This window comes from Nuphar pumila, chromosome 9, assembly GCF_984573655.1.
Source record: "Nuphar pumila chromosome 9, dmNupPumi1.hap1.1, whole genome shotgun sequence".
In the NCBI taxonomy this organism is placed as follows: Eukaryota; Viridiplantae; Streptophyta; class Magnoliopsida; order Nymphaeales; family Nymphaeaceae; genus Nuphar; species Nuphar pumila.
The window spans coordinates 119,541,517-119,671,416 of record NC_143257.1 but is presented as its reverse complement, the minus strand read 5'-3'; the positions used below and the strand labels follow the sequence as shown (position 1 = coordinate 119,671,416).

The 129,900-nt window shown below is 37.1% G+C and overlaps 3 protein-coding genes and 1 pseudogene across 7 annotated transcripts; 2 read left to right on the top strand and 2 right to left on the bottom strand.

Moving 5' to 3' along the window:
* The first annotated feature begins 10,150 nt into the window (after positions 1-10,150).
* On the top strand, positions 10,151-20,597 carry LOC149829085 (Nodulin-like / Major Facilitator Superfamily protein). Its single transcript, XM_090017277.1, has 2 exons — positions 10,151-10,706; positions 19,364-20,597. The coding sequence occupies exons 1-2, from the start codon at positions 10,236-10,238 to the stop codon at positions 20,573-20,575; spliced, it is 1,683 nt and encodes a 560-aa protein (XP_089873403.1). The 5' UTR covers positions 10,151-10,235; the 3' UTR covers positions 20,576-20,597.
* Positions 20,598-29,976: 9,379 nt separating this feature from the next.
* LOC149829084 (pentatricopeptide repeat-containing protein At1g18900 pseudogene) lies at positions 29,977-39,675 on the bottom strand (annotated as a pseudogene). 3 transcript variants are annotated; one of them, XR_016434190.1, is made up of 2 exons: positions 39,481-39,675; positions 29,977-32,743 (listed from the first exon to the last, which is right to left on the bottom strand). The product of XR_016434190.1 is annotated as a pentatricopeptide repeat-containing protein At1g18900 pseudogene, transcript variant X2 (transcript). The 3 variants fall into 3 exon arrangements; XR_016434189.1 differs by having other exon boundaries at positions 29,977-32,728; positions 39,481-39,518; XR_016434191.1 differs by lacking the exon at positions 29,977-32,743 and adding an exon at positions 33,421-33,608 and having other exon boundaries at positions 39,481-39,594.
* Positions 39,676-43,048: 3,373 nt separating this feature from the next.
* On the top strand, positions 43,049-75,685 carry LOC149829083 (uncharacterized). 2 transcript variants are annotated; one of them, XM_090017275.1, is made up of 14 exons: positions 43,049-43,182; positions 43,268-43,420; positions 43,524-43,622; positions 62,966-63,067; positions 64,155-64,298; positions 65,859-65,953; positions 66,053-66,179; positions 66,242-66,346; positions 71,661-71,767; positions 71,837-71,888; positions 72,635-72,724; positions 72,805-72,889; positions 72,962-73,026; positions 75,304-75,685. In XM_090017275.1, exons 1-14 carry the CDS (start codon positions 43,090-43,092, stop codon positions 75,397-75,399), a joined length of 1,413 nt encoding a protein of 470 aa, XP_089873401.1. In that variant the 5' UTR covers positions 43,049-43,089; the 3' UTR covers positions 75,400-75,685. The 2 variants fall into 2 exon arrangements, with proteins under 2 accessions (XP_089873401.1, XP_089873402.1); XM_090017276.1 differs by lacking the exons at positions 71,661-71,767; positions 71,837-71,888.
* A 3,763-nt stretch (positions 75,686-79,448) lies between these two features.
* Positions 79,449-92,036, bottom strand: LOC149829082 (beta-glucuronosyltransferase GlcAT14B-like). Its single transcript, XM_090017274.1, has 4 exons — positions 91,151-92,036; positions 90,939-91,014; positions 90,714-90,829; positions 79,449-80,220 (listed from the first exon to the last, which is right to left on the bottom strand). The coding sequence occupies exons 1-4, from the start codon at positions 91,758-91,760 to the stop codon at positions 79,706-79,708; spliced, it is 1,317 nt and encodes a 438-aa protein (XP_089873400.1). The 5' UTR covers positions 91,761-92,036; the 3' UTR covers positions 79,449-79,705.
* Positions 92,037-129,900: the final 37,864 nt, after the last annotated feature.

Sequence of the window (129,900 nt, the reverse complement as noted above, 5' to 3'; positions counted from 1 at the left end):
AGAAAAACTACTAAAGCCACTAATCGTACATCACAAATATGAGTTGCCTCCCATAAAGCGTTAAGTTTTACGTCCTCAGCCAGACGGATCTCTAAAAACCCTTTATCATCCATGAGATCAATGGACGTGAAATCGTGCTCAATCAGGAGCTCTGAGGAAAAAGTGTCATCTGTGACACTATGCACGGTGTTTCATCTAACTCTACCCCTATGCATCCTATGATGACTCTCTAAATTGGAAGAAAGGAGTTTAGTTTCCACGTGAAGACTATTCTCAAATGACGGAGGGCCAATAACTGAACATCTATCAATATAAGCAGCATCAAGCAAGGGGGGTTGAGGTGATCTTGCTTGAATATGTCAAACATTTCGAGCATGTGTGCTCCTTACTTGCCAAAATCATGTGGTTTGGCCAAGGCTTGAGGAAAAGGGGCTGCGGGGATATACGAAGAAGGCACAGGCTGTGGGCCCTGCCCGTTCTCCTTGGGCCTAGTGGAGAGGATCGACTGGTAAGTAGGTACGGCAGTGGGTTCTCCAGTCGACTCCTGAGTAGGGTGAAATGTCTTCCCACTCTGAAGGAACATAACAGAGTTGACCTGCTCATGGTGGGACTCTGTGAGGTGCATGTCGTGATACATGGGTTCCTTACCCTTTGGGTTGACCACAGACTGACTCGAGAAGATTTCCTTGATCAAGGCCTCAACCAACTGTCCCATCTGCATCTCAAGCTTCGCTATCAACTGTGTGTAGGAACAGATGGTGGCCTTTATGTCAGAAAAGACCTCGAGCATCTTCTCCTGAAAAGATGAGCTTGATGTGGGCTCCTGAGGAGAAGGCAGGCTAAGTTGGGGATGGGCCTGAGAAAGTGTGGGAAGCGAGTAACCTTGTGGGAGGTTACCCAGTCGGTGTTGTGTCTGGGTAGGCATATGGGGTGGCTCTTATGGATTTCTTCACGCGAAGTTGAGATGATTTTGTCATCCCATGTTATAGGTGGGTGCATAAGGATCGTGCATCGGTCTGGCGAAACCTTGGACAACATTCACTTGCTCCTGAACGAATTCAAGATAGAGTGGTGATGTCGACCACTTAGAAATAAAGTGTGCAAGGCTAGCACATAGCTCACGCACTTTTTTTATTTGATTTATCAAAACTGGGTTGGCCAGTAATTGATCTACTTTCCTAGTTAACTGGTCCACTTTGATTTGCAAATCATGTCTGGACCCAACTTCATAAATTCCTCCCTTCTTAGGACCACTAGGAACAGGTGTGGTCCTATCAAGCTGCGAGGACATGGCATGGTGCATAGCATTTTCACTCAACGCTTCGAATAGGGCCCATGCCTCATCCTTGATCTTGAGCATGAACGTACTCCCACACGAAGAATCAACCATTTGCCTATCCTTCTTGGCCAGGCCATCGTAAAAGTACTACACCAGTTGCCAATGGGGCACTTACAAAGAAGATCTTTCATCCTCTCTCAGCTCTCGTAAAACTGTTCTCTCTTAATTTGAGAGAAACTGGTGATAGCTTTCTGATATTGGTTTGTCTTACCAATTGAGAAATATTTCTTGAGGAACTCTCTTTCCATGTATTTCCAAGTGGTAATCTGAATTGTATCGAGAGCCTTCAGCCAATGCTTGGCTTTGTCCTTGAGGAAGAACGAGAACAACGTCAACCTCAACGCATCATCTCCAAAATTGTTGATCCACACAGTAGAGCAGAATTCATCGAGATGATAGTAGGGGACTTCGTTGCTCATGCCATAAAAATATGGAAGCATTTGGATTATGTTGGCCTTTATCTCAAACTGTAGCGCTCCTATACCAGGTCTAGTGATGCAGGAGGTCGGAGTGTAAGCATTGTGAGTGAAGTACTCCCTAAGAGGATGGGTCAACTGCTGATCTTGGGCCATGGGACCGGATCGACAGGCTCTCCTGATAAGGGACTCGGGGTCCTCAACTAACTAAATAAGCTCAGGGTCAAACGAGTGTCGCCCTTGCATGCACCTCGAGGTAGACCGATGCAGCAACCGTCTTAAGTACAGGCTTTCTATCTACCTAACGCGCAGTGCGGCCAAACCATAAAGAAGGTAAAATAAAAATAACTAGAAAGCAGTAAACAAACACTGCACAGTTGCACTCAACAAATATCCTACAGAAAATAAACTATGAGCACGGTACCAATCGTGCACAATCACCTTTAAGGGTATCCTAATAGGTAAGTCATGCAAGAAAGGTAAGTTGGTATCTATGGTGTGCAAACACGTGGTTCTAAACCTAAATACAGAAAAAAACCAAACAATCCTAAATATGAAGCAGAAAAAGTAAACTAAATAGTCTTAAATAACAAACAAAAAGTAAACTAGCAACCTAAGTAAACACGAATAAACACTGGCAATAAAGTGAATACTTGTATTAATCATCGTTCCCCGACAATGACCCCAAAAATTTGGTGTGAGTTTTATAAAAACACTTTTTAAAACAATATTTTTGATAAAATAAAAGTGAAAGCCAGACACAAAAAATACAAAAACAGGCTTGCAAGAGTGGTGAAGTCCGGGTCGATCTCAAGGAACGTGAAGTACTTGTATTCAAACACACAATCTAAACTACTATTTATTGCCAAAAATAAAAGAATTAATTAAATAATTAAATAACTAAGGGAGTACGACCCTATACAAAGGGCTTAAACAAAATAAATAAATAAAAATGCCTTATTACAACCTAGTGAATTGAATAAATGAAATAAAATCTTAATCTAAAAGAAAAGAAAAAAATAGTCTTAAGTGTCGAGGTATTCTTGTCCCCTCTTGATTGATTTGCTTCCCTTTTTCCTTCCCTCTTTAGGTAATGCTTATTTTCTTGAACTTTTGATTTTCTGAGGGCACTTTTGAGGGTTTGAAGGGGCCTTAAAGGGTACTTTGAGGGCACAAAAAGGTTTCACCGCACGTCTAAACATTTTCCTGCAAAAATAAAAAACACAAACACAGCAGAAACAAAACAAACTAGACGACCTCTAAAAATTAATTAAAAATAATAATAATCAAAACAAAGATCCAAACTAACTACTAATAAACTCACTAAAAGACAAATTAGTGTAACTAACTTGCGGATCGCTTCTGATGGAAGAGTTGAGAAGAGAAGGTGGTCAATCCAATTGCACCCACGCTGCTCCGACGAAGAGGAAGAAGTTGCCGATGACGAAAGGGTTCGAAGCTTGAAGAAAAATGAAAAGAAGAAGAAGGGGAGAATAAGGAGAGAAAGAAATTGACAAAAGGGCGAGAGAGAGCAAGGGAGAGAGAGAGAAGAGGGAGGCAAGAAGAAGGGGAGCTTGAGGCTTCTGGAAAAACATTTTTCTCAGCTCTTTAAACTACTATTTATAAGCCTAATTAGGTTGAAACAAAGTTTTCAAAAGAGTCCGAATATTTTCAATAATTTCTAAAACAAGATCTCTTATAAAAACATGTTTTTTTTCTAAAAATCAAAACTTACTAAACTAATTAAAAATTAGCTAATGCAAACCTAAGCTAACTAAACTACAATTAAGAAATTATAAATCTAATAAAAACATTAAAAATACAAAAAAAGCTTTGAAAAATCCAATTTTTTGATAAAATTCAATTCAATGCGGTTTCTCAAAACTAATGATAAAAATGAGTTTTTACAACGATTTTAACATGGATCATGCATAAATAATGATTAATAAAATGTGAATATTATGCATGATTAGTTGGTCAGACCGTGATACGAATAGTATCGGGTGCTGACCAGACCCGATAAATTGTTGTTTTCAAGGGGTTGGTTAGACTCAAATACATGTTGTATTGGGTGCAGACCAGACCCGAATATATGTTGATTAGGTTTCTCACATAATGATGTCATCTTTAGTAATTGTATTGTATAGCTATATGCATACATAAAATTTTCTTGCACAAAGATGTATTTGTATAGTATTCTAGCATGTCATTTTCCTATATACGTAGATATATTAATCATATGATCGTTCGACTTTTGTTGGGTATGCATGAGGAACATGTTGCCAATAGTATGCTCATGTTGTTCTAAGTACGAGGGCAACATAGCGTTGGCTCAGTGGTTATCTTTTGGAACCTGAGCATGCCCACATTTGGCAAGGAGGTTCATTGGTCATGTATGATCATGAAATTTAATATTATGTTGGCATATATATGAATGTTATGAACATGCGAATTCTGAAGTTATATTATTTTTGTATTTACATGATCATGTGTATTTTTTTGGCATATTATACATGAGATGAATCATGAGACATGATGTATGTTGCAAGCGGATGTTCACATGCATACACAAATTATTTTATATATACATTTATATTGTTTGAGAAAGAATGTGTAATTGTGGACATGTTGAGTTATTGAGTAGTTACATGTTTCCAGTGGTTTTTGCATGAGATGCACCAGTGGTCAGGTGTGAACCATTGTAGGTCATGTAGGCCACAAGCTAGTGTTGCTTTAAGTCTTATTTTATGCATTGCAAAATCCATTTGAAATTTATTGTTTTTTTAATTAATTGCACTGTTAATTTTTGTAATGGGCCAAGGTCCCGTGTTGTGCTTTGCATGTTGATTTGCAAACTGAATCTTGTATAAAAAATTCATCTTTTAATAAAAAGATAAAATAGATAAAACAATGTAATTAATGTTTTCTTTCTGAATGTCTCTTTCACAGTGTGGGAATCCTGGATGACGATTTTAGAGAACCGTGAGGATACTAAAACTTTGTGTGCGATTGTGCCCCTAAATTTGATATGGTGGTTTGCCTCCCGACCACAGTTTTAGAAAGTTTTTGCCACTTTGCCTAAAGGTGGTGTGTAGACACAACTGTTGTTATTGGTATACTAAGAAAGTGACATCAGTGGATGTTGATTTTTCTAGTATCTCGATATTAGATGTTGATTTTTAATGATCTGATAGAAGGTGTTGATTCTTGATATCGGTCGAGGGCCAAGTATGAAACACAATAATAAAATACAAATTGTATGTTAAACTATAACTGAAAACCTATCTTGAACTTCAGAAATTTGTTGTACCCGTTTTGAGTATCTACATGTTTTAATGAAAAGTGAAACTAAATTTGTGTACATTTAATAGGGACATGCATATAAAAGGAAACTCTGATAATAAGTTATTCATGCATGTACATTGATATCATGCATATTTACTATTCTGCATTAGTTCATGCAATTTTACCTATTTATTTTTCTGTTAGCTATTGCCAATGCATGGTATTTAATCATGAATGCCTGAATAACTATTGAGTTGTGAGATCGTTGTAGTTATATTCCTCTAAACATATTGCATGGATTTGATTTGTGCTTTTCTTGCTTATTTGAATCTTTAGAGGAATTCATATGCATGATTTTTTATTCTGACCCTATGCCCTTTATGTTTTTCACAGGCCCTGAAGCCTAGTGATGAAGACGTCTCTTATATGGGGCTTACGAGGCTGCATGACTACTTTTCGATATTTTTTTTTGGGAGGTAGTGTGGCTCCATAATTTTAGACATTTATTTGATTATGTTCTTAAACTTTAATTATTGACGAATAAAGTTAATTAGTTGATTGTTGGGTTAATGTAAGATCCCTTATGGTTTGAATTATGTTATGTCTATAAGGCCCCATATCTCTGGGTATGGTTTCCACAATTATTAAAAAAAAATATTATTTTTCAACGGGGATGAGTTAGGGTCGTTACCGCGCAAACACTCACATGCTTCACATTTGGAATGATTTCATAAGCAATGTGTTTTGACTAATAACAAGGTATGAGCACTTTTAACAGGCCAATATGGATCAGAATGGGCCACTGAGCTGCATTTACCTCGACTTCGTCACAACAGATGCAACATATCAAAATGCGGTATTTGATCCCAAAGGCGATCAACATCATGAGTGTCATTTCTTAAGGGAGTTCCTACTATCATCTTAAAACTATGTTCCTGCAGATTGCGAGCTAGCAAACAATCCAAGATCGTTACAAGTGGTGCTACGAACTGTTGTTGGAATCCACAATAAAGATCTTTGACCCTAGTGGAGTGGCAAAGTAGACCCACTTTAAGGTTATAGTGGTGCAGAGTGTGGTGGTCTATTACGACCTAATTTTCGAGAGATGCCACAAGATCTGTGCTCTAAATCCCACACGCCACCTCATGCCCATAGAGGGTGATACCAGTTTATGTGTATTGTTTGTTATGTTGATGTGGAAACTAGAATGACTAAATATATTGTGAAAAAAGTCAATAAACACATGTTCATATAAGAAGGAAGGAGAGTCTGGCACATATCCATGCTAGGACCAAGGAGCGCCACCTGACCTGGGGCATCAAATTGGATAAATAGGGTGGGACGTTCCTCCCTCACTAGATGTCTTTCAAGTTAATTACCTAGAGTCTAATTAAGTTTTCTGTTTTAATTAATTAACTTTTACTTAGAGTAGGAGTTATAACAAAGGTGAGACTCTAGAATCCGCTCTTTAGTCTAGTTATTATTTCACAGTAAGACTCTTTTGTGGCTTATGAATTAGCTGTTGAATTAGGACATTACTTTAGACCTGCATGCTATAAATAAAGATTTAGAGAACCCCTTTGGATTATAGATTGAATAAGATTTAATCGATTTTCTAAACTTTTCTCTCTCTAGACATCTCTGCTCTCATTCTTTTCTCTTTTTCTTCTCGCTCTCAACTCCCGCATGTTTCTCTATCGTCTTTATGATTCACGTGAAGCCAAACCTTCATAGGGTGGTCCTTTATCTATCCTAAGAGCCCAAGCCTTTCTCGTACCCATATCTTCGTGGTGGAATGATTCATGCCTTAAATCAACGTAGGAGCCTTGTCAGTTGTGGTTCTACTGATCAACCTTCCTTATAAACGTGTCTTAGGTATTTATACATCTTCTTGGATCTCTATTTAAGGATGGACATTGTGGCGGCCATGACCTGTTTCTAGATCGGTTTGTCGTGCTTTAAGTGTGGTTCGACATGGTTCTTAACAGGCTCGGGTTTGAAGAGCAGTCCATTGGCCCAATAGGCCAATGTGAAGCAGGTCAAGTTCGGCCTGACCCAAATCAAATCCATTTATAAATAGTAACAATTAACAAGTTCTCAACTTCTCATGCACCAAATTAATTATCTTTCTAGTTTTGATAAAACTTACCTAACTAATTAGGTAAATAGTAATAGTTACCAAGTTATTATACAATAGTTATTTTTTTTCCATAGTATTAAAAAACTTAAATAACTCAAGCCCATCAGACCGGCTCGACAGCCCATGGGCCAACCGAGGCCCAACTCATGTATATAATGGAATGGGTTTCAACCCAGTATTTAATGAGCCCGGGCCTAAAACCTTGGCCCAAACCCAGCCCATGACAAGCCGAGTCGGCTTGGCCTATCGAGCCTTCTCACCTATTGCCCACCCCTACCTCTATCACACCTTATGACTAGTCTCTATTTTTTTTTAAAGTCGCCTAACTCGTTTAGATCACGACCACATATGAAGGAACAATGTAGTCTTGTTCTATGGGTTGTTTTTTCTATTTTGATTTTCTGCACATACCCTGACCCAACCTGAACATGTAGACCCCTTTAAGACCTTTCTAGACCTGCTACACAATCCCTAGAACTAATCATAGCTTAGCTAAGATTTTACCCATGTTTGAAACCTGAAATACCAAAACTGCACCCTACCAATTCGGTAGAACGTGTAGTTTTGCTTGTTTGACTTCATCAATCGCTTCAACGACCCAACCTAACCTCTCTAACTCATACCACCTATATCAAACCCCAATGCATGACCCTAAGTCCATCTAGAAGCTATGGACCAGGGCCTTTTAGATTTGAACCAAATCCCTTTCTAATTTATCTGATTTAGTCATTTTAATCTTGTAGCTTCCCATACCTCCTAATAAGTCATCATTAGAGACCTCATACGTTTGCCACACTGTGTCAACCAGGGTACAACAGCTCATACATGTCAACCGTAGGCCCTGAGGCCCATGAACCGTAGGTATGATCCCCTCGCTTTTGTCATGCTCTAATTGCAATATCCATCTATTATTGACTCGGGACTCAACCGATCCAAATTTCAAACCTTCTATATTGGATGATTCATAGGGTGTATCAGTTATGATTGTGATTGTCAATTGTGATTGCAATTGTAATATCCATCTATTATTGACCCGAGACTCTCTACCGGTCCAAATTTCAAACCTTATATATTGGACGGTTCAAAGTTGTGATTGTGATTGCTTTTGCCTCTTTTGGGGTTGACCTTGTAATCTATTTTCTTAGCTTCTACTCTCTCAACTTATACTTTCTTGTGATAAACAAACATGCCCTGAAGGTTTTTTCTCCAATTTGGTAATGCATAAAGTTTGTGGTCTAAAAATTTATGGCTCCTAATTTAGAAAACCAAATTTCATTAAAAAACCAAAAGTAGTTATAATAATTCATTTTCACATAGATTTAACGCCCCTTTAATGAGAGAGAGAGAGAGAGAGAGAGAGGTGGTGTTAGGCTTTGAGAACTGCGAAAAAGCAATAGAAAATGTTGGAGAGAGAGGGTTATTAATGAGAGCACAAATAGTAATTTAACATTACCATTTAACCATGGTCAATGTCTGACCATGGTTAGTCCAACAGACTCCTAATAGTAGGATCAAGATAGGGGCACACATGAGCCGGGCACGAGCCGAGCTTGACATGTACAAGTTCGGCTCGCCCCAAAAAATTGATATACAGGCTCGACCTGAGCCTGAACCATTGGTGTTCAAGCTCAGCTTATGCCAAGTTTGTTAAGCTCGGGCTGGGGTTAATGGCACGGTGCACCTGGCGGTGCCGCTTCCTCCGCCTCTTCGACAATGATGACCCCAAGGCCAACAAGGGCCTCAAGAAGAAGGCGATCTGCATCCTCCCTGTCGTCGCCTTCGTCCTGACCATCGGAAAGTCCATTGACTATGGGACACCATGACCTCCTGCAACTCTGCATGCCCTGTGGAGAATGGTGGCCATGAGATCGAACATCTCCCGCAAATGAATGGCAAAAATTTTCCCACCAAGAAGTTGTATTCAGAAAAAAAATTCCATGATCCCAAACAAAAACAGAAAAAGAAACGCTGATTCAAGATCTAAAACAAGGGAAAAGGCAGATGGTACCTCTAACTTTGACATAGGAAAAGAAGCGAACGTCGAGTTATCCTTCGATCCGTCAGGCCTCCTTCCTCAGCTCAGACCAATCTGGACCCACCTCCTTTATGGCCGATGGGTTTACTGCGCGGCGAGGAAGGAGAAGGGGAGGAAGGGGCGATCGGGCGAGGGGGAGATCAAAACGTAAAACTTGAAAAAACCCTGAATGGCGGTAATGGGACCGGAGCAGGGCAAGAAAATATAATATATATATTATTTTATTTCAATATATATATATATATATTTAACAAAGCCTTATCAAGCCGATCGACCTCGGTTAGCCTATAAAGTTTAGCACGAACCTGGCCATCACTATATATATATATATATATATATATATGAGTAATGAGCTGGTTCTCACATCTAACACCATATATGTGATATATAGGTTTTGTTAAGAGGAAACTAGCTTTTGGATAACTGGAGTCTGAACTATATAAAAGCTTTTTTCCATGATTCAAAATCAATGGCTATGAAGGTTTTATAAAAATGTTTTTTTTATTAAAAAAATATGATCTAAAAGATGATTTCTTTTAAATAAGGCATGCTAAACACATTTAAACGAGAAAAGTGAGCCTAATATGTTCATATATATATATTATAAATTATATTTTATATAATAAGCCTGCAATTTGCTCAAGGCATGTCTCTTAGAAAGCATATGAACATTAGCTTTTTTTTTTCTCATGCCAACATCGTGGCCGTCCGTTTTGTATTTTGACAAATAAAAAGTCAACGAAACATTTATATGCTACGTGGCATTAATCCCAAATGCAAACAGACGGCCACGATGTTTGCATGAACAAAAAGCTCATGTTCAGTTCTCTTTTTGACACATCAGCGAAGCTTTGTCTCCGTCAAAGAGAGAGATAGAGAGAGTGGGACACTCCATCCTCTTATTAAAAAACGATAGAAAACTTTTATTTGAGAGAAAAAGTGGATTTTTTTTTCTTCCAAGAAAAGAGAGAGGACGGAAGAGGTGGTGAACCGAATTCCTTTTTCTGGTACGGTGTTTGGATGCAAGGGATGGGTTCCTTGATGCTTGCTCTGTTTCAGCAGCAGCAGCAAAGCAGGTGGGTGGGGCTGGTGGGGAGCATATGGATACAGTGCACCAGCGGCTCCTCCTACGCCTTCGGTATCTACTCCCCCGCCCTCAAGTCCTCTCAGTCCTACGACCAGTCCACCCTCGACGCCGTCAGCGTCTTCAAGGACGTCGGCGCCAACGCCGGCGTCCTCTCCGGCCTCCTCTACTCCGCCTCCCCCGGCCGGCCCTGGGCCGTTCTCCTCGCCGGCTCCCTCCTGTGCTTCGCGGGCTACTTCATGATGTGGGCTTCCGTCGTCGGCCTCGTTCCCCGCCCTCCCATCCCTCTCATGTGCGCCTACATGTTCCTCGCCGCCCACGCCCAGACCTTCTTCAACACCGCCGACGTCGTCGCCGTCGTCGAGAACTTTCCTACTTCCCGGGGCACCGTCGTCGGCCTGATGAAGGTAGTCTCTCTCTCTCTCAGATTGGTGGTTGTTACCAACACATGCGTATCGCCTAGATCTTGTAGAACGGCACGATTCTTGTGGTTATTGGTGCTCTCTGATTCAATATGGCACTTTTCTGGCTGAATTGCGTTTGCTGTTTCCTTTTGGTGAATTTGGGTGCTCTCTGATTTCTTGTTTTACCGATTAGTTCTCTGAATTTTGGTGAATTTGGTTCCCTCCAATCTCAAATTGATCGTCTTTGGAGTTTCGATGCATGCTTAATTGATGGTGTTTGTTATTTTCCCTGTTCTGGATCCAATGTCATCCGTTCAGATTTCATCTTAATTTTTTAGTGGATGGTGTTACATCATAGCAGTCTCTTATCTGTTAGTTGTTTAGATTCGGATTGGATCCATCCGGTTTTAGTTCGGATCGTGGGCTTATCTGTAACTGTTAGTCAGTTACTTGAAGGGAATACAAGTATCCTTGCGTGGTTGAGGGCAGGGGGTGCGATAATACATCTTCCTAAAGGTTTTAACTTACACGGTTGGGTCCCTACTCTAATTTTCTCATTCTTCAAGTGTTGTGACTCACCTAAAGCTAGAGGAGAAGGCTCTTTTGCTCTATTCCAGACGCCCGAGCTCCATCATCAATCAATGACAGGGACACAAGCTACATGTTTCTATTTCTCTGTATTTTCAGTTTTTGTACAAAATGCATATATCCTTGTTTTTGTTAGCCATGGTTTATTTTTCACCTGTGATGGATTATCCAAGATTTTGCTTTTATCAGAACCCTTGATGTCCAACAATTGGTATCAGAGCCATTAGGTTCTGTGTTGGTCCTCTGGGCGTGTTTCACCCATGATTTTTCTGAGACTCTGTCCTTGCATATATCACGTTGTTTTGATAAACAAAAGCAACATGAAAACCCAGAAAAATCGATTCTGTTTTGAAACAGAATCAACTTTTTGTTTTGATAAACTGAACTGGTCCGATAGAGTTCATTCTCGTTACGGATGACCCGTTTCGGATTCAGTTATAAACCGAATCGGGTCAAGGTTATGGAAACTGTATCGGATGACCTGTTTCAGATCCAGTTGTAAATCGAATCGGGTTAAGGTTACGGTTCAAAATCTTAGATCCAGACCCGTGTCGGGTCTGGACGAGTCCCTGTGACCGACACGACCCATGTCGGGTCTAGACGAGCTCCTGTGACCAACCCAACCCGTGTCAGGTCACTGTTTCCTTTCTGACCTTTTTGCCAGGACCGGATTTTTCCCACCGGTCGCTGGCGAAACCCCTATTCAGAGGGGCTTTTGCCGAAAATGATCTGGGACTCATTTTGGGTGAAACCCAAACCCTCCCGGATAACAGAGACGACATCGGCCTCGCCGGCTGTCTTGTCAAAAAAAACCCTCTCAACAACAACAACAACAACAACAACAACAACTACAACTACGCCTTCATCCCAAAACAATTGTGGTCAGCGATATGAACCAAAAAAGAAATTCATTTTGGGTCTTCCACATGAATCCTTTTCCTCCAATCATTTCTATCCAATGCCATGTCCTCGGTGAGGTTCAAAGCATTCATATCCTTTCCTATCATCTCCATCCAAGTCTTCCTAGGCCTACCCCGACCTCTTTTAACTAATATATTTTTCCATTTCTCCAACCTTCTAACTGGAGCATCATTAGGCCTTCGCCGAATATGTCCAAACCACCATAAACGATTCTCTCGCATCTATATATAAAAAAACCCCTCTATATATATAAAAATTTTTTTACTTACAGAGGGCATTTTTCGCCGTTCTCTTTATCCACCGACTTTTCGCCTCTGTCACCGTGTGGTGACCGGAGCAGGGAAGGAGGTCAGTTCTTTCCGGACCTAAAGTCCGCACCGTGGCAGACCCCGCCGGCTTCACAACCTTCATTCCCACGGGGCGTCACCGTCGGACCGGCCGTTTCGCCGGATGGGGTATCTTGTTTTTTTGGGGGCTGAGGGATGTCGAAAGACGCCACCGGCTCCACCGCCATCTATCCCGTCAGGCATTGTCGTTGCTTTCGACAGAGCCACCGACCGCCTCGTCAGACGCTTCAGATCGATGAGTGAGAAGAAGCTTGAGGCGGCTAGGGTTTTACTTTCTGAAAAACATCGTAACGATGTTTTATATTCGGGAAACCAGATCGGGTCTGGACCCAATTCGGAATATCTGTTTTCCCCAGATCCGAAAATGATAATCGGATCGGGTCTGAACCCGATCAGAAATACTCGTTTCAGCCTGAAACCGAAACATTAGGTGGTGCTACAGTAACGGGTCCGGGTCTAGACTCGGGTCGTTCTGTTTTGGGATCTATAGATCCGAAGTCCATACATACCGGGTACGTCTGTCCCGAACATGTTTTTCTGGGACAGACAGAATGTTCTGGACATCAGGAATGTCTGTCCCGGACATGTTTTTCTAGAACAGACAGAACGTTCCGGACATCAGGAACTTCTGTCCTGGACATTTTGAACAGCTGTCCCGGAACATATACGTTTCTGTCTGAACAGAACGGTCTATTCTGGAACAGACAGAACGACCCAGAATGAAACGTATCGGTCCATATGGCTTCTGAGACCGATACGGGGCATTTCAGGACCAATTTTGAGTGAATTTAAACTGGTTCCTGTGGTTTTGGAGTTGGTTCTTTCACTTGACATAATTGGTTTTTTGTTTTGAGACTATTCTGAGAGTGTTTCTTTTATGGTTCATCAAGTTTCGATCTGATACATTTATTTCTGGGACTGTTCATCATGTTTTTGGACTGGTTCTTGGGTTCTAGGGCTGACATACATGTTTTAGAGTATGCATATCATATTTATGAGGCATTTTAAAACATATTTAGTTATATTACTGATTCATTATGTTTTTGGAGTCGGTTTTAATGCTTAATATGCTTCTATTGATATTATGCTTGTTTCATGCATATGTATACACATTTTAAATGCATAAAGATATGTGTAGTATTGTTTTTAGTATGCATGATTGTTTAAGCGTTCACATCAATGTTGATATAGGGATTAACATGGAGTTTGCATTTGTATGTATCCGTTTTCACCAAAGTGAACTGATGTATATTTTTGCAAATGTCTAGTTAGAAAATATTTATTTTTTAACATTGAAATTGTATTAGCCTCATAGAAATAATATGCCATCCAAAGATGGTATTGTTATGTTCAGAGGCTAGTAGGATAAAATGAAGGAAGTGTCTCCCAGCACATGAGATGTGTAGTACCCAAAGGTTCCATATCGATTGTCTCTGGGTACATGTTTCCCCAGTTTTATCGAATAGTGGGAGGCGAAGTGCATTTGCGTATTATGAGTACCCACCAAAGTGGAACCATAATGACTCCTGACACTTGCCTAGGAAAGAGTAAATAATTAAGGGCCTTATTCATGTATTTATCTTTCCTTTTACATGTCTCATTATGTGCAATGATATTATCTTTTGTTTATGTAGTGCCTAATATAGTTTTTGGCTCATCTAGTATCCCTTTTCTCGATGGTTCTAATTTTTCAGAATGGAAAGAAACAATTTTATTTACTTTAGGGTACATAGATTTAGACCTAGCTCTTAGAAAAGCGGAACCTGCTGAACTGATACCTACTAGCACTCCGGAACTAAGAACATAAGGAATGTCATTCCCATATGTAAGAATGTAAAAGATTTTCTGGCTGCTATAGAGGCACAGTTCGTGAGTTCCAACAAGGCTAGGGCTAGTACCCTTATGTCTAAGTTAACATCCATGAGATACATGAATGGGGGAAACATCCCGCAACACATACTAGAGATGAGGAACATAACCATGCAGCTTAATGACATGAAGCTGACTATCTCAGACTCCTTCCTTGTCCACCTCATTATGATATCATTGCCAACTGAGTACGGTCCCTTTAAAATCTCCTACAATACACATAATGATGAATGGACTTTTAATGATCTCTTGTCCAAATATGTTGAGGAAGATGAGAGGTTGAAGGGTGAGGTGGACAATGCACATATGGCTTCTCATAAAGTTCAACAAAAGAGTGGATTGAAAAAGAAATGTTTTAAGAAGAAGCCCAAGAAAAGGTCAACCTCCCAGCCCAACCAAGCACTTGCTAAGTCTGACGTTCCTGCAATAAAGTGTTTCTTTTGCAAAAAAGAAGGGACATAAAAAGGCGGAGTGCGTAAAGTATCAACTCCGATTGAGCAAGAAAGTTAACTTGTCATTTGTTTCTTATGAATGTAATTTGATTGATGTTCCAATGAATAGTTGGTGGATTGACTCAGGTGCCACTGTGCACATTGCCAATTCTCTATAGGCATTTCTGAACCAGAGGGAACCAACAAGTCATGAAAGCAACATCTTCTCCGAAAATAAGATGCGGTCTCATGTGAAGGCTGTTGGGACCTGCAAAATAGTATTAGATAGTGGTTTCATTTTGGATTTGGTAGATACCTTTTATGTTCCATCCTATAGCAGAAACCTTATTTCTGTATCAAGACTTGATAAATTTGAATATTGTATGAAGTTTGAACAGTCCAAATTATATATAAATAAAAATAATGTCTTGATTGGTTCTGCCTTATTGTGTGATGGATTGTATCGTCTGGAAACCCAAATCCATATCCAGGAAACTCTTAATACTAATCAAGTAATTGGCAATAAGCGTAACCTGATAGATAGATGATCAATCCTATCTTTGGCACCGTCGTTTAGGACACATTTCGAAAGAGAGAGTCCAACGGCTTGTGAAAGAAGGGATCTTGGGATCCTTAAATTTCACAAATAATGAACCGTGTTTGGACTGCATCAAGGCTAAGCAGACAAATACATATAAGAAAAATGCCAAAAGAAGTGATAAATTATTGAAAATCATTCATACCGATGTATGTGGACCATTTTCCCCTTGTTTTACAGGCCAAAAGTATTTTGTCACCTTTATTGATGATTATTCCCGGTTTATGTATTTATACCTCCTATTTGAGAAATCTGAAGTCTATCAAGTTTTCAAAGACTTCAAGAAAGAGGTAGAAAAACAAACAGGGAGAATAATCAAAATTGTTAGATCCGATAGAGGTAGAGAATACTATGGGTGATTTACTTATATGGGACAACAAGAAGGACCATTAGCTCGATTTATGAAGGAAGAGGGCATTGTCCCTCAATACACCATGCTCGGTAGTGCATATCAAAATGGTGTAGTCGAAAGGCAAAATCGAACACTTAAAGAAATGGTCCGAGCAATGTTGAATTATTCAACATTACCTGTAACCTTGTGGGGGAGAAACCCTAAGGACAACTGTGCATATTTTAAATAGGGTTCCTACAAAAACCGTTCCAAAAACTCCTTATGAGTTATGGACAAGTAGGAAGCCTACCATTTGTTACATGCACATATGGGGTTGTCCTGCAGAGGCTAAACTTTATAACCCTCACATAAAGGCTTTTGATCCTAGGACAACCAGTGGTTTCTTCATTGGTTATCCAGAAAGGTCAAAGGGTTACAGATTTTATTGTCTGTCCCATACACTACATATAGTAGAAACGAATAAGGCAAGATTTCTAGAAAATGGTTCTGTTGGGAAAGATGCATTACAAGACCTTAATTTTGAGAAATCTTGAGATAAAGATAATACCCATGAGATAAATAATAGATTGCCTATCATTTTTCAACCAAGTGTTGAACCCACAAGTGATGCACCCATTACAGGAGAACCATTAGTGGATAATACTGGAGAGTACGTACAGGAGGATCAGGAACCTCCACCTGTATGGAGATCCACTAGAGTTAAAAGATTTGTTATTCATCCGGATTATGTGGTGTATTTACAGGAGCCCGTAAATCTCATAGATGATGATCCTACAACTTTTATGGAAGTTGTTGAAAGTAAGTAATCCTCACTTTGGATTGAGGCCACGAAAAAAGAGCTAGACTCTATGGCCAAAAACGAAGTGTAGGACCTTATTACATTACTTAGGGGAGTCAAACCCGTTGGGTGTAAATGGGTCTTTTAAGACTAAAAGAAACTCCAAAGGTAATGTTGATAAGTATAAAGCAAGGCTTGTTGCAAAAGGTTTTACCCAATTGGAGGGCATTGACTATAGTGAGACATATTCGCCTGTCTCAACTAAAGAATCAATACAGATTATACTTGCCCTTGTACTTCATTTAGATTTAGAGCTACACCAAATGGATGTAAAAACAACTTTCCTAAATGGTGAACTTGATGAGGATGTTTACATCGATCAACCTCAAGGTTTCTCTAAAAGTGAGTATGAACGTTTGGTTTGCAAGTTAAATAAGTCATTATATGGACTTAAACTGGCCTCCCGCCAATGGTACATTAAATTTACCGAAGTTATTCTGACTTTTGGATTTACATAAAACATCGTTGACCGATGTGTGTTCCTCAAGACAAGTGGGAGTAAGTTCATAATCATGGTATTATATGTAGATGACATATTACTTGCAACAAACGATAAGGTCATGCTCACATAAACCAAGAAGTTTCTTTCCCTTCATTTTGAGATGAAAGACATGGGAGCGGCTGCTTTTGTTCTCGGCATAAAGATCCGTCGAGATAGAGCAAAATGTATCTCAGGCCTCTCTCAAAGAACCTATATAAATAAAATTCTCAGAAAGTATGGGATGGAGAATTGTTCTCCTACTACGACACCCTTACTTAAAGGGGATAAAATGAGCCTCAAAGATTGTTCTCAAACTGAAGAAGACAAGGCACTCATGAACCAAATACCATATGCTTCAGTTGTTGGTAGCTTGCAATATGCGCAGACCTGCACCCGACCTGACATATCCTATGCAGTTGGGGTTCTTGGCAGATTTCAGTCGAATCCAGGACATGCCCACTGGACAACTGCAAAGAAAGTCATGCGGTATTTGTAAGGGACAAAAGATTATATGTTGACCTATAGGAGATCGGAGCACGTTGAAGTGATTGGCTATTCGGATGCTGATCTAGGAGGATGTCCTGATAGTAGAAAATCTACAACATGATACATCTTTCTTCTTGCTGATGGTGCCATTTCTTGGAGGAGTGGAAAGCAGTCCACTACTGCTGCACATACCATGGAGTTTGAATTCATTACACTATTTGAGATGACGTCACAGGCTCTATCTGGTTGCGGAACTTCATATCTGGACTCAAAGTGGTTGAATCCATTAGGAGACCACTTAAGGTATATTGTGATAATGAAGCCACTGTGTCCTTCTCCAACAACAACAGGAGTACTACATCATGCAAGCATATGGAATTGAAGTACTTTGTTGTTAAGGAAAGGACTGAGAATCAACATGTGTGTATTGATAACATTGGTACCAAAGAAATGATTGCAGATCCTCTTATTAAGGGTTTGGCCCCGAGATTATATGCTGAACATGTAAAGAGGATGGGTTTATCCATTTCGTTGTAGTCAGATACACAATTTCGTACATGTGATCGCATGTTGTTATAAAGGTTGATTCTTTCTTTACTTATATTGCATAAAGTTGTCTATGCGAATAGAATTTTGTTGAAGCAATATAAATTTGGACCCGAATAGAATTAAGGCCAATCTATTCAAGTTTGTAATTTCAAATTATTTAGGAATGACACATTTTTGTCCAAGTGGGAGATTGTTAGTTATTTAGATTCGGATTGGATCCATCCGGTTTTAGTTCGGATCCAAATCTATTTTCCATAACTAATAGTTATGGATGTCAAATGTGCATAGATTTGAAGTGGAGATAAGTTTCACTTAGTTGTGGGCTTATCTGTAACTGTTAGTCAGTTACGGAAGAGAATATAAGTAGCCCTGCGTGGTTGAGGGCAGGAGGTGCGATAAAACATCTTCCTAAAGGTTTTAACCTACGCGGTTGGGTCCCTACTCTAATTTTCTCATTCAAGTGTTGTGACTCACCTGAGGCAGAAAAAAGCTAGAGGAGAAGGCTCTTCTGCTCTATTCCAGACACCCGAGCTCCATCATCAATCAATGGCAGAGACACAAGGTACATGTTTCTATTTATATGTATTTTCAGTTTTTGTACAGAATGCATGTATCCTTGTTTTTGTTAGCCGGGGTTTATTTTTCACCTGTGATGGATTATCCAAGATTTTGCTTTTATCAGAACCCTTGATGTCCAACATTATCTTCATTTAGAAAATTGAAAAAGTGAATTTGCCTGTTTTTTTTATCCCTTGATTTGTGCATCAACGGAAAACATGACAAATTCATGGTTCCAAAAGGCCCTTGGACAGAGGAGAAACAAATATTTGGCAGGCAGCCCGCCAGCGAAGATAGGAAGGACGAAGGGAGAAAGGGAGTTTACTGCAGCCACTCTTGAAACTCTTAGGATAAGCTAGTAGTGAATGACCTCTTCCGATCATGCTTTGCCCAAGCCTAGAGCAATTCTGGACAGCGAGGGACACTGAATGAAATTTATATAATGGAGTGATTTAATAGGGATATACTGACTATTTATTGTTTTTAGGCATCAATATTCATTATTTTCAGCTAGTATTTGATGTTTATGATGATTCTTGCCACTTTTGGTTTGTGTTTCTTGTGATATATGATATTTAGCATTTGCCTTTGCAAGTGTTTAAAGAAACATGGTCCCATCTGTTAACCCTTCTTTCTTTGCAGGGCTTTCTTGGTCTAAGTGGTGCTATACTGATTCAAATATATCAAACATTATTTAAGGGGAGGCCAAGTTCCTTTCTTCTAATGCTTGCAATTTTGCCCTCAGTCGTCCCCCTCTTGCTTATGTGGTTTATAAAAATCTCTCCATCAGTTAGTGGATATGACAAGGATTATTTGAACAAATTCTCAGTTGTTGCATTGGCACTTGCTGGGTATCTTATGATTATCATTATATTGGAGAACCTGTACAATTTGGTGCTATCAATCCGCATAATTTCTTTTGTGATACTATTGGTGATTCTCATCTCCCCATTGGAAATTGCTAGAAGAGCTGTAATGAGGGACCATAGCTCAACATCTAAAGAGCTACCAGTTGAAGGGGTGCGCCTACTGGGTGATATGGATACTAGAATTACAGAACAGGGGAACTTTGATGAGAGGTTGGCTAGTGGCAAAATGTACATGAAACATAACCATGTGGAGTATCAAAAGATCTCCAGTGTTGAAGATCAATGCTCCTCTTCCTATGAAAAGAAAGGATTTTCAAGGGGAGAGAACCTGAATCTTTTGGAGGCCATGCAGACACTGGACTTTTGGTTGATGTTCCTAGCCATGGCTTGTGGTATGGGTTCAGGTCTTGCTACTGTTAATAACATGAGTCAAGTAGGGGAATCTCTTGGGTACAACAGAATAGAGATACATACTCTGATTTCATTATGGAGTATATGGAATTTTCTTGGCCGTTTCGGGGCTGGTTACATTTCGGACTATTTATTGCGTTCTAGAGGTTATGCCAGGCCAATATTTATGTTCATCACTCTGGTAACAATGAGTCTTGGTCATGGAGTGATCTCTTCTGGTCTTCCTGGTGCTTTACATGCAGGCTCAATTCTAGTTGGTGTTTGTTATGGCTCCCAATGGTCCTTAATGCCTACCATAGCATCAGAAATTTTTGGAGTACATCACTTGGGTACCATCTTCAACACCATCTCTGTTGCAAGTCCTGTTGGATCTTTTATTCTTTCAGTGAAGGTGGTGGGTTATATATATGACTTGGAAGCATCATCAGATAAAGTATGCTCTGGTACTCACTGCTTTATGTTGTCCTTTCTAATAATGGCATGTGTTTGCCTTTTTGGTTCTCTTGTTGCTCTGATATTGTTCCTCCGGACCAAAAGGTTCTATAAGTACATTTTTGAAAAATGTTTTGAGTGAACGAAATAAATTCCCTTGAGAAGATCTATTATTCAAGAGAGAGAGAGAGAGAGAGAGAGAGAGAGAGAGAGAGAGAGTGGGGACCAGTCATGCCTGTTTTTCAGTGCCTTTGTTTCAATGTGGTGGTCGCAATTACCTTATAGTTTGCTTTTTCATGTAAAGAAAAATTATCTTATCACATTATGCTCTCTCTCTCTCTCTCTCTCCCCGTAGGTGTGTGTGGTCGTAGGTTTGATTGACCAAAGAATTGTCGATTTTCTCAAGAAGTTTGATTGCTACAGATGTAACTGGACCCCAAAAGATTGTATCTACATGCCTATGCAGCTAGGAAGATTAGCAGTTCTGGGTTGTGACAAATGTTGGCAGGATAAGCCACCTGATTGGCTCCCTTCAGGTGTATGATGAGTTTTCTGTTGAATATTTGTAACTGGTTGGGATCTGCCTAACCCCAGCTTGCTAATTAAAAAAAAAAATTTTTAAAGTTTATATGGTCTCCAACATGCTACATTTTCCCTCTCCCTCTCTCTCATTTGGAAAAAAATAACGCAGAAATAAGTGAACTCCGATTGTCCAAACATTGAAATAAAAAATCATTCTTATGTAAGTTTGTGTGGCCATAAGGTGACTTTGGGGGGCTTTTCAGCAGTCACAATATTCAATTTCAAGAGATGCCTCTCTTAAAGGATGAAAGGATTTCTCCCTGGGGTTATGTCCCAAAACTAGAACTCTTTACTAAGTATAAAATGTAGTGAAAGGATATGATTTGAAAATACATAAATCATAGTCATTCCCGGTTACAGTGAAAAAGCATTCCTAGTCTTATCAATGGGGGCTACTCTTGTCTGGTAGGATAGGAGCAGCTAGTGCAGGTCACCAGGGGCGTAGCTAGGATTCATGTGAAGGGTTTTTTTTGAGATAAAATAAAAAATGGCTACAATTATTAATAAAAATCTATTTCATACGGACAAATCAAACTATTTGCTGCAGTCAAGGCTGGGCTAGGACTGGGCTACAAAAATGGATAAAAATCTATTTCATATGGAATCAGGGCTGGGCTAGAACTGGGCTTTTAAATTTGTATTTTTTTTTTAACTGGGCCAGGAGGCAGGACTGGGCTACAGCCCAGTTCTGCACCCCCCCCCAGCTCCGCCTATGCAGGTCACCTTGTGTTGGGACGTTGCAGGTTCAAAACCCAATGGTATAGTTGCATAACTGGTAGGGGTCTGCCTAACCTCAGCTTGCCTTTAAAAAAAATGCCTATTCCTACTCTTCTTTGTGCATAGTGGGTTGAGGCCTAGGCCGTCAGACCGGCGGTCGAGGTTGGAGTCCTGCCGGTGTCACTCTTTTGAGCAAGCTGACATCCAGCATAAGCCTTGGAGGTGAAGGCCCCAGCCTTGGAGTTTTATGCCTCTGAGATGATTACCGTTTACGAGGCCTTCAATACCAGATGTGGTTTCTTCAAATAAAGAAAAAGGTTTAACCAGCTGTATCAAGCCTTTCAGAGATGTCTATCCAACCTAAGTGGATCAATTCAAATCCAATCCAAAACTCGAACAGGACACATCTCTTCAAGGCATTCACGCTGATGCTCGTCGCACAACCAATTCAATATTTTCCTTTTTTTCTTGGGCGCCAGAATGCCAGCTGCACTCGATGGAACAGTGTTAAAATCGGCCCAAAGATGAACTTTTTAATATTTGTTAAGGGTTTACAAAAATTTATCTTTTGTTTTTTAATGATGGGTTATGTAATGGTAAAAAGTTGATCGATTCAGCTCAATTTGATTTGATTTTTGAATTTTTTAAGAAACCGATTCACCTAGTGAATCAATTTTAACAACATTGCCATTACGGATGGCAGTGGACCAGGGGGAAACGGGCCTCGCCCCCATTTGGACTGGAGATGGAGGACATGAAACGAAAATGGAGGCGAAGATGGACTTACATTTTTTCCCACGTTGCCCCACCCTGCTTCGTCTCCAATCCTTCTTTAGAGATGACAACGGACTGAAAGGAAACAGGGGGCCACCGTCCCACCTCGCCCTGTTTGGACCGGAGATGGAGAACATGAAACAGGAACGCAGGCGGGGATGGAGGTTAAAATCAAAACCCGTGCGGGGATGGAGAGCAGGATTTTGAGACGGGGCAAGAGTGGAGACCTTGTCCACCGCCCCTGCCCTGGTCCACTGCCATCCTTAATTGCCATGGAAAGAATGATGAAACGAGGTGATCCAGATTCATAGTGGTTGGAACCCACTGATGGTGACCCTGTTTAATCAGATCACACCTGCTTAAAGCAGTGCATGGCACGTTTTGAAGAAAGAGATTCAGCACTGGATCTTCATTTTCGCACTCCAAAAATTGAGACTAGTATTTTGCATTCCCAGGAACAGTGCACATTTTTGAATCAAATGGATGCCTACATACACGAGAAGAAGTGAAGGCATCCAGTTGAAAACGCCAAATCAAACCCCGCTGGCCCACGGGTGTGTCCGTAGCTTTTAGTGGTAGGCCGCGCAAGGTAGGGTGGTCGTGGGGCCCCACCCGGGGTTTTCCACATCATCAAAAATAAAAAAATGTGTGAAACTCAGAATTTATCCATTGAAGAGACGGCAAGAAATTCTCTCTACTAGCTAATAGCCTAATATAATAAGACAAATGGCCACATAATCTGCTGAAAGTAATTTCCCCTTTATTTCTTTTCCCAGATCAGTCACATGGATCATCATCTTCATCTTCACTGATTTCAGTATTCTCATCATCATCATGCGCATCAGTTGTAGAACTTTGAATTGCCAATTTATCCACTGCAACACTTAATGGTTTCACTAGACCATCATCATTATCCTCATCATCTTCGCTGATTTCAGTATCATCATGCTCATCCGGTGTAGAACTTTGAATTGCTTGATTACCCAATCCTCCAATTACTGGCTTTACCGAACCTCCACTTTTATTTTTATTCATCTGGTACAAAAAAATTGACCTTTTTGAGACAGAAGAAAATTGACTTGGAAAGTCTGATAAAATGATGAATGAACATCATGCAGGCACACAAACAGATTCCTACAATGGCCCAAACCCATGGATATTGATTAAGAAAGCAACTAAAATCTGGTTCCGTGCACTTGATAACAATGTTTGAATTATGATACAATTTAATCTGTTTCCATACGCTTAATAACAATGTTTGAATTATAATACAAGTCCATTAGCGAACATGCACAAGGAAATGCGAACAAAGATACAAGTTCAACAAATACAGTTTCAAACACTACAACATTCAGAGATATATCTACATACTCTCACCTGCTTCGAATTGTACCACATTTAGTTAAACCTATACGAATGATCTTTAAAATGATGAAGTCAAAGATGCACAAAGCAGGATTTTAGTCCACCTTGTATAACAAGATTCTACAATCTTTCAGAAAATCTGGGTAGCGAGGATGGCCAAAATAACAAGTTCTGAGAGAAAGGGCCCCATCTCATTGCTAATAATGATAGACACGTACCAACGGGGGCTCCACTTGTCTGGCAGGAGCAGTTAGTGCATGTCACCATGTTGGGACGTTGTAAGTTCGAACCCCAAATGGTATAGTTGTATAAACTGGTAGGGGTCTGCCTAACCCCAGCTTTCTATGTCGAAAAGAAAAATAATGATAGACACGTTCAAAGATTTGCACTTATGAGTTATATCTCTGCCATCACTGGTAGACACAGATTAGAATACACCGATTCATAAGTTAGGTCTGGTTTTAGTAAAATACCTTTGTGTGTCCTTCAAATGAACAGGTGTAAACTGCCAGACCCAACTTTACAGATAGTTTTTTTGGAAAACACAAGTGAAAAATTTCCATTGGCAAGGTGTACAAGCCAGAGATTATGTGAAAGTAGATAAATCATTCAGCAAGATTGCTCACAAAATTGCTTCATACAGTACCTTTGATGACTGTAAGAAACTACCTCTTCTACTTTATTCAAAAACACCGTTTTTCTTCTCCGAGTCAAAAAGTAAAATATTTGCTAAAAATTTAAAAGACAAGACCAGTATAAAAGTATAAGTGTAGGTGAATGGAATAGGAAAGAACTAAACGCTAAGAGCAAGAATTAGTGGTGCAGAATATCCCATTCCCATGCTACAAGAACTCATTCATGATCATTTGAATCTAGTCTATTTCTCTATCCCCTTTCAATGTAAATGTGGATCTCCAAGTCTAAGGTGTCATAGATAATCCTGTTACAGTCTGACTAATTGACACATTTTAGAGATTTTCAGCATCAGATCTACTCCTTCCCAGGCCAAGAAGAGCCTATGGCTCCTTGTGTGGCTTTAATCAACAGTGTGCACCAAATTCCATTCATTTTTCATCGAAATGATCACCAAAAGCCACATCATGGTATGATTCATCAATTCAATCTTCTTAACACCAAGGTAACCCTCATTCATACAGAGCGTAATTAGATTCCAATTGATAGGACAAATTCCATTCTCCCTGGAGACCTCTTTTATAAGGAATGAAATTCATTGCTTTCAAATGTTACAAAGTTTGGCACAGAAAGTGATTCAAAATTTCATAATGATGCATACCTCGCACGCCTTGCTCTCTAAGATCTAATATTCCTAGAAATCTAGATCTAGACAAAGCAGCAGGTTTAGGTTTTGAATTGGGATGGATCCCACTTAACAGTCAATGATGTTTGCAACAACCATATTCTCTTGGTTTTCAGCCCATTTGTTACAATTAGGATAGGTTGCCACTTCAAAACATCTGAAAACTGCCAAGTCTTTTATGCCTGCTTGCGTTTTGCCTCACCAAAAGATCAATGTGTCATCTGCATATAAAATATAAGAGAGGAGAGAAATGCTAGAAAGTCGATGCCACTAGAGAATAATGCACTATTCCTTTTTTTATGAAGATGATAACCAGTGATACACAAGCTTGTGGAATAACTGTATACATCTTCACATTGAGAAGTTGATGAAGTTGATTGTAATCAGCCGATGTTAAAAAGACCAGTTCTAGGCTATCTGTTGAGGTTGCATTTTTTATGTTGAGTAAGAGTTAAAACATCATATCTTCTATCCACCTCAACCCCGAGAAAATACCTTAATTCACCAAGATCTTTTATCTTGAAATTTTGCATCAATAATTCTTTCACAATCTGTATATGATTGTTAGAACTTTCTGTAAGAACAATGTCATCAACATAGATAAGTAATAAAGTAGTGACATCCTTATCCTTGAGAGAATGATCAAGAGAGCATCCGCGAAAACCATTATTTTTAATATTGAGAGAAACTCTCAAACCAAGAACGAGAGGCTTGCTTCAATCTATAAAGATCACTTTTTAGTTTACAGACATAATCTTTATGTTCTCCTTCAGCATATCCTGGTTGCTCCATGAAAACTTCATTTTTCAAATCTCCATGTAAGAAAGCATTTTTAGCATCAAGCCGACTTAACTGCCAACCATAATCAACAACCAGAGATATAACAACCCATATTGTTCTCATCTTAACAACAAGACTGAAAGTTTCATCACAGTCTTGCTTTATATCTTTCAATATATCCATCAAGTTTATACTTAATCTTATAAACTCATTTGCACACAACAACATTTTTCTTTTCAGGTCTAGGAACAATTTCTCAGGTTTGACATTCATAAAGAGCTTCCATTTTCTCATTCATAGCCTCTATCCATTTATATGATTTAATAGCTTGATGAAAGTTAACACGTTCATCATGCTTCACTACTTAAGACATGAATAACTGAAAATCCATGAAAACATTATCATAGTTGACCCATTTTTTAATAGGATGACGTATCCTTTCCGATCTTCTCAAAGAAGGTTGACCCATATCCTGCACAACATTGTTTGTGATATTATCTCTTGCTCTTCTAACATAAACTTGACCAGAAAATCTCTGAAATTCTCTAAGCACTTCATTTTCAGAAAGATGTGAAGGTTCGAGATACCGTTCATTGGAATTCAATTCTTCACAAAATGGTTGACAAGATCTCTTTTCACTCTCAAACAGTTCTGCACTTAACCAGGGATTATAAATTTCAACATTTCGAGTTGGGTTCTGCTCTTGAACTGATGATATGCTCTCAAAATTTTGTTCATCAAAGATAACATTTCTGGAGATCTTGATACACTTGGTTACGGGATCATAACATTTGTATCCCTTATAATCATCTACATATCCAACAAATTTGCACTTCACTGCTTTATTTTGAAATTTATTCCTCAGAGATTTGTCAATATGAACATAACAAACATAGCCAAAAGTGTGCAAGTTATTATAGTCAGGATGCATTCCAAAAAGGGTAAAATATATGAACTTGTCTTCTAAAATTTACATGGGGAGACGGTTAATCACATGAACTGCAGTATGAAAAGCTTTTGTCCAAAGATTAATAGGAATGTTACTATCATGAAGCATACTCATGGCACTTTCAACGATATGTCAATGTTTTCTTTCTGCAACTCCATTTTGTTGAGGGGTGTGTGGACATGACACATACCAACTTATCCCATTATTTCAAAGAAAGTTGAGAAAGTCATTTGAAGAATATTCACCTCCACCATTACATTGAAAATGCACAACATTGGAAGGGAAATAATTCTTAACAAGGACATAAAAGTCTTGAAATAACCTAAAAATGTTGGATTTGTGTTTCATGAAATATATCCAAGTAAAACGATAATAATTGACAATGAATAAAATATAATATTGACTTCCAAATGAATACCATACAGGAGTTGGCCCCTATACACCAGAATACACAATTTCAAAGGCTTTTGAGTCGAGGCACTTTCATTAACATGATTAAAGGGAAGTACACGACTCTTACATAACTGACAACTTAAACATTTTTTTTAACATCTAAGACAATGTAGACAAGACTCTGAAATCAAATTTTCTGACACAAGTTTCTTAATGAAACCATGACTACAATGACCCAACCGACTATGCCGCAAATTTGGCTTATTACATTGAGAAAGACTAAAAACATCTGAACGAAAAGGCTTAATACTTTGAGATGTTTGCTCCAAAAAAGGTAAATTCAAGGTAGAAGAAGAATGAGAAGTTGGATCCTCCTTGAAGATGTATATATTTCCTCATCGTTTTCCTTCAGCGAATGTCTCTTTCGTTTGAAGATCCTTAACATACACAGAAGATGGAGTAAATTTGATAGAAGAATTTATATCATCAACAAGTTTAGATATAAAAACGATATTCTTTTTAATATTAGGAGCAAAAAAAACATTGGATAGGTTAAGAGAAGTATTAGACAACAAAATTTGCGCACTTCCAACATGAGAAATGTGATGATGTATTCCATCTCCAGTTACTATACTATTTTTTCCTAGATAAGGAGATAAATTTGAGAGCTTATCAGCATTACCAATGACATGAGTGGCCGCTCCATAATCCACATACCATTCTCCTTGATTATTTTGCTTAAAACTCATCTCTGATAAAGTTGCAAGCAAAAGTTGTTGCATATCTCTAGAAGATCTATGTTCATCAGATTCCTTTTTGTTTCCAGGTTTATTATTTTTTCTTTGTTTCGAGGATTAAACCAATAGTCAGCTTTCACATATCCTTTCTTATTACACTGAAAACATGTAGGCATTTTTTCTGAATTCCTGCATTGAAAAATCCTGGCATGTTCGGAGTATGAAGAATACCACGTTCTCCTTGACCAAAACAACCTCGATCTCTACCACTTTGAAGACTCTTACTTCCTCTCCCAAAATTATGAGATATATCAGATGCTAAAACATTATGTAAATCTGCATGATCACTTTCTTAACATGATATTCAAGACCCAGTCCATTGAGAGTTTGTTGCACTTTTTCTTTGTCAAATACTGCACTTCCAACAACGACAAGTTGATCTGTGACAGATTTCACCTTGTTTAAATATTCCATAAGAGATATTGGGCCTTTTTTGAGTGTCTGAAACTCCTTTTTTAAAAATAAGATTCTTGCCTCTGAAATTTGAGTGTATATTTGAGCAAGTTTGCTCCATAGTTGTCTAACTGTACAATCGCCCGATATTGATATCAATACTTCTTGCGATAGCGTGGAAGTAATATATGCAATCAAGGCCTGATCTCGCTTAATCCATGCTGTAAAATCAGGGTTTGGAACATATTGAACATGTGCATCTCTTTTATCATCCTTAATTTCCTATAAAACAAACCGTGGTGGGACTGAAATTGATCAATCCAGATGCCCAAACAGATCTGGTTCCTTATGAAATGAACAATTTATCTCTTCCAAGTTAAAAAATTAGAGTGATTAAGCTTTTCGAAAACAAGCTGATTTAAAAAGTTTGAAGAAAAACTAGTAAAAGTGGAGGAATCCATTAATAAAGAAAGGAGAGAATAAAGATAAAGCAAATGAAGAATGACACGAATTCAGTCAAGAATAAATACGCAGCAACAAAAATGATTTCGTGAATAAGCAGGAAAACTAAAGATTTTAAATAAAATGTGCCTTTTTTTTATTAAAGCACTATTTCGGACTCAGTCCATTTTTTTTTGTTGGTGCAACTAGGCTTACTATCACAATAATGTGTTGCCAATATATAAGAGTTGACTGAAAATATATGAAAACAAGGAAAAGAAAATGGATTCAATAAATAGAAAGATTTCTACAAAAGAGACTTACTTCAGATCGGTTTTCAGATTCCAAAATAAAAACTGGTTTAATATCAGAATATCAGAGGTTTTCAGATAAAGGCTTTTAAAACAAAGAAAAATCGATTTGGCGTCAATAGAGATATTGAGACTTAAGGAAAGATTAACGTCAAATGAGAGAAATACCCTTCTTAAGAAAAGAAAACAGAAAATAAAAAGATAAGATTTAGGAATAGATAAAGAGGAAAAGAAGGATTTCAAGAAGATTTAGAAAAGATAGAGGGAAAGAAAGTTTCTAACAAGAAGAGCAAATTTCAGATCTCTATGGGCATACCTTTTGAAAACAAACCATAGCCCTGCTCTGATACCATGAAAGAAATGTAATATGAGATTTATATGAATCACCAAAGATGCATTTCAACTGAGAAGAGAGAAGAAGAAAGAGAGAGGGAGATGAACCGTAAAAATCGGCAGCCAGGCTAAAGAGATGCCTAGCTCTAATCTCATATATGAAACAAAGAGATGCCTAGCCCTAATCTCATATATGAAACAAGTATTACAATAGGCTTACAATACAAATAAATTACAGGATTGCCATTACATAAAGAAACCCATTCTTAATATGAATAGACGCATGGATCTGGGTCAGATCCGGATTTGATGACATCATGAACATATTTTATCAAGCCATACTAATTCTGTAGTAAAAAAAGCAATGTCAGTAGCAAACCTAGGATTTAAGAAACAGACTGGGTCTTGAGCCACACAAATTTTTCATTACAAGAACACAATAATAATAACAATCCAGTTTTATAAAAAAGAACCTCTTAACTAAATAAGCTTAAATAAGGTGCATACGATCCACATAAGAGTTGTGTAACCACTCGTTGAGAGGCTCTCCATACCCTACAAAACAGCCGGAGTTACCATTCTCAGTGACAAAAGGAAACCCAAATAGCTGAAGCAGATCATGCACAGACTGCCTAACAAGAGAAGCTCCGGTGATCTTGCTCCGCCTTCCCCAGCCGGTAACAATGTCAATGCGATTAGGCACCACACCACCATATGCAATCATCTTCTTTCTGAACCAGGCCAGTGTCCTCGACACAGCTATCACAGCCGTCCCGTTAGACATGACATGGAGATTGATGAGCCAGTAGGACTGCTGCTTCTGTGTAACTACATGAGGATAGACATTATGTGCTGCAACATCCCAAACTAAACCAGCCTCCTCCTTGAGCCCAAACTTGTGGAGGAAGTCAATAACTGCGTCTACAAGGCCCCTCTTGCTCTCTCTGTTTTCTGCATGCATCAGATCCAAGAATTTGGTTGCATGGTCACGCACATTTTGCCCGTCAGGCCCAGCTGATGGCATTGTAGACAAGAAGGAATGTGCAGGATGACCTGTCACTGACATAAGTTTGCGGCAGGAGCACATAGCCTCATGTGATGATGTGTCTGCAGTGCAGCAGCTAAGCAACAAAGTATAGGTCTGAGATGAAGGGTTAAGTCCTAAGCTCATCATGGACTGCAACACCCGGTGGGCATCGGCAAACAGATGGACTCTGAGGAATGCACTTATCAAGGAATTGCATGTTGGGACGTTTGGTTTCAAGCCTGCTTCCAGCATAGACTGATACCATCCCTGAGCCTTCACAATGTTCCCTGACTTGCCCCACAAATCAATCAAAAGGCCATAAACTGGTTCATCTGGAACCAAATTCTGTCTCGTCATCTTTGTAAAAACAGCTTCAGCTTCATCCAGATGCCCACAGTGACCAAGTACCTCCATAATGATATTGTATGTTACCTTGTCAGGGCGGAAGCCTGCATTCTGCATGTCCCGGTACAGCTTCAGTGCAATAGAGAAATTCCTTGCCTTTGCATGCAGAGTTATCATGATATTGTAAGTAATTACATTAGGTACACATCCATTTGCAACCATTTCGCAGAAGAGTTTGTAAGCAGGGGTCAGATGGCCAGCTTTTCCAAGGCAATTGATGATCACACCGTATGTGAATGTGTCTGGTCTGAGGCCAGCTTCAAGCATCCTGTGGTACATATCCATTGCAACATCAAAGAGCCCAGCTTTTGCATGGATGTCAATAAGGGTGCAGTATGTAACTCTATCAGGTTGACAACCTGCTTCCTGCATCTTATAGAAGAGGTTGACAGCCTTAACAAGGTAATTAGCTCTCCCATAACTGTGAATAAGACGATTATACGTCACCACATTTGGTTGACACCCATCCCTCACCATCTCATCAAGCAGCCTATTTATGGTTGCAAATTGCTGAGCATTCCCAAGAATGCCAACCATTGTTGTGTAGCAGTGCCCATCATGCCTGTAACCCTGCTGGTGTTTCAACCAATAGAAAAAGCCAAGAGCAACTGAATGATCTTTTATCAGTTTCAGTAGTTGATTTGCTTGGTAGGCATTCATGTTACAGCCCAGCTCTGCAAGAGCTGCTTCTGCTGCAGGTCCCCACCATTTGAGATGTCTCAGAATGTCATACACGACATCTTTAGTTCCATTCCTAGCAACATTTACATAACTTACTTGTTTGGCCCACGGAGCTGGTCCCATACGTGTCCTCTTCAATTCCAAGGAGTTTCCACATAACTTATCCACAGAAGAAACACCCTGAACCTTGACTGTGTCTCTTCTTTCCAGCATCCTTTCTTTCCCATTGAAAGACTTTGGATTTGCCTGGCTCCTGTGTGCGTATGATTTTGATCTCTGTGGTATATACTGCCGCTGGTATTGAGGATCTGATGCAGACATATCAGGGATTTCAGAATCTGATTTGACAACATTGCTTGCAACATTTTGTGATCCTCTTCTGGAATGCCGTTTCTCAGGCTTACTGCAGTTACCATGAGCATAAGCAGTAGAAGTTGATCCCTTGTTAATGGATGACTTGTCATGCTCTTGGTAGTGGCTAGATATTTTTGTAGTCTTGCCCTTCGAAGATTTTCCACTAGACCTCCCAGGGTCGACCATGAAATTCTGAGGTACAACATTTAAACCATTTCCATCTGAGGTGAGGAGGTAATTTACTATATCTGAGATAAAGCCAACTGTTGCAAGACCTGCCACGATGATCTGCTGTGTGAATAATGTTTGAGAATTTTTGTGTGGATCAACATCATGTGTGCTGCCATACACATGGAGACCTTCATCCAGTTGCTCAGAGTTGGAAACAGGGCGAAGATGAGGCAAAGGGGCTGGAATGGCATTACTTTCGCTTTTTCCATTACCAGAAAAAACCTTTGGTACTATTGGAGGTCTTACTTTGGTTGAAGATATCAAGGTGGAAACGTCTGTTGAAAAATACGCACGTGAGCTTTTGGACTGCTTTCCCGAGGTGCAGTTCTCTTCATCAGAGCAACTAGATGCACATCCATCCTGATTGTTGCTTCTTGAACTAGCAAGAACAAAAGATCTTGCACACTTGCAAATGGGAGCAACCTGTTTTGGTCTTAACATCATCTGAAAAACAGATTTCTATAGAAAAATATAAGCAACATGTCGCTGAACAAGCAAATTAATATCTAACCTCAATCAAATATTTTGTCCTCAGAGTTCAATTTAAAATGTCAATAGTCAAATGTGATCCTCTTATCAGCAATTAGAAGTAAGAAATCCAACCACTTGGTGCTCCATGAGACAAAATCCAATAAAAGTTTTTGTTGTAAAATCAACTTGATTTATATTAAGAAACTTTATCCAGACCGAATATAGACTTTTCAATGAATGCATGATGTGATTATAGATCGAAGATTTGTTTTTCCTTTAAAAAACACAATATCAATAAGAGAAGATGGCTCACAAGAAGAACCCAGACTCCAAGGGGAAAATTAATCCAAGGCGATTACAGAAAGCAAGGAATTAACCACCAAGCTATACCTATTCCGGGAGTGGTGAACCAAATATCACATCAACCAAGCAACTTCAGTTAAGTGGGCATTGGATGGACATGGGAAAGGGTAACTTTTCTGGAAAAAGTGTGAGCCCCATGCTTTTGCCCTTATGGAAAATCAAGAGCTGGTAAATTTGTTTAAAAAAAGGACCATTTCCTGAGAGAAAGAGTCCGCTCCCAAGAGGTTCAAATCTTTTTTCCCACAAAAGACATGTTATGCACATTAGTCAATGAAGAAGTCCCCAGTTTGTATAAATTATATGATAAAATTTACTTTAGCGAACAATATTTTGCAGAAAGAGTATATCAAAAAGTTTGTCTATACATCACCAAGTTGCACAGCCAAGGGAAAGATTTCTTTTTTATGCAGACAAGACCCGGATCGATAATTATGATCTCACATATGGAAAATTCCTCCATATCTCGTTCATCCTCAACAAGATGTTTTCCCTGTGCATCAGTAAAAAAAAATACAGGACATGATATGGTTCCGAAGGAGGAACAGGATATGGATATGATCTCATTATTAAACAAAAACCCATTTTGTGATATATTCCATCTATTGCATGACCAGAACAAAGGGAGATTTCACGTTGCACCAGGATTTTGAATCAAAATAGAGATTTCAAGAAATGGCAGATCTATTCACTCTATCAATATAACTGAACCTGATCTGGTGTATCATAAGGTATTTGCCTTTTCTACCGATTCCTATCAGTTGGATAAAAAAAATCTTGAATGAGGTATTTAACTCAAGGGAAGAATCTAAAAGAATCTTCATCGGTTCTATCTCATTTTTTTATGTTTATCCCCATTCCCTTTTATTACAGTTACAAAACAAACCAATTAACCAAGTGACTTGATCATGAGATATTTTGTTTATCCATGTTTCTCTCTCCAGATTACTACAAGTTGATCCTGCCCCTTTGCACACTTCTCAGAACCAATGAGATTCACTTGGTCAGTGCATTAGAGTCAATGTTGTAAGAATCGTCGATACGGTACAATACGTATCGTTACTATGGGAAATAATGATACGATAGACACTCGTATCGCGATGAGTGTGTAGCATATCTATATCGTATGATATAACCCTGTATCCTATGTCACAGATACTCGGCATAGAGGCCATCGCACCTGCGTCATCTATATTGTATGATACAACCCTATATCCTATGTCACAGAGACTCGGCATAGAGGCTGCCAAACCCGTGTCTACGTGATGCGACGCGGGTGTGGGTGCCAGCGCGGCACCCGGTGCGGTTAACGTGACCTTGGGTGTGGTCATCCCGCACCCAGGATTATTTAAAAATATTTAAAATTTTGTCTCAGCATCAACCACATATTTTTCAAAGTTTTTGAAAATTTGTGCATTAAATGCTTTGAGCCATGTAGATTTTTTTTTGTTTTTATAAAGCTTTGTCATAAAAAGATGAGCCATGTACATTCTTTTATACTTTTTACAAAGAGTCATAAAAGATGTTTCACTTTAAAAATATTTAAAGTTTTGTCCCAGCATCAGCAAAAAATGTTGTGCATTAAATGCTCTAAGCTATGTACTGTGTTACCATGTACATTCCTTTATACTTTTTACAGAGCTTTGTCATAAATGCATTATTAAAAAAATGAAAACTGCATTGGAATGGATTTCTGCATTAAATGGGGAGAGGTCAATTCTAATTTAAAGCAATTATTTTATTGTTGAATGGTTGAATCCACTAGTAACCCGATTAGGCTACATACCCGATTAACTAATCGGATCTTGATTCGGTATGAATTTTCTACATATGAATTTGGATCCTAATTTTTATTATTTCAGGTGAAAAACATATTTTTTCATTGGAAGCTTGCTTCATATATATATATATATATATTAAAATATATATACCCTCCTAAACCAAGTTCTTTTAAAGTGTCGCACCCGCACTTGCACCTATGTGACATAACCTGCATCGTATTGTATCGTACACATTTATAAAAGGCTGAATCATTTTTTTTAAAGACTTCTTGAGGGGTCGACTGCCTCATTTATGTAGAAGCCATTAGAGTGGTATCCACGTACCCTAGGAGTTGTGAGAGCAATTTGAGGGCCGATCTGTGTGCAAGGGAGAGGGTTTTTGTAATATCCAAAAAATTTTAATGTTAAATAAATTGTAAAAAATCAAGCTTTTATGAATCCTGAATCAGTCTGGATTTGATTCGAAGTCCAGAATCCTAATTTGAATAACTTTTGGATCCAAACACCAATCTAAACCCGTATCCAAACTTTTGACGGAACCAGATATTATCCAAACGAATATTTTTCAACAGATCTAGATATTTATCTGTATCCATATGTTAGGGACATACTTGTAAATATTTAAATTGTCGGAGGGCAGAATAGTAATTTTATAATTAAGGGTATATTTAGGAAACTAATAAAATTGTTAGGGGCAAAATGGTAATTTGACACCTCAATGGCATATTCGGGTAAATTCCCAAACCACAAAGGGGTAAAAGGGTAATTTTCATATTAGAAGTATTTTTCAGAATTAATAAAATTGTCAAGGGTAAAATAATAATTTACCACCCGAATGGCATATTCAGGTAAATCCTTAAACCACAAAAGGGTAAAATAGTAATTTGATACCCCAAATAGCAATATAGTAGCATGGAATCAAGCTAAGTGCATTTTAGTACACAATTCAACAGGTTCGTTTGAATTTTAATAATTTCAGGGTTTTCTTAAAAATTTGGAACATGGTTTTCAGAAAACCACCACCCAAAACCATGGGAGGTAATGGTTTTCAGAAAACATGCTTCCTCTCTCTCTTCTCTAAATGTTGACAAGTGGTAGGGAGAGGGTGAGTCACCCTCTCCCCTCCCTAAATGAGTGCCACCCTAAGGGGTGTGGACCCCACAAGCGGGGAGGGCACCTCCTTAAGGGGGCTATAAATAGCCCCCACCCACTTCTCTCTCTAACCTATCCCTCTCCCTTCTCTTTCTCTCTCTATCCTAAATTCCTTTTTTCTCTCTCTAAATTTCTAACCTAAATCCCCACTAATTTTCCGATTTGATCCGCTAAAAACCTCTCTGCCCCTTACCTCTACAATTTGATAGTCTCGATTTGTTTGGGAGAGTTCTACCCAAACAAATCTGGCTCTTGAAGCGTCATCAACAGGAGTTCTACCCAAACCCAATGGCAGTTTCAAGTTGACACTGCAAAAGCGCTGCCAAAATTTCCTAAAAGTAGGTATGTACCCATAGAACTCATTTGAACCCCTATATGAGCTTGTAGGACCTCCAAATCTCCCTCTAAAATCGTAAGATTTTCTTTACACACTAAAATACGACAATTTTGCCAAAATTTTAATCTAATTATACTCTCGCGTAGGGGAGGTTCTGGCAAAAATTTTAAATGCGTATTTGAGATTTTCATACTAAAATGGCAGAAATTCTATCAAAATTTCTAAAAAGATCCTCATAATTGTTATCAAAATAGAACAAATTCTGTCAAGATTTCTAAAATAATTTCTGTGTTTTTCAAAAAGCAATAGAGCAAGGGTTGCTCAAAATCTTAGAAAACTTATGGGTTTTATTACGTAGAGACAACACATATGTTATTTAATCATCTGAATAAAATTTGAAACATTAGATTTTAAACTAGGTTAATTGCTGCTTTAATTTTTGTAACACGATAATTTGATCTCTATCAAAAATTTTGAAGCACCCTAAATCATGATCACTTTGATTTACCTCGATTTGCGAGTCATTGAGGCAATCACATTTTATCATATCACATAAAGATTAAAGTAGGTTATTATACCAAAAACTTATAATTTATAATGTTAAATATATTCTGGATACTTGCATCAGAATTGTAGATGTGGATTTAAGTTAGCATGAAGAGTTGCATACCTTAATCCATGTTCGCATACTTTGAACCATATTTACATACATTAATCTTTGTTTGCATGTATCAATTCACGTTAGTATGCTTGAATGCTTGTTATAAAGATTGTTGTTCAATAATGAGATTAGGGGTTAATGAAACCCAACAAACTTTGAATTAAAATACCTGAAATTGTTGTTTATAAAATGAATTATTATAGCTAGGCTATGACCAAGGTTCGAGCAACCTTTGTTGCCGTGGGGCATGTTGATGAATGTGTAGCATGTGATTATTGTTGAAAAATATCATTCTGCTGAAATTTTTCTTATGTACCAGTTTGAGTTACTCAAATCATGAGTTGCAAAAATGGCACCAATTGTTAAATAAATCATGCTTACACATAAACTTAAATTGGTTTTCTGCCTTCAGAGGCGAAGTACTTATATATAGAGAGCAACATTGAATGGGTTAAGTACACATGACTATAATTGATACTTTATGGAGATACATAAAATTATTAATTACATTAAAAAGACAACCCTTATACCCATTCACAGTAAACCTACCTTGGAGAGGGTAGGTTGTACAAGCCTCGAGTGACATATGAATATTTTTTAGAGTAAAGGGTCTTCAGTCACTCGAAGGTTTTGGAGACCAGGGGTGAGAGATCCTCCCAACTTCTACAATGACTTCAGGATGCATCCGAATCAATGCTTAGTGGCCTTTGTAGAATTTTATCTTGATTACAAACCGTTCTCCTTGGGATCGGTTCAGCTAGTCATTTGGGATAAATAAAATATACGTAGCATAACAAACCCCCGAATGGTCTTGACTGTACGACTAGTGGCTCTGCGAGAACCCGCATGAAAAATAAATATCGAAACAAAAGCTCTTATATTTGAATAACTACTTGAAAAAAATTGATAATGACATTGTTGAGTAGTTATTTGCATTAAATGCACGAGTGGTTATTTGCATTATATAAATGCTCAAGTGGATATCTGTGTCATATTGAATACATGAGTGGTCTTATGTTAAATGCATGAGTAAGCAATTTAGTTATGCTGACAAAACCTAAAAAATAATTCCTGGTTCAATTTGAGTATATAATAACTGCAATCAAGGGTTTGGACTAGGGGTGGCAATTTCTGACACGACCCGCCAACCCGCCTCTTAGGCGGGTTCGGGTTGGGCTTAAGCCAACCCGTTTAATAAACGGGTCGACCCGCGTAACCCGTTTATTAAACAGGTCGGGTTCGGGTTGGGGGTATGCCACCCCGCCAACCCGGCTGACCCGTTTAATAAACGGGTTAGGCGGGTGGGTCAACCCGACCCGCCAACCCGACCGCCAACCCGACCCGTCAACCTGCCAACCCAACCCGTCGACCCGCCAACCCGTCAACCCATCAACCCGACCCGTCAACCTGACCCGCGAACCTAAGAATCCGTTTACCCGACCCAACCCATTTATTAAATGGGTTGGCGGGTCGTGTCGGGTTACCCGTTTATTAAACGGGTCGGGTTCGTGTTTGCCACAGCCGACCCGTTTAATAAACGGGTCGGGTTAGGGTTGAGGTATGCTGACCCGCCAACCCGACACGATTGCCACCCCTAGTTTGGACATAATCTACTTCAAAGGCCCAAAAAACGAACCTTGTGAACCGAATGAGAGATAACAAAACACCTTTTCACAAAGCTTAACCAATGTTATCAAGGGTTAGGGCATAATCTAATTACAAGGCAGAGAAAAACGAACCATCCCCACTGAATCCCGAGCCATAAGAGAACATCTTTTTACAAAGTTTAATCAGTTTTATCAAGGGTTTGGCCATAATCTAATTCAAATACCCAGAAAATGAACCCAGCCCACCGAATTAGAACCATATGAAAACAACATTCACAAAGTCCAAACCTTGCTACTCCTTGCTTTAAAGAACAATATCAATTTGACCAATTGGTTCGACAATTTACAGCCAAAATGACAAATAGACATGAAGGAATGGCTATAATAGCCCTTGTTTGTCCCCAATTCGATTGAGGCATAGCGTTCACCTGGACTCACACAATCAGCCGAATCATAGAATCCAGTACCAGGAATCGAAATTTATTCACTACATCCCCGAAGGTATAGAAGAAAAAAAGAAGAATCTGAAGGTGGGTCGAGCTAGAATCACGACAGACTGTCAATGGACCAGACCAACAACAAGATAACCCTTAAATCACCACACCTCCCCTCATTTCTCTTAATCTTACCTTCCACCGTCTGTGGTAGTCCGTATAAAAACTTTCCTCCATCCCCCACCAGAAAAAAAAGCAAAAAGAGCATGAAGAATGCACTACTTTGCAATACCATGCTCTTTCATACGCTTGGTATGAAGACTAATGGTGATAAACTAGCTGAAAGAGAGATATTGGCAATAGTCAATCACCCACAAACAAGAGAGAGTATACCTTTCTTCTTCAAAGGCATCCAATGGTCACCATCATCATCATCATCATCATCCAATTGGTGTCTGGGAATGGAGATAGAGGGCTGCAGTAGTTGTGGTTCCCATCATCTCTCTCTCTCTCTCTCTCCCCAGCCAGAAAATTAATGAAGTTTCCCAGCAAATGGGGGAGAAAGAAGAGCTCTGGTTCTGCGTGGACGATGGAAAAAGAGTAGATTTTTCTTTTTTCCACTGGGAAGCTGGGATGATCCGGGTGAGACAAACCCACCAACTTTTTTTTTTTTTTATTTATTATTGTTGTCGCCTTGCTATTTTCTCCTTTTCTTATATGTAAAATCTATGGTGTGGATATTTTGACCATCAATACTTTTTAAACGGCCGCACGCTGTCTCCCCTTGTGTGACATACCTTTAACCGTAGATGTTCAGAATCAACGGCCTATATCCAACTGTAAGTTTGAAAAATTTGGCATTGCCATCTGTTTGCTCCACCTGTAAATAACCCAAAATAATTCTTCTTCTCTTTTTCTGTAAGCATTCAAGTTTTTCTTTTGATTGGACGAAGGACAGTCATTATCGAGAATCTGCTTCACATAATTAGTCTTATAAGTTCCAACCATGACAAAGCAACAGCAGCCAGGCCAGGGGATTCAGTGATTGTCCTTTATCTTACACAATTGGCAAAATTTGTAACAGGTGTTCTTGTTCTGAGTAATTGGTGGGGGTCTGCCTAACCCCAACTTGCCTACTAAAGAAAAAGACAAATTCATTGGCCCATATGAACTCTACTATCTATTTAGTAAGAGTGACCTGTTAACATCACCGACGAGGCTGCGCTTGTCTGGTGGGAACAGTTAGTGCACTTCTCCTCATGTTGGGATGTTGCAGGTTCAAAACCCAATGATATAATTGTATAACTGGTAGAGGTCGGCCTAACCAAGCTAGATTTTAGAAAAAGCAAACATCAGTAGAGTTGTCTTTGAGAACAAGAAATGTGTCGGAGGGATTGAAGATGCGAGCACAGGTGAAAAAGGAAATGTAGGAGTGAAATTGTGATGCAACCTTGTTGTGGAGATTGTAGGGAAACTAGGTACTAGCTACACTCATGGTGATTCACACTAAGAGAATGAATTATTCAATAAAAAATTATATAAAACTACTAAATTTCATCTCTACAAAAGCCCTAAAATGCTTATTTATAAACAAAAATTTAAAATCTTCAACTAAATTGGATCTTGAATATGGATTCAATATCTAATAATAACCCAAACAAAATAAATGATAATAAATAAAAATAATACTACTCTAATAAATTAGATATAAATGGATCCTAGATCTTCATTGACCTTTCATCTTCTTTTTAGCCAACTTTAGTGAATTTAACTCCGTGGGTAATCAAATTGTCAACTACATCTTTTTATTGTGTAGTACCAAAAGGAGATGAAAGACATATATACATCCACTTTTTAAATATGAATATGCAAATTTAGCCATGTATATGCATAAGGCGTGGTCTATTTGCTTAAAATCGACTATTGGATCATCATAAGCAGATCAAGAAATATGATTTTATATGCTTGAATATTTACAAAAAAATTGAACCATTAATTTTTCAAGCCTTAAAGATCCTTCTTATACATCATAATCGAATGATCTAAAAGTCTGTTTTTTTATAAAACCAAGCATCTAGATCACATTCGTAAGGTAAAATTTTAGAAAAAAAAATAAAAAACTTATAAAAATCTCAGTGCATACCAATTTACATATTTTGATGGTTTACATATTCCAGTTACCTATAATTGACAAAGTAGTAAATGCCATTTCATGTTTTGGCCAAGACCCAAAAAAATATAACAAACATGGGCAATCATGACTCAAAATATGACAAATCTCGCCAATTGATCTTTTTGATGATTTTACCTTTTTATCGTATGAAAAATTAGATGACTTGGTTATTTCACTTGCCTTAAAAAACAAGAGGCTATCCAAGTTGCCGTATTGGAAAATAAGGCCCTATGTAAGTTGACGCGTGAAAAAAAATCAGACAATATGATTTTGATCAAACAAAAGAGTAAAACTGTCCGTGAAACAATAAATTGGTCATGTTTGTTATATTTTCTAGTTTGTGGTCAGTTATGGTATAAGTAACTTACAACTTATTTTATGCAAGTAATGACCTAAGTCAGAGAGTGACATATAAAATAACAAAACAACAAAGTTTTATAAGGATTCCCCATCTGGCCTTTTGTCTTCGCTCTTATCTTCAGCATCCAAACAAATCCCTAAGCTAAGTGCTGTCCGTGGGATGCAAAATGCGTGGGGGCCCACGTTCTTCCACGAGCCCACACAATGACAAAATGTGCTGATGGGCGGGACAGCACGTTCTGCGCATTCATTTGAGATGCATTTTGCTGTCCCAAAGTGTTTCGTCCTCCCTCTTGGAACAGTGGGGGATAGGACAACTTTGAAACAAAAAAGAAGAAGAAGAGTCCCCTTTATCCTTGTCAGTGCTGTTGGCGTATAGGACAGAACATGATGTCTTGTCCTTTCATGTCCGTGACCCTAAGAGGCGATTGATTTGTGAACAACTCTGACTTGATGAAAAAGAAAAAATGATTGTTTTTTTTTTGTTTATACCAATGAGTTTACCGTTAAGTTAAAAAAAAATCATGAAAGCTTTGCTCGGTATTTTTTTTTTTATCATTTTTACATTGAAAAAATTGCTGATCTTAATCATAACTCGGGTTGGTCTCGGGTCTGGTATGAAATTTCACAAATCATAGAAAAGTGCAATTGGAGTGCTGATCATAGAATGCCATTGCGGTTGAAGGGAAAGTTTTATAGGACAACAATTAGACCCGCTTTATTATATGGTACGGAATGCTGGGCTGCCAAGAGACATCATATTCAAAAAATGAGTGTAGCAGATATGCGTATGCTGCGATGGATGTATGAAAATACAATAAAAGATAAGATTCAAAACAAAGAGATACGTAAGAAGGTAAGCGTTGCATCAATTGAAAATAAGATGAGAGAAAATCGTTTACGATGGTTTGGACATATTCGACGAAGGCCTAATGATGCTCCAGTTAAAAGGATGGATAAATGAAAAAATATATTAGCTCGAGGTAGGCCTAAGAAGACTTGGATGAAGATGATAGGAAAGGATATGAATGCTTTGAACCTCACCGAGGACATGGCATTGGATATAAATGATTTGAGGAGAAGGATTCATGTGGAGGACCTAGAATGATTTTCTTTTTTGGTTCATGTCGCCGACCCCAATTGTTTGGGGATGAAGGCCTAGTTGTTGTTGTTGTATAGCGAGCTCCATATATCAATCGAAGGGCCCGATCCTAATTATAATCGGGCCCTCTTATTTATCACCAAACCCTATACAGTTTGGTACGGATCGAATCCGGGTGAAACCCGACCCATTGACACCCCCGACAGGCCACTCGGGGCCCACCTGATTTTGGGAGCAACGTTGTGTAAATAATTAAAGAACTTATCGGTGTCTTCACGCTACAGTGGGGCCTACACCGGTATGGGGGGACGGTTTTCCTCATTGCTCCTCTTCCAGCTGCTCGAAGTCACAGACAAGAGAGAGAGAGATGGATGGTTTGATCAAGGAGGATAGATGGGGTTACCCCGTGAGAACAAGCTCGGATGCTTGCATCTCCGCCATCAATTCTTACTATGAACAGGTGGGTCCACTGAAACCCCATCCTCTCTCTCTCTGTGTGTCTGTGTAGTGAATTTGTGTTTGTGTTTGTGTTTGTGGGGGTGAAGGTATTGTCATATGGGAGAAACTGCAGAGTCATAGCAAAAGCAGCGGCAGAGGACAAGGGCTGCGTCCTGGCCAACATCTTGGCCGCCAATTTCTACCACCGGAGTAAGCCTCAGCAATCGGCGTCTCACCTCGCTGCTGCCAAGGACAACCTCGTGAGATCCAGACTCACAACCTCCCTTGTTTCATTATTCATTCTTATCATATTTGCCTTATTCTGCTTCTGATTTCCGATGCGGGTTTGTCGTCTTCGTCCAGGATCATGCCACTTCTTATGAGAAATCGGTGTACGGTGCAGTTTCCTGCTCGATGGATGGTAGCATAGACGACGGCGCCGTTCTTGCTTTCCAATTGGAGGTATATTCTTAAATTGACCCGTCTTATCTTGTTTCTGATAATGAATTTTTGTGAATGATTTGTTTAGTGATGGCTTTTCGGGAATTTGGTTGATCATCCAATCGTAGTTGCTAGATACAGCTTTTCGTTCATTTCTTTTGGACGTAGAATACTCGATGACCACGTTGTATTCAGCTGCCTGTGTTGTTGGGGTTTGGGTATTGGGAGTTGGGTGTTGATCATGAACGAGGTTGGTCTCTTGTTTTAGATGCATTTCTGAATTGTACAAGGACGGGAGGGAAATATCAGTTTTATAAGAGTCCAAAAACAAGAGAAATCCCAGATAGCGGAAGATCGCTTAGCAAAGAGAAGCATGAGAGGAAGGCCACATATTTCTCGAACTGTTTCATGTAGTTACAGGAAGCTTCTAGGAAACTCGGATGTGTGAAACCATGCGCTTCTTTCACAATTCTGAAACTTTATGCGAAATCTCTTTCCCCAATATGAAAACAAACTTTTTCTGACGCTGAAAATGCACCTTTTGTGATAGAAAAGTAGTTTTTTTCTTTTTGAAAATTGTCTTTTTATTGTAAAACTTACTATGATGGGTCTTTGTAGGCAAAATATATGTGTTTAAGTGAAAAAACAGATTTTATTTATATTTTTTTATTGTTACTTCTTCACGATTCAATGATCACTTGTCCCTCAGTTCCTCTTATGCTTCATAAACACTTCATCTCACACCCACTTCTTACTCTGGTAACAATGCTATACCATAACAAGAGTGGGAATGCAAGCCCAAAAAGGGATTTTAGTTTTGATACATTCACTCATGCAGACATTAGTTGATTCTCAGAGGTGTTGGCTATTGTATTCAGTTGCATGTTGGTACATCTTGTGAAAATCTCTACAAAAAGAGATTGTGTGTAACACCACAATACAAGAAATACAAAGAGTGCACAAAGGCACAAAGGAGAACACTCACAAGTGCACGAAGGCACGGTTACACATGCACAACAACATGAAACAAAATGAACTTCAATTCATAAGTTCCCAAGAGGGGCTTTACAATATTGCATATGCACTCACAAAAAAGAATATGTTTACAAGGGCCACTAAGGCCTATTTATAATGCAAAAAGAAGCCACAGGTGCAACTCAATATGACTGTTGGGGCAGCTCCAACAGCTATATGGAGCTGTCCCTTTCACAACAGTCAACAAGAAAAAAAAGTGAAAAAAGCAAAAGTAAATAAAAAAAGAAAAAGTAAAAATGTTAGCTCATTAGGGTGGTTGACACCTATTGAGTAAAAGGACTGAAATACCCCTGATGGGTATTTCAGTTTACAGTTAAAAGAGACATAATATTTTAACACTCCCCCTCAAACTTAGGGTGTCACGACCGAAAGTTTGCCAAGAAGGAAGTTAAATCTTGGAGAACACAACGCCTTAGTGAAGAAGTCTGTCAGTTGATATTCTGATGTAACATAAGGAAGGTCAATGGTTTTTCTTAAATATTCTTCACGAACATAGTGGCAGTCCATCTCGATATGCTTCGTGCGCTTATGAAATGTGTGATTTTTGGCAATGTAGATTGCACTTTTATTATCACAACATAATTTTGTGGGCCCTTGAACTTGAATATTCATATCTTCCAACAAGTTGCGAATCCAAACAATCTCCATGGTAGTAGATGCCATGGCTCTATACTCAGCTTCGGTGGATGAAAGCGATACTTTTTACTGCTTCTTGCATCTCCAAGAGATTAATGATTCACCTAAAAAAATACAAAAACCAGTGGTGGAGTGACGGTTATTTGTGTCACCTCCCCAATCAGAGTCAGTATAAGCAATTAAATTTAATTCAGACGTAGAAGATAGAAATACTCCCTTGTTTATTGTACCCTTTATGTATCTGATGATGCGAAGGATGACGCTCATATGGACTGTAGTAGGTGCATGTTGAAATTGACTAGCAACATGTACTGCATGAGAAATATCAGGCCTGGTAATGCTGAGATACGTTAGGGATCCAACCAGGTGTCGGTAAGGTGTGGGATCTTTTAAGAGAATCCCATCATCAATCTTCATCTTCGAATCTACTATTTCAGGAGTTTCGCAGACCTTGTCATCTGTGATTCCTGATCTATCAAGAATCTCACAAGCAAGTTTAGTTTGAGACAAAAAATAGCCTCTCTGAGAATAGGCAACCTCAATTCCCAAAAAATATGTCAGAAATCCTAAGTCTGACATTTCAAATTTTGAAGTCAAAATAGATTTAATGCTCTTGATTCCTTTGATATCATCACCTGTTATTAACATATCATCAACATATCATCAACATATAACAATAATATAACAATCCCTGCATCAGATTTCTTAACAAACAATGCAGTGTCAGTATAGCATGAAGTGAAACCATTTTTAGTCATTACATTGTTAAACCTATTGTGCCAAGCCTTGGGTGCTTGTTTTAGTCCATAAAGAGCTTTACGAAGACGAAGAACTTTATTTTTAGGGATTTCCATACCAGGTGGAGCATCCATGTAAACTTCTTCATTAAGATCTCAATTTAAAAAGGCATTTTTGACATCCATTTGGTAAATATTCCATTTTCGAATTGAAGCAATGGTGATAAGACATCTGACAGTAACCATACGAGCTACTGGAGCAAATGTCTCTTCATAGTCAATCCCATATTCTTGACTGTACCCTTTAGCTACAAGACGAGCCTTATACCTTTCAAGAGAACCATCACTCTTAGTCTTGACCTTGAACACCCATCGGCATCCTATAGTTTTCTTGCCATTGGGAAGAGATTGAAATTCCCAAGTGTTAGCTTTCTTAAGAGCTTTGAGTTCACTCTCCATGGCTTCTCTCCATTTAGTACATTGTTTGGCTTCTCCAAAATTTTTTGGTTCAAAATAAGAGTGAATGACACTCAAACAAGCTCGATATTTAGGAGAGAAAGAATCAAAAGATACGAATCTAGAGGGAGTCCTTCTAGTTCTTTCAGTTCTCCTAGGATGAGAATCATGAGTGAAAATAGTCTCACTAGGTTCACTATATAGTTCAATAGCACTCCTAAAGGTGCTTCTATCTTTATGCGAATAAGTGATGGGTTCTCTATGTTAGAAAGTGAGTTGGAATACATTAGGTTCAATAATGAACCCATACTTATGCACGTGAAGTGCAAGTATACCCATTAAAGGGAAACAACACAAGCACATAATGTGCTAACCCATAAAACCCATAAAAAGGGAAAAATATGACATAAAGTCATAAGTTGCATATCATTGAAGAAATAATGGACAAGGGGTAAAAACCCCATTACAATGGAGCATAAGCTCCCTCAAGGATAAGAAAATACAAAGGGGGAGACCCCTATTTATAACACAAGAAAGGAGCCACTTAGGGGGCTCCCAAAGGAGTCGTTGGGAGCCCCCAACGGTCACATTTGTGACCGTTGGGGGCTCCCCAACGACTCTTTGGGGAGCCACCCTAGGTTGCGCAAACCACGAAAAAGGAAAAAATAAAAAATAAAATAAAAGATAAAATTACAAACATATTCCAAATGGAATATGCGTAAAACTGGAAATGTCTAAACTACCCCTATGCCTATAAATAGAGAAATATATATTTTATATATATAATTAGGATAATACATATGCATATATACCATATATGAATATGTATTATACTTTATATATATAAAATATATATAATATTACAAATGTTGAATGATACATTTTAACACCCCCCCTCAAGCTTTGCGTGGGGGAACGAAAAGGTTGAAGACGGCAAGAAGAAGAATCTCAAAGCTTCAAGAGCCTTCAGAACGAATGCCATTGTAAATATCTTCCTCCAATGTCTTTATCGATGAGCACCTTCTATCCAAGGGACTTCCTTTTCTCTTATCTTCAAGATCCTGAGAAAAGAAACTAACAAAGAACAAGTAAAAAATACCTTTGCACTTTACTTAAAAAGGAACATTCCTAACAAGGTGCAAAATTTATGTATAATATGATAATTACTTTAGCATGAAACGAAAAATTTAGAAAACCAAAGTTTCTAAATCATACATTATGTTAAAACAAAAAAATGAGCGGAAGCACATTATGCAAAAATAAATTGCAAGAATGCATAATGCATTCATAAGGTCCAACATTGGACAAATATAACCCCATAATGAGGAATAACAAAAAGATCCACGAAGGGATACCACAAGAAGCCTACGAAGAGGCATAAAATACATATGCTTTATTGAATGAGGGCCCAAAAAGGCCATAAAGAGCATATACTTATCATGAAATGAATTAATACTCAAAGAACTCATTAATGAACATGCTTCAAATATGTAATGAAGTGACAAGCAAGAGAAACAAAGTCTCCAAGCATACTTTAGGCAAAATAAACCCAAGAGTTCACAAGGTTTTAAAATCATTTATGAAAGACATACTTAATACACATTTTGCATATAAGGGTGGAAAAAACCATAAGCACTTAATATATAGATTAAATGCTAAGAAACCAACATGACATGCATATCAAAAATATGATTTGCTTGAAAAACACAAGTCATGAATGAAATTTTGCAAATTTCAACAATAGTTTATCCATTACAAACATCTTCCTCATTAGTCCTCCAAAACCCATAAATCAAGTGTATAAGCTACTAGATCAAGAATATAAAGCCATTAAAGGCCAAAGACACACACAAAGGTGTGTAAAAGAACCTCTTGTCTACATATAATAATACTTGAAATAAGTGCATCTACGACAAGAACAAGAGAATACATGCCAACATGGACTAAAAAGTATCTCTTGTCTACGTAAAAAATACACTTAAAACCAAGTATGTTCAGCTACTAGAACAAGAGTAATAAGCCAACCATGGGCTTAACACATAATACATCTCTTGTCTACATATGATAACACTTGAAATGAGTGAAATAAGCCAACCATGGGCATACATCTTAAGCGACTAGAACAATGACACAAACGCCAACATAGGCTAAAAATCACACACCATGGTGTGAATCAACGTGCCTTGTCTACATATAAAAACACTCAAGACAAGTGTGTTCAGCTACTAGACCAAGAGAGCAAAAGCCAACAAAGGGCTAAAAACACACGAAGGTGTAATAAAATTCTTGTCTACATATGATGACACTTAGATAATGGGCATAAAAGGAAAAGACTTTTGAGGCAATAAACTTGTAATGAAAATAATACCTCGAATAAAACAATACTCCTTTTAAAATGAATTCTCATAACAATAACATGCATGTAAAAAATATCTTCAACAAGATACTATAATCGATAAAATAAAATTCTTGAGAACAAATGTGTGAACATACACACACCAAGAACACTTAGAATACTTATGCAAAATCACAAGAACACATGTGCACAACGAGCACCACATACGGAATCACAAATCTGCAAATGCACTCATAAGATTCATAAACAAATAAAAGTTGGGCTATAATCCCAAAACATCTTGATTTTAAAAGTACCTTAAAACATTTAAGGTTTCAAATACCATATGTCCATCACATTTACTTAGAAGCATCCATAATATCAATGGCACAAGAACAAACTAGTGATACACTCATATATCAAATCATTCTAGAGTCCCAAGGTGCCCATAACTCACCTCAACCACCATCTATAATATGGTAAGTGGACAATCTAAAAAGACATAACAACAAGTGTCACACTCATAATTAGAGATCATATACCAAATCATTCTAGAGTCCCAAGGTGCCCATAACTCACCTCAACCACCATCTATAATATGACAATTTAGACAATCTAAAATGATATAACACGAGGTGCCCATAACTCACCTCAACAAACATCTCTAATAAAACAATAATAAGGCCAAAACAATGATGCATTAAATAACATGTGATGGACAAACATAAATGCCACAAAAAGGGCAATAAACACATAAGAAATCATTTTCCAAAAATAAATTTTTTTTACAAAGAGGACCGATTAACAAATTGAATCAAAGGTCCAATATAATCCATCAAAACAATTTTGCATAACCACAAATTATGCTTAATCTTCAAAAGAAGTCTTGTACACCAAAAAGGCTTATTATGCAACAAACATAACATGAAATATTAAGCAACATCATGTGTACGAACCGATTTGGAACAAACAAGCCTTAACTATGAAAGATATAAGGTGCAATTAAGCGGTGAAGTTGGTGAAGTTCGAAAATAACAAACTTAGGCCAATATAGGCATTCATAAAGATGGTGAAGTTCAAAAAACTTATGAAATCTACTATTGCAACTTAAAAATGATACTCATAAACAATCATGAGATCTACATAAAAGAGTATATACTCCCAAGAAGATTATAAGGGACCGAAAGGCTCCTTAAGGAGAGCTTAAACACAAATAAAACTCCCAACGAAGGGGAAAACTCCATTAAAGTGGAAGAAATCCCAACAAAATAGATTCATTAACAAAACCTTATGATAAAATAAGATTGTACTATGGCATAAATAAAAATTAAACATTTATTGAGGGAAAAATTAAAAAACTCTTAGTTTTATCAAAAAACATGACTTAATAGATTCTTACCTACTCCTAATGAAATAAGTACGCAATAAACATTAGGGAAGACCATAACTTTTATAATGAAAATATGCCGAAAAGCAAGGAGTGCATTAAGCACTTACAACATTCACTAATGAACAAACAAAAGGGCAAACACCCAAACCCACAAGAGACAACACAACATAAAAATATAAATATCTCTTATTGAAAAGAGAGAGAGCTCTCTAAATGTTGAAAACATCCTTAAGAGTGTAAAGATGAAAAGAAAATCACCATATTCCATAAGACCATTTTAAAACTTAATTCAACCGGTATTATACATAAAAAAAAAACTTTCTTAATTAAATGTTGCTCATATAAAACATACACATTGGGTAAGAGAACATAATATGGAATTTTTCATATATGACAAACAATTTTCAAAAAAGCTACATTTCACAAACATTTTAATCTTAACATACCTTTCTTTAAAGACTAAACATTCATATAAAGGTATTCTCATAAACAAGGTTAGGTTTAAAAAGTAGATTCAAACTTCCAAAGGGCATAAATTTTTACCGACCGATTAAATCAAGTTTTGAGCAATCATATATCTAATTTTTCGCAAAACAAGTTATCATTTAAAAATTTTCAAAGAAAAACATACGAAAAAGATTCAATGGAGTAGCAAGTAACTCAAATTTTTATAAAAGGACTTAATGACAAAGAGCACACATAAAAAACAAAGAACATATTAAATTCTTCATACAATACTTCAAAGAAATAGAATGCATACCGAATAACTATAAGAAAAACAATAGAGAGAAATGAATACTTCACCATTTTTCTTTAAAATTCTTGAACACCACGCTTCCCGATGCACCAAAGAGCAACTCGATCTCAACCGGGCTCTGATACCATGTTAGAAAGTGAGTTGGAATACATTGGGTTCAATAATGAACCCATACTTATGCACGTGAAGTGCAAATATACCCATTAAAGGAAAACAACACAAGCACATAATGTGCTAACCCATAAAACCCATAAAAAGGGAAAAATATGACATAAAGTCATAAGTTGCATATCATTGAAGAAATAATGGACAAGGGGTAAAAACCCCATTACAATGGAGCATAAGCTCCCTCAAGGATAAGAAAATACAAAGGGGGAGACCCCTATTTATAACACAAGAAAGGAGAGCCACCCTAGGTTGCGCAAACCACGAAAAAGGAAAAAATAAAAAATAAAATAAAAGATAAAATTACAAACATATTCCAAATGGAATATGCGTAAAACTGGAAATGTCTAAACTACCCCTATGCCTATAAATAGAGAAATATATATTTTATATATATAATTAGGATAATACATATGCATATATACCATATATGAATATGTATTATACTTTATATATATAAAATATATATAATATTACAAATGTTGAATGATACATTTTAACACTCTAGATACATTTTCTTCTTGAGGGGTAGAAGGGTTAGAGTTATTGTTGATCACAACCATTTCATTTTCACTATTATATGTTGATTCATCATCACTAGAGATATCATCATCCTTAGATAAAAGGTCAAAAAGAAATGAGTAATCGGCATTTTCTAAATGAGATTCATTTTTTTCAAAACCACTATCATTTTCCAAAAAAGTTACATTCCTTGAAACATATAATTTATCATTCTTAGAGTCATAACATCGAAATCCTTTTTGAGTTTCCGAATAGCCAAGGAAAGCACAAGGAATGGCTTTTGGTGAAAGTTTATCATTTTTATCGATAAGAACAAAGCACTTACAACAAAAAACTCTCAACCTATTATAATCAGGTTCTTTTTCATATAGAATCTCAAAGGGAGAAATTTTATCTAAATTTTTGGATGGAAGTCGGTTGATAAGATAGACGGAAGCACGAGTCGCTTCGGCCCAAAAATTTTTAGGAATATTTTGGGAAATGAGAAGGGTTCTAGTGGTTTCAATGATATGCCTATGCTTTCTTTCGGCCAAACCATTTTGTTGTGGGGTCTTAGGGTACGATCTTTGATGGACAATGCCACAATCCTCAAGATATTTCTTAAACTCATTAGAGAGATATTCACCTCCGGAATCAGTTCTAAATATCTTTAAATTACTATTAAATTGATTTTTAATCATCATATGATATGTTTTAAAACATGAAAAAACTTCATGCTTATGTTTGAGAAAATGTATCCAACAATATCGTGAGAAATCATCTACAAAAATCACATAGTAAGCAAAACCACCTTTGGATATGACAGGTGCCGGTCCCTAAACATTCGAGTGAATAATTTCAAAAGGTTTAGTACTAAACATAGTTCTTGGTTCAAAAGGTATACTTCTCATTTTTCCAAGAATACAATCATTACAAGATAAAGTATTTTTACAAAGATCTTTAACAAAATGTAGATAGGATAACTTGGTAATGTTGGGATGACCAAGTCTCTTGTGCCAAACATTTATGTCTTTATGTTGGGCCACATTACAAAAGGTGTTTTTAGGAATTTGAAGAAAGTCCACATAGTACAAGTCTCCTTTTCTAGAGCCTTCCCCAATCAATCTCCCGGACCGGTGATCCTGTATTAAACATTTATTAGATGAGAATTGAATGTTACACCCAAGGTCCGTGAGTTGAGAAACGGAAAACAAGTTTAAATTTAATTTTGGTATAAGTCTAATTTTTGGAATAAAGAAGTTTTGGGTTTTAAAATTTCCAATTCCCTTAATTTCTAGAGAAGTACCATCCACGGTCGAAACAAAAGAAGGTGACACATTTTTAGAATACTCGGAAAGAGATGAAATGTTTGGAGTCATATGAAAGGATGCACCTGAATCTAAGAGCCAAGAAGTTTTACCTGGAGGAGAAGAGGTGGATACGGCGGCACCGGAAATAGCTCCCTTTAGAAGAGGTTGAAGAGCCTCCACAATTTGATTGAGAGATAGAGCTTCTTTTGAAGATTCCTCTTTGGATGGTTGAGATGTAGTTGCCATTGCTAGAAGTTTCTTCCATTTTGGGCAAACCGGTTTGATATGACCCGGTTCTTTGCAAAAGTGACACGAGATTTTGCTATAATCTCTTCTTCCTCCTTGATTTTGATTCTTAAAATGAGGAGGTCTATATGTTCTTAAATTGTTACCGGGTCTAGAAACGACATTAACACCATCACATTCTTCTTGATTTGTGGACATTGCAAGCACACTAGGATTTTGCTTGCTAATGCCCATACGGGTTTCCTCTCCACTTAATTTAGTTAAAACATCTTCAAGAGAAGGAGAGGTAAAAGAGGATAGGAGAGATCTTATTTGCTCAAACTCGGGCCTTAGCCCATTCAAAAAATTGAAGAATCGGTCTTCTTCTAATTGCTTATGACGAAGCTCTATGGCTTCTCCACTCCTGATGCAGGGCAGGACCCGATTGGGCCCAGCGTGCCACTCGATCCACCACACAGGGCAGATGAAAGACCCCGTGAAGATGACTCACCTGCAGGGACGGAGCCACGACGCAGGGAGGGACCCCTGCGCACCTACGTCAGGCGTTGTGGAGCTCGCACGCCCCAGAACCAACTGCAAAGGAAGACTGAACCGGATCGTGGGTCGGATCCAAACCTGGATCCACGACCCGATCCAGTAAACAGTCTTTAAGAGGCTGTCTAGGGTTGCGTGAAAGGCATTGAAGATTAAAACAATCCAGCCGACTTTCTCTTCTGCAGTTTTCTTTTCTCTATTTGATTGCTGTTTTCCCTTTACTTCTTCCTTACTGTTATTGCATATTCCCATTGTTTTATTGGACATTTCTGAGTTAATAAAGAAGTTCAGCCCCACCGATTCACGGTGGGCCATTGGTTTTCACTCCTCCTCCAACGCAGTTGCATCAAAGTGGTATCAGAGCTGCGGGCGTTCCAACTTCATCAGCGGTATGGCTCTTGAGGAGGGAACCGATCCGGTACAAGGCGAAGCGCGTGAGGAGGCGAGCAACGAAGACCCAATGTTGCGTGTCATGGAGGTGTTGACAAAAATACAAGAAAATGTGTTGCGTATCAGTCGGGACGTGGCAACCATATCCCGGCGACTTGATGGGGTCGAAGGCCGAGTCGCTGCCCTTGAGTCGCCGGTGGATCCCACTGCAACCTCAAGGCAAAGACTGGAGGGTGCACTGAAGGTCGTAGCAGACGCGGCAGCAGTCCAGCCGACGTCCTGTCAACCCGACGGTGTTGCTGCCCCACAACCAACATTTCCTCCTCCATTCCCAGGTTCGACAGCCACGGCGTCACACGCAGCAGGTACCCCCCATCTGAACCAAGAAGTTAGGACAGGGCAATCCCACGTCGTTGGTGCAGTATTGCCCTGGCCTCGAGTCATGGGGGCTATGCCGCCGGCAGGGCTGGGCCTGCAGGAACCCAGCGACACGCCGGGTCCTGCCGCAAATTTTGGTCCGAGTGCACCCCAGACCAGGGCTCGGTTTCCTGTGGGTCTGCCGCAGGTAGGATTGGGTCCGCAAGAACCCAGCAACACGCAGGACCCCGCTGCGAGCCCCAGCGCAGCGGCCCGACCCCGGAAAGAGCTGTTTCTCCCTCCTGGTCCCGCACGCAGAAGCATTGCGATGACCAACCAGCGGGCGGAACCTGGTGGACCCGTGTGGATGGGTCCGAACCCGAGAGGGTCCGGGCCGGAACAGTTTTTAGCAGGACCCAGGCCTGTATTTCGGGGACCATCCTTTGGGTCCCTGGGAGCGGGTCCGGGATCCGAACCCCCTTACCCAGCCAATCCAATTGGGTTTGGTTCGCGGTTCATCCCGAACCAAACCCAACCCATTAATTTCGAACCCCAAAACGAATCCAATACCGACCCAGACCCATATTGGACCCGGACGGAGCTCCAGTTTGGATTTGAGCCGGGTCAGAACCAGACCCATAATCTCTTGGATCGGGGATCGAGTTCAGACCAAGCCTATTATCCCCAAAACTCGAACCTCGATCCCTCCCATCCATATCTGGGTCCGACGAGTAGTATAGGAGTGGGCCCGATTCACATTCCATCGGGCGAGTCAGCCCATCCATATACCCACCAAGGCCCATACCCATACCCATACCCAAACCCAAACCCAAATCAACCTGTTTACCCAAACCTTACCCAAAACCCAACCCAATATCTAGCCCAACATCATATTCCTAACCCACAACCATATTATACCAATTCTACCCGTCCGGAACCAGAACCTCAACCGAACCTTCCCCCGAACCTTGGACTTCCCGTCATTCCAGTACCACAATATCGGCCGCAGATGGTGCCCGCCCACGGGCAAACCCAACCGAGGCAATGTCAGCAGGAACCGGCGCGCCCTGACCACCGACCCCCCATCAGGAGAGTTCGACAGCACCAGCATCCCGGCGAACAATACCACCATATGGGCAATGAAGCAGCTTGGGACGCCGACATTTTCTGGAACGAGCATCCTGCAGGAATGGTGGAACCGCGACAACAGAGACCCCCAGACCACTCTTCCACCTATGGCGTGAAATTGGATCTTCCGGAGTTTGCGGGGCGATTCGACGCAGAGCAGTTTTTCGACTGGTCTTATGCCGTGCAGTTCTTCTTCGATTATCACACAGTTGCTGAACATCGTCGTGTCTCGTTAGCCTCTACACGATTGAGGGGCCTAGCACAGACATGGTGGGTGGAACTACAACGATCAAGGGAGCGGCAGGGATTAGAGCGCGTACAGTCGTGGGAGGAAATGCAAAGACTGATGCAGTCAAAGTTCGTGCCTTCGGATCACGCCGAACGAGCCTACAAGGAATACCTGACCCTGCGCCAAGGTTCCCGAACTGTAGCAGAGTACACCGCGGAGTTCCATCGTCTTTCCTTGCGTGTGCAGATCGAGGAAACAGCTCGTCAGCAGGTCACGAGGTACATTTCGGGTCTCCGCCCTGCTATCTCTGATGATTTTAGTTGTGTCACAGTCGAAACATTAGATCAAGCCAACAGTTATGCCATGAACATCGAGGACAAGCTGAAGCGGAGGCAGGAATATCGGGCGACCCGTAATGAGCCCTCTAGCCGACCCAAGCCGAGTTTCCCAACCAGGGGAGCAAGCTCCCCTAGTGATTCAAAACCTAGGACCGACCTTAGCAAACCTGACCAGTCAGGTCCAGCTTTCCACACCCGGTCCAAAACCAAACCTACTGAGTCGACCCTTCGTTGCTTTAGGTGTCAAGAGTTAGGACATGTCGCGTCCAAATGTCCGACCGTGAGCAAGAACACCCATCTGGTTGAAGGGATTGTCGAGTCTGCAAGTGAGAGTGATAGTGAGGACAATTCATTAGTGGAGGTTGAGGATGAGCGGGGAGTTATAGAGTTCGACGGCAACGTCGAAAGTTTGTTGTCCATCCGTCATGTGTTGACCACACCCCGAGAATTGACCCCATCGAAATGGCTAAGGAATAACATTTTTAGGACCCGATGCAACTGTGAAGGTCACGCTTGTGATGTCATCATTGACACCGGAGCATGTGAGAACATGGTATCTGAGAGTGTGGTGTCTACCTTGAATCTCAACACCGAAAAGTTGTCCCAACCTTATAAGATGGCCTGGTTCAAGAAAGGAAATGAGGTTCCCATCACTCAGCGTTGCCTAGTCCGGTTTTCCATGGGGGAACACTACCACGATGAGGTGTGGTGTGATGTGGCCCCTATGCATGCGTGTCACATTCTTTTGGGACGTCCCTGGCAGTTTGATCGCCAGACCACTCACGATGGCCGCAAGAACACTTACTCTTTTATCTTTAACGGCCATAAGATCGTCCTTCTACCTATCCGGGAGACAGGTTTCCCCACAGTTGACAAACCCGAGCGAGTCCCCCGACTCGCAGGCCTCTCGTACCGGCTTTTCCTGGACCACTGCCAGGAAGATGGCTATTGTTATGCCCTGGTGGCTAAGCCAGTGATGAGTTCGCATGTGTCCATTCCCGCGGATGTTGCCCCTCTTCTTGCGGAATTCCGCGACGTTATGCCGGATGACCTTCCTGATGGATTACCTTCGACAAGGGTGGTTCAGCATGCCATTGATTTTGTGCATGGGTCGAGTCTACCCAACCTTCCCGCTTATCGCATGAACCCCTCCGAGCACACTGAGTTGTTAAGACAGGTTCAGGAATTACTGCAAAAGGGTTTCATTCGTGAGAGTGTTAGTCCTTGTGCCGTTCCTGCCTTACTCACTCCTAAGAAAGATGGGTCCATGCGCATGTGTGTCGATAGCCGTGCGATCAATCGCATCACAGTCAAATACCGTTTTCCCATTCCTCGTTTAGATGATATGTTTGATATGTTATCCGGTGCCTCCATTTTCTCTAAAATTGATTTAAAAAGCGGATATCATCAGATTCGTATACGCGAGGGAGACGAGTGGAAAACGGCATTTAAGACACGTGATGGATTGTACGAGTGGTTAGTCATGCCGTTTGGGTTGTCTAATGCCCCCAGTACCTTTATGAACATGATGACCCAAGTCTTGCGTCCGTGTCTTGGGAAGTTTGTTGTCGTCTACTTTGACGACATCTTGGTCTATAGTTCTTCATTGTCTGATCATTTGAGTCACCTGCGTCAAGTCTTAGATATTTTGAGAAAGGAAAAATTGTATGCCAATGCCAAGAAGTGTGAATTTATGACATCCAGTGTCGTGTTCTTAGGGTTTATTGTGTCTTCTGATGGCGTCAAGGCCGACCCTGCTAAAGTCCGAGCGATTGTCGATTGGCCTACCCCAAAGACTATAGGAGAGATCCGTAGTTTCCACGGGTTAGCCATCTTTTACCGACGTTTCGTGAGGAATTTTAGTACCCTTATGGCCCCCATCACGGAGTGCCTAAAAGGTACTAGCTTTCATTGGACGCCAGCGGCTAGCAAAGCCTTTACGATCATCAAGGACAAAATGACCAGTGCCCCTGTCTTAGCCCTCCCCGATTTTAGTGCAGTCTTTGAAGTTGAATGTGATGCCTCTAAAGTGGGGATTGGCGCCGTCTTGAGTCAGAATCGTAGGCCTGTCGCCTTCTTTAGCGAGAAGCTGACTCAGGCCAGGTGCCAATATTCCACTTACGATGTTGAGTTTTATGCCGTTGTACAAGCCCTTCGTTATTGGAGGCATTATCTCATTTATAAGGAATTTGTCTTGTACACGGATCATGAGGCATTGAAGTACCTGAACAGTCAGAAAAAGTTGAGTGTTCGTCATGCCAAGTGGGTCAGCTTCTTGCAAGAGTACACCTTTTCGCTTCGGCATCAATCGGGTACCCTGAACAAGGTGGCTGACGCTCTTAGTAGGAAGAACAGCCTGTTGATGACTATGTCAGTGCAGGTCATAGGTTTTGAACAATGCAAAGAGTTATACCCTACGGACCCTGATTTTCACAAAGTCTGGGAAGGGTGCACCTCCTCCACTCGCAACCTTGACCCCCGTTTTTGTATTCATAATGGTTACCTCTTCCGTGGTAACCAATTATGTGTCCCCAATTTCTCCCTCAGGCTTCAGTTGATTTCTGAATTACATGAAGGAGGGTTAGCAGGGCATTTCGGGCATGATAAGACGTTCGCTCTCTTAGATGAACGATACTTTTGACCCAAAATGCGCAAAGATGTTGTCAAGTTTATCCAAGGCTGTCATGTGTGTCAAGTGTCCAAAGGTCATCGTCAGAATAGTGGTCTGTACACCCCGTTACCCATTCCTAAACGACCGTGGGAGCATGTGTCCATGGATTTTATCGTGGGCCTTCCCCGTACACCACGTCGTTTTGATTCAATTTTAGTCGTTGTTGACCGGTTCTCCAAAATGGCTATCTTTATTCCGTGCAAACGCATCACCGATGCCTCTTTAGTCGCTTCATATTATTTCAAAGATGTTGCCCGTTTCCACGGTCTACCTCACACAATCACTTCCGATCGCGACACGCGTTTTATGAGCCACTTTTGGAAATCGTTATGGGCCCTGTTGAAAACTAAGCTCCAGTTCAGTAGCGCGTATCACCCCCAGACTGATGGCCAAACCGAAGTCGTGAACCGCACCTTAGGAAATTTATTACGGAGCTTAGTGGGTGAAAATGTCAAAACTTGGGATCTCGTTCTGCCTCAAGCTGAGTTCGCCTATAACAACTCCATTAACCGGTCCACTGGTAAATCCCCGTTCCAAGTAGTGTATGGTCGGTCTCCCACCCATGTCGTTGACCTCGCCCCCGTGTCAGATCTCTCAGCTCCAGCTCCGGATGCCTTTGATGCCGTTGAATATATGCGTGACATTCACAGACAAGTCTGGACCAAACTTGTTGAAAGCTACGCGACCTACAAAGCTTTCGTAGATCAGGGTCGTCGTGATGTCCATTTCGAGGTCGATTAACTTGTCTGGGTGTACCTGCGTCCAGAGCGTTTTCCCGTCGGTACCTATAGCAAATTAAGTCCTAAGAAGTATGACCCCTTTAGGATCCTCCAGCGATTAGGTTCGAATGCTTACCTCCTTGAGTTGCCCGATGATTGGCATATTTCTCCTATTTTTAACGTGGCTGATCTATATGCTTACTGTGGCAACAACAAGTCGACAGAGCCGACTTCTTCCCAACCAGGGGAGAATGATGCAGGGCAGGACCCGATTGGGCCCAGCGTGCCACTCGATCCACCACACAGGGCAGATGAAAGACCCCGTGAAGATGACTCACCTGCAGGGACGGAGCCACGACGCAGGGAGGGACCCCTGCGCACCTACGTCAGGCGTGGTGGAGCTCGCACGCCCCAGAACCAACTGCAAAGGAAGACTGAACCAGATCGTGGGTCGGATCCAAACCTGGATCCACGACCCGGTCCAGTAAACAATCTTTAAGAGGCTGTCTAGGGTTGCGTGAAAGGCATTGAAGATTAAAACAATCCAGCCGACTTTCTCTTCTGCAGTTTTCTTTTCTCTATTTGATTGTTGTTTTCCCTTTACTTCTTCCTTACTGTTATTGCATATTCCCATTGTTTTATTGGACATTTCTGAGTTAATAAAGAAGTTCAGCCCCACCGATTCACGGTGGGCCATTGGTTTTCACTCCTCCTCCAACGCAGTTGCATCAACTCCACTTAGGTTAAAGCATGGCAAGCTCATCCCAAATTGAAGAGAGTTTCGCAAAATACTCTCTTATAGACATATCACCTTGAACAAGAGTTAACGCTCTCTTTTGAAGATAATACTTATGGGACAAGTCCCTAGAAGTATACATCTTCTCAAGATACTCCCACGCTTGAGAAGCCTTTTTAAACTTTATAATGTTGGCATTAATCCTTGTCTCAACGGAAGAGAAAATCCAAGACAAGATCTTAAAATTCTTCATTTCCCATTGCTCATGTTTCCTACTATATTCCTCAAGAGCATTAGTTCTTTCATCTCCCTCAAGGATTTTGATTTCTCTTTCTTTAACCAAAGTAATTTTAGGCTCGGGTTCCGGAATCGAGCCTTGAATGTAACCCCAAAGCCCTTTCCCTTTGATGTGAGCTTCCATATTTCCGGCCCACACATGATAATTTGAGTCATTTAGCTTGAAACCAAGAGAAAAATGGGAGTCTTTCTCACCCATTAGAGAGGAAAGAAGAAAAAAAAGAATACGTACCACAATAAGATTTTAAATCTTTCTTGTTGTAGTAATCTTCTAAAATATTGAATGAAGAAGTGCCTCCACTCCAATCACCAAAAAGTTGAAGGCACGTTTTTCGAGGCACTTGATATTGAGAAGAATCACACAAATTTCTTTTTCCAAACAACCTTGCTCTGATACCATGTGAAAATCTCTACAAAAAGAGATTGTGTGTAACACCACAATACAAGAAATACAAAGAGTGCACAAAGGCACAAAGGAGAACACTCACAAGTGCACGAAGGCACGGATACACATGCACAACAGCATGAAACAAAATGAACTTCAATTCATAAGTTCCCAAGAGGGGCTTTACAATATTGCATATGCACTCACAAAAAAAAATATGTTTACAAGGGCCACTAAGGCCTATTTATAATGCAAAAAGAAGCCACAGGTGCAGCTCAATATGACTGTTGGAGCTGCACCCAACGGTCACATTTGTAACTGTTGGGGGCAGCTCCAACAGCTATATGGAGCTGTCCCTTTCACAACAGTCAAAAAGAAAAAAAAGTGTATAAAGCAAAAGTAAATAAAAAAAGAAAAAGTAAAAATGTTAGCTCATTAGGGTGGCTGACACCTATTGAGTAAAAGGACTGAAATACCCCTGATGGGTATTTCAGTTTACAGTTAAAAGAGACATAATATTTTAACACATCTTACTGTATTCCTCAACTACTTTTCTATGCACATATTGAAAATCAATAATGGTTGGTTGGAATAGGAGGGTTAGATGCTGTACATGGTCTCTTTTTCAGTTCAGGTTAGGAATCCTTAATAGGGTTGGACTCCCGTTACAACTAGAGGTGGGCATCGGCCCGGCCCGACCCCGTTTTGAGCTAGGCCCACCGGGCTTTAAGTGCGGCCCGGCCCGGAGATGACCCGGTTCTTAACTGGTTCGGGTTTGAAGAGCAGCCCATGGCCCGGACCATTGGCCCAACAGGCCAATGTGAAGCGGGCTGGGTCCGGCCTGGCCCAAATCCATTTGTAAATAGTAATAATTAACAAGTTCCCAACTTCCCATGCACCCAATTAATTATCTTTATAGTTTTCATAAAATGAATGCAACTAATTAGGTAAATAGTAATAGTTACCAAGTTACTATGCAATAGTTAAGTTTTTTAATTTTTATATTATTAAAAAATTAATAAATAATTCAGGCCCATTGGCCCGGCCCACATATATAACGGGCCGGGTTTCGGCCCGGTACCTAATGGGCCCAGGCCTAAAACCTTGGCCCAAACCCGGCCCATGGCGGGCCGGGTCGGCTTGGCCATCGGGCCACCCCATTGCCCACCCTTTAGTTACGACTAAGACTCTTAGGGGCCGATTGTTTGCCCTCTTTCATGGCAAAGGGCGTTCTGCCCTGGCTTGTTGTAACAAACAACCCCTTAAGGTAACAATTCCAATTACAGTTAAAACTCTTAAAGACACTAACACCAACATTGCAACAAGTATCCAAGCATGATTAACTTAGAATAACAGCAAGAAACTCTTAATCTGAACATATTCTGAAGTAGCTACCTATGCGCAAAATCATGCTGTTGCCCTTGATGGGTGGAATGACCAAACTGCCCCTGGTAGGCCTAACACATATTTCATTGAGTTGGGACCTTGATATTTTGCTACTGATGTTCACTAGCTCTTTCACGTTATTTTAACTCTTTAAGATGTATTCTTCATCATATATTTTTATAGGTTTATTGATTCTTCTTGGTGTCTAATATTTGTTAGAATGTAAAAACCACATAAGATCTTCTAGACTCTAGTGCAGCCTTGAAGCCAAATATTTGGCCACACGATATACAACTCTATAAGCAGTATGTTTATGTTAGCTAGTGTTGAGTGTGTACTTCACTTGGTCTCTCTGACAACTCTAACACAGATACAGAAATTGCATACTTGCTGCTAGTAGCAAGCATGTTGGAGATTATTGTGTTCAATATGACTGTCTTGATGGAACCACATCCATTCATTTTTGTTTTAGGAACTTGGAATTTGACTGCACCTTTCATGGGTGAGGGTTATTTCCATCAAATACTTTAATGGTTATTTTCTATGCAATTGAAGCATGATACACTCACAGCCAAGCTTATGTTTTTTTTTTTTAACACAACTAAATCTATACTATATTATTTCAGCTAATAAAGAAGTACCCAAGGGACCTGGTATCTTTGAAGAGGGCCCAAATTATATGCTTCTACTTGGCGCGACCTGATTTTTCCTTGTACCTAGTTGAACAGGTGATCTCTAATCTACTTTGAACTGTGTCCTTGGTTGAAAAATTATTTAAGTTTATGAAAGATTATCTACAAAATTGTTAATGCATCGCTCCTTCCTTGTGTTAATTTACATATTTGAGTTCTTTTATATCATCAGCTTTCCTTGGTTGAGAATTTATTTTAAATTTATGGAAGGGTATGTACAAATATGTTATTGCATATTGCATTTTATTTGGTCTGTTAGTTTACCTATTTGACTTCTTCTACAGCATCCTTTGTGATTTCCAAGCTAGAGCCACAAAGAACATTTTAGATTCTCCATCTAACCTTTCCTCTCCCCCCCCCCCCCCCCCCCCCCCACACACACACACACACACATGTTGTAAAGAAAATAATTTCATTACACAGGATAAATGTTAAAAAATGTTACGAAAAATAATGAGGAGTCACTCAAAAAACAATGAATATAGCAAAAAGAGCTCTACATGGAGAAATAGATGTTGCCATTTGCCTAAACAACAACCTTGAATCTAGTTGCATGGGCATAGATCTTGGCCAAGCCATACTGAGTATGCATGTGAAGATGCCTATCTTTTTGTGTTTTTCAAGAATTTAAGAGAACTGCATGTGATATTTGAAGCCCTACTTTTAATGCGACACCAAGTCTTCAATAGTATGATCTTGAAAACTTATACCATTTCTTTCCATGTTGACTTGCCCATCTTATTGAGATTTTGGAGCTTGTGCTATGGTTGATGATATGCAAGTGCTCTGGCTATTCTAAGTTTCTAGCTTTAAATAAGTACTTTAACACCCTGCAACTATCAAGACATTCCATGTTTACCTTATGAATGCCTTAATTTGTGCTTAGGTTGATGTTATGCAAGTCTTCTAGCTACTCTACCTTTAGAAAAGCAATTTAAAAACTATGCAACTTAACAAGAAATTCTATCTTCATTTCATTATTTTTTACTTCAGTTTATGATTAGAGTTTTTTAGTAAGGGGACGACTGTGCATTTCATTTCTTCAGGTGAATTCATCTTTATTTATATCTGTTGAGAAAATATTAGCTTTGCTAATTTAACAAAAGGTTTAAATTGTCTATAGGCTTTGCCAGAAAATAAACGAGCGAGTTACATATACGGAATGCTTTCTTTTCCTTTACTGGAGCTTGGCAGAATGGCTGATGCTGAGGTAGCTGCAAGAGAAGGTTTAAGCATCAACAAAGATGACCAATGGTCCCAACATGCTGTAAGTTGTAACTTGGAGAATTTAGTGGAGTAATATTACTCGTCATATATGATTGCTTCTTAGAACTAATAAAGTCCTGGTAGTGCTCTTTGTCCCGTGGTGGTTGATGCTTGATTCTGCCACTGTTGCTGCCCGTCCTACAAGTACACACTCTGACCACAATCAGTCATAGATGGATAGGCAGTTGCATTGCTGCATGATGTTTCTTTGGTTCCTATGCTGATCAATCCTAAAATTTTCTGTAACAGTTCTCTTTTTACTTCCTTCTATTCAACAATTTTCCTTTTTTTGCATCTTTCATATAGTATTCTTGAAGATGAAAGAATTCTTGACTTGAGGAGTTTTGCATTGAAAGCATTTCATGAATTTGTGGATCTTCATTCAGCCAAAGTTCTTACAAGATAGCTTGTATTTTTTATTTGAGCATTTTTTTTTCTTTTTTTTAATGCTGCATAAAACATTTACTTGCAAGAGTATTTCATTATTTTATAATTATCCATTGTTGAGTTTTCAACTGCCATGAGTATGTTGCAAGCTGGCTTCTGGTGCTGATCGTATACTCTTTGAATTTCAGTATTTTCCCTTCATTTATGAAAGGAAAATGTTGAAGGCTTGATCACATACTTTCTTCAAAATTCTCCATAAGTTACAGACTATGTCACATGGATACAGCTGTGAACATGGGGCTATGGCTATTTTTATGAAATTTCCAGTATGGCTAACACATATAAGGGGGTACAGAAGAGAAGTCTAAAATGGACTATTTGTGTGACATAGGTTACAGATAAAATTTCTCTTACTAATCTACAGGTTGGAAAGTCCAATATTTGACTTGATAATCGGGTTTTAATTGTGAGTTTGCTCCATCATTCTAAAATATTTCAAAAAGGGCATTGGTAATCTTATTATTAGTTGGTTCCCTTTTACATCTAGCGCTTGTTGAATGAAGACTTTAATTAGTAGTCATAGGCTTTGTGGGATGTTATTAAATTCCAAGTAATTTTCACTATGATATGATTTATGTGTAATGAGAACACAAGAGAAGGAGCACAATCACAAGGCCACTAATGGGCAAAGTATAAGAGTCACTATTGGCAAGCACAAGAACACAATATAGTTCACAACACAAGCCACCAAGGGCTGAGCACAAAATAAAAAATATAATTTTATTAACTCTCAAATGCTTAAGAGAAGCATGAGAAAAAATATGGGAGAGCTCCCATATATATACAACAAAGGAGGAAGAAGAGGGCTAGTCCCAATGGCTAGAAAAGACACATAAAAAATAAAAATAAAAGACAAAACTGCCCCTAATGGGCAGGATCTATTACATAAAATAAAAAAACTAAAATGCCCCTAGAGGACATTACCTATTACATTTACATCAATAAATTAAAAAAAATATACATTTATATATATATATATATATATATATACATCAAGTATATACATATTAATATAAATATATATGTTAACCAAAAATAACAAATATATATATATATATATATATATATATAACAACCAACACATTTAACATTATGTCTATGATTTTTCCCCCAGTTATGCCATGTTCTTCAATATGAATGCCGCTTCAAGGAGGCCATTGAATTTATGGAAGCTTCTTCTTGCTCATGGAATTTTTGCTGTTCATTCATGTAATGAACTTTCATCATTGGTTCTATTATTCTATTGATTAGGTTCCTTTAATGATTTGACATTTTTAAAATATTTTCATGGCTATGGATGTTTTTCAGGATTACCCATAATTGGTGGCACATTGCTCTTTGTTACCTGGATGGCCACTCTCTGCATAAAGCTCTTGAAGTTTATGACCAGCATATATGGAAGGAATTAGAAAAAGATGATGCCGAAGGGGCTGAGGTATGACTGTGAGCCCTTTCTGGATCGTGTATTTAAGATTTTGACTACAAATTTTCCCACAGGTTTATTTAAATGCTCTGGGATTTATGTTACGAGTTGACGTGCGTAGTTACACTGATGATAATGACTCCCGTCTTAGAACATTGGCAGCTTGCCTTTTAGATCAGGTGAGTTCAAGGGGAATCTTTACAATGATATCAACAATCATAAATGTGAATTCTGTTTTAGTTGATACATGTTTTGCAGGATAAAAGTTGAGACCCCTTGGGTGGTTGACTTTTTTCTGCAGGAAAATAGCCATTTACCAGTGAATTGTCAACTGTGTTTGATCTGCAGGAGGGGAAAGCATGGGCTGCATGTTTTCTCCAGTAAGGTTTCTTTTTTCAATGGGCAGTCCAATGGACCATAAAGAAATCTTACAGAGAGACCACCTGCCTATTGATCTTTATCCTTTTTATCTTTTTTATTTTTGTTGTTTACATTTATGCATGTGTTTTTGACACACACATGAACACACACACACAGATATATATACATACATATATATATATATATATAATCTGTTTTTTAGTTATCTATCTATCTATCTATAGGGTTAATCTAACATTAAACTATTCAACCTTATTAAAATAACTAAAATACCCTTAAAAGAAGGAATTTTAAAAAATACATGATTACTTTTTGAGATAAAAAATGTAACTTTGATAGATTCATAAAGTTACTTTTTTGTAAAAGGTGTTTAATTTTTCAATTCTCTCAAAGTTTAAAAGACCTATAATGCCCATAAAAGTAAGCATGCATTTTAAAAAATACCATTCTTTTAATGGTTTTTTAGTCATTTTAATAAGGTTGAATTGATCTAATGTTAAATACAAATAGTTTAATAGTGGATTAACCCATAATATATATATATATATATATATATATATATATATATATATAAGAACAAGGTTCATTCTATTTCCTTTTTCTTTACGTCACCGTTAAGAGCAAGGTTGTAAGTATCGTATCAGTACTCGTATCGGTCTGGCAAAAGTTAGATGCATATCGTATCATATCGTAAAAAATCATAATTTTTTAATAAGAAATTCCAAAAAAACAAAAAAAAAAAAAACAGAAAAAATTCCAAAAAAAAACAGAAAAATTCTAAAAAAGCATAACACATGAAACAATGATGAATTGCACAAAATAACTTAGTTGTCAAAGGCGCTAGGAGGAGCCTAGGTAGACTAGTTGATACCCTAATTATTTTTTTTTTAAAATACACAAAATATGTAAACAAAGTTAACAAACTGCTAAAATTAATAAGAAACATGTATACAACATGAAATCAATCAACGATAAGCAATAGACAAAACAAAATATATCGTTGGACACTATAAGACAATTATATTAAATAACCTGCTCAAAAAAATTAAGAATAAATGAACAATTGAATAAACAATAATTACAAATACAATACAACTAACAATGTGAATAAACAATATACAAAAAATAAAATCATGTATGCAAACAAATTAACAACAATAGACATAAAATAAACAATAGACAAATAAGGAGAAGAAATGAACAATTGAATAAACAAACCATGCAACTGATAAATGACAATGTAAATAAAAGGCAACTACTTAATTTAAACACAATTAAAGCCTTAACAATATTAAATTCATATCCAAGTCATGCTAAAATGTCATAAGTTATAACTAAACTACTGAGAGTTCATGATAACTAAAGACATCACATTTAACCAACGTCTTATATGCCAATCTTCAACAAAAAAACAAGAAATGCAAACTTAAAATAAAAAAAAAGTTTTCCCAAAAATATCGTGATATTATCATGATATTTTGTCTTCTGGCGATATTTTGAAAATATCAAGAGATATTACCTTTAATATCGACTACCTTAAAATATCGGTATTTCTCGCGAACGGTGGCAGTAATATATAGTGATCGGATGGTGTGCCCCAAGTTTTTGGTGTATGTTCAATATTATGCAATTTCATGAATTTTGCGAGATGTTACATTGAATTACACACTTCATTCATAGTTATAATCATATATTTGTTACTAAATTTAACTTTTTATTGTAAAATTTTTGCTTTTCTTGCTTTTTTATTTTTTGGTCCTGCCTAGGCCTTGACTAGTCCTTTTAAGAGTCTTCCAAAAATACTTTTGACTTTGACAATGCACAACTCACAACACAACCCAAAAACGCTTTTGGCAACTAAGGTCAACTACCAATTCTAAATGTAGAGCTGTGTCATTTGGAGCTTGTGAGGAAATATGGCTCATTTTGATTTTAGGTGTGTTGTGAGTTGATATGCCTCTAGGCTCTACTCATGAATCTTTATTGTGACAACAAATCTACTATAGTTATTGCTACTAATCTGGTGAATTCATGTGTGCATAACGCATCATTTTTTTTATTGTCATTTTATTTAAGAGAAAATCAAGAAAAAGGGTCTTCTAGTAAGAACTCAAAATCTATTATTGTACTGACAAGCTATGTGGTCAAAATCTATGACTAGGTTCTAACTAGGCCACCTAGTTGGGCTAGGCGGAGCCATACTGCATATGCTGATGCACCTAGGCGGTAGGGCCCATTTCTAGGGATAACATTGTCATATTTTTTTGTTTGACCAGTACCTTAACACACACACACACACACACACACACACACACATATATATATATATATATAATGTTTTTTACATATATATATATATTTTTCATAAATAATATCTGTTTGCTTTTTAGATTTATATATATGCCTTTTATGGATATATACGTATGCTTTTTTTTATGTAGGCAAATATTTTTTTATAGATATTGTGTCCTACTGTTTTTTACAGATATATTTATATAAATATAAATATATATTCCTTTTTTTGCAGACATACACACGTATATGTATGTTTTATGTATTTATATATAATATATATACTTTGTTTGTTATCTATCTGTTTATGTCTGTGTGTTTCTTCCATATACTTTATGTTTAAAGTTTAAACTTTTATTTTTTACTCATTTTAATTTTGTGATTTTAAATTTTTTTTTATTAGAACAATGGAAGGGGCTTCTTTTGCTGCAAGTGCTAGCAAAACTAATCAACAATTATGAATAAAATATTAGCAGGCTGTATCAATCTGTCGCTCGTCGGCTCTATGACATGCTATATTTTATTAATAATCGTCGTGTTGATTAATTTCAAGTTGAATACATCTTTGGTATTATTTTTAGCAAGTCGTTGTAAATTGTGTGTTTTATATTTTTTTGGTACTGACTAGGCCAACTAGTTCCGCTTAGTCCCTGACTAGGCTTTTAGGGGTTTATTGACTATCGCTTTCTCTTAAGACATATGGGACTCCTGGACGAGTTGGAAATGATCGACATTTCATCTCCATCCTTGCCCCAACTTAAAGAGGAGTGCTATGATGAGGGTCATCTTTTTAATTGGCAGAAGTGGCTGTAGTTAAAGAGCTGATAAGTGGCAATCCTTATGTTTCATAAGAGTTTTTATGATAAATGTAATATTATCTTCATTGTGTCAATAAGAAAAGGGAGTAAATAAGGTATCCTATGTTTCATGCTCTAATTTCTCTTCTTCTACTTCTTCATCTTCTTTTACTCACAAATCATCCCGATAAACGATCATGTTCATCACCTTTAACTGAGAGAGAAGGATGATGATCATCAATATCATTGGTAAGGGCATTTCAGTTATTTTATAAAAAATGCAAAATGTGTATTAAATTCCCAAAGTGCAACTATAAAGTACCCTCTACTTTTCCTCAAACTACTTAACTACCCCTATTAGTGGCAATTAATGTATCATTATGGTAATTCAAAATTTGTTGGACGATAAAAATCGGTGAACTTGTTAATGTCCAAAAAGGCATCTCTCTCTCTCTATATATATATATATTGTTAATATTTTCCTGAAATTTTTATTTTTCAATCTGTTGATAAACTTTTACTTTAAGAAACCTTTTTTTGTCAAAAACAACCTAATTTTAAATTCTCCCCAAAATATGGCTAATATTTTTATGACACATACATAGGTGTATATATATATATATATATATATATATATTAAATTCTCCCCAAAATATGGCTAATATTTTTATGACACATACATAGGTGTGTGTATATATATATATATATATATATATATATATATATATATATATATATATATATATATATATATATATATATATACACACACACCTATGTATGTGTCATAAAAATATTAGCCATATTTTGGGGAGAATTTAAAATTAGGTTGTTTTTGACAAAAAAAGGTTTTTTAAAGTAAAAGTTTATCAACAGATTGAAAAATAAAAATTTCAGGAAAATATTAACAATATATTTTTTGAGAGTCTTTAATTTATTATAATATTTTGGATTTTTTAAATTTTAGAAATAATAATTCAACCATGCAAATAATTAGAAAAGATAGTGCTATTTGTGGCTAATTTATTATTATGGTACACATACATGCACACATGCACTCAAAGAGGACTGTTCAAGAAACAGTCATGTCATACCACATACTTGATGTAATTGTACCCATCTCTATATTCATCGCATATACATCTCGTTAATGCGTCAATCTTGATGCTCTATTTTAGATTTTAGGTTCTTATTGTTCTTGAATTATGTGATGATATGTGAGGGAGTGTTGATAATGGGCGAATGAAGGACAACCACCTGATGGGATTCACTAGGATTAGAATGACAAACGAGTATGTATGGTACTGCAACTATGTCAGTGAATCGCATTAAGGCTAACTGCTAATGAAAGTTTTTGGTCATACAGTAGTACAGCAGGATGATAGTATAAACACTTTGTGTAGGATGACCTTCATTCATTAGTACACTTTATCTGTTTATCTCTTTTTTCTTCTGAAACGTTCCTGTAAACGTCCAGAAGAAACTCCTATTTTTTCTCTTCTTTATTTCAAATATTAAATCGGAAGGTTAAATCTATGTATGGTCAAGCATATCTTGTAGGATTTGGATAACTTTGTTTCCAAGTGTGTTGGTAACCTCTGAAAAGACCATGAAGAAAGAAGAATTGTGTAAAGCATCTTTTGTTGGCTATTTTTTTCCATAATTCTGTTCCCTTAGATGTCAAGAATAGAGAATACTTTTGTTTTTTGAAAGGCAAGCTGGGGTTAGTCAGACCCCCACCAGTTATTATTCAATCGTACCACTGGGGTTTTGAACCTGCAATGCCCCACCACAGGGAGACGTGCACTGACAGCTCCCACCAACCACGCAGAGCCTCCGTTGGTGAAGAATAGAGAATACTACTGCTGAGTTTTCCTGTTCTTTCCCCTTTGTTAAATTATTTTGGTTATTTTCCTGGATGATTCCACTTAATAATGCTTTCATAATATGTTGATTGAATATTGGCTCAATGTATTGGACAATATTGCTACTTTACCTAAATATGGCATGCTTCAATACCCAGTCCACTTGGTGTATGGAATGGTTGCTTGATGTATTGGCGCTTTGGGCTTTAGCTCATATTGGAGAATTCTCCAGGGCAAAGGAATTGCTCAATGCCATTAGATCTAGGTAAGTTGAAGCTCATGTGTATAATTTTTCTGTCTTTCATAACCTTATGTTCTGTCATATTACTCTTAGGTTTTATTCAATGCCTGCAAAGAAGCAGCAATCAATGCAGAGAGGAGTTCTGGTTTGTATATTTCTTCTTTATTAGGCACATTTATACTCGCGATCATAATTCTATAGTTATTATTCTTTTGTTTTAAAAGAATTTTTTTAATGCTTTAAGAGATTAGGCAGTTCGTTATGAAACCTTATGTAATTACTAGGGTATGATTATTGTCTTACTATGTGCTCATATTTTAAAGAGGTGTCTTTATTTGTAGAGGTATGGAGATATCATACATGATTAGTGATTCGTGGAGTATTTCCTTCAAGAAAAGAAAAAAAAATCATGTTTCTTTTTACTTTTATTTACAACAGAAAAAATTTCATGGGAGTATGAAATAGAGGTCAAGAAAATATATGAATCATTATAATTAAAAGCTGGAATGACTGAAATCCAATATTACCACTTATTGATTATGCAATTGTACATCAAAAGTTTTGTCTTAATGAATTGCGTATACATGTAACCCTAATTTCATCACATATGTCATTTAAAATAATTCCTTAATGATACTTTTCACGACCAAAAGTCTTTTTCTATTGGTAGAAGGCTATTATGTTTTGGTGAAATGTCTGATAGAGAAGCCATGGCCTAGCAATTGAGGACTTTATCCTCACCTCAGCTTGAGAGAGATTTTGAAAAGATCTCTGTTCTGATTACGGACTCTGTGGAGATAATGGACAAAATATTGCATTAATTGATGTGTGTGAAACACAAATGATAGTGCCTTCCAAAATAATTCTTAGTGTCTTCTGGTTTTCTCTCAGCTTGCAGAGGCAATGTATGAATATGGAAGGGGTGATCACCATCGTGCATTTAGCATTATTGGTCCAAATTTCAGAGCAGTTGATTATAAGGTATAAATACTCCACTGTTCGTATAAAGCTTTATATTGCATATGATTTCGGGATTGAATTATTGATACTCTTAATATTAGGTAATTGGAGCATCTGATGAACAACTTGAAGTCTTTACTGAAGTATGGTACACAATTTTACTGAACACTGGACATGTTGCTAAAGGTATGCTAGTGCATGGCTATTTACATAATGCTAATGTTTTGATAGCTGATAGCTTGTAAAAATTCGTGACAGCAATCAATGAACTAGAGAAGCGTGTTCAAATTCAGCAAGGAATCTCTTTCATATGGCGCTTGCTGGTATAACTCTAACTTAAACTTCCCGTGTCTGGTTAACAAGTGATTGATGCATATACATATTCAGTGCAGTCATGCCTGAACTCCTGAAACCTTGATAATGAATCAATTTTAGCAGAACATCTATTAAGGCCTTACAAAAGTTCTGTCATTGTAGGCTTGTGTTGTATGTTAGTCTTTGGAAAATGGCTTTGCTGCAACGACATCATTTTTACAAGTTAACATATATATATATATATATATATATATATATATATATATATATATATATATATATATATATATATATATATATATATATATATAGAGAGAGAGAGAGAGAGAGAGAGAGAGAGAGAGAGAGATGCAGTCATGCAACCATGCTAAATGGGGGTTTCAGTCTTTTCTGTTTTATTTTTAAATTTTGACCATACAGTTGTGATCTACGTGCTTGATTTTATAAGGATCATCTCTTGGAGAGTTCGATTCCGATGCATGGGTAGGTTTTTATAAGGTTTGAAAAATCAACGGTCCAAAATCTTCATAAATTTTCTAGGCTCCAATATCAATTTTTTTTATCAAAAACATATGATCAAGTTTTCGATTCCTTGCAAATGAACGGGGTCACAATTGCTAAAAAACATCAAAAAACCTGAAAAACCCATTTAGCATGCTTTCATCACTCTATATATATTATCATCATCTTTATCTAAATTCAGTACCATAGGTTTTTTTTACCTTCACTTCCATGTCTGGATTAGCCATACCATTGTATCCACCTCCTTTTGCAGACATCTTTGAGATTTTTTTTTTACTAGTTGTGGACATTTCCCATAAGGGCTCTGCTCATCAGGTAGGGGTGACTTGTAAATCTCACCAAGTTGACAGGACATTACGTGTTTGAAACCTACGTGGGGTATCCCTTGCCACAAGGTCGAAGCTGGGTGTACTCCCTGGTTGGCAGGGGCGCCTCGAAGGTTTTCCTAGGGTTACCGGAAATTCCACTTACATATAGGAAACTCGTTTCCTGAGAAACCTTTTCTGAAACCAGAAACCTTGCATTTCTGAAACTTGTGAGAAACTTCTAAAAATGCATGAAAAACTCGTTTCCCATAGAGTAAGAAACCCATTTCACATCACATGAGAAACCTACTTATTTTATATGGGAAACCCGTTTCTCTTATTTGGGAAATATGTTTCCGATCCGTACAATTTGTGCAAGTTTTTCTTAAATAGATTTTTTTTTCCATGAAAATTTGAGGTATAAGTGTTATTCAAAATTTTAATTACATATTTTAGTTGCAATCAATGTAATCATATATTTTACAAAAATATATTAATTCTTACTACTTATCATAATTTTAAGAAAAAGTAATGTAAAATTATAATATTCTTAATGCATATTGTTGACATTTGCACTTTTGCTCCACAAACACTCACGTGCATACATACAATATTTTACGCTTCTCATTTCACATGAATTTTAGAAAGTCTCATTTCCCGTTTCCGTTTTCCAAAACGTTTCTCGTTCCGTTTCCCTTCCTGGCAAACTTGGTTTTACCAACTGGAGGTCTGCCAAGGTGTTGGTGATGGGGGAAAAAATTGTGGACCTTTAACATTGTTCTTATAAAACTATAGGGTTATGTTTTGTTATGCAACCTAAGTGTTTCAATGAATCTTATAATGAAAAAGAAAGGGCAACATGGCCGGATTGCATTTGTGGCATTGGGAAGAATTGGCTATGCGTTCATGCATGTTCTCTCTTTCTAGGTGTTCATGCATGTTTGTGTTGTGGTGCATGCTTGTTCTTTCTCTCTCCACATATTATTTATTGTATTATGCACTTTTGTTTACTTTATAGGGTGTGCGTGTGCATGTATTCTCTCTCTCTCTCACATTATTTGGTGGTGTTATGCACTCTTGTTAACCTTACTGTGTGTGTAGCCGTGTGTCTGCAGGCATACATGCACGCCTGCCAGTGTGTGAGTTGCTGTGCAAATGTGCATGCATGTGTTTTTTCTCTCGCTCTCAACATGTTATTAATTGGTTGTTGTGCACTGTTAACTTTTATGATATGTCTATTTTTTAATCTATTGATGTAATGAGGTGCAGGGCATGCACGATGTTTCCCACAGAGGCACATGCATATAAATGCCTCCTGCATAACTGTCTCTTTAAACGCTAGAAAATTTATCTCACACATGCATAACTACAATCAGATGTTCCACTAAATAATTAAGAGAACTGCTTTTTGTTGTTAGCTTTCTTGCTATCTTACATCTACTCCCATGGTTGATCCAGGAGAAGGCTTATCTACTAGCAGGCTCAAGAATTGCAGAGGTGGCTGGGCAGAAAGCACAGGCCTTAGAAACAGCATATGTTGGACAGATTGTGTGAATTCTTCTCCATCTCTTTTTATTTATTTTTTAAATGTCTTTAGTCAGAGTTGGCCATAAACGAGTCAGTTAATAGATGAATGCATGAATACACCAGATTTTGACTTACCATGCTCAAAATACTTGAAAAACTATGACAACCTCCAACTGTTCCATCTTCTTGAAGAGTGACAACTGGCAAATTCTTCAATGTGTAGAAAACTGATGTTAACTCTAGGGCCAGGACAACCTAACTGGATTCTGAATGCACTATAGCAAGGTTTATCTATGTGCTGCAAGTTTTAAAAGTGCTGGTTATTTCAGTGAAAATTTAGATAATGTGAAACAATTTTTTATTTTTACTTCATTAAAAGCAATGTGGATTGAAATATGCATGGATGGTTAGGTCATACTATCATAACTGACGGGTCTTGGATTTGAATGCCACGGGGTTATCCCTCATCATGACTATCCAAAAAAAATTGGATGTAGTGAACACTGGTGAAACACTTAAGGGCAGGGACAGCTATGGTAAGGTTTATTAACTGGTGCTGTAATAGCTCTGCCAAAAAGTTTTGCAGTTAGCCCCATGAAAATGCAAGCGGTGAAACCAACAATCTTTTTATTTGTTCATGCTATTAACATAAATAAAAGGTACCTTACATGTTTGATAGATGATTTATTGGTAAATTTTAGTGGAAATATAATTCTGAGTTGTTGGGAAGATGCTATATAGAATTAGGACATTTTCATGAAGATGCTTAAGATCTTTTGTGTGTGACATGAATATCCTCATAAATGCAAAGTTTTTTTTAATACATTAATTAACGTAGGGTGGCCTTGTAGCACTACTAACTTCGGTTTTAAACTTTGTAGCCTTAATATAGAGTTACATTTTATTCCTTCTTGAGAGAGAGAGAGAGAGAGAGAGAGAGAGAGAGAGAGAGAGAGAGTTTGTGCATGGCATGTGTTAGTATGCATGCATGTGTTATAACACGTTGATAAGAATTTGCTGGGCAGTGTGCCTGCTTTATATCGGATGAAGGCTAGATGGAACAATGCTTATGGGATTTTGAATTTCATAGGAATAGATATAAACAAGCTTAATTGGAACTGTTCAAGTGGAAGCTTAATGACGAGTAAGATGAATAAAGGCAGAGAAACAGACACATTTAAAACAGACCATACTGTATTTTTAATTTAAAACATGCAACTAAAAAAAACTAAAGCAAATAAGTGCATTTTTTATATGGCTCGTAGTTGAGAAGGAAAATTGTAGAAAAGATGATCTCATCTTGTTTATTCATATATATTGTTTAGAAAAGGTGAATAAAAGAGCATAGTCACCATGGTTAAAAAGGTAGAAGAAAAAAAGAACATACACTTTCAAAGGGAGGAGTGCAATTTTTGACAAACATATAGAAGGGTAATTAAATTTTGACCAAAAAAAGGTGATGGTTGACAATTGAGAGAGTTAAGGGCCATACCATTAAAATATCAAGGTACGTTTTGGGTACAGGTGGTATACCATGACTGATCATTATTTGAACCCTAGTAGCTGCTTGTTTTTATGTGAAAATTACAAAACTACCATGAAGCTGCAATGTAATTCCATACCGAAAATGCATGAAAAATGTTATTTGAGAAAGTCAGGAAAAAAGGCCTTCATTGCCCTTCTACTTTTAATTTTGAACTCCTTTCATATGATCTTGAGCACACCGTCCAAGATCCTACCTCTTCCTCTCCTCAAGTACATTGTAGTTCTCGAATTTATGTTCCTCCCACTTGTTTTGTATCCTATGAATCTTTTTCTCTAAAGCATTGTGCATTTTGGGTTTTAATTCACTCTTATGTTGAGCCTAGTTCTTATGCAGAAGCAGTTTCTAAAGAAGAGTGGCAGCAAGTAATGGATGAAGAATTGAATGGGCTGGAGAAGATGCATGGGATCTTGTGAAGCTCCCATATGGAAAGAATGTCGTTGGGCGTAAATGGGGTTTCGATTGAAAGATATAAGGCAAGACTTGTGGCGAAGAGTTATAGTCAACAGTTTGGGATTGATTTTGTTGAGACATTTGGATCAGTTGCTTATATGACTACTATAAGGACTTTGTTGGCAGTGGTGTAAAGAAACAAGAATCTTCTAATCACACTCAATATGCCCCACCAAAGATTCAAAAGAACACGCACAACAAGTGCCTATAAAAGGGCACACTCAATACCAAACCGTCCTATATGTGACAGTTGGAAGTTTGCAGTATGCGCAGACCTGCACTTGACCTGATATAACATTTGTTGTGGGGCCATAACCCAAATGTTGGCGTTTTTAGCCATATCAAAAAAAAAATTAAAAGGCATACCTGAAGATGCCATAGAGTGTATGTGCGGGTGCTCGGTGTTCTCCTCAGCTGGTCGATGCCCACGATGAGCCCAGGCCTAAGATTGACAATGAGCAGGACCCTGAACCCAGTTTAAGCTTAATGTGAGTTAGGCTAAAGCTATCCAATGTCTCTCATCATCCATTGCAGCCAACCATCCCTTTATATACTGAAGGAGGGAGAGGAGGTACAATGAATGTAGACATTCCACGTTCACGTAATCTTCTCCCTTATGGCATTAACTGCCCTCCACTATCATGCCCACTAATCTTTTAATGTCAAACCCATTGAAGCTATGTGTATAAAGACTTATCTGGAGTGCTAGTTAAGGTACCTCTCCTTATAAAAAAACAGTATGATGTCATTCCCAATTATGAGTTGCTAAGAATATTTGGTTGCAATTGTTTTGTATTGTTACCTGAGCATTGTAGAGATAAACTTACTCCTCGATCTGTGAAATGCTACTTCTTGGGGTTTTCTTATGGGGAGAAAGGTTATAAATGTTAAGATCCAGTTGGAAAGAAGATTTGGATCTCTAGACATGTAGTCTTTCATAAGGGTATACCATATTTTTCTCAGCCCATGGATGAGGAGCTTGAGGTTGATTTTTCTTTTTTTATGTCATTAACGTAGAAGAAAGTGTTAATAGAAACACGAATATTCAACTTGAGTCTCAAATCACTGATACTAGGTTTGGACAAACATATGATAGGAGACAAGAGGGTATCCAGAGTATACCTTTTATAGATCAGATTGAACAGAGAGATTATTTCTTTTCACGTAAGGATATGGTTGATCTGTCATTGCTTCTTAGCGTCTTGTGGGTGATGACGGATCAGCTTTAATATTTTATTGCTTGAGTTTTTGAATAAACTTGATTCGTACAATACGTTTCGTCTTTGTGGATTAACAGTTGCAGAATGCACGTTTCTTGGACGGTAGAGTGACATGTTCTTGACCGGCAAAAGATCAGGTGATATGCCATATCACTAACCATCGGCGGTTTGGCATATCTACCGTCGGTTCTAACAATCAATGGTGATCAGCGAGACAATTACAAGAATGTCAAGGAGCCCCGTTAGGCTGGGCCCCGTAAGGAAAAATATAAAACTGTAGAAGATATATAAAAAACTGTCTTTATCGTGTTAATATTGCAATTAAAACATGATATTTTTAAAGGCTGCATATATTTTTCAATGTATCAGCTTTTGAAGCGGCTGTTCTTTGTTATATAAGGTACGATCAACTTGCAGCTAAGACCCCATTTAAACTGGGATTAATGTTTGGTGCTATTGAAGGCAAGGAGCTATTGAGTATAAATCACCTTCTTTTCATAAATTTTAGTTTTTTTTTGGTAGATGGGACCTTATAGATGGATCTACAAGGTTTGTTTTAGGGGTTGGCATCAGCCTGCGATCCGGCATGCCATGGGCCTTCATTTTAGACTCAACCCCAGCCTGAACTGGGCTGGGCTGTGGGCCGGCCTGGCCCAACCTATATATATGCGAAATATCATGTGCAAATTGCTTTATAGTTTTTGCTTTCAAGGGAGCTGAGGTTTGCAATAGCGATCACACCATACATGGAGTAAGAACAGCAGCTTCCATGATAAATTCCTAGGCTGTTTATGGCAGTCCAAACTCAGCTACTCGTGTACGAGGCCAAAAAGATCTCTAATCGTATGCATCTCATTCAAGAGAAAACTTATAAACATGCCATAGCCCAAGCCATAAAAAAGCCACAAAATCAATCTTAAATACAGAACCGTAGAAGATGGGGAGCTCATCAATTTCCTCACAGACCAAGATTAGAGATTCCTCTTCAGTGCCTGATACCACAATATTGACAGCAGATCAGCTCCCACATCAATCAATCCTTCACCTTCTCAATGGCAGGCACTGAGACAGAGAAATCCCATTCGCTATTCTAAAGCAGCATATAAAATTTTCATCCTCAAACACATTGCTTTGGTCTGAAATTTTCCTTCGACAAGAGATTCACCATAAGGCGCTCCAGTCTCCAGGAACCTGGACCAGGCCTGAGCACAGCTGGATCACCTATAACTGAACAAGGATCAGTCCCATTTTCCCCATCTCCAACACACCAACCTCCAGGAACGAGTCTTCCAGTACCGCGGCCTAAAAGCTCTGCATCAATCTTGTCAAGCACTGGATCATCTTTATAGAATTTCCTAGCAAAAGGTGCATTGCTATCTATCATGCTTTGAGAATGGTTAAGCGTGAGGTAGTGCGGGTGCTGCTTCGGAGGATTGTCCCAAGATATGTAATGCAAATCATGGTTAACAGTTGTGTTCCGGAACTCATGCGTGTTACATATGACTGTGTGAAAGTATCCTTCGGGAGAGGAAAGAAAATTTGCATAGTACATGAGAACCGTCCTTGGGAGATTGTCCCAACCCCATATACAGTATTCCATGAAAGCCCGAGAAAGTGCCACCCAAGCAGAGCCTGCACAAGAAAGATAAGTCGTAGATCATTAGCACTTTCTGCACACGTTCAGAAGCAGGGAAACAGTGCAAGAAAGAAAATTTTGAGAATGCATCAAAATATACAGGTATGTTGTAATGGCAAGTCGCGTTAAATCCATAGGTCTATATTATTCCTGTTTTTTCTGTTACAGCAATAGAAGACTTGCACGGGTATCCCCAATGACAAAAGTGATCATCGGATTATAAAGTAAAATGAAATATAGAAAAATAATAAATGCTGAAAAGGAACAAATAGCACATGCATAACCATGAAAGCACAGTGCACCAAGTTTGCTGCAGGAACTAGAATCAAGAACTTGTGATTTAGTGATCAAGTCGCTGGTACAAATTGCAGAAGAAAGATACAGGATGCCCAATTAATCAACTGATACTAAGAACAGCATATTGTTAACATAATCACCAACATTGGTCTCAACGATATATCAAAAAGGGAGCTTCTCAGGATATTAGAGGTTTCTCTATAAACCTCAGGAAATCTATGCTTCAGAAGAACAAAGTTTTTTAACAAAATTTGCAAAAAAGAAGAGAATAGATTATAGTAGTGTTTTTTACTTGGTAAAGAAAAGGCAAATTTTTTAATTATTAAAAGCCAAGGATTAAGAAAATGACATTTAAAAATATAACAAAAAGAAAAAGCATTCTATAAAAATATCATGCAATATTGTGATAATTTTAAAATACCCTCATTTAAAACATTGCAAAATTTTACCTTTCTAATAAATTTCCAATTATATCGTGATATTTTGAAAATATTGACAAGACCCATGACCATGCATTGTGACGTAGACTGTTTACAAAAGGTCTTTCCTTTTTCCCCTTTTTAAATGCAAAAGGAGCTTAATAATTATAAGTGTATGGGAGCATTGAACAAGGGTAATTTTGTAATGAAGTGCCAAATGAAAAGAGCAACGTCTCCAAGCGAAAGCACGGAAGCACGCACATACACAAGATGCCACTAAAGGGCAAAATAAACCACAAAAGTGGTCAAGCACAAAAAGAAGATAAAAAATATATCTCACTTCATAGAATGCTTCAAGAGAAGCTTAGCAAATACATGGGGCTGAGCCCCTTATTTATACACAGCAAGGGACCCAAGGAGGGGCTCCCATAGAGTCGTTGGAGCCCCTCCAACGGTCATATTTATGACTGTTGGAGGGGTCCAACGAATCTATGTGGACCCCTCTCAAGTGAATAAAAACAAAAAAGAAAAAAGCAAAAAAAGGAAAAAGAATAAAGGAAAAAGAAAAGGAGAAAAGCATATCAAAGATATGCGTGTACAGGGTGAAATTACAGAAATACCCCTATCGGGTTTTACAAAATAAATATATATATATATTTATATATATAGATAGACACATAGACATATATATATTATATATATGTGTATGTGTCGTAATCTATGTATATATATATATATAAATATACATCATATTTTAACACCCCCCCTCAAACACATGGTGAGATCACCGAGAGTTTGCTAAGGAGGAAGTAGAAGCGAGGCGAAGGCAAAGCTTTGGTGAAGAAGTCCGCCAACTGATATTCGGTAGGAACATATGGAAGTTGAATGGTGCCTCGTAAAAACTCGTCTCGAACATAATGACAGTTCATCTCAATATGCTTCGTTCGTTCGTGAAAAGTGTGATTGCTAGCGATATAAATGGAGCTCTTGTTGTCACAGCATAGCTTTGAGGGAGTTGAGAATGAGACACCCATATCTTTAAGTAAGCTTCTTAACCATATAATCTCAGTTGTGGTAGTGGCCATCGCCCGATATTCGGCTTCAGTAGATGAGAGAGAAACTTTACGCTGCTTTTTACACCTCCAGGAGATAAGTGACTCCCCAAGAAACACACAATAACCTGTGGTCGAAATACGATCATCGGGGTTACCCCCCCAATCAGAGTCAGTATACGCAAGTAAAGTAAGAGGTGAAGAAGAGGATAAGAATACTCCCTTAGTTATGAAATCTTTTAGATATCTGATAATCCTCATTACTGCTGCCATGTGAGTGGTGGTAGGAGCAGTCTGAAATTGGCTTGCACTATGAACAACATGGGAAATGTCAAGCTTGGTAATAGATAAATATGTTAAGGATCCAATCAATTGACGATAAGGCGTGGGATCTGCTAAAGGAGTGCCATCATTGGCTCTCATCTTGGCATTGATCACTTCTGGAGTCTCCACCCTTTTGTCATCTGTTAGCCCAGACCTAGCAATAATATCAGAGGCAAGCTTCATCTGAGATAGGACATACTCCTTGGGGGAGTATGCAACTTCAATTCCTAAGAAATACCTCAAAAAACCCAGATCAGACATATCAAAATTTTTCTTAAGAATATTTTTAATAAGATCAATACCTTTCTTATCATTACCTGTGATAATCATATCATCAACATATAATAACAAAATGGTTATGTATTCATTAGAGGATTTAACAAACAAAACATTATCAGTGTAACATGAGGAGAAACCATTATCAAGAACTACTTTGCTAAAAAGATCATACCAAGCTTTTGGCGCTTGTTTTAACCCATAAAGAGCTTTGTTTAATTTTAGAATATTGCCTTTCCCAATTTCAAGACCCGGCGGAGGATCCATAAGAACTTCTTCACATAAAGTTCCATTTAAGAAAGCATTTTTAACATCAAGTTGGTATATAGGCCATTGTTTGATAGATGCTAAGGCAATTAAGGTTCGTACACTAGTCATTCTGGCCACGGGAGCAAAGGTTTCTTCATAATCAATCCCATATTCTTGGGCATAGCCTTTTGCTACCAAACGAACTTTGTATCTTTCAAGAAACCCATCACATTTAGTTTTGACTTTATATACCCATCTACACCCAATTGCCTTCTTCCCTAAAGGTTGAGGAATAATGCTCCAGGTTTGGGCCTTGTTAAGAGCCTCTAATTCGATTTTCATGGCTTCAATCCAATGTGGGTGATCTTTAGCTTCCTTAAAAGAGGAAGGTTCGCGATACGAATGTATTAACATAAGACAAGTCCTATAATTCAGAGAAAAAGATTCATAGGATACAAACTTTTGTGGTGGCCTACTGGTACGAGAAGATCTCCTAGGTAGATGGTTGTCAGTAGATTCTTCTAAAGAAAAGTCTTGAGAGTATCTGTCAATAGCAGGTTGATGTTCATTTCCTATCCGCCGGGTATAGACATTTATATCATTAAGGTTTTCATTTTGGGAGGTATTATCATGTTGTTGTATATCATTATAATGTGAAATCCCATCACAACTAGTATCACAAGAAATAGCCTCAGGAGACTCAATTCTAGGAGCTAAGTCAAATAGAAAAGAATAATCGATGTCTTCCTTAGATGTGTGGATATCGAAACCATTTTGTTCTTCAATAAAGTTTACATTTCTCGACACATATAATTTATTGTTTCGAATATCATAACATCTATAGCCTTTTTGATTCTCACCATAGCCAATGAACACACATTCAATAGATTTAGGTGACAACTTATCTTGTCCTAGACTAAGTACAAAACATTTGCATCCAAAGATTCTTAGTCTATTAAAATCGGGAGTAATTTTAAATAATTTTTCAAAGGGCGAAACATTTTTCAAAGAGGAAGAGGGCATACGATTCACAAGATATGTTGCGGTAAGAAGAGCTTCGGCCCAAAAGTTTTTAGGAACACATTTAGACACAAGAAGAGTTCTTGTGGTTTCAATTAAATGTCTATGTTTCCTTTCCGCAAGACCATTTTGTTGCGGAGTTTTAGGACAAGATCGTTGGTGCAAAATTCCATTTGTTTTAAAATAATTTTGGAAGTCTTTAGACATGTATTCTCCTCCGGAGTCGGATCTAAAAATGGCTATATTGTGTTGGAATTGGTTTTGAACAAGAGCGTGAAACTCTTTAAAATTGGTAAAGACATTGGATTTATTCTTGATAATATAAACCCATGTGTATCTAGTAAAATCATCAATAAAAGAAACATAGTAAGAGAAGCCTCCTTTGAACATAACGGGTGTCGGTCCCCATACATCAGAATGCACAAGTTCAAAAGGCCTTTTTGACACAAAATTGCTATGAGAATATGGAAGAGAGTGAATTTTCCCAAGAATACAATCATTGCATGTAAAAGTATTTGTATTACAAAATTTTTCCAAAAATGGAAAAAGGTACAATTTAGAAATACTAGGGTGCCCAAGTCTCCTATGCCAAGTCTCAATATCTTTGGATTGAACATGATTACAAAATGATTTGGATGGCAAAGACAAAAAATCCATATAGTAAAGGTCCCCTCTTCTATGGCCTTGCCCAATCCGCTTCCCGGACCGGAGATCCTACACATAGCAATGGGTTGGTGAAAAAGAGACATTATATTCAAAATCGGTAATTTGAGACGGAAAAAAGATTTAGATTAAGTTTTGGGATGATTCGGATTTTGGGAACAAAAAATTCTTTGTTTTGGTCATAAATTTTCTCAAGGTTTCCAATACCCTCAACATTTAAAGAAGTTCCATCGACGGTGGATACATATGATTTAAATTTATTGAGACTTGGTTTTGACAAAAGTGATGCATTTGGAGTCATATGGAAAGAGGCACCCGAATCAAGAATCCAAGAAGACATACCTGGGAATGAAGAAATGGCGGCACCAGAAGTGAAAGGTGAGGATGATGATGTAGAGGCGTTCATCTTCATAAATTGTTGAAGAGTTTCGGTTAGATGGGCGATGGAATCCTTTATGTCACCATCCTTCTTTGAATCTTCATTGATGATTGGAGGAGTTTCTCCCACGGAAGCTACCTTCTTCTTGAATTTAGGGCAATCGGGACGAATATGGCCCGGTTCATTACAATTATGACAAATGATTTTCCTTCCTCCACCATTATTCTTCCAAAAATGTGGTGGTTTATATGATCTTACATTGTTGCCGGGTCTAGACACGGCATGTACTTCATCAACATCCCTTTTCAAGGCCAAACGGGTTTCTTCTTGACATAAATCGGCCAAAATATCGCTTAGAGGAGTAGAGGCTCTATGAAGTAGAGATCCTCTAAGTTGTTCAAATTCGGGACGAAGCCCATGAATAAATTGAAAGAACCTCTCTTTTTCCATTTGCTCTTGTCTCATAGCAATAGCACTTCCTTCCCATTGCGGTTCGAGAAGGACAAGTTCATCCCATAAAGAGGATAGGGCACTATAATAGTCCCTAATGCTCATATCACCTTGCTTGGTAGCTCTTACCTTTTCTTGAAGAAAAAAGTGCCTAGCAAGGTCTCTTTGAGTGTACATACCTTTCATGAAAAACCATGCTTCATTAGCCTTCTTGAATTTTGCAAGATTTGCACAAATCTTCAATTCGACGTTATTCATGAACCATGCCAAGATTTTAGCATGTTCACTTTCCCAATCTTCCATTTTAGAAGAGTAATCAAGAATAGCCTTTTCTTTTTCTTCTTCATTCAAGGCTTTTTCTTCACCTCCTTCAAATTTAGTTAACTTTAGTTGTGGTTCCGGAATGGTTCCACATACATAACCCCAAAGCCTTTTACCTTTGAGATTATTCTCCATAGCGGCCGCCCACATGCGATAATTGGTCCCATCCAATTTGAATGAGAGATCGATTTTTGCATCTTTGTTGGCCATTAGAAGAAAAATTTATAAGACAAGAGAGTGGAGAGGTATTACTTGTCAATGGAGGATCCAATGAAGTCTTCTTAGCCAAGGCTCTGATACCATGTAATGAAGTGCCAAATGAAAAGAGCAACGTCTCCAAGCGAAAGCACGCACATACACAAGATGCCACTAAAGGGCAAAATAAACCACAAAAGTGGTCAAGCACAAAAAGAAGATAAAAAATATATCTCACTTCATAGAATGCTTCAAGAGAAGCTTAGCAAATACATGGGGCTGAGCCCCTTATTTATACACAGCAAGGGACCCAAGGAGGGGCTCTCATAGAGTCGTTGGAGCCCCTCCAACGGTCATATTTATGACCGTTGTGGACCCCTCTCAAGTGAATAAAAACAAAAAAGAAAAAAGCAAAAAAAGGAAAAAGAATAAAGGAAAAAGAAAAGGAGAAAAGCATATCAAAGATATGCGTGTACAGGGTGAAATTACAGAAATACCCCTATCGGGTTTTACAAAATAAATATATATATATTTATATATATAGATAGACACATAGACATATATATATTATATATATGTGTATGTGTCGTAATCTATGTATATATATATATATATAAATATACATCATATTTTAACAAATTTGTCATTTAATTTTTTTCACCTAACATATATGTGTGTGCGTGCGAGTAGGCGTTCAAGTTCACGCATGACCATGTATATGAGGGTATAGGAGAACTAATAACCAACAGTTTCCAGCTATGGCAATGCCAAACTGGTGAGGTTAACTCATTCTTTTCCATGTTTTGGATAATCAAGGAAAAAACACCTCACTCACTTGTGAGCTCATTGGCGAAAACCCTAGGTCCCCCTTGTCCACCAGGGAGTGCACCCAGCTTTGGCCTCACAGCAAGGGACATGGCCCATGGGATTCAAACTCGTGACATCTCTTCAGCTTGGTGACATGTTAACTTATTCTCAAATATGATTTTTTACCTGTGTTTCACCTGGTTGTTACTGGAAACTGGCAAGAATGCATGTTTTGATGGATACCCATAGCAAAGGTAAGCGGGTCCATGTTGACAACCCGTCAATTTCCCACCAAGCCATTGATGGAAAGGATGAAAAAATATATCACTTGAATGACACTCTCAAATGTGTATTATTGCAGTAGGTTTGCACTCAGCTTCATTCAACCCATAACTTGGAGAAGTTAGAATTAAGATAATATATCTTGTATGTGAACAATGACACCTTTTGGAAAACTTTAATATCAATTGGCCACGTGACAAATGTTTGATGTGAGGAAAGAAGTAAAAACAGAGACCTAATTGTAAATTATTGCAATATCATTGAAGGATAGAGAGAAAAAAGAGAGAAAGAGAAATACCCATGCACAACTTGGAGGGGGGGCACTCATGCCGTATGTACTTTTGTATGGCATGCATATGGCATTGATATTAGACACTAACGTGATGCCATATGTACTTTTTTATGCAGTGGCAGAGACACAGTTATAAATGCTTGTATAACCCAGCTGTCTGAAAGAGCAGAGATACCCATGGCCAGCTAGGTTATACAAGCATTTATAACCGTGTGACTGTGTCTCTGCCACTGCATACAAAAGTACATACAGCATCATGTTAGTGTCTAATATTGATACCATATGCATGCCTGACGCCCCCCCTCCAAGTTGTGCATGGGTGACCACTATGGACAGCTTGATTTTCAATTGCTAATGCTGGTGTATAAATAGACTGTTGATGGATAGTCTGCTACTTGATGCTCTCTAAGCATAAATCTAGTCTCCAGTTACTTGTTCTCAACATTCTTGCAAATGAAATGTTTATATAGTTCTATGTGCTTGGTCTTATGCCGGACTGAATTAATAGATATTGCAACTGCACTTTTATTGTCATAATACAAAATAAACCAAGTTATTGGTTGACCAAGCACTGTGAGTGGATGATACCTTAACTAGAATACTTTAAAGAGTTGCAGAACCATAGACCTGTATTTTGCTTCCGTGCTGCACCTTGCAACAGTCCGTTATTTCTTACTACTCCATGAGACAAATGTGACTCATGTATACATAATACCTTGAACCAGACCTTTCACTGGTTGGATTTCCATCCATTGGCCCAAAACATGAGTTTTTGGCATAGTTTATATTAACTTGCCATTACACGTCTTTTATATACTTGAGAACTCAACCGCTTAAAGATGAGTGGTTCTTGGAGCATGCATAGATTTCCAGGCTTGATTTATAGCAAAAACCATACATGACCTCAATAAGGACAAGTATTGCAATGCTCCTGCATCTCTTAGGTATCGATAATAACAAGGCTCCCTCATTATCTATTAAGCGTTTGTTCATGGCAGACACCATCTAAGTGGGTTTATAATCAGCCACACGTGATATGCATAGAAGATTAATGCATATTTTTGCTGGGAGACTACCAAAGATTAGGTCTATGGTCTAGTTCAATCCCAAGAAGGTACCTCAAGATCCTGATTTTCTTCATCTAAAAATTTTCATTTAACAACTTAACTCCTTGGATAAGAGCAAGAGAACCATTTAAATGAACATATCATTGACATACGGGAACCATTTAAATGAATGAAGATGGGAATGATCAACTTCAATTCTCAGGAATCTACATGCACAAACTACACAATGGAAACTATCAAACAATAAATGTGACTTGCTTAAGTCCATATATCACCTTCTTTAAACAATGAACCATGTGTGATGGATTTCTTTTACTATATCTAGGTGATCGTTACATATATAACTTTTTCATGTAAGTACCATTGAAGACATGCGTTCTTTACATCTAATTGTTAAAGCCTCCATCTAAAATTCACAATCAAGGATACTACTCATCTTCAGCACTAAACTAAGAGTTTCATCATTATGTTTGGATGTATCTTTTCACTATAAATTGTGCTTTAAACTTCTCAATGCTTCCATCTGACTTATGTTTTATATTGTAAATCCACTTAGAGTCAACTACGTTCCTTGTCAAGGGCCGGATCCACTATTTCCAATGTTACACATCTTTGGACTGACTCAATCTACTTATTTATCCCCTCTATCCATCTCAAATCTTCTCTAACCTTGCTATAAGATTTAATTCATTGGATTGCTGAAAAGCTAATAGAACACTTGAAACTCAACTGAGAATGTCACATAACTGATGAACTGTTCAATTGATGCTTAGTTCTAGATGCGTGATGAAATGATTGTTGGGATGTATGAGAAACCAGACTCATAAAATCTTCCTATGTAGGCTGCATCTCCATGTTTGTGGGATGTTCTTGTTGGTCATCTGTTTAAGGCTGCATATCAATATTAGTCTTGTCATCAATATCTTGGCACATCATTTGATTTTTGGAACTTAATTGCTGTTACTCTCTTGAGTGAAAGGCCAACCTCACTTCCTGGAATTCATATGTCATTGTGTTCTGTAAAGGCAATAGAGCTGTTAAATTGTATTAATAACTCATATCTATATCTATATATATTGTAATACCCACTAGGGGTAAAATAGTCTTTTCACATGTAACATGCATATTCATTTGAATATGCTTTTTTCTTTTTCTTCTTTTTTGTTTTTTCTATTTTCCTTTTTTTATTTTAGTTATTGCATCATAGGAGGGGTCCACCATAGAGTCGTTGGACCCCTCCAACGTCTCGATGGGAGCCCCTCCTTGGGTTCCATGTGTGTATAAATAAGGGGCTTTGCCCCATGTATTTGTTAAGCTTCTTGAAGCTTTTCTCAATAAGATCTCTTATATTTTTTAGCTCTCTTTCTCATTTTGTGTTTGTCTATTGCCACTTTGTGGCTTATTGTATTCTTCCCCATTAGTGGCCTATTGCTTGTGTGCTTGTGCATTTCCTAGTCACGTAAGTGACATTATCTTTTCTCTTTAGTGTTTCGTGACAAGAGCATCACCATTGCTGCCTAAGGTAATAAAATCTTGCTGAGTGGACTGCATAGGGCTATAGGAGCAGCAAGTTGAAACCCATGTGCTTCAAGCAACACGGGTGACTCTCCAACTTTCTCTTGAGTATATGGAGCTTAGCCTCATCAATCACCTCACGAGATATCATGATTTTTTAGCACGTGAATTAAAACGTCTGAAGCGCCTTTGTGATGATCATCACATCATGGAATGTCTTGTCTATTTATATGTAGGACACAGTCAAACACATGTAAACACAAATAGTTTGAGGGAGGGGGGGGGGTTGCCAGATAAGGCAAAATTTTGTCAAGGTCAAACATTTCCCCTCTTAGACACATCTCTATACCTATGGGATCAAGGCCTTGCTCATTAACTATTTGTTCATTTTTCATCAGGGGCGTATCCTTTGGCAATTTATTTGTGTCTATTACCATTTCATAATGGTTTGAAACAACTAAAACCATTTCATCATAAGGAAAGTCATAACTGATCAAATAATGACTGCTTCCACAACGACTGTCCATCTTGAAGTAGAAACGAACTGATGGAACCACCAAATTCACAAAGCAGAAAAAAAGCTTGAATGAGGACTGAAAAGGTTTGAGGAAGCACTCTTCCAATCGATAAACAACAGATACATGAAAGATAAAATCAAATAGAATGCATGAATAAAGAAAGACGAAGAAGATAGCATGGATTTTTGTCATCATAAATTTAGCTGCATATGAGATCAAATATTTTTTAACGGACAACTATAAAGAACCATTATTCATATGACTACATTTGAACAAGAAAACCAATAAGAACCAATCTCTACGAGTAGCTGATATCAATGAAGACGCCAACAAAACAAATTAGCAATACAAACAGCAGCTCACCTGTGAAGAGCCTAAATGCAGTAGGAACACTTCTTCTCTGGGACACCCAAAAAACTTCCGATTTTCTGGTCAAGTAGAGTCCAGGATCTATTATAATAGGTTTAGCCCTCTGGAATCTGCATTCGTTGATTTGCCCAATTCCCTTAGAAAGATAAAACACAGTAAAAAAGAAAAAAATTACGAAATTTAAAAAGAGATCACAAACGAGAGCTAGTGTTTGCATACTCTTTCCATCCGATATTACTCGTGTGCTCGATGAAATTCAAATCACGCGGAAAATACGAAAATGTGTGCAGCAGATCTTGTTGCCAGCAAAAGAAGAAAATTCAAAATTAAGCAAAACAAAACAGCCGAGTAAATGTTTGCTATTGAAATTGAGCAATTGTTATAGACAAAATAAAAATTCAATCGTAGAACTAACAGCAACAAACACATACCGTCTTGAGTGACAAGAGGGTAGTCCGAAGCACTGAGGTTGACGAACCAATCCCACTCTCCCCCGTCCCTCAGCAGTATCGCAGCGGCGTGCAGCGTGTTCGCCACCATCGTCGGCCCTCTGTAAGTAATCAGATTCGACTTCGTGATCACATGGACGTTCTTGAATCTCACAAAGACCGGATCGTTCCTTATGTATTTGTTGAGGGAAATCCTCTCCCTCGGCGGCGCCTCGAGATCCAGATGGATGATGTAGCGATTGAGAGGATGGTACACCGACTGGAGGGTCCTCTTCAACATCTCGCCGTCACCAACAGAACCGGATATCAGGTAAGCAAGTCGAGGGGGAGGAGGGAGAGAAGAGGATGGGGAGAACATCAATTTGGTCTCAACAAATAGCGGTTTTGCGTGTCGGTAGCCGAACCCAAATGGGAAAATCACCGAAGGGTAAGGGCTACTGACGGTGGAAGTATTGTCGGAAGTGATCAATGTGGCCAAGAAGAGGAGGACTAGAGAGAAGACGGAACCGATGGCTAATGGAAAAATCCATTTTCTCTCCATGGTCGAGTAAATCTGAGAGAAACGCATCATTTTCTCAAGTGGGTACCTCATAGAACAGCCCAAGGACGGGAATCCATGAGGGGTTTTGATTGCCACCTTGGATTGAATGTGATTTTCTTCAGATGGGAGACGATGGGGGCGTGGATGTCCTTGTTGGGGAGTGTCTGAGGGTGCCAAGGAAGGGATTCTCTTACATAAAGAATGAAGATTTGTTGGAGAAGATGGAGAAAGTTGGCCACCGCCCTTCGGTTCACGCTTTGTTGGTGAGGATCAACCGCACACAACTATCCCTCAATCTCGGGGTGGTTGGGGCTTTAACTCTCAGACGCGAATGATGCTGCCTCAGTTTAATTGAATTTATTGTTCCTTATTAATTAAAACTTAAATAATTTAATTTCTTAATGACAATTAACAAAATTAAATGAATTTAATTTCTTAATTAATAAATTATTAAAGGTGTAAGTAAGACTTGGTTATCGGGGGTCCCACTCATCTGGTAGGGGTAACTCATGAATGTAAATGGAGCATCACTTTAACGGTATTTGTTTCTTTGTATATATATAAGATAAAAAGGACATTCATTAAAGTTCAGTAGAATTTTTTCAATGCTGAAGTTGGGTCCATGCCTTTATGGTAGGCAAGGGGGACCCGAGGCTTTATGCTAATGAACTCATTGTCCAAGGCAGTTTTACTATAATAAAAAAGCTTGGTTTATAGTTTGTACCATTAACTGTTGGTTTTCCTTGATCGGACATGTGCACAGTGAGAGAGGAGAACATGAGAGAAAATAAGAGAAGTTAGTGGTTGATTGGGAAACAGCTTGCGTCAAGGGAGATCGATTTTTTGACTATATTATTTGTACCGTATGTGATGAAATTGTATATAGCCTCCTTTGGTGTAATCGTTTTCATCTTAGACTTTAATGTATTTTTTATTCATGTGTTTGGGTTTATTGTGAGTTATGAGCCTACCATTTTTGTGGCTCTTGGGGTTTCATTTGTAAGATTCTATAGCCACATTGAATCCATTACCTGGATCCAACATCTCTCACTTATTCATGCACCATGAACAAACATATTAGATAGATAAAACATGTACCAAATAAATTTGCATAATTTTTTGGGTTATATTAATATCAAAGTATGATGTTTTTCTCATGTACTATAAGTTATTTCTCACATAGTCATGTAAAATTTTTCATCATTCATTTCAAGTATGAAGTTTTTTACATATATTATGGATTATTTTTTTATATATCTATGTGCACTTTCTATCATTATATAAAACATATTTCTTTCCACATATAATATGTGTTTAACTATGACATCACGAGGTTTTACATATACTGGCTGAATTTTTCCTTCATTATATATCCTTATCATTAGGATATTCACAAACTAAGTTTATTTTGTTCATCATGATCTTTTCATGCACTCATTTTACGTAACCATATGAGTTTTTCATCATGTCAAAATTTTCAATCATAACCCTCAATGTGCAATGTCATGTGTAAAAAAATTTATTTTCAGTTTTCACCATTCACTGCATCCTCAATTATGCATGCTATAGCTCAAGAGCAAACCATATATCACAATATTGTTATATTAATTCAAATACATCATAATATGGGTCTCACTTTTTTAGTTAGTCATGAGGTTCTTATGGATCTTCGATGACCATACCATATAACATCATCATGTACTAACAATCTTATATAAAGTTCACATACCAGTGAAGTACTATGAATTTTATTAACTCATGAATTCATGATAAATTATGATTTGTCAAATATATCAAATACTCTAATTTTTTAATATTTCACTACAGAAAATACTCCTACTGTCCATGTGCATCATCATCACATGCAATATGAATTAATTCTCTTCAGGTTAACCAGCACATGATAATTTTGGATCGATATATCTAGATCCAAATAAACATAAATATGATTAAAAATATGAATACCATCATATTGCATACGATGCATAAAGATTCTAAAGCATGAAAACATCTCTTCATGTATTCATAAAAGCAAACCATAAAAAGCACGATTTATGATAATTATTTATCATCATATGCAAATAAATATCATGTGCAAATAAATATCCACATGCATGTGTAAATTATAATTCAGTTCTAATTTTTTTAATATATTGCAATTAAGCAAAATATGCATTAAAGCATCACAAACTAGAAGTAATATACATTAGTAATAATACTTAAGTCCTCATATCTAGATTCAATTTAGATATACCCCAGATCTATAATCAATGAGAGTTATTCTTTTTTGTCCCATTACTATTTGTGCATGCCAAACATTGTAAGCCCATTCTTTTTCCAAGTCTTTAATTTTATCAAATATGATAAGCAATCAAATAATAAATATGTCAATATATAAGTTCAGATTTAAAAAATTTATATCAAAATCTATTGAATTTATGTGAGTTCATATCCAAAATTGACTTGAGATATTATCATCAGGTCCAATATGATCCATAGTAAAAAATGAATATTCATGCAAGATTAGATAGCTCAAGCAAAACAATGGGTCGCATAAGATATGACTGTTATCCAAATCCATATCCTTAGTTTTTAAATTCAAATGGATCCATACAATATATTCTTTATTATATTTTTTTAGATCCATCTTTAGATTCATTCAATAAAAAGACCCAATAAGAAACTACTTAAAATTATACATGCATAAAAAGCATTCATAGTCTCATATAACCAAGTTAAATAAACTTGAATGCCATTATATTAACTTGAAACCACAATAGATCCATATATAATAGGACCAAACAATGACTATTCATAAGCATATGCAATAAAGTAATACACAATCATATAAAACGTTCTTAGATCTCATAGTGCCATTATGGATCCAACTTATCTGTATCATGTACAAATTTTATTTGGACCATAACAAGGTTTATATCACACCATGAGTTTTGAGTCAAAATCAATTTCAAAATTGGATCTCCATACTTTGATCCATGTTGAGTTATTTGATTAAATAACCTCAAAAAGCTCTTAAGATGACCAACTCAAGTATGATAATTATGCAACCAGGTCCAATAGGTTCAACCAAATCCAATGGTGTTGCCTGGATCCAAACTAATGCCACAGGATCTATTCATATCCATTCAGGTTCAATAAGATTCAATATTGTTTTATCGGATCCAACTAGGTCTATTAAAATTTAACATGTTCCAACTTGATCCAACCTACTTCCATGTCAGCTTTATTAATCCAAATATCAGATATAATAGTATCTGATCCAATCCAATTTGGTCCATCTGGATCCAGTCTGGCCCAATGATATCCATTATAGATGACCAACCTACTTATATTGACCCCATCTAAATAGACTAAATCTGGTTTTCTTAACCAGATCCAAATAGTTAATAAAATATGAATATATTGGATTGATCTGAATATGATCCACCATAAAGAAGTGGACCAATACTAGGTCATATCATATCTATATATTAATAGGATCCGAACATGAACAAATTATAAAGCATATCAAAACAATATGTAATCACACAAAGTATTTCAGTATCGCATACAATCAATATAGATAAATGTCCAAACTCTCCCATATTAGGGTAGAGATCAAATCCAGATTACAACTGGATTAAAAAACAAACTATGAGTTTTTGGGCCAAAAAACTAAATATTAAAATTCAAACTGGTTGTAGATTACCTTAACCGAATATCAAACTCATGAAATGATTCATGATCCAAATAAATAGATCTAAACATATCTTTGTCAAAACAAAGCATTGAGAGGTATTCAACATATCAGAAACACTTTTCTGTAATATAAAAAAAGTTAAAGAATTGTTTTGAGAAAAAATAACACGCTAGAACCCTGAAACATAAATTCTAAAATTTTAATATCAAAAGTCTATTATGAGAAAATCAACTGTTAGTAACCTTATCCCAACATTTTTTTCAAAAAATAGGTATAATTTTGAGAATTTCACAGAAATAGAGCCTTTATACTGAAAAGAGCATAGGTCTCAAATAGGAATTCTAAAAGTTTTATGTACTGGCTAAGTAAAAGCATATATTAAACTATATATATATGGGAAGAACCTGGAGGGCTCTCGACCCTTCAAAACCCTCACTCCTTTTTTCTTTGTTTTGTAGGTGCCTGCCTCCGGCAATGAGAACCGCCGAGTACAGTCATTCGATGATAACATGCGCTCGGAGAAGATGAGCCTGATGGTGGTGTGCAACTAGAGACACCAAGTCTCACGGTGGTGTGTGGAGGGTTTTTCCTCCGAGGATCCTCAGGCAAAAAGAAAATGGGAAAGGGAACTTTCTGGCGAGTGTGTGTGTGTGTGTGGGGGGGGGGGGGGGGGGGGGGTTGATTTAACCTCCCCAGAATTGCCAAAACACAACGGCCCTCCTCCCCCCTCCTATGAGGAAAATTTTGAGCAAATAGGAAATTTTGAGTTGCTGGTGAACACCCTTCGATGATGGGTTTCACTAGTCGTCGATCTCCATTACTTTGCTAATTCATTGATGCCAAGTCGAGGCATTCCCTTAAAGGCCTTAAAGATTGACTTACCTTCTAATGAATATGAAAGAAGAAGAAGTAAATAGAGCCATTATCGAGTGAGGCCTTCGAACATTGATCGATGTCGTCATTGATTCGGTTGTTCCTATAAGCATTTTTGGATCTAAGATACAATCTCCATACAAAACCCTAAACAAAGGAGAGAGACCTCAAAGCAATCAGAAAGGAAAAATGAAAGAAAGAGAAAATGGGTACGTTTGTAGTTTTTTTGTTTATTTTTCTTTCTTTCTTTTTGTACCTTGAGAGGTTGGTTACGTTTTTCGATGTAAGAGGCCGGTTATGTTTTTTGATGATTGTTTGCCCCAAACATACAAAAAACTAACCTTTTCAATGCTAAATTTATTATTTTTTTTTATGGTGGCTGAATCCATGCACACACTAGTTACAACAACTTTGATTTTTGAAGGTGTCTGAGTTTATGCATACACCAGTAACCTCACTCTTATACTTTTATTGGGTTTCCTTGATCCGATATGTGTGCAGTGAGGGAGGAAAACCTGAGAGAAAAGAGAGAGAAGCAAATGGTTGATTGGGAGACAATCTGCATTAAGGGGGATATATTTTCAAACTGTATTTTTGAGCGTATGTGCTGAGATTATATATAACCTCCCTTGGTGTAGCCATTTTCATTCGAGACTTTAATGTATTTTTACTTCATGCATTTGGGTTTTACGTGAGTTATGGGCCACCATTTTGTAGCTTTCTAGGTTCCATTTCTAAAACCCTGTGGTCAGAGTGGATCCCTTACCTGAATTCAACATTAACGGTCATGTTTGTTGCTTTTGATAAAGATAATGCTGAAAGAATCCAACTACAAAGAGTCTAGCTCTAACAGGAGACTCATGAGCTGATCATTTGATAATCTGATGATATCAGATTATCCAATATGGTAGATCAGTTGTAGCCATTTCTGATAAATATTATCGTAAACGATAATATGGAAATATTCTAGAAAATATAAAGCGATGTAATAATTTTTGTGATAAGGATTATCATAAACGATAATCCATAATTGTACATTCTATTATTGTTTTTCTGATGTTATAAATAAAGTGCTCGACCTCTCGGTGGACAAGAGAGTAAAACTGAGCTTTTCAATATCGTTGTAGTTCTTTCATGGTATCAGAGCTAGCAACCTCCAAGGAGTTGTCAATGGCCTCTTCATCATCCTTTTCCTCTTTCATGACCCAGCGGAATGTCATCGCCAGTCTAGTCTCGATAAAACTAAATCAAGACAACTAACTGTTGTGGAGATCCCAACTTGAATCAATTATGATCAGCCAGGACCTCCTCAAGTTTGTTGACGACTCTTGTCCTCAACCAGATCCCTTCATTGCTACGACAGATAGAGGTGAGATAGAAAATCTAAATTATCCTATTTGGATTCATTCTAATCAGTTGTCTCTCAGTTAAATCAAAACTACTATTTCTGAAGTTGTTTTTGGTCAAATCATGAGAACAAAAATGGCTCGTAAAGCCTGACTTGTTCTGAAAAAGCATATGGATCTCAATCCCCTTTGAGACTCATGCTTATGAAGAAAATATGTTGTCTTATCTAGACCGTATAAAGTTTCTAGCCAACTCTCTCACCGCTGCCAATCATCCCATAGAAGATGAAGAATTAGTTCAAATAACTTTGAATGGCCTTCCTCTTGAATATGAAAGTTTTGTGACTTCCATCTCTACTAATTTGGTCATGTATACTTTCACAGATCTATATGATTCGCTTCTTAACCAATAAAAATATGTGATTTTAACTCATGCCAAGCCTCCTGAAATGCCATAACCTCAGGAAACTGCCTTCAGGGGCAGAGGACGTGGCCTCAGTTTCTATCGAGGTCGTAGTAGAGGACAAGGAAGAAGTTCCTCTTCAAACATATCTAATAGCAACTTTGTCTCTCAAACCCAAGGTGGTTGTGGGACTGTCACCTGCCAATATTGTGAAAAATGAGGACATACTGCCATAACGTATTGTGATATCCCTAAAGCATTATTGGCCATGTCTCTTCATCAATCCACTTATGACTATTAGTATCCTGACACTGGTGCTACGAATAATCTAACTATGAATGATCAACACTTCTCCTATAAATCACAATATCATGGGGCTGAGCAAATTATGGTTGGCAATGGTAAGATGCTTCCTATCTCGCACACTGGTAATCTTATTCTGAAAGCTCATGAGTCTTCATTTGATTTAAAGAATGATATTCATGTTTCTGCTATTGCCAAGAACCATTTATCTGTGAGCTAGTTTACTGAAGATCGTGATTATATTTTTAAATTCACTCCGTTTGAATTCCATGTTAAGGATCGATAAATAGGCAAGATTCATCTCAAGGGACCGAAATCCAGCATGAGACTCTATCCAATCAAATTCGATGATCATATGCAGGTGGCGACATATGCAGGCAGAATGATACCTTTTGATTTATGGCACCAACGTCTCGGACATGCGAACAAGAAGATCATTTCTTATTTAAAATCTCGTCATTCTATTTTTGTTAATAAAAATAACAAAATAAAAGTGTGTGAGAGTTGTTTTATTGGCAAAACTCATAATCTTTCTTTTGGTCAATCTTGTTCTTCTACCACATTTTCACTTGAACTTTTACATGCCGATGTATTGGAGCCAGCTCCAGTATCTTCGCGTGAAGGATTTCGCTTTTATCTTCTCATACTAGATAATTTTTCTTAATTTTCATAGTTTTTTTTGTTAAAAACTAAGTCTCAAGTGTTTGAGTGTTTTAAGTCTTTCAAACATGTTACTGAAAAGCAACTTCAACTCTCTATCTGTGCTTTTCAAACTGATAATGGAGGCAAATTTACCAATCGTGATTTTAAAAGTTTTTGCGGGTTTCTTACTGTCGTTCTACCACCTCCCAATCATCTTCCGCCACCTCCCTCTCAATCGACGATTCGCTCTGATATACCTATCCCTCCTACTTCGCCAACTCCTTCTTCCCCTGTGTGCTACATTCCTGATTCACCTGACTCTTCTTCGCCACTATCTTCTACTTCTCATCTTCCTGAAACTGTTGTGAGTCGTTCGTCTGATCATATTCACCCCATGATCACTCGCTCTATGACCAACTCTCTTAAACCTCGTGCATTCACCACTACCCGCTATCCCCTATATCTTACTTGCTTTAGCTTTATCCTGCTCACACCTGAACCTACTTCATTTAAAGAGTCTAACTTTGACCCCAAATGACACACGGCTATGGAAGATGAGTTTCATGCACTTAAAATTAATCACACTTGGTACCTTGTTCTTCCTTGTCTTGATTACAATACTATTGGCTCTAAATGGGTTTTTCGTATTAAATGACATGCTAATGGCTATGTGGCTCGTTACAAAGCCCGCCTAGTTGCTAAGGGTTTCCATCAAGAGGAATGCATTGACTTTTTTGAGACTTTTAGTCTAGTTGTGAAGCTGACCACCATCCATGTTATTCTTGCTCTTGCAGTCTCGTCAGATTGGCTTGTACATCAATTGGACTTTAATAATGCCTTTTTAAATGGTCTCCTTTCTAAAGATGTTTATATGGCACAACCTCTAGGATTTGAAGACCCTTCTTTTCTTCGGCATGTATGCAAGCTGGATCGTGCCTTGTAGGGTCTCAAGCAAGCTCCACGTGCCTTACCAGCAACTCAGTTCGTATCTTCAGTCCCACGGGTTTTGCATCTCTCTTTCTGGTGCTTCGTTATTTAACAAATGTTTGGTTATTTATTTACTGGTTTATGTTGATGATATCATAATCATTGACAGTTTCACCATTGCTATTAAGCAACTGATTCAACGACTCAGTCTTGCCTTTTCCATCAAAGATCTTAGACGCCTAAATTATTTTTTGGGCATTGAAGTTCATTATGCTTCGTCGGGGCTTCTTCTCTGCCAGTGCACTTATGCACTTAATTTACTTCATCGCGCTTCTATGGCTGATGTAAAGCCGATATCTACTCCTATGATTGCTTCCACTTGGCTATCTAAAGATAATACATCTCATTTTTATGACTCCACTTTATATCGAAGTATTGTGGGCGGTCTTCAATACCTCACCATCACGCGACCTGATATTGCCTTTGCAGTCAACAAGGTTTGTCAGTTCATGCACCAGCCCATGGTTGCCCACTGGTCTGCTGTCAAACATATCCTTCGCTACATCAAGGATACCATTCATCATGGTCTGTTCCTCTCACGACCTTCCTGTATCCAGCTCAGTGCCTTCTCTGATGCTGATTGGGCTGGTAGCCTTGATGATCGCAAGTCTACAAGTGGTTTTGCTATTTTTCTGGGTTCTAATTTAATTTTTTGTTCTTCTTGCAAGCAACAGACCGTAGCTCAGTCCAGCATTGAAGCTGAGTACAAGTCTCTTGCGTGTGTTGCGTCTGGTCTTCTTTGGCTCAAGTCTCTTCTCACTGAACTAGGCTTTACCCCTACTTCTTCACTTATTCTGTGGTGTGATAATCTTGGAGCCTTATATCTCACAATGAATCTAACTTTTCATGCTCGTACCAAACATGTTGAAATTGATTTTCATTTTGTTAGGGATTATATGCAAAAGGGTCATCTTCAGGTTTGATTTATCAGGTTCGATTTATCACCTCTTCTGATCAGTCGGTTGATGGTCTTACTAAACCTCTTCCTTTTTTGAGATTTGCTTTTATTCGTGACAAGCTCAACGTCATTAACTCCACGTTGAGCTCGTAGGGACATGATAAAGATAATGCTGAGCACGATTTTCTCAAGAAACCAAAAACGATAATCTGGAAGAATCCAACTACAAAGAGTCCAATTCAAATAGGAGACTTATGAGCCAACCAGTCATTTGATAATCTAATGATATCAGATTATCCAATATGGTAGATTAGTTGTAACCATTTCTGATAAAGATTATCGTAAACAATAATATGAAAATATTCTAGAAAATGTAAATCGATGTAATCATTTTTGTGATAAGGATTATCATAAACGATAATCCATAACTGTACATTGTATTATCGTTTTTCTGATGTTATAAATAAAGTGCTCGACCTCTCGGTGAACAAGAGAGTAAAAACCAAACTTTTTAATATCGTTGTAGTTATTTCAGCTTTCACATTTTTTTCAATCTGCTGAGCAAATCAACAATCAAAAATTTTATTTTTGGACAAATATTAGTGAAGAAAATGTTAGTTCTTTGATCAAGATAAACTTCCAAAATATATAAAAATTCAAAAATGCGAACTATATTTTTTCTTTCAGTATAATTCAGACCCTTGAGAATGTTGCAATAGTGAGATTTTCAAAATATAGTCAGTATTTGTAACCATGGTAGCGTAACATGGCAAAAGATTGTTAAATAATGAACATGAAAAAATTTATGTAGGGGACAAGCTTTTTCTCCTAATTCAAAAATAGCATCACATTTCTGAATTTTTCCCACATGGACTTCTGTTTTTTTTAACTCTCAAACAAGGGCCTATCTTTACTATTATCTATTATTCCAGATGAAATTGAGAAAGAGAGAAGAATGGAGGGTATGAGCAATTACATACCACTTATACCAATTATCGCGAGATTTGTCACTATGGTTGCAAGAAGCTGGGGCTTTCCACTCAAACACACATTCCATGTGTTTCTATGTGGCCCACCGCGACAACTCAAACGTGGGGCTTTCTTTTCTCATGGAAAGGAGCCCCAAAATCAATGTCCTCTTTCAGCAAAAACATTTTTTGTGTGGAGAAGGGGGGGGGGGGGGTCCAATTTGCTTTCCGTGGATACACTCTCCATGACATCTAGTGTGTGTCTGCGGCAGGCAAACATGCCCTATGGGCACTTTTTTATGACAAAGAAAATGAGGGTTTTCCACATAAATGCAAAGAGCACCATGCATTTCTGTGGGCCCAATTGTGGCTAGAGGGGAGCTTCTTTTAGTGTGGAAGAAGCTTCAACATGTGGACCTCTCTTTCCGTGGTAATGCTTAGGAGTACAGGGGTCCTACTTTGTTTTCATAGATAAAGGCTCCACATAATGATGTCAGTATCATTGCAAATCAACCGATTTGTATTGTATCAACCAAAAAACATAGGAAATGATGTTGATTCGACTTATTTTTAAACAAAATTTAAAATGGTTTAAAGTACTTTTTAATATTATTTTAATATTTTCTTGACATGTTATTTTGTTGGGTTAAAAATTGGCCAATTCAGCTCAATTTGGTTCTCAATCAAAATTATTGGCAGATTACATGAATTGATTTGAAATTGATTCAATGTCCGATATGATTCAGACAACATTGGCTCTCCAACAACTCATGCCACATGTCATGGAGCCTTCATCCACGACGACATGAAAAGATACCATAAGGCCTCATTTGTTTCATACAACTTTCATGGGAAAGTATTGAGCAGGCAATCCTAATGTAATTCTTTCCTACCACTAATGAAACAAACATAAGTCATCATGGTGGGAAAGTGATGCAGAGCATCCAGAAACAAAAACATATTTGGATCCCAATCCAAATATCCAGACCCATTCCGGACATCGCTACCCAAGGCGATCCACACGCTTGCAGGACATTCGTGGTCCTAGTGGATCTCCCAGTTAGTTGATGCTCATTGTGATCCTTTTATTGCTTTGATTCCATTACAGAATCATATTTTTGGATTTTACTTTATCAATAGTTATTTCATGTAATTTTTTTTTAGTTTTTTTAGGAGCCGGATTCTACGGATCCGGATAGTTCTGGTACCCTGTAGGATCTTTTTGTGATACTAGAGGGTGTATGGGGTCCAAGGGTAGTTTTTATTTTTTCACAAATTCGCTTCTCTCTTGGTGTTGGTGCAAGATCTAATTCACAACCTATTTGGATCAGGATCTTAATCCGTCTTCATGAAGGGGGTCCTAGGTGGCACCACTTTAGTGTGGTCCATCTTGAACCTCATTTGAATTCATGTTGACCAGCCCAAAGTCAAAAATGGACTGTTGGTGGAGTTATTAGCATTTGACAAAATCTAGGTTTGCACACTCGTTTTTTGTGCAAAGCTTGGGAAGGCCAAGGTCTCTTTATTGTGGCTCTTCCCAAGCAACCTAAGCCCTTAACTAGGGAGGTAGACCAAGGGGTGAGGGGTCTTGTTCAATTTCGAAATTGGTAGTGTGGCTGGTTCTAGAGTAAGAAAAATCAAGTTTTTTGTGTGGTTGGTGCTAAAAAGAAAGCTATCTTGGTGTAAAAGAAAAACCGAACTTCATTTTTGTGTGGAAGGTGCTCTTGTGAAGAGGTTTTATTCGTGGTGGTTGTTCTAAGTTTGTTCGTGGTGGTTGCTCATCCATCCCTACTGTTTGTATCTCTCTTGTGGCGTCGGTTGCTTTCCAACGATGGACATTATCGATTTCAGCCCGGATATCTCTATCGGTTCTTCGTTATATTTCTTTAGCTACTTTTATTCGCATTTGTTGCGATTGTTCATGATTTGATGTTGCTAAATTATATTAGACCATTAAAGAGTTGCGAATACATGTTAGAAGTATTTTTCATATTAAAACTTGTCTCATTTGATCTTAAGTTATTTCGGGTTGTTGATGTGTGTGAATAAACTCGGGTTCTTTCAAAAGGACCAAATCGCTGTTACGAGATAACAGAAAAGTCCCTGATAAAACATCCGTATCGGACTCAATATTGAGCGGATTTTTGTGTTTTTTTAGCTTCCTGGAAAGCTAAGAAGATTTCCTACAACTTTGTAGTTTAAAAATTTCTGAGATTAGTTGATTTGAACCCCTGAATCTGTTTGTCAAAGTCTCGGTCTGATAGTCATCCACTGTCACCAGTTTGGTTCATAACCAACTTAATAGTGTTCGGTATTTTCTGATTATCTGGAGATTCCCTGAATGGAATTTCAATTTTTTTGATTCTGTGGAAGGTTATAATCTAGACCTACAACTTTCATGTTTATGGTTTTGATTGAATCGTTGCTTAGTTGCTTCAAAAATATTGATCTTTGCTGCTATTGTCGAATCTTTGAATTTTATTTTCTGAAACAATAACTCATACCATTCCGAAATTCAAAAATTCGTAGAGGACTGTAGAAAATTCCAAAAATTACAATCTTTAGTGTTCTGGAAAGGTTGGGATTTGATCTTACTTTCGTCAGTTGTGAGTCTAGTATTTTTGGATTCGTTGGAAAGCTGTGCAAATCACGCACAACTTTCATTTGGATCTTCTCTGTCGAAACAGAGCGCACAGATCCCGAAAATCAGTTTTTCAGAGTTTTGTTCAGACTCTATATCATTTCAGCTTTCGCGTGTGTTTGGATCTTGGATCATTGTGTACCGAGTCCACCGTAGCATTGCATCAGAAAGTGTTATGGGACCAAATCATCATGGTGAAAAAGTGTAAAGCTTTCACATGGAAAGGTTAAGTTGGCAAGATTTTTTGGAAATATGTGTTCATTCCCATGAAAAGTCTTACATTTACATTGGAACGAAACAACAGGGCCCAAGCTACATGAGCCACACTAATACCATTTTGTTGTATTAGAATATAAAAAGAAAATATCTTTACAGAAGCAATGGTATATATAAGACATTTCATATACATGCTAGGCTCTCTACGGGAGGTAAACATTAGAGGAGTTTGAGCAAATAGAGAAGCAAAAACTTTCATCTCTCCAAATTAATAAAATGCTACTTTTAAGAAATGGTGTTTCCGTCTCTAAGGATATAAACATGTCCAGGTTCAACAAGTCCATATTCTTTTTAAATGGTGCTAAGTAAAATAGCGCTAGTGAAAGAGGAGTTTTTTAATCAGAGAAGAAGTTTTCTTTTTGAAATGATGAATTACCGGCGCACTTTATTTATATAAAAATATATTTTTTTACTCTAAATAAATTAACGCCAGTGAAAGAGAAGATTTTTAGTATGAGAGAGATTTTGCCAAGACGTGGCAAGGATTTTTTTTGGAATGCCAAATTGCTAGCGCAATTTTTATGTGTGCCAGCAAAAAGAAAAAAACTCTATTTTTTGAAGCACTTCTTTGTTGTGCCAAAAATTTTTATTTATACCAACACACTTTTTATATACAACAGAAAAAGTTTATTATATTGGTGCAATACAATTAGCGCCAGTATAATTCACCTTTTCACTAACGCTAAGTCAAATAGTGCCACTGAAACTGCTCTTTTACTCGTGCGCCAGTAAAAGGGTTTTTTCTTGTAGTATGACTAATAATTATACTTTAATGAGACTTGAATTTGGATTTGGATTTGAGTTTGAATATGAACTCTCTCCAATTGAATTCAACTTTGAGTATAAAAATAGAATGTAGATCCAACTGTCATCCCTTGCGCAAGCCAAAGCGCAGCGACTCCCTAAGCGCACCGGGTAAGCCCACAAAGTTTCGCTGCCAGGACAGTGATCACAAAGCCATCATGGCTATGTCTCTGATCTTGGGGTGGTTTCTTTGTGTAAATAAAAAAATATATAATAAATGTATAAAATGTATATAATATATGCAAAAAATATATAATATGTAAAACAAGCCTATACAAGCTGAACTTGCCATGTTAATGATGGACTCATTTACCTAAATGAGTTGGCTCGCACGTTGGCTCGCCGAGCTTCTCACGAGCAGAGCCAAACAACGAGCTGCTCGTCTTGTTTCCCAGCCCTAGTGATGACATAGTGGATGAGTGGAACTGAACTCATGTTGTACCTCGTAACATTTATGGAATTTTTTAGAAACATTTGTTAGAAGTTATAATTGTGGATGAAGGCTAATAACTTTGTGTCTTGATTGTGAGCATTTAGGTTTAATCTCAAAACCATCTAACTTTAACTCATATAAGAATATGAGTTGATTGATGTAGCAAACTGAACCAAAATCTTGTAGGATTCTGCTATACATGATTGAATCTGGCCTGATTAAAAGTTCAGATTTAAATTTTTTACCAAACTCAAGTAAATAGGTTGGGACAATACTATCCAACCTAAGTCCCTTGTGGTTGACATCCTTGACCATTCCTGCTTTTGGTTGCAAAATGATCAGATATATGGTCATAGCTTCCTCCTCATCTCCTTCCTCCATTCCTGTTCCCATGCAACAAATGACAGATAAGTTTGACTCAATACCAGCCTCTTCCTAATAAAAAAGGGTTTAGGGTTGTTTTGGACATGACTTACGCCATCAAACACCAGTTTTTCCATGTAAGAACATTGCAACTAGTTTTCAGAAGTTAAATATGACTTTATGATGTGCATATTTTGATGACATACATTGATTTTGATATATGTTACTGATTTTCTTCTGTCTGACTATGATGAATAAATGCGAGAATGAATGCTTGTGACTTTGTAGGTGAGAGAGAGATAAGACAACCATGTGACATAGTCTCACAGTCACGAGTGACTCTAAAAGACTTGTCACACCTGAGTGCTTTGATTATCTTTGCAAAAATGTGTGCTAGAGTGCGTCTAGATTGCATTGCATGAATGTATTTTCATTGAAGCTGACTTCAAAACTTGGTTACTTTGACATAACATCCTCCTTTCAGAGTTGACTCACTTCAATAGGAATATGCTTGGTTTCATCACCATCCTTGGGTTTTCAAAAAGAAACTAAATAATATGAACTCAGAGAAAGAGAATATATGAGATAAGTTCAGGTTCACCTTAAGCTAGTTCACCTTATTACATTCACTTTTTTTTTCTCATTTTCATGCATAGCGCTTTTGGGCCCTTTTTTACTTTCTATATGTGTAGCAACTTTGACTTGTAAAACTACCAAGGCTAGGGTTATGACAACATTTTTCTTTACCTTAAGCCCACTGGGTCCCTTTTTTTACTTTCGATCAATTTGGTTACCGATGAAGACCACCTAAGACTAGTGATTAGAGATCACTTAGAACCAGCTAAAAAAAATTTAGAAGGCCAAACTTGATTTTAGACTCATAAGTCACCTAAGAAGGTCTTATATGATCTTACAATCATTGACTCAGGACACCTATCTAAGGGTCTCCATGGTTCATTATTAAAGGCTTCTGGTTAGGACATAATGTGTTGGATAATTTGACCCTCAATGACCTTTCTCATTTTATGAGATGACATATCCATTTAAACTTCAATCTCTACAACTTCATTTCTACTCAACTTTCCTAAAATACTCTATGCTTATACCACAATGAGACTATTTTCAAAATCATTATAGAAATAATATTTTTTTTCAAGTGAAAAGTATTGACTGTAACAGATAATTCAACTCCATCAACATTAACCAGCCTATAAGAGCTTTTTAGGCAAGACTTGCTTAGCATCGTACCATCCTTCTCAATTAAGGTGCCACTACCTCAAGGAAGAGAGTTTACTTTATAAGTAAATATTTGAAAAGTTGTTATGGATCCATGGATTGATGAAACTTAATTTTTCTCATGTACATATAATTGTTATATGAAAGTCAGGATGTATTATGCTGATTTTATTTTAAAGAAGAAAGTAAAAAAAAAAAAAGATTGTTGGTAGTATATACTATGTGCAATATTGACACAAGATGTCCTAAGATCATGAAGAGTAATAAAAAACTCCAGTTGGTTAATTTATACATGTGAGATTCATAAAGACTTTTATAACATTGTTTAAATGAGAAAAAGCATGATGAAATTTATCATGGTTGTACTTTTGCTAAGAACATATGCATGTTTGCTCTATTAAAATATTGAATGCAGAAGTTTGATGCACAACATTGTCTATATGTTATGAATGAGTAAAAACATGATAAAATTTACTATGGTAGCACTCTTGCTAAAAGTATATTGTTTGCTCCATTAAGATTTTGAATGCATAAGTTTTTTTTTTGCAATAAAGGTTATAATAAGATGTTTAAAATTTCATATATTTATGGGTTATAGATGACATAAATCATAATGGAAAAAATATTCAAATTGCCTCAAGCAAAAGATGATATACTTGGGATTGGAATAAAATTCTACATGCTTATGAGAGAGAAATTAACGATGATATGCATGACAGCTAAATAAAAAATAATTCCATAACATGTGAAAAATATCTCATAATTAGATTATTAACCCTTTGTGTTGTATATAACATAAAAATGAAAATTCAGATAACAGACTATACGCCTCCATATGAAATAAAAGTTGATTTATTAGGAAAGATTGTTAGTGTAATTTCATTTTTAAGACATGTGAGTCAATTATGACTCATATTTATACTAGAAAAGTCGCTTGTGAAGTTCAGTTTATGCCAATGATGAACTGTGTACATTTACCCCATTCTTCACTTCTACATAAAATCATGGTTTGAGAACAGAAAATAGTATTGGACACATGAAAATAGACTTTCAAGCTCGTATAATTAAGACAAGAAAAAAAAGCATTTTTCTGCTTTCCCCCTCCAATCTGAATTGAATCTCCAGTCATGGGTATAAATACATCCTGATGCTAAATACTCGGAGCATTATCAGATCACTTTTCTTCTACAGGAAAAAGATGAGTATGGACTTTTCACTTAAATCATCATCCAAAGTAATATTAGAATTCTTATTTTCAGTCAATTGTCTCTTACTGGTTCTTCAACTCCAACATCATTTAAATTTTGGGCCCAAGAATCACGTCCCTCTTTGTCATCTTTGTTATTGAAGTCAACATCCATATCATCAGCAACCCCTTAGTCAGCACCATTTCCACACCACCTTTCACTTCAACATGAACCTGCACCATTATTGGAAGAAAACTACAAGTATGCCCTAGTAATCTGTGGTTGTATAGGAAGGCTATCAACAAAAATTGGGGTTTCAAATGCCAAGTAGATGTATTTTTTTAAGAGAGAGGAAGAAACTGATGATCACTTATTTTAAGATGCTCTTGGGCAACTCACATATGGAAATCCTTGCACTGAAAACCAGGTATTGATATTAAAGAGGACTTGATCAGAAAGACATGTAGGAAATTCAAAGAAAGGCAGATTCAAACGTGTTGAGATGTCACCTTTCATGTAACCATATGGAAGATATTGAGGAAAAGAAACAAAGGAATATTTTTTGGGCATCACCCAAGTCCTTGCAGCATATAACAAGGGAGTGGCGGATACAGGATTTTGCTTAATGGTGGCAAATTTTTTTTATAATAAAATAAAATATAAAGAGGGCGATTTTGCTTAAAGGGCTAAAATTTTTTTATAATAAAATAAAATATAAAAAGAGAAATATAAGTTTTTATATTTTGCTTAAAGGGGGTAAAACATTTTTATAATAAAATAAAATATAAAACTAAAATATAAAAGGAGACAATATAAATTTTTATATTTTGCTTAAAGGGGCAATTTTTTTTTATAATAAAATAAAATATAAAGGAAAGCAATATAAATTCCTATAATAAAATAATAAAAATTTTCAAAACTTGAGAAGGGACTCAAGCCCCTTCTCGCCGCCCCCTGCCTGAGGTCATGGGATCCTCCAACAACATGGTGGACAAAAATCAACATCCAAATTATATTTCAGGAGAGATGACATATAAGTTACAGGGTGTGCAACCCTAGTGGCTACATCGTTGAAGCAGGCTGCTTCTCCAAAGAAGGAAAGGTGGAAGAGAGGGAGTGGCATGCATGGCAGGAGATTCGAAAGGATAGTAGGAAAGGTAATCGTCAAAACCAGCATGGTGGCGCATAGAATCTCGAAAACCTTGGAAGGGTCCAATGAAAGGAATTCCAAGTGATCTCCTTAATACTTTGTACAGGTTTTAATTAATCAAAATTAGTTATGGCTATTGTAAGTCACAATTTTTTGTGAGAGATTTAGCTAAGTTAGCTAGAGGGGTTATAATGGCAGTTCCCGTTCCTTGGGGGTACTGAATAATGACTATTGAAATCGGGGTTTTGGGCATAAAGATTCTACTTACCTGTAAAAAGTGGCCTCAATCCTTGGGATATAGTAATACATCTAAGAAATTATTTCATCATGTTGATTCGGGAATAATAACATGAACTAAATGTCTTGTTCAAGCCAAGGAGCTTACTCTGAATAGCCCTAACAAATAATGATTGAGATGAGATTAGACATTTTTAAACCACTCTTTCATTTGGGTTGTAGATGTTAACCAACCCGCTAGTAAGAATATAGCAGAAATAAATAATAATAAAAATCTTCAGTATAAAGATCTTGGTTGATACACATGCCAATTGTATACCACCATTAATAAGCACCCAAATAAGCAATATTCACTTGGCCAAGAGCATCCTCTTATACAGCTGATTGACCAAAATGAAATCACAAATAGTATGAGCAATGGGTCTTACATGTAGGGTCGTGTACCCATGACTCAAAATTTTCTTGCCAACCCTTATAAAAACAGATTGCTTGTCAATAGTCCACATAAAGATTCCATATTGACGCCCATTAGTACTGGACATTTTATGAATTGGTAGGTGTAGGCCTTACCCCAGCTGGACTATCAAAAAACAACTCAAAAAGGCATAGTGTGGATAACACATTTTAAAAAATCGAAAATTGTTTTTAAATAAAAAATATTGTTTTTTTGATAATGAATAAGAAAAATACTAATCACATGAAAGGAAAACATTGGTAAGACCACCATAAAAAGTAAGAACTCCGATATGGAAAATCTTGTTTTAAAATAAAAAAAAATTGAAATCACAAAAGAGAAAATTATTGGCTAGGTCAAAGTAAACCACTGATATGGCAGGTGTCTACACATAGTAGGGCTCTGCATATTGCTAAATTTAAAAAAAAAGAAAGGAAAAGTTGAAAAGGACAAATTTACTTACAGAATCAAGGAAATGAAAGGCTATCTTGCAGCGAAAAGCGCAGCCAAACCAGAGGATGGGTCACATCAGCTATTGATTTTTTAACACCCTTCTCATCAAACCAGTAGGCCTTGCATTTAAACGGTTTTGAAATTTTAAATATGGGGCAAACTTTTTCTGAAAAGTATCAAATAATGACTTTGTGTCAACACCATCATATTTAAAAACGTGGGTCCTTTTCAGTTTCTTGTTTTGTCCCTTGAAAACCAAAAAAAATATTTATTTGTCCTCAAAAAAATAGGAAAAAGTAAACAGGAACTTTTAACGATGAATGTCACTGTTGTAATTTGATTGATGATTTAACCTGAGTTAAAGGAGAAGAATAAATGCAGGCCCTTTTTTGACAGTTTTCAGAAAAAGTTTAGGTTATTTGAAATTAGAGGCAAAAAGTTGGCCCTTAAATGAAAATTTTCCAATAAATAAACATACAAAGAAAGTGAAGATACTTTTTCGGGAGCAGTACACAACTCATGTAATATCTTCAATAAGATATTGTCTCTGACTAATCAGGAAATGAAAGGATAAATATAAAGAATTTTCTTTCAAGAATTGGGTAGATTTGATCTTTGAAGACCAAACCATTACAAAAAAAAAGAGCTAAACAATATGACAAGATATTTCTTGTTGTCAACCACCTTATTTTCAAGAATTTCCTATATCATGACAACTTTAAAAAAATTACTAAAAAAATGAAATATTTCTGTTTTTTTAAACAATCAAGAAAATGAAAAACCTACTTGACTTCTTCAAACAACAGAAAGCCCAATCAAACTCTAGAGTATAAAGAAAGGTTCATATCTACCATTTTAAAAATGTAAAACTGAGTAAAAACACATGGGCAATATCAATCTATGTCAAAAATGGTTTATATAGAAGCCATTAGAAGAGAAGAGGGTCCGGTCAAATCCAATTAAAAAACAAAATCATCTTCATAAATCCAAGTATGCTAAACAACTATGACTAAAAATCATAAATCAAGCAACCAAAAGCCTCACATGTTTACATGGATGTCCCTGCCAAGGAAAAACTTCTATGCATTAGATCAAATGACAATACATGCATCTTTCTACTGTTCCAACATTATGAGTAGAAAAACTACTTTTTGTTGTATTTAAATACAAAAATGTAAACAGATCACAGATTTCTGGTATTAGTTGTATTTGTAAACTATAGTATTTGTTATTTATCTTAGTATATAGAACCCTAGAAAAGGAGAAAAAGAAAGAAACCATAGTTGAATAGGAATGGATGATTGAATTTTTCTGCCAAGAAGAACAAAAACACAGAAATCAATGCCGAATACGAAAATACCAAAACCAATGAATCAACAATCGAATGTTCTTATAAAGAGGTTAACATTTATAACTTTGCAGGAGATCTGGAGGAACATCGCAAGTGCAACTCTTGGTCATCTTGCTCAAAATGCCCTTGTGAGAAATACACCATGAGGTTGCCCTTCTGAGTTAGAGAGTTAAAAGGGCCATCACATGCATACAATAGCTCCAACATAGAAGAGGAAGATGAAAGGACATAGAACAAAATGGGGGAGGGAGGATGAACCCAGCCCTAGTCACCGCCATTATCCACACACCTCTCCTCCACCCTATTTAGATTGATATCCATCAAACACTACCACCATGCACTTACATCTTCAACGACAAAATAGAAAAACCAACATACTAAACCCAACAAAATAGAAACACTACCACCCTGTTTTTTCTCTCTTTGCAAATTAGGCACTTTTTGTGTTTTTTCTTCATCCCTTCTTATCAAACCTGACGGTCATTTCATTTGCTGAGCTTCCTGCATATGTGGCAAGTGCTGCTGCTTGCTTTGTCAATGCAGAAGAAAATGTAGTAGGCTAGTTAGATAGTTATAATTTTGTTGCTCTCTCTCTCAATGTACAGGTTATCAGTCAGAAGTAAAAATGTGCAATATAGAGTAGTTATCAGTTATCACTGTATTCTTTATTTCTATGATCATATTCTCATCCATTTATTCTTTGGTATTTCCAAATTCCATGGAATTATTATAATACTTTCAGGCTATGAAGGAGATCCTTTGCTTCCCTTGTTTTTCATGAGCGTAAATATAGCATTCAATATTTCCTTGCAATATTGTTCGTAGGTGTGATCTCAAAATCTTCTAAAACATGTACATGTTAGAGGGCCCAAAGGAAATGATGTTTCTCACCTATGAATGGATCATAAGTAACATAAATATCCTCATAAAACTACAGCATTTGATTACCTTAGGATTACCTATAAATGGATCAGAAGTGACATAAATATCCTCATAAAACTACAGCATTTGGTTGCCATAGGATCACAAAGAAATTAAGCAATGCATTTGTACCACTGTTTAACAATGGGGTCAAATTGACTAGGCATGTAGACTAGCTTTTTGGAACATGAGTTGAAAGTTTGGGGTATAGTTTTCAATTTTTGAGCTTTTTAAATAGTGTAGTAATATATGTTGTATGATTTAAGGTTAAAAACATTACTAGAAAATATACTAGATGTCTAAATTCATACTGGATGTGACGAATGGGCTCAATAAATTGTGATGATTTCTTTATATGACGGAAAAATCTCAAAGATATGTGCTTAGTGCTTACTAAGAGCTAATGTGACTCTATAGACGCTGAATCAACTTGAGAATCATCTGTTACCCAAGTCTTTTGGTCTCACTTGAATGAATATTGTAATCTATGCGAGACTGGCATCGTGAGCTTGTTAGAGGAACACGATTTTCTGTTTTGAAAATAAGCTCTTTAATTTTACTTGCACTGGAAGTTTCAAGAGCCTCTCCAAATCATTCTCAACCATAGATGGAACCATCAAATATGGTTGATGGTGCAACTGATGAGATTGTGAAGAGTCTGAATGAGAGACTATCAGTTGCTTTGCTAAATGTGCGTGCTAAGGAGGATCTGGTGAAGCAATGTGCCAGGGTTGCTGAAGAAGCCATTTCAGGTAAATTTCAGTAAGTGATGCCAAACTCTGCACTGTGCATATATCATGACTGTATGCTTGAAATTTCTCAACTTTGTGATTAGTCTTTAGGTAGTCTGAAGCTATATGACATCCTACTAGTTTGAATGACTAGTATATGTTGAATTTGAATCATGAAGTATGCTTTATTCTTTATTTGAAGGTTGGGAAATCACTGAAACTGAAGCAGTCTTTTTGAAGTAACAACTCGAAGCTGTCACACAACAGAACTCAGAACTAGAAGACTATATTGGTCATCTTGACGGTGCACTCAAGGAGTATGTCTGGCAGTTGCATCAAGCAAGAGAGGAGCAAGAGCAAAAGATCCAGGAACTCCTTGTTAAGAAAACCAAGGAATAGAATGCTGCCAAGTTTGAGCTTGAGAGCCAGATTCTTGAGCTTGAGACCCAGCTCAAGGCTGCAACAGTTGATTCTCCATCCTCTAACATAGAAAGTTAAGCTTAGTTGGCTGAGCGGGAAAATGCAGTCCTCAAGCATGAGCTACTTATATGCACAGAAGAGCTGGAAGCGAGAAGCATTGAGAGCTATGTCACATGGGTGCGGGTGCGGGGATTCGGCACTTCCGAAAAACCCGGGTGCGGGGGTGCGGCAGGGGTAAAAGAAAAAAAAAATATATATATATATATATATATATATATATATATATATATATATATATATATATATATATATATATATATATGAATGTATGGTAGCTGTTGACATTTATGCATGTTAGCACGTTCACCACAATTTTATGCCCCTAACAAATTTAAAAATTGATATGGTGATTAGGTGTATTAATTGTCACAATTATGGACATTTTAGTAATTTTTATTAGGAAAACATATTAATAATTGTGCATTTTGAATGCACAACTAATAAGTGTGTAACTTATTTTTACACAAAATTGCAAAAATAGCTACTGGTGTCCATTAATGCATGGAACCGCCAAGTCATTTTTAAACTTCAAGGGTGTATTTTATGGTCATGTGTTAACACCTGCAGATGGCTATGGAAGTCAACACACTTATTAACTTCCCAGATCCCTCTTCATGAGAAGCCTTTTGTTTTATGTTTGCAGAGGCATTGATTTTTTTTAGATGTACCAAACTTGCTTTTTACTATTTTTTTATCTTATATGGTTGTCCCCAAAAATGAAAGTGATGAATTGTGGAGCCTGATTCATTGTTTTTGCCTTTACAGGAAGGGGGTCCAGGGGCTCCCCCCCCCCCCCCCGGCGCAGGTCTGAGGGGCGCCCCTGGCGAGGGGTTATAGGGGGGCAGCGCCCCCCAAAGATTTTTTTTTAAAAATTCCGTAGCCCATTTCATAGGGCAAAAAAATAAAAAAATAAAAAAAATATCCAAAAAAATGGACAAAAATGACCCTAGATGCGGTCAACGCACCCAGGGTCGGGTTGACCGCACCCGCGTCAACGCGGGTGCAGCACCCTGCTAGCCGAATCCCTGTGACATAGATTGAGAGGGATCAGAGTACTCAATCTGCAGAAACTGCAAGTAAGCAACACCTTAACAACATCAAGAAAAGAGGCTTGAAGCCAAATATCGGAAGTTACTAGCTTTAGCTCAGAAAATGCCACCTATTTGGCAGATGCCCTAAGCAGCACTGAAGGAATCTGTTGCCTCATCAGTCTCTGATTCTTTTGCTGATAGTCAATCTGATAATGGAGACCACTTGCCACTAAAAATGATTTGCATGAGCTCCATCATCCTTCTAGTAAGTCAGGTAGGTTGGACATGAATGACAGAGAATTGGGATGTTCTGAGTCTTCTGACTCATGGGCATCTGCTTTAATTCCTGAACTAGATCAGTTCAGGAACGAGGTCAGTAGCAAGAAAAATTCAACTGTTTTTGGATCTAGAAATCTTGATCTGATGGATGATTTCCTTCAGATAGAGAAACTGGCAGCTTCTGAAAATGGAGTCTTGGGAAACGATTTGAGCCAGGGAATGGCGAGAGTACCTTGCCTGCCCTAGCAACTAGCAGCGATTTATTGAAAGAAGAACTAGAAGCCATGCAACACAGAATGCCAGAGCCTGATGTAAATGCCAAAGACTTTGAGTCATCAACATCATCGTCATCTTCAGGGTTTTAAAACTCGCCGAGTCAACTCGTTGACTCGGCTCGCCCCTCCAGCGAGTCAACCCGGCAAGGCAAACTCGGTTTGCCAAAACTCGGGCTTGACTCGGGCGAGTTTTGGGATGTTTGAAATTTGTTTTTTGAGTTTCAAATTACAGTTTCGAAATATATAAGTACATATATTTTAACAAGGGTTACCCCCAGATTTTGTATAAAAAAGAAAATAAAAATCATTTAAAGATAAAAAAACATTTAAATCCATAGAATAAAATCGCCATGTTGTTCAAACTATTGTTCACCCTGTGTTATCAACTTATTCTAGCAAAATATTTTAAAGAAATGATTCTCACTATATATGGCGGGTCAACTGTGCCTATCGGAAGTCACATTTAGGTTTCATCATCCATTTGTTATGTGAACAAGCATTGTACATATTCAAATATTAGTAGTCTTTTTATAATTCTGCCATTAATATATTTCCTGCATAGTTTTATACATGAGAAAATTGCTTATTTATGTTGATATTGGGCATTCTGTAAACTTTCAATATGCACATATATCCCTGTTTTACATTTATGGATTTGTTAGAGAGGGAATTAAAACTTTTAAAACAAGCTAGCATATATGATTGGTCATTTTAGGAACCTTAGGTAGTAGCAGACTGAACTCATGGTGACCAAATCCTCTAAATCAAGTCATGAATTAGTCAAAGTGCTTGTATAGATATCAAATTCAATTATTCAAGCAAACCTCTATAGCTCTTTGCAGTTGTTTTTATATTCTTACAGACGTTTGGAGACTATGTTTACTCAAAAACATGGTTTCAGACAAATTATATATTGTTTTTCTTTTAAAATCAAAAGTTAACAAAACCCAGTCCGAGTCACCGAGTTGACCCGCCGAGTCACGAGTCAATAAAGAACGAGTCGAGTTTCGAGTCACGGGTTTTAAAACCTTGGTCATCTTCAGCAATGGTGATTGCAAAAGAAAGTGGCAATGGATTTGGAAAATTGTTTTTGCATAACAGAAGTGGCAAGTAGTACTTCTACTGTCAAAGGACTCCTCGGAAGGTGCCACTAGCATTTTTATTGTTCTGTTCTTGTTTCTTATCTGTTGATTTTCCTTATATTATAGTATATGCCTTTCTATTGTAGGCTCCACACATGCTCTATTGTTTTTATTAAAAACTTAATAATAATGTTTTTACTAGCACAAAATTGCGCCCGTAAAAAGTTTTTCTTTGTTTTTTTACTGCCGCAATAAATGTGTCAATAGAAACTGCTGAGTTTTGCTGGCGCAATATTGCACCAGCAAACATGTTTTACCGGCACAGTTTTGCACCAGTAAAAGATCCTTCAGTTTTTTAAAATATCTTTTACTAGCGCAAAAACTGTGTTAGTAAAGATTTATAAATTTTTACTGGCGCAGAACTGCACCAATAAAAAATATTTCAATTTTGTGGAATATCTTTACTGGCACAGAACTGTGCCAGTATTAAACTTTTGCTAGCGCAAATTTGCCCAGCAAAAACCACATTTTTCTAGTGGTGTAAAGTTGCGCCGAGAAATGCATTAATGGCGATGTCTTTCCTGGCGCAACTGCTGGTGCATTCTTGCGCCAACAAAGGTTTTTGCTAACGCTATTTGTACAGCAAAAAAAATGGTTTGCTTGTAGTTCATTTAGGTCTTATCTTGGGGATTTTTTTTATTTTATGAAGGGGAGCAAGAAGAAAAAAAAAGTTCTGACAAACAAGGTAAAAAATGCCAAAATGCAAAAAAAAAAAATGCCAAACAAAAGAAAAAGCAAAAAAAAGAACTCATGCCATTCCATAATCATCGCCCATTTTATCCTTCATTATTCTAAGTCCATGACCCATGTCCTATTATTTACTTCAAAGTCTTTGAAAAATGTTTGGCCACCTAAACATATTGAACTTGGAGTGTGGAGGTTAAAGTATCTTGGAATGAAAAGTCTTAGACTTTTATGCATTCAAAGCTCTCATTTTCGGGCATACATAGCTCATGAGTCTTGTTCAATTGAAAGTTTTTAGAGTCTCAATTTTTTGTGAGATTAAATTGACAGGTATTGAAGCATGAACATATATGAACACTTATATGTCTAGTTGCTTTAAGATTTAAAGGCCAAATAGATGCTTTATTCTAGTAAAAATGAGCGAGTTTGTCTATTTTATGATAACTTCAATTTGGGGCAAAAATTAGAAAGTAAAGTTTGATCAACATTGATAAAGAATCAAATTTTTGCTGAGTAATGCAAGTTTCGTACACTTATTATGCACTCACTCTTCTTCCTCTAACACTTTTGAAGGCAAGCATCCAGTCATGTGATGAATTTTTTTATTCTCAACAATTTTAGCAATGGACAATTTCTTTTTTCTTTTTTAAATAAAACATTATTTTTAGACTTAAGTCATCATTTACATTGCATTTTATAAGTCTCATCGTGACGCTCAACATTATTATGCCATGCACTCTTGTTAGTCTCAACTATCAACTTTGTATTATCATTTATTTGTCATGAAGTACTTTATCATCATGATTTGATTGTCTCATCACTCGCATTTCAATTGCTATCAATCATTTAGGTTGTCTCATTTGACCCACAAAGGTCTATAAGTTGATCCTACAATAAGATTTATTTTGATATTTTTTTTTTATAATCCTTTGTTGATCTTATCTAAATTTAGGTTTTTCATAATGCATGGATTATTGTTGTATCTTTTGCAAGAAGTGTCATTTTGAGTCTTTTAAAAATATATATTTATCTTATTATAATTTGTCTTTCTTGTTTTGTTTTGAGGTTGTTTGTCATTGACAAGACCTCCTACCTTAAATTGATGATCTTTGGGCGGGGAGTGAGAAAAATTGGCAATGCATTTTGTTAGCAATTAATTTTTTTAACATAGATAACCTTAAGCAAGCTAAGGTCAAGTATTTTTCATATTTTTTCTCAAAAATTTGATCTATCATGAGTCAAAAAATTTGTCCTAAGAACTTACTTCGTGATCACCTTGATCAAAATAGGTAAAATTAGAGCATTTCATCATGCATTAGCACATTATATGCATTTTTTTACATGTTACTAATCAGTTTGACATAGCTTTTAAGAACTCAATTATCCCATTAAAAAAAGTCTGCCTAGTCATATCTTATCATCATGTTATAGATAGATAGACAGTAGTTCCATAGGTTTCCCACAAATTGATTGAGAAATTTGATACCCATTTGATGACTACATTAATTGTCTTTATCTCTAAGCATATTTGCACCAAAAGTATCTTTGTTATATCCTGATATCTTTGTCAAAAAAATTGCCTTTGTCTTTTCAAAAACTTGTCAGCCATCTTTTGTGCAATCTTACATGATAAGATACTTGTTTCGTCTTTTGTATGACTTCGCTTAGCAAAGTCTTCCTACTTGCCTATTGAGTTCAAGAAAAAGTCATCATGTAAAACAAGGTATTGACCTAGTCTTTGGTCTGACCTCGCTCGATAAAACCTATTTGTCTACATGAACAAACATCATAGAGAAATCGTCATATTGAACTATGTACATGCCTTTAGCTATAGAACGCTTAATCTATAGTCATGTCATTATCTTTTCATAAAACTTTTTAAAAAAACATAGCATTAGAGTCAATCTTTTAGTCTTTCCAAAACTAGTATGTCTACTTTATTAGTTATCATTCGAGTTTTGTGTGCTCAACAACAAAGAGTGACATATGTAGATACCCTAATTTTGATCAAATCATTTCACGTCAGGAGTTATATGCCAAAATTCAGTGTTTTTGGCTCATTAAAGAGTTATTCTAACTTCATCTCTATTTTTTACTTACAAAATGACATCCTCGAGGTTTTTTACCAAAAGATGAATTAAACTAGAGTATTTTGACTTTCAAACAAAAAAAATCTAGTCAATACAATATTGGTGTCAAAAGTTATGACCAAAACAAGGTGACTTATTCAATAAAAAAATTATGTTTTAGGTAGGTCCCACTTAGAGTAATTTTTTTATTCCCAAAATAATTGAATTTGGTTTTTTACTTAAAAGATAAATTAAATTATAATATGTTATTCTAATACACTAAATTGTGTATCGATTTGGCATTCAGATAGAAATTTATGGCCAAAACAAGTTAATTTATCATAATTGATCTGAAATATGACCTGATTTAAAATGTGAAGATTTGAAATTACTATATCCAATCCATGAAAAACTTTTGAAAGCCCCATCTATGAAAAACTTTTAAGAGACAGTGAATTCGTGAGTTGAGTATTTCAACAACCTCGAAAGTTAATTGCATTCCATTTGCATTCATAAGAAGGGCTTGTAGGTTGATTGTAAATTGATTATTTCATTTTTCTGTAAAAGGAAATGACTCTTTGGTTTAAAGGAGTTGTTTGCTTTCAGTAGAATTGTTGTTGAAACTGAGACCAAATTTGGTCTGTATGATCTTGTAGTTACACAAAGTTGATAGTGGAAATCTCAAGCGGGTTTTGCTTGAGGACTAGATGTAGGTTGGGAAAGACTGAACCAGAATAAATTCTTGTGTTCTTTGTGTGATTGCTTTGCGAATTTCAAAATCCATCATAATTTCAAAGATGATATATAAAAGCACTATTCACTCCCCCTCTAGTGCTCGTTGCCTCGATCCTATAGCACTTTCATTTGGTATCAAAGTAGGTTAGTTATATTTTGATTTGACCATCATCTAGCATGGCAACAACATCTTCTCAGCACAAAGAAGGATGCTCATCTGTTCATCCTCCTCTCTTCGACAGAACAAACTATGGCTATTGGAAAGTAAGAATGACAATATTCCTACAATCCATGGATCTCAAAATTTGGAGAGTTGTTTCAGAAAAGTACCAAATGTCATCAACTGATTTCAGCCAATGGATTGATGAAGAAAAGAAGACTGCTTCACTCAATATTAAAGCTATGAATGCATTGTATTGTGTCATTGTCAAGGTAGAGTTCAATCACATCTCTCAATGCTCTACAACAAATGATATCTGACATACTCTTCTCGTTACTCATGAAGGTACGTCAAAGGTAAAGAAATCTAAGATTACTTCTTTAGTTCATAAATTTGAATTGTTTAAAATGAAGCAAAATGAATCTATATCGGACATGATAACAAGAATGACCGATATCACTAACACTCTTAAATCTTTTAGAAAAGAATATTCACAAGTGGATTTAGTTAGAAAAATCCTAAGGTGTTTAACTCCTAAATGAGAGAGAAAAACTACAACTATAGAGGAAACAAATGATTTAAACACTCTCACTCTTGAAGATTTGGTTGGTAACTTAATGGCATATGAAGTCCAACTTCATGATAGACAAGAAGAAATCTCTTGCTTTCAAGGCTACTTCTGACTCTGAAGATTCAGAAGAAGATAAAGATATTACCCTCATTACAAGGCAATTCAAAAGATTCATCAAAAAGGAAAGATTTCAAAGAAAGGTAAAGAAAGTAGATTCTTTCAATCCTAATGAAGTTAAGTGCTTTAAGTGCAAAAAGGCAAGACACATCAAGAAAGATTGTCCTCTTCTCAAAATCAAGCCCAAAGACCAATTCAAGAAGAAAAATGCATTTTAAACATGTTGGGATGATAGTGACTCCTTCCGATGAAGAATCTAATGAACAAGTCGCCAACATGTGCTTTGTAGCACAAGAAGACTTGGTAAGTCAATTTGAGTATGATGATTTATTAGAAGCATTTAATGATTTATATGCTAAATTTAAGAGTCTAAGTTCTAAAACAAAGAGTTAAAAACTGAAAATTCAACTCTTGACTCTCAAAACAAAGTGTTACTTCAAGAGATAGATGATCTCAAGAAGGAAAACTCTTGTCAAGCATTTGAGATAAAAGAAATTGGAATTAGAACCAATCTCTTACAAGAAGAAATAACAAGTCTAAAAGAAAAATCAAATGATCTTCTTTCTATAGTGACCAAATTCACTAATAGATAAGATAATCTAGAAAGACTTCTTGGTTCTCAAAGATGCTCGGTTAACAAAATTGAATTGGGATATAGTTTCTTTGATATTCAAAATAAACCAAACTATGTGGTGAAAAATCAAAGACAAAATTCTCAATCATTTGTTCAAGAACTCAATTTTCTAGTTATAATAGAAATGCATCTAATCATGGTACTTATAATGCTTATAAGCCTAGACATGGTTACTCTAGAAATGCTAAATCTTTTTATAGAAAGAATATTTATTATAAAAGGAAACAAAAATCCAAATGGATATGGGTTCCTAAGACTAACTCTCATGGACCAAAAAATAGAAAGGGGTCAAATGCTTTGTCTTCTAATTTTGTTGTAGGTACACAAAATAAGGAGCAAATGGATATTGGACAGCGATTGTTCCAAACATATAACTGGAAGGCCGGAGTTATTTTTCACCCTCTAAAGTAAGGATGGAGGAACCGTCACCTTTGGTGACAATAACAAGGGAAAAGTAATCTGTATTGGTAACATTGGTAATCCAAAATTTTCCTTGATAGAAAATGTTCTTTTAATAGATGGTTTAATTCATAATTTATTATCCATTAGTCAATTATGTGATAAAGGTTTTCATGTTTCTTTTGAACATAATTTATGCATAATTTCTGATTTTCAATCTAAAAAGATCATTTTTAAAGGTAAAAGAAGGAACAATGTGTATGAACTTTATCTATATAAGTTACCCACTTTTAATGAAAAATGTCTTATTGTTTCAAATGAAATTCAATGGTTATGGCACAAGAGACTTGGACATGTTAACTTTAAAATAATTTCCAAGTTGTCCAAGAATAATCTTGTTAGAGGCCTACCTAGAATACCATATAAGAAGGATCACTTATGTGATGCTTGTCAAATGGGTAAACAAATCAAGAATTCTTTTAAAGCAAAAGATATAGTTTCAACAAAACGTCCTCTTGAACTTTTACATTTAGATCTATTTGGACCATCTAGAATTCAAAGTTTGAATGGTAGCAAGTATGTTATTGTTATAATAGATGATTATTCTTGATTTACATGTGTGATTTTTCTAAAAAGCAAAAATGTTGTTTTTTTTGAATTTTCTAAACTTTGTAGAAGAATTACAAATAAAAAAATCTACATCATCAAAATTCGTAGTGATCATGGTGGTGAATTTGAAAATGAATATTTTCTAAAGTTCTATGATTTACATGGTATATCTCACAACTTTGCTTTTCCTATAGTGGCTCCACAAAATGGAGTTGTTGAAAGAAAGAATAGAACTTTGCAAGAATGTGCTAGAACCATGCTTCATGATAAAAATTTACCAAAATACTTTTGGGCTGAAGCAATAAATACAACATGTTATGTTTTAAACCGTGTTCTTATTCGACCAATCTTAAATAAAACATGTTTTGAATTATATTATGATCATATACCAAAGATCTCATATTTCAATTTTTTTGGTAGTAAATGTTTCTTGTTAAATATCAAAGATAATCTTGATAAGTTTGATTCAAAATCAGATGAAGCAATATTTCTTGGATATTCTTCTAGAAGTAAAGCTTATCATATTTTTAATAAAAGAACATCTTGCATTGAAGAATCTTTACATGTAGCATTTGATGAGAATTGTGAGCAGGTTATAACTCTAAGCAAAGGAGAAGAAGTCATACTTTAAGAAGAACCTTTGATAGAGAGTACTTTTCAAGAAAATGTTCCTCTTCCACCGGTTTGGAAAGAATTTCCCAATCATCCACATGAACAAATTATTGGAGAAATAAAGAGTGGTGTTCAAACTAGAAGGCAATTGCAAATATTGCTTTCATATCTAAAATAGAACCAAAGAATATCAATGAGGCTTGTGATGATGAATTTTGGCTTTTGTCCATGTCTGAAGAACTTAACCAATTTACTAGGAATGATGTATGTGATCTAGTTGATAGACCAAAGGATCATCAGGTAATTGGAACAAGATGGGTCTTCCTAAATAAACTGGACAAAAATGACGAAGTCATTCGAAACAAAGCAAGACTAGTAGCACAAGGTTATAATCAAGAAGAAGGCATAGATTTTGAGGAAACCTATGCACCAGTGGCTCGATTGGAGTCAATTCAAATAATGCTTGCTTTTGCTAGTTACATGAATTTTAAGTTATATCAAATTAATGCTAAGAGTGCATTCTTAAATGGACACATCAATGAAGAAGTTTATGTAGAGCAACCTCCAAGCTTTGAAAATGAGAAATATCCAGAAAAAGCCTACAAATTAAAAAGAGCTTTGTACGGACTTAAACAAGCACCAAGAGCGTGGTACGAAAGACTACGAAATTTTCTAGAACAATCTGGTTTTTTAATTGGTCGGGTAGACTCCACTTTATTTATTAAAAATCTTGATTCAGATATTCTTATTGTGCAAATTTATGTTGATAATATAATATTTGGTTCTACTAATGATTCTGTTTGTAAAGAATTTGCTAAAGTTATGCAAGAAGAGTTTGAAATGAGCTTGATGGGCGAATTAAACTACTTTCTTGGACTTCAAATAAAGCAAACTGAAGAAGAAATCTTCATCAACCAGGCTAAGTATACAAAAGAACTTTTCAAGAGATTTGGGATGAACTCATCAAAATCAAGAAGAAATCCTATGAGCACAACTACTTCTCTTGACAAAGATGAAAATGGTAAAAATATAGATACTAAGCTCTACAGAGGTATGATCGAATCTCTATTATACTTAACTGCTAGTCGACCTGATGTAATGTTTAGTGTTTGTATGTGTGCTAGATTTCAAGCTAATCTAAAGGAATCTCATTTAACTGCAGTAAAACAAATTCTTTGATACTTGAAAGATACTTCATATTTTGGTTTATTTTACCCAAAATCATCTTTCTTTGATTTAGTTTCATATAGTGATGCAAATTTTGCAGGAAGCAAATCTGATCGCAAGAGTACTAGCAAAACTTGTCATTTCTTAGGACATTCCTTAGTCTCTTGGTTTAGTAAAAAGCAAAATTCAGTGTCACTCTTAACAACTGAAGTGAAATATATAGCGGCTAGTTTAGCGTGTTCTCAAGTACTATAGATGAAACAAACCTTAAAAGATTTTGGTTTGAATTACTCTACAACAACTATTTATTGTGATAACACTAGTGCTATAAATCGTTTAAAAAAATCTGTTCAGCACTCAAGAACTAAGCATATTGAAGTTAGACATCATTTTTTACAAGATCATATGTTAAAAGGAGACATTTCGTCAAATTTTATACCTACTAATCAACAACATGTCGATATCTTCACTAAACTACTTAAAAATGAAGATTTTATGATAATTAAGAGAGAACTAGGCATTTGTTCATTTTTAGATTTATAAATTTGTTTTAAAATGTTTGGTTTTTGAAAAATCTCAAAATCACACCTTTTTAGTCGACCGATGAAATTCTAGTTGACTGATGTTTCTTTTTAAAAAAAAAATTATTAAAGAAACTCGATACCCCTTCGATTTGTTTTGTTTTAAAAAAATCGCATCGTTTCATTTTTACGCTCGTATGTTTTCCCCTTTTTTTAAACAAAACCCCCCTCTCTCTCTCCTCTCTCTCTTCCAAAAACCCTAGGAGTGTCGGACGAACTCCCTCTCGCCGGAATCCTCTTGTCGCGACAGGAGATGACGCTTGCAACAACATCTTCTCACCTCTCGTCATCCACCGCATCACCTCTTGGTCGTCGAACCCTTTATTGCCTCTTCCCCCTTGCCTAAAATCCGTGGAAACTCGATATCCCTTTTTGGTGGACTGTTACTGTCGATTGATTTAGCCACTAACAGAGATTGTGATCGGTGAAGGCCTGTTGTCCATCATATCCTCTGCAACGTCGGACGACATTTTCCTCCCACTGAATGTCATCGAAAAGCCGTCAACAACACTGATTCTCTTTGACAGGTGAATTTGTTTTATTATTAACAACCATGCCTCGTCAGAAAACAGCCTTTGCACAAGGTTCCCCTCCATCTACACCACAAGCACGTCATGGATTTTCTCTTAGACTACTCAAAAATCCTCTTTTGTATGATACCTTTGGATCGATTTCTGCACTTCCGATTTTACCAGGCCAAAATGTTATGTTTCATCTATTTTTTTGTTACAAAATCAAGGAATTATTCATAGACATTTCACACCTTTTTGACGCTGGTGCAGACCCTCTTCATTATCCTTTACTGATCCATTTGTTTTATACAAATTTATAAATTGATAATGAAACTGGATTTATTTCCTCTCTTGTTCGTGATGTTGAAATTGAGTTTGATTCTAAGCTTCTTGGACAAATCCTAGATATTCCACCTTCAAAAACTCTTTTCAATATTATTGAACTTAATGATGAAAGAATTTTTGAACAAATTCTTCTTTCCAGTGCACTTCATTGTCCTCCTTTCAAAAATACCAATCTTCAAACTCGTGCTCGCATTACTGGACGAATTCTTGCCTACAATATTCTACATAAAATTGGATCTTTTGATTACTATTTCACAGATCTCTCTACGGCTCTTTACGTCTTATTTGAAAATATTTCTGTAAATTGAGCCAACGTGTATTTTACTAATTTGTGGAAACAAAAACCTTTTCTTTCGTATGGATGTCTTCTTACCCGTATTTTCAGATATTTCAAAGTACTCCTAACCAATGGAAAATATATTAAACAAAAGGAGTTCTTTGATCAAAATGAAAGAAATTCTCTACTAGTTAAGACAATGATGAAATTTTGCAGTGAATGGAAGCTTTTGAGCTACATCAACACACTTCTCTTGAACTTTGTTTACTGTTATTACTGAACTTTGATACTTTCTGGGTTGTATTATTTTGAACTTGAATTTGCATTTTGCTTATGCTATGTCTGCACTTACTCTTTTTTATTATGACAAAGGGAGAGAAAAAGACAGAAATTGCATAAGAAAAAGGAGAAAAAGACACATGGATGGAAATTATTGGAGAAAAAGAACAAGACACATGGAAATTGCATATTGCATCATGACATGAAAATTGCATAATGTGAAAGCATTGAAAATTGCATTCATGAAAAAGTTTTAAAATGCATGAAGTAATTATGGAAATCCAAAACAATCAATATATGATATATGTGCTTTGATTGTACTAACTTCTTATGTTTTGCAGATATTAATAGGGGGAGTAAAATCTCCATCTATGTATCTAAATGTTCCATCTTTGACTAGTTTGTCATCATAAAAAAGGGAGAGATTGTTACGACAATAAAGCCGTACACGATACTTCAAGTACAAGATTTTAATGATGAACAAGTGAATCAACTACATTTCAACTAAGGCAATGAAGAAAAACGACAAGAATGGAAGAATTCGATGAAGAATCCTTGAAGACTAGTGTGCAAATATAAAATTCATTAAAAGTCTTAGATTCTTGTATAAGCCTTACTTAGAGTGCATATTTTGATTGCATTTCACCTAAAAAGTCTTTAGAAAAACTTTTTTAAAAGAACCTTTCATAAAAATCATTTTAGAAAACTCTTTACTTAATTTTTCATGTTTATTAGTCGACCAATAGACTCACCAATCGACCAACTTTCTCGCGCCAAATTTTCTAAGCAAAAATATCATTTTTGTCAAATTAGTCGACTGAAGGTTTTATCAGTCAACCAGACAGAATATGTGTTTTCTGGAAAATTTAGCAGCAGTCGACTGAAGGTTTTATCAGTCGACCGAACAAAACATGTATTTTTGGAAAATTTAGCAGCAGTCGACTGAAAGATTTTTCAGTCTACTGATAATATTATCAGTCGACTAACTTTTTCTTTAGTCAACTAAGTTTCAAAACTTCAGATTTTTAAACAACTATGATAAACACATTAGTCGAACGACGATAACTGTCACTCTGCTAATATTTAATTTCAGTCGACTAACTACAGTTCTAGTGGACTAATTTTGCCATTTTTTTGTAACTTTTAAAAGGCGTGTCTTTTCATTTTTCAAACATTTTGATCGTTCAAAATAGACTGTTTTGACATCCTTTTATACCCTCAACGTATGGAATCTTTCAACTATAAATATGAGTGCAATCTACACTTAAAAATATCGAATTGAATGAAATCCAATCGAATTACATTGAATTATTCTTTGCTTTTCACTCATATTCATTTTCTCACTCACTTGATATTTTCACTCCAGTTTTTCACTCAAATTTCTTTGAGAGACAGTGAATTTGTGAGTTGAGTATTTCAACAACCTCAAAAGCAAATTGCATTCCATTTGCATTCATAAGAAGGGCTCGTAGGTTGATTGTAAGTTGATTATTTTATTTTTCTGTAAAAGGAAAGGACTCCTTGATTTAAAGGAGTTGTTTGCTTTCAGTAGGATTGTTATTGAAAGTGGGATCAGATTTGGTCAGTATGATCTTGTAGTTACACAAGATTGATAGTGAAAATCTCAAGCGGGTTTTGCTTGGGGATTGGATGTTGGTCGCAAAAGACCGAACCAGGATAAATTCTTGTGTTTTTTGTATGATTGCTTTGCGAATTTCAAAATCCGTCATAATTCCAAAGACGATATATAAAAGCACTATTCACCTCCTTCTAGTGCTTGTTGTCTTGATCCTATAGCACTTTCACACAGAAAAAATAAGGCTCCGCCCCGCCTCGCCCCGTTTAGACTGGGGGTGGAGCATATGAAACGAGAATGGAGGTTAAAATCAAAACTTGTCTGGGGATGGAGGCAGGGATGGACTTATGTTTTCCCCCTCCTCGCCCCCGTCTTCAATCCCTACCTTGCCCCGCCCCCGCCCCATCCCATCCCCATCTCTGTCCCTAATCCTTCTTTAGGGATGACAGTGGACCGAGGGGAAATGGGGGGCCCTGCCCCGCTTTGTCCCTTTTAGATTGGGGATGGAGGCAGGAATGAAGGTTAAAATCAAAACCCATGCAAGGATGGAGATGGTGATGGAGTGCAGGATTTTGAGATGGGGCAGGGATGAAGACATTCCCTAGAGAAGAATACCATGTTGGAGTAACACATGTTGTGTGGTAGTTACCCATGTCCGGGACTCCTCAAAAAGGTGTCCCTTTCGGTAAACACTAAAGATTAGAGGGAACAGTTATCTTAATTGTTTCCTAACTAAGGCTATAAAATCGGGTGTCAATGAGAAACCTGGATCAAGAGAGAGATCAAGAAAAGGATCAAGAAAAAATCCTTTTTCTAAGATTTCAAAAAGTGGAATAGAATCCTGCTCACCGGTTGCTGAAGGTGCATGCGCTCATTGAAGGGCTGCAATCTGGCTGAGGAGAAAATCTTCCCATGTTTCTTCTGCTTTGCGAAACACCATCTGCCATTGTCGAACTGGAATGGCTTCTTTAGGTACACCTTCAAACCTCTTATGCACAGAGAATCCCAACATTGGGTTATGGGCCCACTACCTATACCGTTGCGCGATGATGCATTTTATGCCCCTCTGATGATGCATGTTTTTGGCAGACTGTTCCTCGTTCGTCTGAACGATGATGCATCTCCCTCCGCAAACCCAATAGGGTCGGTTTCTTGAAGGAGGGAGACGTTGATGCAGTGTCAGACAATACTTTGCCGATTTTGAGAATACCCGACGTTGTGTCAGTTGTTTCTCGAAACGCCCAAATTAAAAGAATACTTACTCGTCGTCGATGGGATCCTTTCTCCTTTTGCAAAAAGC

Coding starts and splice junctions, on each gene's coding strand:
- LOC149829085 (XM_090017277.1), top strand. CDS start 10,236: ATGCAAGGGATGGGTTCCTTGATGCTTGCTCTGTTTCAGCAGCAGCAG. Junction 10,707..19,363: donor CCGTCGTCGGCCTGATGAAG/GTAGTCTCTCTC, acceptor CTTTCTTTGCAG/GGCTTTCTTGGTCTAAGTGG.
- LOC149829083 (XM_090017275.1), top strand. CDS start 43,090: ATGGATGGTTTGATCAAGGAGGATAGATGGGGTTACCCCGTGAGAACA. Junction 43,623..62,965: donor TTCTTGCTTTCCAATTGGAG/GTATATTCTTAA, acceptor ATATTATTTCAG/CTAATAAAGAAGTACCCAAG. Junction 72,725..72,804: donor TCAGAGCAGTTGATTATAAG/GTATAAATACTC, acceptor TCTTAATATTAG/GTAATTGGAGCATCTGATGA.
- LOC149829082 (XM_090017274.1), bottom strand. CDS start 91,760: ATGAGGTACCCACTTGAGAAAATGATGCGTTTCTCTCAGATTTACTCG. Junction 91,015..91,150: donor CCCTCTTGTCACTCAAGACG/GTATGTGTTTGT, acceptor GCTGGCAACAAG/ATCTGCTGCACACATTTTCG. Junction 90,830..90,938: donor AGTAATATCGGATGGAAAGA/GTATGCAAACAC, acceptor CAACGAATGCAG/ATTCCAGAGGGCTAAACCTA.